At 45.9% G+C, this 141,152-nt stretch overlaps 1 protein-coding gene across 1 annotated transcript; it reads right to left on the bottom strand.

Annotated features, from left to right (window-relative positions):
• Positions 1–31,373: 31,373 nt before the first annotated feature.
• LOC128699520 (probable E3 ubiquitin-protein ligase HECTD2) lies at positions 31,374–128,439 on the bottom strand. The gene is made up of 18 exons (XM_070098173.1): positions 127,873–128,439; positions 87,538–87,625; positions 55,877–56,007; positions 46,126–46,425; positions 44,466–44,629; positions 44,136–44,238; positions 43,390–43,479; positions 42,920–43,140; positions 41,094–41,242; positions 40,610–40,797; positions 39,004–39,144; positions 38,739–38,861; positions 38,347–38,510; positions 37,546–37,642; positions 34,614–34,688; positions 34,212–34,406; positions 33,665–33,780; positions 31,374–31,724 (listed from the first exon to the last, which is right to left on the bottom strand). Exons 1-18 carry the CDS (start codon positions 127,933–127,935, stop codon positions 31,460–31,462), a joined length of 2,673 nt encoding a protein of 890 aa, XP_069954274.1. The 5' UTR covers positions 127,936–128,439; the 3' UTR covers positions 31,374–31,459.
• Positions 128,440–141,152: the final 12,713 nt, after the last annotated feature.

Raw genomic sequence — 141,152 nt, 5'->3', positions numbered from 1 at the left:
GTCCTCCCTCACAGTGTATGCACACCTCACAGTGTATATACACACACCTCACAGTGTACACACACCTCACAGTGTATACACACCTCACAGTGTATATACACCTCACAGTGTATACACACCTCACGGTATACACACCTCACGGTATACACACCTCACGGTATACACACCTCACGGTATACACACCTCACGGTATACACACCTCACGGTATACACACCTCACGGTATACACACCTCACGGTATACACACCTCACGGTATACACACCTCACAGTGTATACACACCTCACAGTGTATATACACCTCACAGTGTATACACACCTCACAGTGTATACACACCTCACAGTGTATATACACCTCACAGTGTATACACACCTCACAGTGTATATACACCTCACAGTGTATATACACCTCACAGTGTATATACACCTCACAGTGTATATACACCTCACAGTGTATATACACCTCACAGTGTACACACACCTCACAGTGTATACACACCTCACAGTGTATACACACCTCACAGTGTATACACACCTCACAGTGTACACACACCTCACAGTGTATACACACCTCACAGTGTATACACACCTCACAGTGTATACACACCTCACAGTGTATACACACCTCACAGTGTATACACACCTCACAGTGTATATACACCTCAGTGTATACACACCTCACAGTGTATATACACCTCACAGTGTATACACACCTCACAGTGTACACACACCTCACAGTGTATATACACCTCAGTGTATACACACCTCACAGTGTATATACACCTCACAGTGTATATACACCTCACAGTGTATATACACCGAGAGTCATACACTTCAGTGTATATACACCGAGTCATACACCTCACAGTGTATATACACACCTCACAGTGTGTATACAGTGTGTATACACCGAGAGTCATACACTTCACAGTGTATATACACCGAGAGTCATACACCTCACAGTGTATATACACCGAGTCATACACCTCACAGTGTATATACACCGAGTCATACACACAGTGTATATACACCGAGTCATACACACAGTGTATATACACAGTCATACACACAGTGTATATACACAGTCATACACCTCACAGTGTATATACACAGTCATACACACAGTGTATATACACAGTCATACACACAGTGTATATACACAGTCATACACACAGTGTATATACACAGACATACACACAGTGTATATACACAGTCATACACACAGTGTATATACACAGTCATACACACAGTGTATATACACAGTCATACACACAGTGTATATACACAGTCATACACACAGTGTATATACACAGTCATACACACAGTGTATATACACAGTCATACACACAGTGTATATACACAGTCATACACACAGTGTATATACACAGACATACACACAGTGTATATACACAGTCATACACACAGTGTATATACACAGACATACACACAGTGTATATACACAGTCATACACACAGTGTATATACACAGTCATACACACAGTGTATATACACTGTCATACACACAGTGTATATACACAGTCATACACACAGTGTATATACACAGACATACACACAGTGTATATACACAGACATACACACAGTGTATATACACAGACATACACACAGTGTATATACACAGTCATACACACAGTGTATATACACTGTCATACACACAGTGTATATACACAGTCATACACACAGTGTATATACACAGACATACACACAGTGTATATACACTGTCATACACACAGTGTATATACACAGTCATACACACAGTGTATATACACAGTCATACACACAGTGTATATACACAGTCATACACACAGTGTATATACACAGTCATACACACAGTGTATATACACAGTCATACACACAGTGTATATACACAGTCATACACACAGTGTATATACACAGTCATACACACAGTGTATATACACAGTCATACACACAGTGTATATACACAGACATACACACAGTGTATATACACTGTCATACACACAGTGTATATACACAGTCATACACACAGTGTATATACACAGTCATACACACAGTGTATATACACAGACATACACACAGTGTATATACACAGACATACACACAGTGTATATACACAGACATACACACAGTGTATATACACTGTCATACACACAGTGTTACACACAGTGTCATACACACAGTGTATACACACAGTCATACACACAGTGTATATACACAGTCATACACACAGTGTATATACACAGACATACACACAGTGTATATACACAGTCATACACACAGTGTATATACACAGTCATACACACAGTGTATATACACAGTCATACACACAGTGTATATACACAGACATACACACAGTGTATATACACAGTCATACACACAGTGTATATACACAGTCATACACACAGTGTATATACACAGACATACACACAGTGTATATACACTGTCATACACACAGTGTATATACACTGTCATACACACAGTGTATATACACAGACATACACACAGTGTATATACACTGTCATACACACAGTGTACACAGACATACACACAGTGTATATACACAGACATACACACAGTGTATATACACAGACATACACACAGTGTATATACACAGTCATACACACAGTGTATATACACAGTCATACACACAGTGTATATACACAGTCATACACACAGTGTATATACACAGACATACACACAGTGTATATACACAGTCATACACACAGTGTATATACACAGACATACACACAGTGTATATACACAGTCATACACACAGTGTATATACACAGACATACACACAGTGTATATACACTGTCATACACACAGTGTATATACACAGTCATACACACAGTGTATATACACTGTCATACACACAGTGTATATACACAGTCATACACACAGTGTATATACACAGTCATACACACAGTGTATATACACTGTCATACACACAGTGTATATACACAGTCATACACACAGTGTATATACACTGTCATACACACAGTGTATATACACAGACATACACACAGTGTATATACACAGTCATACACACAGTGTATATACACAGTCATACACACAGTGTATATACACTGTCATACACACAGTGTATATACACAGACATACACACAGTGTATATACACTGTCATACACACAGTGTATATACACTGTCATACACACAGTGTATATACACTGTCTAAACGTTCACTTGTTGTAATAAATAACTACAATAATTATTTCCCTGTACTTCGTTATTTCTGTTTTATTAACATTTTTCTTGTAATAATAATAACAATTATAATTAAAATATTTATATCAGTAATAATGATAATAAGATTAATAATAATTGTTATTATTCTGCATTATTATTTTTAATAATTTCTTATAATAATAATAATAGCAGTTATATAATATTAATATCAATAATAATAATTGGATGATTAATAATAATAATAATAATAATTTAGCATTTTTATTTGTTTTCTTGAGGATGGATTATTGATAAGTGAAACAAGAGACACTCCTGCAGGTGTTGGAGTGTGAGGAAGTGTTGGAGTGTGAGGAAGTGTTGGAGTGTGAGGAAGTGTTGGAGTGTGAGGAAGTGTTGGAGTGTGAGGAAGTGTTGGAGTGTGAGGAAGTGTTGGAGTGTGAGGAAGTGTTGGAGTGTGTGTAAGTTTTGGTGTGTGAGTAAGTGTTGGAGTGTGAGGAAGTGTTGGAGTGTGAGGAAGTGTTGGAGTGTGAGGAAGTGTTGGAGTGTGAGGAAGTGTTGGAGTGTGAGGAAGTGTTGGAGTGTGAGGAAGTGTTGGAGTGTGAGGAAGTGTTGGAGTGTGAGGAAGTGTTGGAGTGTGAGGAAGTGTTGGAGTGTGAGGAAGTGTTGGAGTGTGAGGAAGTGTTGGAGTGTGTGGAAGTGTTGGAGTGTGAGGAAGTGTTGGAGTGTGAGGAAGTGTTGGAGTGTGAGGAAGTGTTGGAGTGTGAGGAAGTGTTGGAGTGTGAGGAAGTGTTGGAGTGTGAGGAAGTGTTGGAGTGTGAGGAAGTGTTGGAGTGTGAGGAAGTGTTGGAGTGTGAGGAAGTGTTGGAGTGTGAGGAAGTGTTGGAGTGTGAGGAAGTGTTGGAGTGTGGAATTGTTGGAGTGTGTGGAAGTGTTGGAGTGTGAGGAAGTGTTGGAGTGTGAGGAAGTGTTGGAGTGTGAGGAAGTGTTGGAGTGTGAGGAAGTGTTGGAGTGTGAGGAAGTGTTGGAGTGTGAGGAAGTGTTGGAGTGTGAGGAAGTGTTGGAGTGTGAGGAAGTGTTGGAGTGTGAGGAAGTGTTGGAGTGTGAGGAAGTGTTGGAGTGTGAGGAAGTGTTGGAGTGTGAGGAAGTGTTGGAGTGTGAGGAAGTGTTGGAGTGTGAGGAAGTGTTGGAGTGTGAGGAAGTGTTGGAGTGTGAGGAAGTGTTGGAGTGTGAGGAAGTGTTGGAGTGTGAGGAAGTGTTGGAGTGTGAGGAAGTGTTGGAGTGTGAGGAAGTGTTGGAGTGTGAGGAAGTGTTGGAGTGTGAGGAAGTGTTGGAGTGTGAGGAAGTGTTGGAGTGTGAGGAAGTGTTGGAGTGTGAGGAAGTGTTGGAGTGCGAGGAAGTGTTGGAGTGTGAGGAAGTGTTGGAGTGTGAGGAAGTGTTGGAGTGTGAGGAAGTGTTGGAGTGTGAGGAAGTGTTGGAGTGTGAGGAAGTGTTGGAGTGTGAGGAAGTGTTGGAGTGCGAGGAAGTGTTGGAGTGTGAGGAAGTGTTGGAGTGTGAGGAAGTGTTGGAGTGTGAGGAAGTGTTGGAGTGCGAGGAAGTGTTGGAGTGTGAGGAAGTGTTGGAGTGCGAGGAAGTGGAGTTATCCTGGCAGAGTATGACAGCGTGAGGAGGAAGTGTTGGAGTGCGAGGAAGTGTTGGAGTGTGAGGAAGTGTTGGAGTGCGAGGAAGTGTTGGAGTGCGAGGAAGTGTTGGAGTGCGAGGAAGTGGAGTTATCCTGGTAGAGCATGACACCATGAGGAGGAAGTGTTGGAGTGCGAGGAAGTGTTGGAGTGCGAGGAAGTGGAGTTATCCTGGCAGAGCATGACACCATGAGGAGGAAGTGTTGGAGTGCGAGGAAGTGTTGGAGTGCGAGGAAGTGGAGTTATCCTGGCAGAGCATGACACCATGAGGAGGAAGTGTTGGAGTGCGAGGAAGTGTTGGAGTGCGAGGAAGTGTTGGAGTGCGAGGAAGTGGAGTTATCCTGGCAGAGCATGACACCATGAGGAGGAAGTGTTGGAGTGCGAGGAAGTGTTGGAGTGCGAGGAAGTGGAGTTATCCTGGCAGAGCATGACACCATGAGGAGGAAGTGTTGGAGTGCGAGGAAGTGGAGTTATCCTGGTAGAGCATGACACCATGAGGAGGAAGTGTTGGAGTGCGAGGAAGTGGAGTTATCCTGGCAGAGCATGACACCATGAGGAGGAAGTGTTGGAGTGCGAGGAAGTGGAGTTATCCTGGCAGAGCATGACACCATGAGGAGGAAGTGTTGGAGTGCGAGGAAGTGGAGTTATCCTGGCAGAGCATGACACCATGAGGAGGAAGTGTTGGAGTGCGAGGAAGTGGAGTTATCCTGGCAGAGCATGACACCATGAGGAGGAAGTGTTGGAGTGCGAGGAAGTGGAGTTATCCTGGTAGAGCATGACACCATGAGGAGGAAGTGTTGGAGTGCGAGGAAGTGTTGGAGTGCGAGGAAGTGTTGGAGTGCGAGGAAGTGTTGGAGTGCGAGGAAGTGTTGGAGTGCGAGGAAGTGGAGTTATCCTGGCAGAGCATGACACCATGAGGAGGAAGTGTTGGAGTGCGAGGAAGTGGAGTTATCCTGGTAGAGCATGACACCATGAGGAGGAAGTGTTGGAGTGCGAGGAAGTGTTGGAGTGCGAGGAAGTGTTGGAGTGCGAGGAAGTGGAGTTATCCTGGTAGAGCACGACACCATGAGGAGGAAGTGTTGGAGTGTGAGGAAGTGTTGGAGTGCGAGGAAGTGTTGGAGTGCGAGGAAGTGGAGTTATCCTGGCAGAGCATGACACCATGAGGAGGAAGTGTTGGAGTGCGAGGAAGTGTTGGAGTGCGAGGAAGTGGAGTTATCCTGGTAGAGCATGACACCATGAGGAGGAAGTGTTGGAGTGCGAGGAAGTGTTGGAGTGTGAGGAAGTGTTGGAGTGCGAGGAAGTGTTGGAGTGCGAGGAAGTGGAGTTATCCTGGCAGAGCATGACACCATGAGGAGGAAGTGTTGGAGTGCGAGGAAGTGTTGGAGTGCGAGGAAGTGGAGTTATCCTGGCAGAGCATGACACCATGAGGAGGAAGTGTTGGAGTGCGAGGAAGTGTTGGAGTGTGAGGAAGTGGAGTTATCCTGGCAGAGCATGACACCATGAGGAGGAAGTGTTGGAGTGCGAGGAAGTGTTGGAGTGTGAGGAGTGTTGGAGTGTGAGACAGTGTTGGAGCCAGTGCGAGAAGTGTTGGAGGTGTAGGCAGTGTATGAGTGTGAGGGAAGTGTTGGAGTGCGAGGAAGTGTTGGAGTGTGAGGAAGTGTTGGAAGTGCGAGGAAGTGTTGGAGTGAGAGGAGGAGAGTGTTGGAGTGCGAGGAAGTGTTGGGTGTGAGGAAGTGTTGGAGTGTGAGGAAGTGTTGGAGTGTGAGGAAGTGTTGGAGTGTGAGGAAGTGTTGGAGTGCGAGGAAGTGTTGGAGTGCGAGGAAGTGGAGTTATCCTGGCAGAGTATGACAGCGTGAGGAGGAAGTGTTGGAGTGCGAGGAAGTGGAGTTATCCTGGCAGAGCATGACACCATGAGGAGGAAGTGTTGGAGTGCGAGGAAGTGGAGTTATCCTGGCAGAGCATGACACCATGAGGAGGAAGTGTTGGAGTGCGAGGAAGTGGAGTTATCCTGGTAGAGCATGACACCATGAGGAGGAAGTGTTGGAGTGCGAGGAAGTGGAGTTATCCTGGTAGAGCACGACACCATGAGGAGGAAGTGTTTGGAGGCTGCACCATCACCATGGTAGTCACTTCTGGGGAGGGGGTCACCGCCCCCTCGACGACCTGGTCCCTGACCAGGCCTCCTGGTCGTTGTTCTGGTCCACCAGGCTGAATCAGGGCACGTTCAACCTAGTGAACCCTCTTCAGTGGTCTACCTAGAGTGTTCATGTTCATGTTCTGGTCTTCTGTTCATCAGTAATAAAGAATAACATTAAAATATTCATAATATTCTTCCTCTGGCAGAGTGATAGATATAACTTGAGTAGATAATAGAAGACGAATCAATCATATCTCTCCCTACCCTTCCTGTCTCCCTCTTACCCTCCCTGTCTCCCTCCTACCCTCCCTGTCTCCCTCCTTCACTTTCTGCCAATTTCATCCCACCTGAAAAAATTAGAAAAACAAAAATAATTTACGACCCATCAACTTTCTCTCTCTCTCTCTCTCTCTCTCTACCTCCCTCCCTCCCCCTCTCTCTCTCTCCCTATCTCCCTCCCTCTCTCTCTCTCTCTATCTCCCTCCCTCCTCCCTCCCTCCCTACCTCCTCCTCCTCCCTCCCTCCCTCCTCCTCCTCCCTCCTCCTCCTCCTCTCCCTCTCTCTCTCTCCCTATCTCCCTCCCTCTCTCTCTCCTATCTCCCTCTCTCTCTCTCTCTCTCTCTCTCTCTCTCTCTCTCTCTCTCTCTCTCTCTCTCTCTCTCTCTCTCTCTCTCTCTCCTCTCTCTCTCTCTCTTTCTCTCTCCCTCCCTCTTTTTTTTTTTACACAGGGTTTGACAAGGTTAAGGATCCCTAGCTTTATTAACAAGCTATTTACAGGTTAAGGATTCCTAACTTTATTGACAAGCTAAGAGCTGTTACCTACATCAGCTCATTTGAAAGCCTTTTTATTGTTATGAGACATACAAGTAGGGAACAGGATGAAGTTGGAGCCATCTATGGGCCAGCAGTTTCATTTGATCAACTGACTTTATCTCGTTGACATCATTATGCTGTACGAATGTGTTCCATACTCGAGTCATCCTGGGCATATATGATCTCAGATGGAGTAATGTTCTGGAGAAGGTACAGCCAGAGTGAAGTTGCTGCTTTCTGCCGTCTTGTGGCATAAAAGCTGTTTCACGCTGTCCTCGAAGTAGATCCAAGTGTGGTACTTTGACAATATTGGCCTTGTACATAACAGTAAGGCCACCCACATCCTTCCTGTGTTGAAGGCTCTGCTGAAATGACAGATCTATCCAGGATTGGTCCAGGCGAGAGATGAGACGCCTTGCTCTGTTCTCTACTCTGTCAAGCAGTCGCAGATGAGAGGAAGGGGGGGGCAGGCAAACCAAGAAAGTGGAGCATACTCAAGGTGTGAGCGTACTTGTGCCTCGTACAGGATCTTGCAACCCCTACTGTCAAGCAGATGTGAGATACGGCGAAGTGCTGTAAGCTTCCTGGCTGCCTTGTTTGCAAGATTTACAACATGGTTCTTCATGGTCAGTTTGGAGTCAAATTTCACCCCAAGGATATCAACTTCTCCAGGTGCCAACACCCTCCCATTCATCCTTACTACTACACCAGCATTCTCTCTCTCTCTCTCCCTCCCTCCCTCTCTCTCTCTCTCTCTCTCTCTCTCTCTCTCTCTCTCTCTCTCTCTCTCTCTCTCTCTCTCTCTCTCTCTCTCTCTCTCTCTCTAACTCCCTCCCTCTCTCTAACTCCCTCCCTCTCTATCACCCTCCCTCTCTCTCTCTAACTCCCTCTCCCCTCCTTCCTCCCTCCCCTCCCCCCCACCGTTGCCAAACCACTAAATCTTAATCAGATAACTCTGCTATTTTTACGTCCCGGGGTTTTACGTCGAGTTGGTAACATCTTCTCACATTTTTATTTATTACTTACGGAGAAATTTAAATGTTTAATTTTCTTAATAAACAATACATCACCAGTGATTATTACAGGGAGAGGGTTTTCTGGGGTCAGCGCCCCCCTCGGCCCGGTCTGTGACCAGGCATCATCGTGGATCAAGGCCTGATCAACCAGGCTGTTGCTGTTATTATTATTATTATTATTATTATTATTATTATTATTATTATTATTATTATTATTAGCTTATTATTATTACTTTTATTATTAGTATTATTATTATGTAAATTACCTTCAAGGTAACTACATGGGGGAGTGCCACAGTTGTGGGGGAGTGCCACAGTTGTGGGGGAGTGCCACAGTTATGGGGGAGTGCCACAGTTGTGGGGGAGTGCCACAGTTGTGGGGGAGTGTCACAGTTGTGGGGGAGTGCCACAGTTGTGGGGGAGTGCCACAGTTGTGGGGGAGTGCCACAGTTGTGGGGGAGTGCCACAGTTGTGGGGGAGTGTCACAGTTGTGGGGGAGTGCCACAGTTGTGGGGGAGTGCCACAGTTGTGGGGGAGTGTCACAGTTGTGGGGAAGTGTCAGTTGTAGTTGTGGGGGAGTGTCACAGTTGTGGGGAAGTGCCACAGTTGTGGGGAAGTGCCACAGTTGTGGGGAAGTGTCAGTTGTAGTTGTGGGGGAGTGTCACAGTTGTGGGGGAGTGTCACAGTTGTGGGGGAGTGTCACAGTTGTGAGGAAGTGTCACAGTTATGGGGAAGTGTCACAGTTGTAGTTGTGAGGGAGTGTCACAATTGTAGTTGTGGGGGAGTGTCACAGTTGTGGGGGAGTGTCACAGTTGTGAGGAAGTGTCACAGTTGTTGTGGGGGAGTGTCACAGTTATGGGGAAGCGTCACAGTTGTAGTTGTGGGGGAGTGTCACAGTTGTGGGGAAGTGTCACAGTTGTAGTTGTGGGGGAGTGTCACAGTTGTGGGAAAGTGTCACAGTTGTGGGGGAGTGTCACAGTTGTGGGGAAGTGTCACAGTTGTAGTTGTGGGGGAGTGTCACAGTTGTGGGGGAGTTCCACAGTTGTGGGGAAGTGTCAGTTGTAGTTGTGGGGGACTGTCACAGTTGTGGGGAAGTGTCACAGTTGTGGGGGAGTGTCACAGTTGTGGGGAAGTTTCACAGTTGTTGTGGGGGAGTGTCACAGTTGCGAGGAAGTGTCACAGTTGTAGTTGTGGGGGAGTGTCACAGTTGTGGGGAAGTGTCACAGTTGTGGGGGAGTGTCACAGTTGTGGGGAAGTGTCACAGTTGTTGTGGGGTAGTGCCACAGTTGTGGGGTAGTGCCACAGTTATGAGGGAGTGCCACAGTTGTTGGGGAGTGCCACAGTTGTGTAGAAGTGTCACAGTTGTTGTGGGGGAGTGCCACAGTTGTGGGGTAGTGCCACAGTTATGGGGGAGTGCCACAGTTGTGGGGGAGTGCCACAGTTGTGGGGAAGTGTCACAGTTGTGGGGGAGTGCCACAGTTGTGGGGGAGTGCCACAGTTATGGGGGAGTGCCACAGTTATTGTGGGGGAGTGTCACAGTTGTAGTTGTGGGGGAGTGTCACAGTTGTGAGGTAGTGCCACAGTTATGGGAGAGTGCCACAGTTGTGGGGTAGTGCCACAGTTACGGGGTAGTGCCACAGTTGTGGGGGAGTGCCACAGTTGTGGGGGAGTGTCACAGTTGTGGGGAGTGCCACAGTTGTGTGGGAGTTCTACAGTCGTGGGAAGTGCCACAGTTTTGGGGGAGTGCCAGTTGTGGGGGTGCCACAGTTTTAGGGGAGTGCCACAGTTGTAGGGGAGTTCCACAGTCGTGGGGGAGTGCCACAGTTTTGGCGAAGTTCCAGTTGTGGGGGTTGCCACAGTTGGGGCGTCCCACAGTTGTGGGGGAGTGTCACAGTTTTTGGGGTGTGCCACAGTTGTGGCTGAGTTCCACAGTCGTGGGGGAGTGCCACAGTTTTGAGGGAGTGCCACAGTTGTGGGGGAGTTTCACAGTCGTGGGGGAGTGCCACAGTTTTGGGGGAGTGCCACAGTTGTGGGGGTGCCACAGTTGTTGGGTAGTGCCACAGTTGTGGGGGAGTGCCACAGTTATGGGAGAGTGCCACAGTTATGGGGGAGTGCCACAGTTATGGGTGGGGTGCCAAGCGAGGCACCAAGTGGAGGTTAATTTACCGGATAATAAAAATTTTCCCCTCCATAAAGACAGTTAAGATGGAAGTAACGAGCCTCTGAGTCCTGACAACCTTGTGTCTTCCTACTTCCCTCCCTCTCCCTCTTCCTTGCTTCCTTGTGTCTTCCTCCTTCCCTCGAGCCTCTGAGTCCTGACAACCCTGTGTCTTCCTCCTTCCCTCGAGCCTCTGAGTCCTGACAACCTTGTGTCTTCCTCCTTCCCTCGAGCCTCTGAGTCCTGACAACCCTGTGTCTTCCTCCTTCCCTCGAGCCTCTGAGTCCTGACAACCTTGTGTCTTCCTCCTTCCCTCGAGCCTCTGAGTCCTGACAACCTTGTGTCTTCCTCCTTCCCTCGAGCCTCTGAGTCCTGACAACCCTGTGTCTTCCTCCTTCCCTCGAGCCTCTGAGTCCTGACAACCCTGTGTCTTCCTCCTTCCCTCGAGCCTCTGAGTCCTGACAACCTTGTGTCTTCCTCCTTCCCTCGAGCCTCTGAGTCCTGACAACCTTGTGTCTTCCTCCTTCCCTCGAGCCTCTGAGTCCTGACAACCCTGTGTCTTCCTCCTTCCCTCGAGCCTCTGAGTCCTGACAACCTTGTGTCTTCCTCCTTCCCTCGAGCCTCTGAGTCCTGACAACCCTGTGTCTTCCTCCTTCCCTCGAGCCTCTGAGTCCTGACAACCCTGTGTCTTCCTCCTTCCCTCGAGCCTCTGAGTCCTGACAACCCTGTGTCTTCCTCCTTCCCTCGAGCCTCTGAGTCCTGACAACCCTGTGTCTTCCTCCTTCCCTCGAGCCTCTGAGTCCTGACAACCTTGTGTCTTCCTCCTTCCCTCGAGCCTCTGAGTCCTGACAACCTTGTGTCTTCCTCCTTCCCTCGAGCCTCTGAGTCCTGACAACCCTGTGTCTTCCTCCTTCCCTCGAGCCTCTGAGTCCTGACAACCATGTGTCTTCCTCCTTCCCTCGAGCCTCTGAGTCCTGACCACCTTGTGTCTTCCTCCTTCCCTCGAGCCTCTGAGTCCTGACAACCCTGTGTCTTCCTCCTTCCCTCGAGCCTCTGAGTCCTGACAACCCTGTGTCTTCCTCCTTCCCTCGAGCCTCTGAGTCCTGACAACCTTGTGTCTTCCTCCTTCCCTCGAGCCTCTGAGTCCTGACAACCTTGTGTCTTCCTCCTTCCCTCGAGCCTCTGAGTCCTGACAACCTTGTGTCTTCCTCCTTCCCTCGAGCCTCTGAGTCCTGACAACCCTGTGTCTTCCTCCTTCCCTCGAGCCTCTGAGTCCTGACAACCTTGTGTCTTCCTCCTTCCCTCGAGCCTCTGAGTCCTGACAACCTTGTGTCTTCCTCCTTCCCTCGAGCCTCTGAGTCCTGACAACCCTGTGTCTTCCTCCTTCCCTCGAGCCTCTGAGTCCTGACAACCTTGTGTCTTCCTCCTTCCCTCGAGCCTCTGAGTCCTGACAACCCTGTGTCTTCCTCCTTCCCTCGAGCCTCTGAGTCCTGACAACCTTGTGTCTTCCTCCTTCCCTCGAGCCTCTGAGTCCTGACAACCCTGTGTCTTCCTCCTTCCCTCGAGCCTCTGAGTCCTGACAACCTTGTGTCTTCCTCCTTCCCTCGAGCCTCTGAGTCCTGACAACCTTGTGTCTTCCTCCTTCCCTCGAGCCTCTGAGTCCTGACAACCTTGTGTCTTCCTCCTTCCCTCGAGCCTCTGAGTCCTGACAACCTTGTGTCTTCCTCCTTCCCTCGAGCCTCTGAGTCCTGACAACCTTGTGTCTTCCTCCTTCCCTCGAGCCTCTGAGTCCTGACAACCTTGTGTCTTCCTCCTTCCCTCGAGCCTCTGAGTCCTGACAACCCTGTGTCTTCCTCCTTCCCTCGAGCCTCTGAGTCCTGACAACCTTGTGTCTTCCTCCTTCCCTCGAGCCTCTGAGTCCTGACAACCCTGTGTCTTCCTCCTTCCCTCGAGCCTCTGAGTCCTGACAACCCTGTGTCTTCCTCCTTCCCTCGAGCCTCTGAGTCCTGACAACCTTGTGTCTTCCTCCTTCCCTCGAGCCTCTGAGTCCTGACAACCCTGTGTCTTCCTCCTTCCCTCGAGCCTCTGAGTCCTGACAACCCTGTGTCTTCCTCCTTCCCTCGAGCCTCTGAGTCCTGACAACCTTGTGTCTTCCTCCTTCCCTCGAGCCTCTGAGTCCTGACAACCCTGTGTCTTCCTCCTTCCCTCGAGCCTCTGAGTCCTGACAACCTTGTGTCTTCCTCCTTCCCTCGAGCCTCTGAGTCCTGACAACCTTGTGTCTTCCTCCTTCCCTCGAGCCTCTGAGTCCTGACAACCCTGTGTCTTCCTCCTTCCCTCGAGCCTCTGAGTCCTGACAACCTTGTGTCTTCCTCCTTCCCTCGAGCCTCTGAGTCCTGACAACCTTGTGTCTTCCTCCTTCCCTCGAGCCTCTGAGTCCTGACAACCTTGTGTCTTCCTCCTTCCCTCGAGCCTCTGAGTCCTGACAACCCTGTGTCTTCCTCCTTCCCTCGAGCCTCTGAGTCCTGACAACCCTGTGTCTTCCTCCTTCCCTCGAGCCTCTGAGTCCTGACAACCTTGTGTCTTCCTCCTTCCCTCGAGCCTCTGAGTCCTGACAACCCTGTGTCTTCCTCCTTCCCTCGAGCCTCTGAGTCCTGACAACCTTGTGTCTTCCTCCTTCCCTCGAGCCTCTGAGTCCTGACAACCTTGTGTCTTCCTCCTTCCCTCGAGCCTCTGAGTCCTGACAACCTTGTGTCTTCCTCCTTCCCTCGTGCCTCTGAGTCCTGACAACCTTGTGTCTTCCTCCTTCCCTCGAGCCTCTGAGTCCTGACAACCCTGTGTCTTCCTCCTTCCCTCGAGCCTCTGAGTCCTGACAACCTTGTGTCTTCCTCCTTCCCTCGAGCCTCTGAGTCCTGACAACCTTGTGTCTTCCTCCTTCCCTCGAGCCTCTGAGTCCTGACAACCCTGTGTCTTCCTCCTTCCCTCGAGCCTCTGAGTCCTGACAACCTTGTGTCTTCCTCCTTCCCTCGAGCCTCTGAGTCCTGACAACCTTGTGTCTTCCTCCTTCCCTCGAGCCTCTGAGTCCTGACAACCTTGTGTCTTCCTCCTTCCCTCGAGCCTCTGAGTCCTGACAACCTTGTGTCTTCCTCCTTCCCTCGAGCCTCTGAGTCCTGACAACCCTGTGTCTTCCTCCTTCCCTCGAGCCTCTGAGTCCTGACAACCATGTGTCTTCCTCCTTCCCTCGAGCCTCTGAGTCCTGACAACCTTGTGTCTTCCTCCTTCCCTCGAGCCTCTGAGTCCTGACAACCCTGTGTCTTCCTCCTTCCCTCGAGCCTCTGAGTCCTGACAACCTTGTGTCTTCCTCCTTCCCTCGAGCCTCTGAGTCCTGACAACCCTGTGTCTTCCTCCTTCCCTCGAGCCTCTGAGTCCTGACAACCTTGTGTCTTCCTCCTTCCCTCGAGCCTCTGAGTCCTGACAACCTTGTGTCTTCCTCCTTCCCTCGAGCCTCTGAGTCCTGACAACCTTGTGTCTTCCTCCTTCCCTCGAGCCTCTGAGTCCTGACAACCTTGTGTCTTCCTCCTTCCCTCGAGCCTCTGAGTCCTGACAACCCTGTGTCTTCCTCCTTCCCTCGAGCCTCTGAGTCCTGACAACCCTGTGTCTTCCTCCTTCCCTCGAGCCTCTGAGTCCTGACAACCCTGTGTCTTCCTCCTTCCCTCGAGCCTCTGAGTCCTGACAACCTTGTGTCTTCCTCCTTCCCTCGAGCCTCTGAGTCCTGACAACCCTGTGTCTTCCTCCTTCCCTCGAGCCTCTGAGTCCTGACAACCTTGTGTCTTCCTCCTTCCCTCGAGCCTCTGAGTCCTGACAACCTTGTGTCTTCCTCCTTCCCTCGAGCCTCTGAGTCCTGACAACCTTGTGTCTTCCTCCTTCCCTCGAGCCTCTGAGTCCTGACAACCTTGTGTCTTCCTCCTTCCCTCGAGCCTCTGAGTCCTGACAACCCTGTGTCTTCCTCCTTCCCTCGAGCCTCTGAGTCCTGACAACCTTGTGTCTTCCTCCTTCCCTCGAGCCTCTGAGTCCTGACAACCTTGTGTCTTCCTCCTTCCCTCGAGCCTCTGAGTCCTGACAACCTTGTGTCTTCCTCCTTCCCTCGAGCCTCTGAGTCCTGACAACCCTGTGTCTTCCTCCTTCCCTCGAGCCTCTGAGTCCTGACAACCCTGTGTCTTCCTCCTTCCCTCGAGCCTCTGAGTCCTGACAACCTTGTGTCTTCCTCCTTCCCTCGAGCCTCTGAGTCCTGACAACCCTGTGTCTTCCTCCTTCCCTCGAGCCTCTGAGTCCTGACAACCTTGTGTCTTCCTCCTTCCCTCGAGCCTCTGAGTCCTGACAACCTTGTGTCTTCCTCCTTCCCTCGAGCCTCTGAGTCCTGACAACCTTGTGTCTTCCTCCTTCCCTCCCTCTTCCTCTTCCTTGCTTCCTTGTGTCTTCCTACTTCCCTCCCTCTTCCTCTTCCTTGCTTCCTTGTGTCTTCCTACTTCCCTCCCTCTTCCTCTTCCTTGCTTCCTTGTGTCTTCCTCCTTCCCTCCCTCTTCCTCTTCCTTGCTTCCTTGTGTCTTCCTACTTCCCTCCCTCTTCCTCTTCCTTGCTTCCTTGTGTCTTCCTACTTCCCTCCCTCTTCCTCTTCCTCTCTTCCTTGTGTCTTCCTCCTTCCCTCCCTCTCCCTCTTCCTTGCTTCCTTGTGTCTTCCTACTTCCCTCCCTCTCCCTCTTCCTTGCTTCCTTGTGTCTTCCTACTTCCCTCCCTCTCCCTCTTCCTTGCTTCCTTCCTCCACTCCTCTTGCACCTATTTTGTCCATTTCTCTTCTTCCTTCTTCTCCTGCCTCCTTGTTCTTCCCTCTTCTCTATTCCTGCTCTTCCACTTTCCCCTCTTCAGTCAGTGGAAAAATAGTGAGATTCCAGATGCTTTCGTGATTTGTCACATTATTCTTGATACTGTGTGTGCGCACCTAACTGTGGTTGATGGGGTGGTCATAGCTCCTGGCCCCGTATGTATGTAGGAGGCTGCCTCACACTATGAGTAAGGTTAAGGAGCAGCTGGTGTGGCTGGTGGATGAATGGGTGAGAGCGTGGAGACAGGCTGGGTCAGGGTTATCACTCCCGAGATAACACTACAGACATCGTCCTCTCCGTCACATCGCGGTCTTAAGTCTCCTCGTCATGTCTTAAGTCTCCTCGTCATGTCTTCCTCCGGCAGTGGAGACCAACCTTTACAAACTAATATTCTTGAAGAAAAATTCACAAAATGTCATGGTTTTTTTATTTACTTTCAATACTGGAAAACCAGTTACCTGGATGAATTAATATACTCCTCGTGTAACTGGTATTCCAAACGGGAGGAAAATTAAATTAGTGGTGTAGCTTGCCATAGCCACGTATGTGTCCGCTTCAGGGAGTGACATGTCCAGTGCTACTGGCCAACTGATTAAGTAAGTTTATTCAGGTATACACAAATACAGTTACATAGAATTATCATACATAGCAGCGTATGTGTAGAGAACCTAGGATAACCCAAAAAAGTCAGACAGTGACTTATTTCCATTGGGGTCCTTGATGGTTCAGTGGTCTAGGGCGTCTCGAGATTTTGACGGGCGTTTTGGATGGCCTGTTTAAATATCAGGGGTTCGATTCTAGGTCAGTGCAGTTTGCTATTTGCTTAAAAACACTTGTTCGTGGATATATATATATATATATATATATATATATATATATATATATATATATATATATATATATATATATATATATATATATTACGTTATGTTATATTTTGGTTTATCTAGCTTAGGGTAAGTTAAGTTTCTTCCAGGGTGGAATAGGTTAGTCTTGCTTAAAACCTACCTTATCTATATATCATTTCGTAAAATTAAAGTTAGCAGATGTGAAAAAAATGTTGAGAATAAACAAGAAGTTACCCATTAAAAATGAAACGCTTTCTTTGATACTAAAGAAAATGGTTTTGGAGGTAAACTTATCTGTATTAAAATGAAGGGCAACGCTTATTGCCATTGGGTTACTCTGGTCCTGTAAATTCTGATGCGACCCACAGAAGCCACGTACCTAATAATTGAATTAATCTATTGACCACGTAAGGTGATTACAACCTCTTAACAGCGTGACTGACATCAATACTGCAAACACCATAGTTACTAATCCTTGTAGATTAAGAGTGTAAACACGGAAGCACGTGGCTTTGTTTGTAAACACTCCCCCCCCCACGTGGTTATCATGGCAGCTTGCCTTCTCTACACATGAACCATGAATCAATCACATTAACATACCTACACGTCAAGCTTCATTAAGAATATCAAGTAGTCCTCTTGTGGAGTTGACTCTCCTTGAACCTTATCTCCGCTGATAAACACAGTTACGTCAGGATAAAGATTGAAGGATTTTGTAACGGACTCATTGGTGATGTGTTTTAAGTAGTCTATGGGAGTTTTGTTGAAAATGGTAGAAAATACCGACAAGTTGAAGATTAAGTCACGTATATAACGTGTCTTACCAACCTGTCGGTATTGTATGATATTTTAATATTTTATAGCAAGGTCTGTATAGTACATGGGGAATCACTCCGGAAAGTGACCAACAAGAAAATATTTCAGCATTGATAATAATTAATTACTTTGTCTTAAAGTCTATCAACTAGACGAGGGTCATTTAAGGCTTCGAGTAACCTAACTACCAGACACGAGTACTTTAATACCTAAAATAAGGACTCAAGTCTAGCAGGCCGGACTTGAGTCCTGGAGATGGGAAGTACAGTGTCTGCACTCTGAAGTAGCGGTGTTAAATGTTGCAGTTTTATAACTGTAGTGTAAAGCACCCTTCTGGCAAGACAGTGATGGAGTGAATGATGATGAAAGTTTTTCTTTTTCGGGTCACCCTGCCTTGGTGGGAGACGGCCGATGTCTTAATAAAAAAAAAATGATATATACACTGAAAGACAGACACTACTTAACTGGTTTATAAACCTTGGTAAAACATACACATTATTTAAAAAAAAAAAAATAAACACCAGGACAGATTAGAAACGTTTTCTAATCAAAATGTCGTAGTGTCTGCTCACGCGTTTTTCTCTGGCAGACCACTTAAGTGTATATAACACTACCGGTAGTGACTGGTGTATCAGATGACAGACACTTCATTTGGACAAGTGCAGCATCAGTGACTCTCGAAGACTGAGGACCCTCCAGTGACATTATCTCTAACGACGTCAAGCAGCTATCAGTGACGTCAGACAGACCAGGATTTACCCTCCTGAAGATCAACCTGAGGCCAGGATTAAAGAAAACCCAGGATATTTATCGCGTTACGTGATATAGAAAAAGTACCGAGTTTGTTTAAGAAAAGTTCGGAATCTGAAAGGAAGGTTCCTTGATGTTGGTGAGGGGCTCTTGATTTAGGGAATTGGATCTGTGCTCCAGTTCCCTGAATTAAGCCAGAGTGTCTTCCACATCCCCCCCCCCCCCAGGCGCTGTATAATCCTCCGCGTTCAGCGCTTATCCCTTGATTATAATAATAATTGGAATCAGAATTCGTTGAAGCATTTCAGTAGTTGGTTGTGGAACTGTAAATGTCTGTGACCGAGGCTGTTACAGTTCACAGCTAACTAACTCGTAGAGTTACAGTACCGAGGCTGTTACAGTTCACAGCTAACTAACTAGTAAAGTTACAGGACCGAGGCTGTTACAGTTCACAGCTAACTAACTCGTAGAGTTACAGTACCGAGGCTGTTACAGTTCACAGCTAACTAACTCGTAGAGTTACAGTACCGAGGCTGTTACAGTTCACAGCTAACTAACTCGTAGAGTTACAGTACCGAGGCTGTTACAGTTCACTGCTAACTAACTCGTAGAGTTACAGTACCGAGGCTGTTACAGTTCACAGCTAACTAACTCGTAGAGTTACAGTACCGAGGCTGTTACAGTTCACAGCTAACTAACTCGTAGAGTTACAGTACCGAGGCTGTTACAGTTCACAGCTAACTAACTCGTAAAGTTACAGTACCGAGGCTGTTACAGTTCACAGCTAACTAACTCGTAAAGTTACAGTACCGAGGCTGTTACAGTTCATAGCTAACTAACTCGTAAAGTTACAGTACCGAGGCTGTTACAATTTACAGCTAACTAACTCGTAAAGTTACAGTACCGAGGCTGTTACAATTCACAGCTAACTAACTCGTAAAGTTACAGTACCGAGGCTGTTACAGTTCACAGCTAACTAACTCGTAAAGTTACAGTACCGAGGCTGTTACAATTTACAGCTAACTAACTCGTAAAGTTACAGTACCGAGGCTGTTACAATTCACAGCTAACTAACTCGTAAAGTTACAGTACCGAGGCTGTTACAATTTACAGCTAACTAACTCGTAAAGTTACAGTACCGAGGCTGTTACAATTTACAGCTAACTAACTCGTAAAGTTACAGTACCGAGGCTGTTACAATTTACAGCCAACTAACTCGTAAAGTTACAGTACCGAGGCTGTTACAATTCAATGCTAACTAACTCGTAAAGTTACAGTACCCAGGCTGTTACAATTTACAGCCAACTAACTCGTAAAGTTACAGTACCGAGGCTGTTACAATTCAATGCTAACTAACTCGTAAAGTTACAGTACCGAGGCTGTTACAATTCACTGCTAACTAACTCGTAAAGTTACAGTACCGAGGATGTTACAATTCACAGCTAACTAACTCGTAAAGTTACAGTACCGAGGATGTTACAGTTCACAGCTAACTAACTCGTAAAGTTACAGTACCGAGGATGTTACAATTCACTGCTAACTAACTCGTAAAGTTACAGTACCGAGGATGTTACAATTCACAGCTAACTCGTAAAGTTACAGTACCGAGGATGTTACAATTCACAGCTAACTAGTAAAGTTACAGTACCGAGGCTGTTACAATTCACAGCTAACTCGTAAAGTTACAGTACCGAGGATGTTACAATTTACAGCTAAATAACTCGTAAAGTTACAGTACCAAGGCTGTTACAATTCACAGCTAACTCGTTAAGTTACAGTACCGAGGATGTTACAGTTCACTGCTAACTAACTCGTAAAGTTAAAGTACCGAGGCTGTTACAGTTCACAGCTAACTAACTCGTAAAGTTACAGTACCGAGGCTGTTACAATTTACAGCTAACTAACTCGTAAAGTTACAGTACCGAGGCTGTTACAATTCACAGCTAACTCGTTAAGTTACAGTACCGAGGATGTTACAGTTCACTGCTAACTAACTCGTAAAGTTACAGTACCGAGGCTGTTACAGTTCACAGCTAACTAACTCGTAAAGTTACAGTACCGAGGCTGTTACAGTTCACTGCTAACTAACTCGTAAAGTTACAGTACCGAGGCTGTTACAGTTCACAGCTAACTCGTTAAGTTACAGTACCGAGGATGTTACAGTTCACTGCTAACTAACTCGTAAAGTTACAGTACCGAGGCTGTTACAGTTCACAGCTAACTAACTCGTAAAGTTACAGTACCGAGGCTGTTACAGTTCACAGCTAACTAACTCGTAAAGTTACAGTACCGAGGCTGTTACAGTTCACAGCTAACTAACTCGTAAAGTTACAGTACCGAGGCTGTTACAGTTCACAGCTAACTAACTCGTAAAGTTACAGTACCGAGGCTGTTACAATTCACAGCTAACTAACTCGTAAAGTTACAGTACCGAGGCTGTTACAATTCACTGCTAACTAACTCGTAAAGTTACAGTACCGAGGCTGTTACAATTCACAGCTAACTAACTCGTAAAGTTACAGTACCGAGGCTGTTACAATTCACTGCTAACTAACTCGTAAAGTTACAGTACCGAGGCTGTTACAATTCACTGCTAACTAACTCGTAAAGTTACAGTACCGAGGCTGTTACAATTCACAGCTAACTAACTCGTAAAGTTACAGTACCGAGGCTGTTACAATTCACTGCTAACTAACTCGTAAAGTTACAGTACCGAGGATGTTACAATTCACAGCTAACTAACTCGTAAAGTTACAGTACCGAGGCTGTTACAATTCACTGCTAACTAACTCGTAAAGTTACAGTACCGAGGCTGTTACAATTCACTGCTAACTAACTCGTAAAGTTACAGTACCGAGGCTGTTACAATTCACAGCTAACTAACTCGTAAAGTTACAGTACCGAGGCTGTTACAATTCACTGCTAACTAACTCGTAAAGTTACAGTACCGAGGCTGTTACAATTCACAGCTAACTAACTCGTAAAGTTACAGTACCGAGGCTGTTACAGTTCACAGCTAACTAACTCGTAAAGTTACAGTACCGAGGCTGTTACAATTCACTGCTAACTAACTCGTAAAGTTACAGTACCGAGGCTGTTACAATTCACAGCTAACTAACTCGTAAAGTTACAGTACCGAGGCTGTTACAATTCACTGCTAACTAACTCGTAAAGTTACAGTACCGAGGATGTTACAATTCACAGCTAACTCGTAAAGTTACAGTACCGAGGCTGTTACAGTTCACTGCTAACTAACTCGTAAAGTTACAGTACCGAGGATGTTACAGTTCACTGCTAACTAACTCGTTAAGTTACAGTACCGAGGATGTTACAGTTCACTGCTAACTAACTCGTAAAGTTACAGTACCGAGGATGTTACAATTCACTGCTAACTAACTCGTAAAGTTACAGTACCGAGGATGTTACAGTTCACTGCTAACTAACTCGTTAAGTTACAGTACCGAGGATGTTACAGTTCACTGTTAACTTCTTACTCGATTCAGGCGTTAATATTTTTTATCCTTCTAATATTAGAGTAATAAAGAGTATTAGAGAGCATTAAAGAGTATTATAAAGTGCTAAAGAGTATTATAGAGCATTAAAGAGTATCATAGAGTATTAAAGAGTATTATAGAGTAATATAGTTTTATAAAGTATTATAGTGTATTATAGAGTTTTATAGAGTAATATAGAGTATTATAGGGTATTAAAGAGTTGTTATAGAGTATTATAGAGTATTAAAGAGTTGTTATATATTATTAAAGAGTTGTTATAGAGTATTATAGAGTAATATAGAGTATTAAAGAGTTGTTATAGAATATTATAGAGTAATATAGAGTATTAAAGAGTTGTTATAGAGTATTATAGAGTAATATAGAGTATTATAGAGTAATATAGAGTGTTATAGAGTATTAAAGAGTTGTTATAGAGTATTAAAGAGTTGTTATAGAGTATTATAGAGTAATATAGAGTATTATAGTGTATTATAGAGTATTAAAGAGTATAGAGAGAAATTTTGTGTTTTTTTTGTGTTCGATCTCACGTTATTATCACGTTTTTAATCGGGAAGCGCTAAACACCTCTGGGTGAGAGGGAATGGGAATTAATGAGGTTTGATCCAAGGAAGGGGACGGTAGCTCCCAGTTCTCTGTGCAGAGTCCTGTCATGTGTCACTCTGTGTAGAGCTAGAGCTTTGTCAAGTCATGTTTCACTGTATAGAGCTTTGTCAAGTCATGTTTCACTGTATAGAGCTTTGTCAAGTCATGTTTCACTGTATAGAGCTTTGTCAAGTCATGTTTCACTGTATAGAGCTTTGTCAAGTCATGTTTCACTGTATAGAGCTTTGTCAAGTCATGTTTCACTGTATAGAGCTTTGTCAAGTCATGTTTCACTGTATAGAGCTTTGTCAAGTCATGTTTCACTGTATAGAGCTTTGTCAAGTCATGTTTCACTGTATAGAGCTTTGTCAAGTCATGTTTCACTGTATAGAGCTTTGTCAAGTCATGTTTCACTGTATAGAGCTTTGTCAAGTCATGTTTCACTGTATAGAGCTTTGTCAAGTCATGTTTCACTGTATAGAGCTTTGTCAAGTCATGTTTCACTGTATAGAGCTTTGTCAAGTCATGTTTCACTGTATAGAGCTTTGTCAAGTCATGTTTCACTGTATAGAGCTTTGTCAAGTCATGTTTCACTGTATAGAGCTTTGTCAAGTCATGTTTCACTGTATAGAGCTTTGTCAAGTCATGTTTCACTGTATAGAGCTTTGTCAAGTCATGTTTCACTGTATAGAGCTTTGTCAAGTCATGTTTCACTGTATAGAGCTTTGTCAAGTCATGTTTCACTGTATAGAGCTTTGTCAAGTCATGTTTCACTGTATAGAGCTTTGTCAAGTCATGTTTCACTGTATAGAGCTTTGTCAAGTCATGTTTCACTGTATAGAGCTTTGTCAAGTCATGTTTCACTGTATAGAGCTTTGTCAAGTCATGTTTCACTGTATAGAGCTTTGTCAAGTCATGTTTCACTCTATATAGAGCGAAACATGACAACGCTTATTCCGCACCATGCTTCTCCCTGACCACGCTTGCGGGCCATCACGTCCCGTCGTACCATCGTTGCTCGAGGAAGCTGTGTAATGTATATGCAACAGGAGACTGACGGGCATAGGTTGCTAAAGCACTCAGCTCACACACTGAGGACCGTGGTTCGATCCCCGGTACGGCTGGAAACATTGGGGACGTGTTTCCTTAAGACACCTACTGTCCATGTTCACCTACCAGTAAGTAGGTACCTGGTGTGGGTTGCATCCTGGGGGACAAAATTAACCTAAGTTATTATTATTATTACTAATTATTATTATTATTATTATTTTTGGTACATGTGTCGGTCTGGAATTCTCGAAAAAAAATTTTGGTTTGAAAAAAATTTTTCCCATTTTTTTTTATATATTTTTTTATTTTTTAAAGTTGTGTTTTTAATACATATTTTATCCACACTAATTCTGAGTAAAATATATCATTGTTGGATTATTTAATATTGCCTTATGTATTAGTCTTTTTGTAAAGGATACTTAAACTCAAAATTCCGAATTTCTGTTATGCCTAGTCGAAATTTTTACTCTGTTTTAGTATAATTATAACCGGGTCATTCATACTGGCGTGTGATTCATGTGTAAGATTATCGTATCAGTCTTCCAGACATCTAACATCCTTACCACATGTGGTGCTATTAAATCCATGAGTATTTCAACTGTTTTGAAGAAATCTCTCTTTATGGTCCCCTGAAATCCCAAGATTTTGTTTCAGGTAATTTCTGCAAACTTTTCTTTCTGCGCTGCTGGCAGCTAAGTCGTCAGCAAATTCAAACTAGAATTAATTTGAGAGGTTTGTAATTGTGGTGAGCTTGTGGTTGAGGCGTTGTTGTTGTTGTTGTTGATGATGTTGTTGTTGTTGGAGCCTGAGTTGTGAAGTGTCCAGTGTGTCCAAGTTTGATCCAGTGGGAAGGATCAGCCAGGATAACTCACACTTTATGTAGGATCATTCTTCAGGTGATAGGTATAATGTTCGTCAGGAAACAGGATAAGTGTTTCCTGACGCGGGTCTTAGTCATATGACCCACAGCTGGAGATTTTGGTCATCTGACCGAGGCCTTCCACTGGCTTACCCCTCCACCACTTTAAAAGTTATGGATGTGATTATAAACCATTTAAGTGTATTCTGGAAGTGGTCAAGACCTGTCAACTTACACAGCAGTGATGGAACAACACTTCTCTCATCACTTACCACAGACTTCCAACTTTATAAGTCACTCACACATTTATAACACAAAATATCTGTAATGTAGATGCCTCCACTATGATGTTTTATTCGTCAGGAGCAGGACAAGTGTCTCCTGACACGGGTCTTAATCATATAGATGACCCATGGTATTATTACCTTTGCTCTAACCATTCCAAATTTATTATTAGCCTAGTTGCTTGAAGCTTGGCCCCTTCTGCAAGGAAATTTGTTAAGTAATTTAAATTCTTAGATATGTTAAGTAAGCTAGAATAATTTGCAGTTACGTATATTTTATCAAGTTTAGGTTAGATTAGTTTGTCATTTGTGGTGCGGGTTAAATATTTCGTCACTAAAAGTTTACATAACTCGATGTCATTCTTTTCCTTTGGAGTGGGAGACAAATCTTCAGTTGCGTCAGATGTCCTAATTTTTCCAGTGGCAAACTAAGAAGAGATGAGGCCTGAGCTTGCTACCATCTGCAGCTCATAAGACTGCCATCCCCACGAGCCCCTTCGAGGCGGGGTACATGGCAGACCAGAGGCCTAGCTTCTCCCTACGAGCCCCGTGAGGGCGGGGGATGTGGCTAGGCCTGGGGACAGTTGGTCCCAAAGATGAGGGGGTACTTGTACCTCCTCCCATGGGAGACTTAAGTCTCAAGACACTCCCCAGATAGGGAGCCAAGGCCGGGTCACCACTACTTGGAAACGACCCGGGCCGGGAGAATACCGGCGAATAATAAAAAAAAAAAACTAAGACATTATAATCTGAAAACTGCCGTCTCAAACTGTGTTATTACTCAGTAGCAAGACGTAACGTCAGCTGTTGAGTACAGTTACTACTCAGTAGCAAGACGTAACGTCAGCTGTTGAGTACAGTTACTACTCAGTAGCAAGACGTAACGTCAACTGTTGAGTACAGTTACTACTCAGTAGCAAGACGTAACGTCAACTGTTGAGTACAGTTACTACTCAGTAGCAAGACGTAACGTCAGCTGTTGAGTACAGTTACTACTCAGTAGCAAGACGTAACGTCAGCTGTTGAGTACAGTTACTACTCAGTAGCAAGACGTAACGTCAGCTGTTGAGTACAGTTATTACTCAGTAGCAAGACGTAACGTCAACTGTTGAGTACAGTTACTACTCAGTAGCAAGACGTAACGTCAGCTGTTGAGTACAGTTATTACTCAGTAGCAAGACGTAACGTCAACTGTTGAGTACAGTTATTACTCAGTAGCAAGACGTAACGTCAGCTGTTGAGTACAGTTATTACTCAGTAGCAAGACGTAACGTCAGCTGTTGAGTACAGTTACTACTCAGTAGCAAGACGTAACATCAACTGTTGAGTACAGTTACTACTCAGTAGCAAGACGTAACATCAACTGTTGAGTACAGTTACTACTCAGTAGCAAGACGTAACATCAACTGTTGAGTACAGTTACTACTCAGTAGCAAGACGTAACATCAACTGTTGAGTACAGTTACTACTCAGTAGCAAGACGTAACGTCAGCTGTTGAGTACAGTTACTACTCAGTAGCAAGACGTAACATCAACTGTTGAGTACAGTTACTACTCAGTAGCAAGACGTAACATCAACTGTTGAGTACAGTTACTACTCAGTAGCAAGACGTAACGTCAACTGTTGAGTACAGTTACTACTCAGTAGCAAGACGTAACATCAACTGTTGAGTACAGTTACTACTCAGTAGCAAGACGTAACGTCAACTGTTGAGTACAGTTATTACTCAGTAGCAAGACGTAACGTCAACTGTTGAGTACAGTTACTACTCAGTAGCAAGACGTAACGTCAACTGTTGAGTACAGTTATTACTCAGTAGCAAGACGTAACGTCAACTGTTGAGTACAGTTACTACTGAGTCAGTAGCAAGACGTAACGTCAACTGTTGAGTACAGTTATTACTCAGTAGCAAGACGTAACGTCAACTGTTGAGTACAGTTACTACTCAGTAGCAAGACGTAACATCAACTGTTGAGTACAGTTACTACTCAGTAGCAAGACGTAACGTCAACTGTTGAGTACAGTTACTACTCAGTAGCAAGACGTAACATCAACTGTTGAGTACAGTTACTACTCAGTAGCAAGACGTAACATCAACTGTTGAGTACAGTTACTACTCAGTAGCAAGACGTAACGTCACCTGTTGAGTACAGTTACTACTCAGTAGCAAGACGTAACATCAACTGTTGAGTACAGTTACTACTCAGTAGCAAGACGTAACATCAACTGTTGAGTACAGTTACTACTCAGTAGCAAGACGTAACATCAACTGTTGAGTACAGTTACTACTCAGTAGCAAGACGTAACATCAACTGTTGAGTACAGTTACTACTCAGTAGCAAGACGTAACATCAACTGTTGAGTACAGTTACTACTCAGTAGCAAGACGTAACGTCAACTGTTGAGTACAGTTACTACTCAGTAGCAAGACGTAACATCAACTGTTGAGTACAGTTACTACTCAGTAGCAAGACGTAACATCAACTGTTGAGTACAGTTACTACTCAGTAGCAAGACGTAACGTCAACTGTTGAGTACAGTTATTACTCAGTAGCAAGACGTAACGTCAACTGTTGAGTACAGTTACTACTCAGTAGCAAGACGTAACGTCAACTGTTGAGTACAGTTATTACTCAGTAGCAAGACGTAACGTCAACTGTTGAGTACAGTTACTACTGAGTCAGTAGCAAGACGTAACGTCAACTGTTGAGTACAGTTATTACTCAGTAGCAAGACGTAACGTCAACTGTTGAGTACAGTTACTACTCAGTAGCAAGACGTAACATCAACTGTTGAGTACAGTTACTACTCAGTAGCAAGACGTAACGTCAACTGTTGAGTACAGTTACTACTCAGTAGCAAGACGTAACATCAACTGTTGAGTACAGTTACTACTCAGTAGCAAGACGTAACATCAACTGTTGAGTACAGTTACTACTCAGTAGCAAGACGTAACGTCACCTGTTGAGTACAGTTACTACTCAGTAGCAAGACGTAACATCAACTGTTGAGTACAGTTACTTCTCAGTAGCAAGACGTAACATCAACTGTTGAGTACAGTTACTACTCAGTAGCAAGACGTAACATCAACTGTTGAGTACAGTTACTACTCAGTAGCAAGACGTAACATCAACTGTTGAGTACAGTTACTACTCAGTAGCAAGACGTAACATCAACTGTTGAGTACAGTTACTACTCAGTAGCAAGACGTAACGTCAACTGTTGAGTACAGTTACTACTCAGTAGCAAGACGTAACATCAACTGTTGAGTACAGTTACTACTCAGTAGCAAGACGTAACATCAACTGTTGAGTACAGTTACTACTCAGTAGCAAGACGTAACATCAACTGTTAAGTACAGTTACTACTCAGTAGCAAGACGTAACGTCAACTGTTGAGTACAGTTACTACTCAGTAGCAAGACGTAACATCAACTGTTGAGTACAGTTACTACTCAGTAGCAAGACGTAACATCAACTGTTGCGTACAGTTACTACTCAGTAGCAAGACGTAACATCAACTGTTGAGTACAGTTACTACTCAGTAGCAAGACGTAACGTCAACTGTTGAGTACAGTTACTACTCAGTAGCAAGACGTAACATCAACTGTTGAGTACAGTTACTACTCAGTAGCAAGACGTAACATCAACTGTTGAGTACAGTTACTACTCAGTAGCAAGACGTAACATCAACTGTTGAGTACAGTTACTACTCAGTAGCAAGACGTAACATCAACTGTTGAGTACAGTTACTACTCAGTAGCAAGACGTAACATCAACTGTTGAGTACAGTTACTACTCAGTAGCAAGACGTAACGTCAACTGTTGAGTACAGTTACTACTCAGTAGCAAGACGTAACATCAACTGTTGAGTACAGTTACTACTCAGTAGCAAGACGTAACATCAACTGTTGAGTACAGTTACTACTCAGTAGCAAGACGTAACATCAACTGTTGAGTACAGTTACTACTCAGTAGCAAGACGTAACATCAACTGTTGAGTACAGTTACTACTCAGTAGCAAGACGTAACGTCAACTCTTGAGTACAGTTACTACTCAGTAGCAAGACGTAACATCAACTGTTGAGTACAGTTACTACTCAGTAGCAAGACGTAACATCAACTGTTGAGTACAGTTACTACTCAGTAGCAAGACGTAACATCAACTGTTGAGTACAGTTACTACTCAGTAGCAAGACGTAACATCAACTGTTGAGTACAGTTACTACTCAGTAGCAAGACGTAACATCAACTGTTGAGTACAGTTACTACTCAGTAGCAAGACGTAACATCAACTGTTGAGTACAGTTACTACTCAGTAGCAAGACGTAACATCAACTGTTGAGTACAGTTACTACTCAGTAGCAAGACGTAACATCAACTGTTGAGTACAGTTACTACTCAGTAGCAAGACGTAACATCAACCGTTGAGTACAGTTACTACTCAGTAGGAAGACGTAACATCAACCGTTGAGTACAGTTACAGCTGAACATTTACGAAGGCACTTGCGCCAGCAGTGTTCACCCGGGAACTAAGGAATCCCGAGATGGCTTTTATATTTTGTCATCTTCAGGTGCGTTGATAATATATACTGCACACACGGACACCTGAATAATGTATCAACAAAACTTACAGGAACTCGTCAAGCCTCGCAGCTCTCACTATACAACTATAAAGCCATTTACACCAGCCAACGACAAAGGTATAACAAAGTGAGGTGTTTACAACACCTAGAGTGATTGAAACATTACTTCACCACAATAAAAGTTGCGTAACTTTCAATACACGGAACTCAAGGCTCTGTGAACTTAGAAAATTGCTAATCTTACATATAGTTTCAGCTTTTAGTCTGAAGATTCGTTCATTAAAGTCACCCCTTTCCATTGTATGCGCCCCAGTATCAGCTGTAGCCAAGAGAAGGACTGGTTCGTTTTAAAGACGAGCCATGCGTCGCTTCCACTCATTATTGAACTTATGACACAATAACTTAATCATCAGTAGTTTATGCATGACGTGGAGATCCCTCGTCGTGTCCTACACGGTGGGAGGAGGTTCTGTAAGCCTCTACCTGAGACCTGATCTGAGTGAATCTCAACTTGAAAGGTCTTGAAGACCAGGTTTGTGTTGTGTTTTAGGTCTTGAAGACCAGACCTGAGTTATACTATCTTTCAAGGATGCATCAAGGGTCTTCTGTTCTTTCTCTCTTCTATATATAGTCTGCCAGAGCTCTTATTTTTCACACAAAAGCTTTCGTTGTTATTTCGTTATGGTAAAAGTTTTGACCTCACTAGTAAAAGGCTTGTTTACAAAATGGTGCATCGTTAGCCTTTCATTCTAATGTTTATGATTCGATGGGAGGAATTTGAATCTTTCGGGAATATCCAAGATATTTTCTCTTTAAAAGTATGTTTAGCTTTCTAGGAAACTAGAAATTGTTCCTATGTTTGGGAATGATTGGGAAAGCATTGAGTGTTTGGTTTGCCAGCGTCACCACTGCTGCAGACAGTTAGCCGGTGTTTAGTGCAACAGCGTCACCACTGCTGCAGACAGTTAGCCGGTGTTTAGTGCAACAGCGTCACCACTACTGCAGACAGCTAGCCAGTGTTTAGTGCAACAGCGTCACCACTGCTGCAGACAGCTAGCCGGTGTTTAGTGCAACAGCGTCACCACTACTGCAGACAGCTAGCCAGTGTTTAGTGCAACAGCGTCACCACTGCTGCAGACAGCTAGCCAGTGTTTAGTGCAACAGCGTCACCACTGCTGCAGACAGCTAGCCGGTGTTTAGTGCAGCAGCGTCACCACTGCTGCAGACAGCTAGCCAGTGTTTAGTGCAGCAGCGTCACCACTGCTGCAGACAGCTAGCCAGTGTTTAGTGCAGCAGCGTCACCACTACTGCAGACAGCTAGCCGGTGTTTAGTGCAACAGCGTCACCACTGCTGCAGACAGCTAGCCAGTGTTTAGTGCAGCAGCGTCACCACTGCTGCAGACAGCTAGCCGGTGTTTAGTGCAGCAGCGTCACCACTACTGCAGACAGCTAGCCGGTGTTTAGTGCAGCAGCGTCACCACTACTGCAGACAGCTAGCCGGTGTTTAGTGCAGCAGCGTCACCACTACTGCAGACAGCTAGCCGGTGTTTAGTGCAGCAGCGTCACCACTACTGCAGACAGCTAGCCGGTGTTTAGTGCAACAGCGTCACCACTGCTGCAGACAGCTAGCCGGTGTTTAGTGCAACAGCGTCACCACTGCTGCAGACAGCTAGCCAGTGTGTAGTGCAGCAGCGTCACCACTGCTGCAGACAGCTACTCAGTGTGTAGTGCAGCAGCTTCACCACTGCTGCAGACAGCTAGCCAGTGTGTAGTGCAGCAGCTTCACCACTGCTGCAGACAGCTAGCCAGTGTGTAGTGCAACAGCTTCACCACTGCTGCAGACAGCTACTCAGTGTGTAGTGCAGCAGCTTCACCACTGCTGCAGACAGCTAGCCAGTGTGTAGTGCAGCAGCTTCACCACTGCTGCAGACAGCTAGCCAGTGTGTAGTGCAGCAGCTTCACCACTGCTGCAGACAGCTAGCCAGTGTGTAGTGCAGCAGCTTCACCACTGCTGCAGACAGCTAGCCAGTGTGTAGTGCAACAGCTTCACCACTGCTGCAGACAGCTACTCAGTGTTTAGTGCAGCAGCTTCACCACTGCTGCAGACAGCTAGCCAGTGTGTAGTGCAGCAGCTTCACCACTGCTGCAGACAGCTAGCCAGTGTGTAGTGCAGCAGCTTCACCACTGCTGCAGACAGCTAGCCAGTGTGTAGTGCAACAGCTTCACCACTGCTGCAGACAGCTACTCAGTGTTTAGTGCAACAGCGTCACTACTGCTGCAGACAGCTAGCCAGCTACTCCAGTCCAAAGCCTTCGGCATTAGCTAATGCGATGTACAACTTGTTCTTGAGGACGTCCTTGGAGTCGTAGGGGGGAAGAACGAGTTGGTTGAAGCAGGTGTGAGCCTGGGGCAGCATGTGAGTGTGTCCCCGCCAGCAGGAGATCTTAAATACCATCTCGCTCATGCCTCCTACGGGAATACGGTCGCTGCCGGTGGTGAAAAGCAGGAAGAGTTTCTGCTGCTCCACAGGCATCTCGCTAACCACCTCCCAGAATCCCCTGCAGGAAAGTCACTTCGCATTAGCTCCTCCTACAAGCAGTTTAACTACCGTATATTCCGGCATATAAGGCGCACGACAGAAGTGTCATAACTGTAATCAGTATTCATATTCAAGGGCTTATTACTCTCTTAAGCTAAAGCGTAACCCCAAGTTAACGACCCTGACCTTGAGCATATAAGGCGCAGGCTGATTTTCCAAGACTTTCTGTGTAAAGAAAAAGGCGCGCCTTATATGCCGAAAAATACGGTAGTTATAAGGTTTAAAGTATATATACTACACAATGTACCTAGACACTAACATCAAGAATAATGAAGAAGCAAACTTTCAGTGCATATATACCGAAAGATACACACTTCTTGGTATATATACACCGTCTTAGATCTAAATTTACTACCAGATACTAATATCTATGTTATAGAAGTTTATCCATATTCAGGGAAGACGCTTATTACGAGTATCGACGCTGATACAACTAGTGAAGTGAAATACGTCTACACTCAGGAAAATAATAGTTTACGTGTATCAACAAGAACAGTGTAGCGTAGTGATGAGGATCAACACTCGCTAACAACAAGAACAGTGTAGCGTAGTGATGAGGATCAACACTCGCTAACAACAAGAACAGTGTAGCGTAGTGATGAGGATCAACACTCGCTAACAACAAGAACAGTGTAGCGTAGTGATGAGGATCAACACTCGCTAACAACAAGAACAGTGTAGCGTAGTGATGAGGATCAACACTCGCTAACAACAAGAACAGTGTAGCGTAGTGATGAGGATCAACACTCGCTAACAACAAGAACAGTGTAGCGTAGTGATGAGGATCAACACTCGCTAACAACAAGAACAGTGTAGCGTAGTGATGAGGATCAACACTCGCTAACAACAAGAACAGTGTAGCGTAGTGATGAGGATCAACACTCGCTAACAACAAGAACAGTGTAGCGTAGTGATGAGGATCAACACTCGCTAAAATATCTTTATTTCAGACAACATTTGATTAATTCTTAATCAGAATTAATTAAGACTTATTCAGACTGTTAAGTTTGGTGGAGTTTAATCGTGGAATGATGACTTGTGTCCTTACTGGCTACTCGTTGGCTTGTCCCAGTTACCCTGGGATGATTGAAGCTTTGACCAAGTCACCCTGGGGTGATTAAAGGTTGTCCCAATCACCCTTGGGATGATTGAAGCTTATTACGTCAGTAGAGAAAGCAATTAGTTTCTATGTGATCTGTACACATATTAAGGGAACAAAATCTGGTTGTATGATTGGGTTGTGACATACTTTATGGTAGGGTTGTCATACTTTATGGTAGGGTTGTGACATACTTTATGGTAGGGTTGTCATACTTTATGGTAGGGTTGTGACATACTTTATGGTAGGGTTGTCACACTTTATGGTAGGGTTGTCATACTTTATGGTAGGGTTGTCATACTTTATGGTAGGGTTGTGACATACTTTATGGTAGGGTTGTCATACTTTATGGTAGGGTTGTGACATACTTTATGGTAGGGTTGTCATACTTTATGGTAGGGTTGTGACATACTTTATGGTAGGGTTGTCACACTTTATGGTAGGGTTGTGACATACTTTATGGTAGGGTTGTCATACTTTATGGTAGGGTTGTGACATACTTTATGGTAGGGTTGTCACACTTTATGGTAGGGTTGTCATACTTTATGGTAGGGTTGTCATACTTTATGGTAGGGTTGTGACATACTTTATGGTAGGGTTGTGACATACTTTATGGTAGGGTTGTCATACTTTATGGTAGGGTTGTCATACTTTATGGTAGGGTTGTCATACTTTATGGTAGGGTTGTCATACTTTATGGTAGGGTTGTCATACTTTATGGTAGGGTTGTGACATACTTTATGGTAGGGTTGTCATACTTTATGGTAGGGTTGTCATACTTTATGGTAGGGTTGTCATACTTTATGGTAGGGTGGTCCTCGGTGTAACCATCGTACTCGACCACTTTCTTCAACTCGTTGAGGTCCAGCTTGGGAGAGCCACATACTAACATCTCCACTTCCTCTGGACGCAACATCTGCAGGGCGAGGCAGGGAAATATTTAGTATGGCGCGATGGTGATGCTTATTGTGAGGCGAGGCCAGTCGTGTGATGGTGAGGTTCATGGCAATTATTATGGTAGTGTTATGGTGGGCAAGGTTGATGGTAGTGACTGGTTGTGGTGCGATGATGATTGTAATTCAATCTATATCAGCTTCACAGACTTCCTTTGAGCCTGATAAAGGGATCTTGATAAAATTAAACCTAGTCGCCAAAGTTTTTACTAAATTTGTAAGTATTTCGTTAATAATGTGATTTGCTTAGCTGACAAAAAAAATGTTGGGGCCCAGTTTATGAACGTATTATGTGTCTCTAATATTTTAGTTACCGCCTCAAGGATGGGTATGGGCGCATATAAAATAACTTTAGATCTATTAAGATCTATTAAAAATAGGAGAGAGAACTAACAATTAAGGCATTTGAGGCACAGACGGTGTGAAATCCCAGGTAAAACGCCCGGAACTGTTCATATATAGCAGTGTTGAGGATCCAGTCGAGGTAGAGGCGGACGAACTCTTCGCGATTTTCACAAGTTACCGGTAAAGTTTCTCCATTTTCTTTGAGGTTGAAGGTTCGTGGTTGACCAAATTCCTCCAGCGAAACCTGACAGTATACGAAAGTTGGTTTCTATACAGGTAATTTATATTTATGGAGCAATATAATGGCAAATGAGCTGCATCATTACATTTGTGAGATACTTGAAAGAAAATACGACATTGTATATTTCAGATCGTCATATGTAACGATCCTAAGTCAGCCTTCAACCTCTTTTTTAATAACAAAATATTACTAAATTAAGTTAGTTCTTACTTGAAAGCTGAGACACATGTCTTCCTCGACATCACCCTCGTACTTGAGTAACTCCTTGAGTCCATGTGCAACTTCCTGTCAGAAATATAATAAATATACTGAAGTCTTACGTCTGCCACGGATATTTTTTGGGGCAGTATAATTATTGATTACTAGACAGATTTTTCTTAACGGTTGAGTGACTGTCAACTACCATGACTGTCCAGGAGTAAACTAAGTTATTATATATCTTAAGAAGGCTTAATGTTCCCTGACAGTCAATGTTCATGATTCCTGTCTGCTCATTACCCGTCATTGTCTCAGTGAACTCTGACCTACAGAAGCTAGGCTTAAGGAAGCTAGACTACAGAAGCTAGGCTTAAGGAAGCTAGACTACAGAAGCTAGACTACAGAAGCTAGGCTTAAGGAAGCTAGACTACAGAAGCTAGGCTTAAAGAACCTAGACTTACAGAAGCTAGGCTTAAAGAAGCTAGACTACAGAAGCTAGGCTTAAAGAAGCTAGACTACAGAAGCTAGGCTTAAAGAAGCTAGACTACAGAAGCTAGGCTTAAAGAAGCTAGACTACAGAAGCTAGGCTTAAAGAAGCTAGACTACAGAAGCTAGGCTTAAAGAAGCTAGACTACAGAAGCTAGGCTTAAGGAAGCTAGACTACAGAAGCTAGGCTTAAGGAAGCTAGACTACAGAAGCTAGGCTTAAAGAAGCTAGACTACAGAAGCTAGGCTTAAAGAAGCTAGACTACAGAAGCTAGGCTTAAAGAAGCTAGACTACAGAAGCTAGGCTTAAAGAAGCTAGACTACAGAAGCTAGGCTTAAAGAAGCTAGACTACAGAAGCTAGACTACAGAAGCTAGGCTTAAAGAAGCTAGACTACAGAAGCTAGGCTTAAAGAAGCTAGACTACAGAAGCTAGGCTTAAAGAACCTAGACTTACAGAAGCTAGGCTTAAAGAAGCTAGACTACAGAAGCTAGGCTTAAAGAAGCTAGACTACAGAAGCTAGGCTTAAAGAAGCTAGACTACAGAAGCTAGGCTTAAAGAAGCTAGACTACAGAAGCTAGGCTTAAGGAAGCTAGACTACAGAAGCTAGGCTTAAAGAAGCTAGACTACAGAAGCTAGGCTTAAAGAAGCTAGACTACAGAAGCTAGGCTTAAAGAAGCTAGACTACAGAAGCTAGGCTTAAAGAAGCTAGACTACAGAAGCTAGGCTTAAAGAAGCTAGACTACAGAAGCTAGGCTTAAAGAAGCTAGACTACAGAAGCTAGGCTTAAAGAAGCTAGACTACAGAAGCTAGGCTTAAAGAAGCTAGACTACAGAAGCTAGGCTTAAAGAAGCTAGACTACAGAAGCTAGGCTTAAAGAAGCTAGACTACAGAAGCTAGGCTTGAAGAAGCTAGACTACAGAAGCTAGGCTTAAAGAAGCTAGACTACAGAAGCTAGGCTTAAGGAAGCTAGATTACAGAAGCTAGGCTTAAAGAAGCTAGACTACAGAAGCTAGGCTTAAAGAAGCTAGACTACAGAAGCTAGGCTTAAAGAACCTAGACTTACAGAAGCTAGGCTTAAAGAAGCTAGACTACAGAAGCTAGGCTTAAAGAAGCTAGAATACAGAAGCTAGGCTTAAGGAAGCTAGATTACAGAAGCTAGGCTTAAAGAAGCTAGACTACAGAAGCTAGGCTTAAAGAAGCTAGACTACAGAAGCTAGGCTTAAAGAAGCTAGACTACAGAAGCTAGGCTTAAAGAAGCTAGACTACAGAAGCTAGGCTTAAGGAAGCTAGACTACAGAAGCTAGGCTTAAAGAAGCTAGACTACAGAAGCTAGGCTTAAAGAAGCTAGACTACAGAAGCTAGGCTTAAAGAAGCTAGACTACAGAAGCTAGGCTTAAAGAAGCTAGACTACAGAAGCTAGGCTTAAAGAAGCTAGACTACAGAAGCTAGGCTTAAAGAAGCTAGACTACAGAAGCTAGGCTTAAAGAAGCTAGACTACAGAAGCTAGGCTTAAAGAAGCTAGACTACAGAAGCTAGGCTTAAAGAAGCTAGACTACAGAAGCTAGGCTTAAAGAAGCTAGACTACAGAAGCTAGGCTTAAAGAAGCTAGACTACAGAAGCTAGGCTTAAAGAAGCTAGACTACAGAAGCTAGGCTTAAAGAAGCTAGACTACAGAAGCTAGGCTTAAAGAAGCTAGACTACAGAAGCTAGGCTTAAAGAAGCTAGACTACAGAAGCTAGGCTTAAAGAAGCTAGACTACAGAAGCTAGGCTTAAAGAAGCTAGACTACAGAAGCTAGGCTTAAAGAAGCTAGACTACAGAAGCTAGGCTTAAAGAAGCTAGACTACAGAAGCTAGGCTTAAGGAAGCTAGATTACAGAAGCTAGGCTTAAAGAAGCTAGACTACAGAAGCTAGGCTTAAAGAAGCTAGACTACAGAAGCTAGGCTTAAAGAAGCTAGACTACAGAAGCTAGGCTTAAAGAAGCTAGACTACAGAAGATAGGCTTAAAGAAGCTAGACTACAGAAGCTAGGCTTAAGGAAGCTAGATTACAGAAGCTAGGCTTAAAGAAGCTAGACTACAGAAGCTAGGCTTAAAGAAGCTAGACTACAGAAGCTAGGCTTAAAGAAGCTAGACTACAGAAGCTAGGCTTAAAGAAGCTAGACTACAGAAGCTAGGCTTAAAGAAGCTAGACTACAGAAGCTAGGCTTAAAGAAGCTAGACTACAGAAGCTAGGCTTAAAGAAGCTAGACTACAGAAGCTAGGCTTAAAGAAGCTAGACTACAGAAGCTAGGCTTAAAGAAGCTAGACTACAGAAGCTAGGCTTAAAGAAGCTAGACTACAGAAGCTAGGCTTCCTACCACACTTCAGACACAGAATCACTAGGTAGTGGCGTCCTAAATTATTGATGCTCTCACTTGTGGAGAATTTAATAATGCAACAGGAGAAAGACCAACTTACCGGCATGATCTCACTGAGGTCGTCGAGTCCGGGAGCTTTGGCGATGCCCACGGCCATGTACTCGTAGGCGGGTACCACTGGTGGACTCAGCAGCTTCCTGAGGACACACACACGCCAGGTTGTTTACTCAAGACAGAGTACTGTGTTGTGTCGTCAGTCCTAAACACTTCAGTTTAAATCCCATTTTGCTGGGTTTGTAGATGAAATGTCGAAAAGTAAGGATGTGGGAGGTGAGTTATCGTTTTCAATCATGCGAGGGAATCGTGTAATAATGTTGGAATAATCACAGCCATAATACTGAGACTAGTACAGTTTGCAACAAGAAGAATTAGACATGTGCAACATCAGAGTATCTTTACTGTAGACGTTTCGCCATCCAGTGGCTTTATCAATACCCAGATGTTGCACATGTGTCTAATTTTTCATCTTGTCGGTATTGTATACCATAACTGCAAAGTTTACAACAAATTCACAAATCTGAAATGAAAACTAACCGACCTGATAATATTCCGGAATGAACCAAAATATTAACTTTGTTTACCTTTCATACATAAGTCTTGGTACCTTCCTAACATGCATGAGCAATTTTTATGAGTTCCCTGAGAGAACTCAAAGAAATACAGCCTTATCTTTTAAAGCGGTGGAGGGGTAAACCAGTGGAAGGCCTCTGTCAGATGACCAAAAGCTCCAGCTGCGGGCCATCATATAAACTAAACCCGCGTCAACAAATACTTGTCCTGTTTCCTGACGAACCTTACCTAACCTAACTCAGAGACGCTGTGTAGGACGCTAAGGACGCACCTGTAGCAGATGGCTGGGAAATGGACGTCCAGAATGATGGAGTTGTAGACAGCGAGACCCATGAGGACGCCTATAAGGTTGTACTCCCTGAGGTTGCCATCCTGGGCCAGGGAGAACCAGTAGAGACGCTTCGAAGGATGGTACACGAACATCTTGTTCTCTGGCTGTAGGATGAAGACCGTGTGTTGAAGGTATACTTTCTCTCTCCATATCCATCTGTCTATCTATCTATCAATCTATCCATCTCTCCACGTGACTATCCCCAATCTCTTCACCATCATCCTTTCATTCCTAGATTCATCCCTCGTCTTTCTTCCTCTATCCTCCATCCCCCTTGCTCCCTCCTCCCGCCATGTCTCTCTCTACTTCCTCTCTTCCCCTCCCTCCCTCACCTTGAAGATCTGCTTAATGAGAAGCATGAACCACTCCTTCGTAAGACCGCCCATGTCCAGGCCGGGTTCTCCCTCGAAGGACACTTTCAACTTCTTCTTGAGATCTCGCTTCTTCGCCGCAATCTGTGAACACGTTGTGGACCCGTTAAGGCCATGTTCCGAACACGCTATGACACGACAGATATACCTCATGACACCCCCTTCCACTCCACCCTCCATTATTTAGAGGTTCATCAGTGTGACTCCCCCACAGCATCACACTAACCTCCTTGAGAGAGTCTTCCACCAGGTGGTTCCTCCGGACGTTGATGTTGAGGAAGAAGATGTCAATCTGGGGAGGTTGATGTCTTGCCACTTTGTCGACCAGAGAGCGGCGAGCTGTCAGGATCATCTGTTGCTCCGCATCCTGTGGGAAACAGTGAGGGAGAGAGAGTAGGAGGCGAAGGAGAGACAGTACACAGCGAGGTGGGGGATGTGGAATTTGTCAGTTACTGAGTGTCCAGAATTTCTACCATAACCAGCATTAAACTCTGAACACACTTGTGGAAAATTACATTTACCTGGATGTATCTTATTAGATACATACAAGTAAATGGTAACAAAGATAATTATTATTTATCAAAGTTACAGAGACAAGTAGGAATTTTTAGGACACCTAAGTCGCAATAAATGTCCCCCTTCGATACCTACCATCTATCTCTTCACAAGTTACTCTAGATCTATTAATTGCAAATGAAATGTACATCACGAGGAATTCTGGTAAATTTAATATAAATTTGTGGACTGTATATTAAAATTAAAAAATGATTACATATACACATTTATATAACAGAAGGAGAATTTATAATCATAACACTCACCAATTAGTCTGGAGATTACTGTGTGTCATGTACAGAAACCCCCTCTAACTAAATTTATGATGATAATACTGGCCAGAATTACAAACATAATTTAGATAGCTTATTTGAGGTTCCTGGAGCTGTCCTGTCCATCTTCTTAATGCTCAAATTATGCAGGACTGCATATCCAACAATTTTGGCTCCTATTTGAGAGGTTTTAAGCCCAATATAACCCCTAGAGCGACGAAAATTAAGCACATTACATTAGAGTGCCTGTAACACATTCAAAAAGCAATGGCGTCTCTCCCCTGCTCCTCAGCGCAGGCGCAGAGCTTCCCTCTCCATTCTCTTTTTCATTTACAAATTAATTTTTATCAAATACAATGTAGGCCATCAATTTACATATAAAATACACTGTATTTTTGGAGAATATACAATATTTTCCTCAGCACTACTAAACATCAAGATCTCTCATGATCACTGGCAGTGTTGATGGACACACATATGAAGCTCGAAAAATCTTTTTCGTGCATTTGAACAAGAAACAGAAGAAGAACTGTCTTTTGGAACCATACGTGAGTGAAGAAGTGAGGAGAGGGGGCGGGGGAGCGTCTTCCAAGCACACACGATTCATTTATGTAGAAAAATAACGTTTTAAGTCTATAAATGAATCAGTCAGAGAAAAATGAGATTTCTAAGACCCTCTTTCATTCCCAGATTAAACGAGTCAAGACCCACCTTGGTGGAGAGGATGGTAGAGTACTAGCAGAAGGCACCTAGGACCCACCTTGGTGGAGAGGATGGTAGAGTACTAGCAGAAGGCACCTAGGACCCACCTTGGTGGAGAGGATGGTAGAGTACTAGCAGAAGGCACATAGGACCCACCTTGGTGGAGAGGATGGTAGAGTACTAGCAGAAGGCACCTAGGACCCACCTTGGTGGAGAGGATGGTAGAGTACTAGCAGAAGGCACCTAGGACCCACCTTGGTGGAGAGGATGGTAGAGTACTAGCAGAAGGCACCTAGGACCCACCTTGGTGAGAATGTGTCTCTTAGCCACGATGGAGAGGATGAAGGGGTACTGACAAAAGGAGAAGGAGTCAGGTCTCTCAGGAACTTGCCAGGTTCGATACTCAGCCATGAGATCGAGGTGGTCGAGTGCATGGTTGTAGAACTCAGAGTAATGGAGCAGTGGTGTCTGTGATGATGTGTTGCTGGCGTCTGTTCCAACACCAGAGTCGCCAGTGAGTGGTACACACAACATTTACTTATTCTTTCTAATTTATTTGAGCTCAATGACCCACACTGATTTAATGCATCATAAAATACAGTATAATATAATATAAACTTTGGGCGCTGCTTGGCCTAAACGAATTTAGAGAATTTTTTTCGAGAATCACAAAATGCACATATCACGGAGTAAATTTTTAGCAAGAGTACCCATCCTGGGTGATCTTTTAGATAGAGTACAACTCTTGGAGTGTGTGATGAACCAGAGTAGGCGTGTTGGTACTCACAGAGGATAGCGAGGACCTTGGTAGCTGTGGGGATCCACCACTTGCTCTTACTCAAAGGAGGAAGTGATCGATCTGGAGGAGGGAACTGCCGCACCGTCAGGAACTGAATGATGATCCCTACCATCATCCTGAGACGCGACACCTCTAGTCTGTGGGGAGACACACACAGGCTTCCTCAAACAACTGAGTATGTAAATAAAACAATACGTAATCCCCAGCATTTTTTTTTTTCGTTCCACCAGAGACTTGATCAGTTGATGAAATCCCAAGTGGAATGGACGGACCCACACACTGTTTGATAAACATGATTGTTGGTATGTAATACCACTGGTACAGAATCAATTAAGAGGCTTGATAATTCTATTAACCCCGTGTTAGACCCACTCGAACCCAACCCCACTCCAGCATGTATTTATCAACTTGTCGGTATTGTAGACCGACACGTCATGGTCTGATAAATTAGACACAAGTGCAACACTTGGGTATCTTTACTGAGGAAACGTTTCGCCACACAGTGGCTTCATCAGTCCTATACAAAGAAGAATGGTGAAGATCAGAAGGAGTTTGGGGTAATCAGTCCCTCAGCCTGGAGTCGATGTAATTAGTCCATCAATCTTGAGAAGAATACAGAATATGCTCGAAGAAGCGACTTATATACTGTAGAAGGTGAGGTGAAGCAGTCGTAAGTGACATCACAGTGGACAAATCCACACGTGGAAGTAGGTCATGACTACAGGTTAGCAAGTGAAGAATTCCCTGTGTCAAGATCCCAAAATGTTACTGTGTCTGACGGGAATATAGATAAATGGTCCAGAGAATCGACAAGTTGATAAATTAGACACGTCTTGCACATGTGTCTAATTTATCAACTTGTCGGTTCTCTGAACCATTTATCTACATACAAGTCATGGTCTGAAAAGTGGCAGATGCACTTCAGTGCGGACAAGTGTAAAGTCAGAGTGCTAGGGAACGAAAATAACCCTCCTAGTTGCTGAGGAAAATTATTATTATTATAATCAAGGGGAAGCGCTAAACCCGTAGGATTATACAGCGCCTGGGGGATGTGGAAGACATTCAGGCTTAATTCGGGGAACTGGAGCACAGATCCAATTCCCTAAATCAAGAGCCCCTCACCAACATCAAGGAACCTTCCTTGAGGGGAAATGAATTATTATTATTATTATTAAAGATTCGCCGGTATTCTCCCGGCCCGGGCCTTTTCCAAGTGGTGGCCCGGCCTTGGCTCCCTCTTGGGAGTGTCTGAGACCTAAGTCTCTCATGGGAGGAGGCACAAGTACCTCATCTTTGGGATCAACTGTCCCCAGGCCTAGTCACAAGCTAGGCCTCTACGGTCTGCCATCCCCGCCCCAAGGGGGCAAATGGGAATGACAGTCTTATGAGCTAAAGGCTCGGGCTCAGGCACCTACCTTCCGTGAGGGGAAATGAAAGAGAGGAACTGAGCACATAAACACCTACTGAGGTATCTAAGGTAGTGTGACTGAGAAAGGATAACGGGTTTAAAAAACCGACAAGTTGATAAAGACACATGGGTGACTATTCTGGAAATGTTTCGTCTGAATAAAGATTCACAAGTGTTATGCAAATGTTGCACGAGTGCTGCACGAGTGTTGCACGAGTGCTGCACGAGTGTTGCACAAGTGCTGCACGAGTGTTGCACAAGTGCTGCACGAGTGCCTTATTTATCGTCTCTGAGGAAGTTACAGAAGACCTTGAAAAATAAAAATGCAGCTGTTGGTAATTCATCGAGAGAACTTGAACAGTCCCTCTCAAAACACCAAACCAGGTCCGAGACGCGTCCTACTCACGTTCTGAACCAGTGAACGAGGAGCTGGTGGTCACCGTTGGTGAGGGAAGTGATGTTTCTGAGGACGTGGGCGAGGACTGTGTATGATGACTGTGTGAGGAATACTGGTGTCTGGATGATGACGAAGAGCGCCCTCACGCGGTCCTTGCTGAAGAGGTGAGGACGCTCCTGCAGCAGGGCGTTGATCACAGCCTTCAGGAAGTGTTTGTGGACCACTGACGGCTGCAGGACGAACCATCCCCAGCAGGAGCAGAGGGAATTACACTTTCAGTATTTAAAAAATGTACTGCTTTCTAACTTAGATACTTTATTGACAGTACTACCATCTTAAATACCTTATTGAAAGTACTACCATTTACAAGCTGAGGATACTCCTACGGTACTTAAAGAAATTCATGCACACGTTACAGTTGCTACTACACACACATACAAAGCTGTGACTCCCTCCCCCATACAGGTGAGTACACTGACCATCTCTCTCACAGAGTCGTGGACAGTATATATAAGTTCCATCTTGAGACCAGGATCGTCAACACGCGCCCCATCGTAGTCTGGGTCCCGCTGGAACAATCGTAATAAACGAAGTAAATAAAAAAATATTTATTAAGAGACAAAACTAACAGTTTCGTGCTGCTCCTGTACCACAGGTACAGTACCTGTGCCACAGTAGGTAGGTACCTCAGTACCTGTGGTACCTACCTACCAGATACCACTACATTTGGTACAGTAGTATCTGGAATGAATCTCCATTAAATTATATTCCGGTTAAAATCTACAATAGAGAAAAAATCTTATAAATCAGAAATATTATATTGAGTAATTTTATGTTAATTAATAAAATAGGCCAGTGAAAAATAATTAAATAATTTATTAAAATCAATGAACTTCAGATTTTCACTCAAATGTTATGGAAGCCTCGGCAATGAAGGAGACTGGAAGCCTCGGCAATGAAGGAGACTGGAAGCCTCGGCAATGAAGGAGACTGGAAGCCTCGGCAATGAAGGAGACTGGAAGCCTCGGCAATGAAGGAGACTGGAAGCCTCAGTAATAACGAAAACTGGAATCCTCAGTAATAAAAGAGACTGGAAGCCTCAGTAATAAAGGAGACTGGATGCCTCAGTAATAAAGGAGACTGGATGCCTCAGTAATAAAGGACCTGGAAGCCTCAGTAATAAAGAAGACTGAAAACTTGAGTAACAAAGCAACTCGGGTATTACCTTGAAGGTGGCACAGATACTGGCGTAGGAATCGAAAGTATCAAAGTAGAATTTCTTCATATCAGAGTAAGACTTACTCTCCTTGGCCTTCCTCACTTCCTGCCTGTAACAACACACAATGTTTGGTTTTAGTTGAAGACAGCCTAATATACCTGTAACTGCACACTCACACACACAGGAGCTATGAATCGACCCCTGCAACTACAACTAGGTGAGACACACACACACACATAAGCCTATCCACACACATTACTCACATAGTCACATTAGCATGCGTGTAACTGCACATAAACATATACCTACACATACGTATCCAGACACATTACTCACATAAAGTCTTCCCGTCGTGTCGTCCTGGCAGGGTAGACGGGACGCTGGTAACTTGAAGAGGAATCACTCGTTCTTAAAGGTATTCTCTCCTCGCTCCTGGCGGACCTGAGACAGCCAGATCCTCTCCGTGACGACGACACACTACCCCTCCTGCTGTTCACCTCCTGTACACCAACAAAACTCACTTACAACTTGTACACGTGAAATAAGTTAGGTAAGGTTTGTCAGGAAACAGGACAAGTGTTTCCTGACGCGGGTCTTAGTCATGTGATGACCAACAGCTGGAGCTTTTGGTCATCTGACCAAGGACTTCCGCTGGCTTACCCCTCCATCCCTGACACCTGGGTGTCAGTGGACTGATGTGGGTCGCATCTTGGGACAAAATTGACCTAATCTATTTAATATTGTGTAATTTACATAATAAAATTCCGTCAACTGAAGTAAATATTGCCTTTATCATTATTATTATCAGTTTTAGTATTAGTCAAGGACACCAGAGTAAACAAGTCACTGGTCTGACTTTATCAAGTCACTTGGTCTGACTTTATCAAGTCACTTGGTCTGACTTTATCAAGTCACTTGGTCTGACTTTATCAAGTCACTTGGTCTGACTTTATCAAGTCACTTGGTCTGACTTTATCAAGTCACTTGGTCTGACTTTATCAAGTCAGTCTGACTTTATCAAGTCACTGGTCTGACTTTATCAAGTCACTTGGTCTGACTTTATCAAGTCACTGGTCTGACTTTATCAAGTCACTTGGTCTGACTTTATCAAGTCACTGGTCTGACTTTATCAAGTCACTTGGTCTGACTTTATCAAGTCACTGGTCTGACTTTATCAAGTCACTGGTCTGACTTTATCAAGTCACTGGTCTGACTTTATCAAGTCACTTGGTCTGACTTTATCAAGTCACTTGGTCTGACTTTATCAAGTCACTTGGTCTGACTTTATCAAGTCACTGGTCTGACTTTATCAAGTCACTTGGTCTGACTTTATCAAGTCACTTGGTCTGACTTTATCAAGTCACTGGTCTGACTTTATCAAGTCACTTGGTCTGACTTTATCAAGTCACTTGGTCTGACTTTATCAAGTCACTTGGTCTGACTTTATCTGGGTTATCCTGCTGGGTAATTTACATATGTTACTATGCACAGCAACCACGGGGGGGGAGTTCAATATTAGTTCTGACTTTCATGTTGCAATCAATATATCATCAGGACGTCCAAAACGTTCTCCTGAACTAATCTGTTTACTTCCTGCACATTTCTGCAACATTGCAAGCTCCTGATGATGTGTTGATTGCAACACGAAAGGCCTAGAGATAATATTCAACTCCCCCTGTGGTTGTTTTTACATCTTGTATCGCTTGTTCGTAATTATTGCATGTTACTGTGTCACAGACCTGGCCGTGGGGGCGTCGACCCCCAAAACCCTCTCTAGGTATACCTGGACCTAAATAAACTCATTAAAGGTTGACTCACGAAATCGTAATGACACGATTGTAAACAAACCCAGTGCAAACAAAGCCGGTCAGGAGTTTTATGAGTCTCTGACCGCGGGTTCTATTCCCACCCGTGGTATGATTTATTAAAGGTTCAAAGAAAACGTGATATCACTTGATACATCCTCTCACGGCTACAACAAGAAGGGTAGACTTACCTGTCTTCTGATAGGTGGTAGGGAGCTGCCTGAACCAACTCTGAAGGCCGTGGAGTCGTTAATGGGTGCCAGGATACCACCACTGAGTGTCTGACATGTCTCCCAGTCCTCTGTGACCGCCCCACCACCACTGCTGCTGCTGCTACTGCTGCTGCTGCTGATATAATTGCTACTGCTACTGCTGCTGCTGCTGTTGCTAGTGCTGTTGTTGTTGTTGGAGCTACCGTGGAAGTTGAATCCTCCAAAACGACTGATCATGAAGTTACCCAGACCTCCAAATCTGGATCTGTTCTCCACTTCCTGTTATAAATTAAGATCTTCTTATCAGTGTTCTGAAACATATTTAACATTTTTTCAGAATCTGAAATTGGTCAGTAATCATTATTAAATATGATCTAATCAGACACATATTGCTTCAGTATATACGTAGAATAATCTACACAGTATTATTAGATGTAGTACTGTACGTACGTCACGAGTTACGTCAGGTTTCCTGACGCGGATCTTAGTTATATGATGACCCAAGTGTTGCACAAGTGTTTAATTTATCAACTTGTCGGGTTTCTAAAATGACATGTTGATTATATTACACGACAAGTGCCCGTAGAGCGTAAAGGAACTCTGGCGCTTCCTTAGCGAGTTTAGACGTACTCTGAAGCTCGCGTAGCGTGTGTAGAGGAACTCTGGCGCTTCCTTAGCGAGTTTAGACGTACTCTGAAGCTCGCGTAGCGTGTGTAGAGGAACTCTGGCGCTTCCTTAGTGAGTTTAGACGTACTCTGAAGCTCGCGTAGCGTGTGTAGAGGAACTCTGGCGCTTCCTTAGTGAGTTTAGACGTACTCTGAAGCTCGCGTAGCGTGTGTAGAGGAACTCTGGCGCTTCCTTAGCAAGTTTAGACGTACTCTGAAGCTCGCGTAGCGTGTGTAGAGGAACTCTGGTGCTTCCTTAGCGAGTTTAGACGTACTCTGAAGCTCGCGTAGCGTGTGTAGAGGAACTCTGGCGTTTCCTTAGTGAGTTTAGACGTACTCTGAAGCTCGCGTAGCGTGCGTAGAGGAACTCTGGCGCGTTCTTAGCGAGTTTAGACGTACTCTGAAGCTCGCGTACCGTGTATAGAGGAACTCTGGCGTTTCCATAGCGAGTTTAGACGTACTCTGAAGCTCGCGTAGCGTGTGTAGAGGAACTCTGGCGCTTCCATAGCGAGTTTAGACGTACTCTGAAGCTCGCGTAGCGTGTGTAGAGGAACTCTGGCGCTTCCTTAGCAAGTTTAGACGTACTCTGAAGCTCGCGTACCGTGTATAGAGGAACTCTGGCGTTTCCATAGCGAATTTAGACGTACTCTGAAGCTCGCGTACCGTGTATAGAGGAACTCTGGCGTTTCCATAGCGAGTTTAGACGTACTCTGAAGCTCGCGTACCGTGTATAGAGGAACTCTGGCGTTTCCATAGCGAGTTTAGACGTACTCTGAAGCTTGCGTAGCGTGTGTAGAGGAACTCTGGGGCTTACATAGCGAGTTTAGACGTACTCTGAAGCTCGCGTAGCGTGTATAGAGGAACTCTGGAGCTCTAACAACGTTTTTAGATGTACTCTGAAGCTCCCGTAGCCTGTACGGATTTACTCTGGAATTGACATAGCGTGGGTAGGGGTACTCTGAAGTGAACGTAGCGTGTACGGATGTACTCTGGAATTGGCATAGCGTGTGTAGTTGTACTCTGAAGCTTCCGTTGCGTGTGTGGAGGTACTCTGGAACTGACATAGCGTGTGTAGTGGTACTGAAAGCAACCTTCAGCTATGTCATCGATCTCCCCCCCCCCCTTTCAATAGTCTGGGAGACCATCGACGAGAGGTAAGGAAGAGGAGGAGGAGGAGGAGGAGACGACAAGGAAGAGAAGGGACAAGGGAGGAGGAGGAGGAGACGACAAGGAAGAGAAGGGACAAGGGAGGAGGACTGTCCTTGCTGGTACAAGTACATAAAAATGTTTGTTCTTGTTCTGTCTCTAGTTCTCTCTCTCTCTCTCTCTCTCTCTCTCTCTCTCTCTCTCTCTCTCTCTCTCTCTCTCTCTCTCTCTCTCTCTCTCTCTCTCTCTCTCTCTCTCTCTCTCTCTCACTCTCTCTACCATACTGTCCGTGCATCTCTCTCTTTCATTTGTTCATCGTTTTCTATCATATTTTCCTGTACATGCCTTGTTCTTCTTCTGTTCTTTATTCTTGTTCATTTGCCTGTTAATGCATTTGTTCATGTTAACCTTGTACGTAGCTCATGTTAATATGTGTTTGGTCTGTGTTGACCTCTGAAGATCATGTTAGTGCGTCCTGTCTATGTTAACTTTCGCAGCGCTGTATAGCCCTTGTGGTTTAGCGCTTCTTTTTGATAATAATAATAATAATAATATGTTAACTTTGTCTGTTGTTGATGTTACTTACCAAAAAATAATATATTCAGTGTTCAATAACACGTACAAAGTACCAGGAACTAGTGTCACCACTGAGTCGTCCTTACGCAGTGCGGATTACTTGGTCTATCTGGAGGGTCTTCCGGGGGTCAGCGCCCCCGCGGCCCGGTCCGTGACCAGGCCTCGTGGGGGATCAGGGCCTAATCAACCAGGCTGTTACTGTTGGTCGCACGCAAATCGACGTACGAACCACAGCCCAGCTGGTCAGGTGCTGACTAGGTAGCTGTCCAGCTCCCTCTTGAAGGCAGCCAGGGGTCTTGAAGGCAGCCAGGGGTCTTGAAGGCAGCTAGGGGTCTTGAAGGCAGCCAGGGGTCTTGAAGGCAGCTAGGGGTCTTGAAGGCAGGAAGGGGTCTTGAAGGCAGGAAGGGGTCTTGAAGGCAGGAAGGGGTCTTGAAGGCAGGAAGGGGTCTTGATGGCAGGAAGGGGTCTTGAAGGCAGGAAGGGGTCTTGAAGGCAGGAAGGGGTCTTGAAGGCAGGAAGGGGTCTTGATGGCAGGAAGGGGTCTTGAAGGCAGCCAGGGGTCTTGATGGCAGGAAGGGGTCTTGAAGGCAGGAAGGGGTCTTGAAGGCAGGAAGGGGTCTTGAAGGCAGGAAGGGGTCTTGAAGGCAGGAAGGGGTCTTGAAGGCAGGAAGGGGTCTTGAAGGCAGGAAGGGGTCTTGAAGGCAGGAAGGGGTCTTGATGGCAGGAAGGGGTCTTGAAGGCAGGAAGGGGTCTTGAAGGCAGGAAGGGGTCTTGAAGGCAGGAAGGGGTCTTGAAGGCAGGAAGGGGTCTTGATGGCAGGAAGGGGTCTTGAAGGCAGCCAGGGGTCTTGATGGCAGGAAGGGGTCTTGAAGGCAGGAAGGGGTCTTGAAGGCAGCCAGGGGTCTTGATGGCAGGAAGGGGTCTTGAAGGCAGGAAGGGGTCTTGAAGGCAGCCAGGGGTCTTGATGGCAGGAAGGGGTCTTGAAGGCAGCCAGGGGTCTTGAAGGCAGGAAGGGGTCTTGAAGGCAGGAAGGGGTCTTGAAGGCAGCCAGGGGTCTTGAAGGCAGGAAGGGGTCTTGAAGGCAGCCAGGGGTCTTGAAGGCAGGAAGGGGTCTTGAAGGCAGCCAGGGGTCTTGATGGCAGGAAGGGGTCTTGAAGACAGCCAGGGGTCTTGAAGGCAGGAAGGGGTCTTGAAGGCAGGAAGGGGTCTTGAAGGCAGCCAGGGGTCTTGAAGGCAGGAAGGGGTCTTGAAGGCAGCCAGGGGTCTTGAAGGCAGGAAGGGGTCTTGAAGGCAGCCAGGGGTCTTGAAGGCAGGAAGGGGTCTTGAAGGCAGGAAGGGGTCTTGAAGGCAGCCAGGGGTCTTGATGGCAGGAAGGGGTCTTGAAGGCAGCCAGGGGTCTTGAAGGCAGGAAGGGGTCTTGAAGGCAGGAAGGGGTCTTGAAGGCAGCCAGGGGTCTTGAAGGCAGGAAGGGGTCTTGAAGGCAGCCAGGGGTCTTGAAGGCAGCCAGGGCAGCCTGGTGGGAGGGTGTCGAACCGAGGAACGTCAATTGTGTTGTATAAAAGGTCTTGTTTCTTTTTCCCACAACTAGATTATGGACTGGTGGCTGTTGTTAGTGATGAAAATATGTGAGTCCATCCTGGGTCACCTTCATGATTCACTTATACATCACAGTGATCAACGCTACATGCGTGGAGACGAGTATGTGGCGTTGTTCACTGTGTGTGTGTGTGTGTGTATGTGTGTGTTTGTTTGTGTGTGTGTGTGTGTGTGTGTGTGTGTGTGTGTGTGTGTGTGTGTGTGTGTGTGTGTGTGTGTGTGTGTGTGTGTGTGTTTGTGTGTGTGTGTTTGTGTGTGTGTGTGTGTTTGCTCGTATGTGTGTGTATATGTGCTCACCTATTTGTGCTTGCAGGGATCGGGGCATAGCTCCTGGCCTCGCCTCTTCGCTGGTCGCTGCTAGGTCCAATCTCTCCCTGCACCTCATACCTCTTCTTAAAGCTATGTATGGATCCTGCCTCCACTACATCACTCTCCAGACTATTCCACTTCCTGACAACTCTATGGCTAGAGAAATACTTCCTAACATTCCTGTGACTCATCTGAGTCTTCAACTTCCAACTGTGATCCTTTGTTGCTGTGTCCCATCTCTGGAGCATCCTATCCACTTTGTCAATTCCTCCCAGTATTTTATACGTCGTTATCATGTCCCCTCTACCCCTCGTGTCCTCCAGTGTTGTCAGGTTAAGTTCCCTTAACCTCTCGTAGGACATACCCCTCGGCTCCGGGGATAGTCTTGTTGCAAACCTTTGCACTTTCTCTAATTTCTTGATGTGCTTAACCAGGTGTGGGCTCTATACTGGTGCTGCATACTCCAATATGGGCCTGACCTACACGATGTACAGTGTCGTGAATGACTCCTTACTTAAATGTCGGAATGCTATTCTTAGGTTTGCCAGGCGCCCATATGCTGCAGCAGTTACTTGGTCGATGTGCGCCTCAGAAGATATGCTCGGTATGATGCTCGCCCCAAGATCCTTGAGTGAGTTTTGAAGTCTTTGACCTAGGCTGTACTCCGTCTGCGGTCTTCTTTATCCTTCCCCAAACTTCATGACTGTGTGTGTGTTGGGGGGGGGGTAATTGCCAAGGCAGAACCACTTCTGGTGAATATAATTATGGTCATTACAGCACTAGATCATAAGGTCGCTCCGGGGGGATGGTGGGAGGGGGGGGATACGTGTAGGGTCACGTGACCAAAACCCGGCTGGTTTGATGTGACTGTGTGTGCACATATGTGCGTGTATAAATCCCACACAGAGACACGCACACACAATAAAATCCAGAGTTAAAAAGGTGAGTCATAAACAAAGAAAATAAACAAACAACGTCTTCCAGGAACTGTGAAGCCACTGTGAAGCCACTGTGAAGCCACAGTGAAGCCACTGTGAAGCCACTGTGAAGCCACAGTGAAGCCACAGTGAAGCCACTGTGAAGCCACAGTGAAGCCACAGTGAAGCCACTGTGAAGCCACAGTGAAGCCACAGTGAAGCCACTGTGAAGCCACTGTGAAGCCACAGTGAAGCCACAGTGAAGCCACTGTGAAGCCACAGTGAAGCCACAGTGAAGCCACTGTGAAGCCACTGTGAAGCCACTGTGAAGCCACAGTGAAGCCACAGTGAAGCCACTGTGAAGCCACAGTGAAGCCACAGTGAAGCCACAGTGAAGCCACAGTGAAGCCACTGTGAAGCCACAGTGAAGCCACAGTGAAGCCACAGTGAAGCCACAGTGAAGCCACAGTGAAGCCACTGTGAAGCCACTGTGAAGCCACTGTGTCAAGCAAGAAGCAATAATAATAACAGTGATATTGATAATAATAATAATAATAATAATAATAATAATAGCAATAATAATAATAATAATAATACTAGGACTGGCTTACCAGTGTGGTCTTTACAACCAGGTTTAAGTTTTCCAACCATCTCAATACAATAACTTCTGACCAGTAGCGGGACAACATTCTTCCTGCTCTTCTTTCTATCTTCTTATACAAGTATTATAAATCTTACAAATTTCCATAACTACTGAATCACAACATCGTAAATTAATAACCATCAGAATAATTTGGACAGGAAACTATATATAATATACTTTACCAATGTTATATTATCCTTGTTAATGTTAAATATAATTATACTGTAAAGTTATCTTATATTAATTAATTTAATATACCTAAATTTGAATTTAATGTTTTATTATATATCAAATTCTTCTATAAGTCTTAGTATCTAAATTTTTAATAATTTGAAACATATTTTTAAATTTTAGATAAATATCTGGGAGAAGATGGAACCTGAACCTGACATAATATTGTGTCGTAATATCTGCAGAATATAATTCAAGTGACCTGAATACCTGTCATGACCTGATTGTGGGAGTGTTCACCTTATGTTAGATATTATCTCATGTGTTTATGTATTCTTCATTGTTAATGTTTGTGTTTTAATGTATACTTGTATAGTGAGTGTTTTAATGTATACTTGTATAGTGAGTGTTTTAATGTATACTTGTATAGTGAGTGTTTTAATGTATACTTGTATAGTGAGTGTTTTAATGTATACTTGTATAGTGAGTGTTTTAATGTATACTTGTATAGTGAGTGTTTTAATGTATACTTGTATAGTGAGTGTTTTAATGTATAATTGTATAGTGAGAGTGTTTTAATGACCTGGATGATAGCAGCGGTAGTTTACTGACCTACCTAGATGACCTGGATGATAGCAGCGGTAGTTTACTGACCTACCTAGATGACCTGGATGATAGCAGCAGTAGTTTACTGACCTACCTAGATGACCTGGATGATAGCAGCGGTAGTTTACTGACCTACCTAGATGACCTGGATGATAGCAGCAGTAGTTTACTGACCTACCTAGATGACCTGGATGATAGCAGCAGTAGTTTACTGACCTACCTAGATGACCTGGATGATAGCAGCGGTAGTTTACTGACCTACCTAGATGACCTGGATGATAGCAGCAGTAGTTTACTGACCTACCTAGATGACCTGGATGATAGCAGCGGTAGTTTACTGACCTACCTAGATGACCTGGATGATAGCAGCGGTAGTTTACTGACCTACCTAGATGACCTGGATGATAGCAGCGGTAGTTTACTGACCTACCTAGATGACCTGGATGATAGCAGCGGTAGTTTACTGACCTACCTAGAAGTTATTAGGATCTAGCACACACCTAACTAGATGACTGCAAACAAACGTTGATCTGACGTTCTCTGTTGTGTGTGAACAACCACAACTGTCTGCCGTCTAAACTAACTATTGATCCTTTTGAAAATCTAGAAATTTAGTCAATGAAGGTTGAATTATTCAGCGCCTACTGGAACTACCCGGATATATCATACTATTAATAAATGAAAACTTGCGTACGATAATATACGGCGACTTAAAGTTCAGATGACTAACTTAAATATATATATATATATATATATATATATATATATATATATATATATATATATATATATATCTATATATATATATATATATATATATGCAATAAGATCACAGTAAACAGGTGATTTCAGAATATGCAAAACAACCACTCTGAAAGAATAGAGAAATTCCAAGCGCTTTCGTGACTACTCACATTATCAAGGAACTATGAAAGTAAAGCATCAGAGAAGCTATATAAGGGGTCTGGTCGGCACCTCTATCAGATCCCACAACGGTTTAAACACGTGACGCGCGGCGAGCCAACTTGGAAAGGTCCTTGGCACAACTCACCCCACAAACTAATATATATATATATGTGTGTGTGTGTGTGTGTGTGTGTGTGTATGTGTGTGTGTGTGTGTGCAAAACAACCACTGTGAAAGAATAGAGAAATTCCAAGAGCTTTCGTGACTACTCACATTATCAAGGAACAATGAAAGTAAAGCATCAAAGGAAGGTATATAAAGGGTCTAGCCCACACCTCACTATCAGATCCCACAACAAAGGAACACCTGACACGCCACTCATAAGAAAGGGAACACTGCAGCAGGCCCGCTGGCCCAACTAGACAGGTCCTTCACACAACCCACCAACAAACAATTCTACCAAAGAAATAAGAATTTTAAAAATTATTATTTGTCCAATGTATTATTAAATTCTTCCCAAATTCTATTAATTATAAATGGATCTAATTTATATAAACCAAAGGAAATATTCATATTATTGTCAAAACTGCTTTTTATGAAACAGATTCAATTATATTCCTGTCGACCATGGACTTGCTTGATACTACTTTCTCAACTTTTTGAAAATCAATTGGATGGTTAAAATCTCTTACATGAATAAATAGAGCATTGGAATCTTGTCCAGTTCTAATGCTATATTTATGTTGTTTTAATCTTAGTTCGAGATTTTTACCAGTTTGACAGTAATAAACTTTATGGCAAATTTTACAAGGAATCTTATAGACATATCCATCAGCATTTTGGGGGGAATTCTTTATCAAAAGTTTTTTTTACTGTATCAAGATTTTTTAATACAACTTTAATATTAAAAGTCTTAAGAAGAGAAGGCATATCAACCAAGTTTTCATGGTAAGGGAGAACCAACATATTTTTAGTTGAATAAGGCTGGTTGTCCCTTTTTGGATTGTAAAAAGTATTTCTAGCAACTTTAAAAGATTTATCAATTACATTTCTTGGGTATTTTAAATCATTACCTATTTCATAAATTTTGGATATTTCCTCAACTATGAACTCAGGACTACAAATTCGTAAAGTTCTCAAAAACATTGATGAGAAAACAGACAGTTTGACTCTATCTTGATGCGAGGAATAATAGTGGACATAGGAACAGTTATTTGTAGGTTTTCTGTAAATTTTAAATTTGAATTCATTATTACCCTTAATAATTAAAACATCTAGAAAAGGCAATGAGTTATTTTCCTCAAACTCAACAGTAAAGTTTATAGAATGAGTTAAGTTATTTAATTTGCCAAGGAAATAGTGTATATCTACATTCTTGGGCATAAGACACAAAATATCAACATATCTGAACCATTTTGCTCTGTTAGGGAGGATTGTTTGTTGGTGGGTTGTGTGAAGGACCTGTCTAGTTGGGCCAGCGGGCCTGCTGCAGTGTTCCCTTTCTTATGAGTGGCGTGTCAGGTGTTCCTTTGTTGTGGGATCTGATAGTGAGGTGTGGGCTAGACCCTTTATATACCTTCCTTTGATGCTTTACTTTCATTGTTCCTTGATAATGTGAGTAGTCACGAAAGCGCTTGGAATTTCTCTATTCTTTCACAGTGGTTGTTTTGCATATATATATATATATATATATATATATATATATATATATATATATATATATATATATATATATATATATATATATATATATATATCGTGCCGAATAGGTAAAACTTGCTGTTTGGCTTAAATAGCAATGCTCTTCTTGCCGAACAAGACAAGCGAAAATTTGTGTATGCAATAATTTCGCAAGTCATTCTGAACCTAACGAAAAAATGTATTTCATTGTGTTTGATTATTATTAAATTATTGTAAACTTATCTAAAATATATTTAGATGGATTAGGCTAAATTAAATTGCGCTTGTTATAATAAGGTCAGGTAAGTTTCCTAAGGTACTTTTGGTACAAAATTATTAATTTTTACATTAACACAAATGAAAAAAAAATTATTTTAGACGTATAAGAGAAAATTTTTGAAAGGACATTTACCCCCCCCCCCCAACGTAGTTATTTTTGCATGCATTATTTCTCATGCGGTTCTTGTTATATACACACCGGGAAGCTGTAAAAGCGTAAGGGTTTGGGTACTCACTATCTGGGGTAGTTCCAGACGGTAGTCTCTGCCCCGTCGTAGCCGCACGTCAGTGTTGGCACCAGTGTTGTAGAAGGTGCCACAGTAGGGACACACCTGCCGCAGGCGGGTGTTGCTGCCTTCCATGGTCACTGTTAGGGTCACAGGTCACAGGTCAGGGGAAGGCAGGTCACGAAACTTGCATTCACTTACCTCTCCTCTCCCCCCTCTCTTGTCTCATTTTTCTCCCCTCTCTGCTCTTCCTTTTCTCCCATTTTATGACTTTTCTTCTTCCCCTCCACTTCTCGTCTCTCCTTCTATTGCTCTTCTCTCATCACAACTCTTATACATACACTCTTTAAACACACTGTTATTGCTGTTTCCTCTCCTCCCTTTCTGTCCTTTCATCCCTCCCTCCTTCCCTCCTTCCCTCCTTCCCTCCTTCCCTCCTTCCCTCCCTCCTTCCCTCCTTCCCTCCTTCCCTCCTTCCCTCCTTCCCTCCCTCCCTCCTTCCCTCCTTCCCTCCTTCCCTCCCTCCCTCCTTCCCTCCTTCCCTCCTTCCCTCCTTCCCTCCCTCCCTCCCTTCCCTCCTTCCCTCCCTCCCTCCCCTTCCCCCCCTCCCTCCTTCCCTCCTTCCCTCCCTCCCTCCTCCCTCCCTCCCTCCTTCCCTCCCTCCTCCCTCCCTCCTTCCCTCCCTCCCTCCCTCCTTCCTCCCTCCCTCCTTCCCTCCCTCCCTCCCTCCCTCCCTCCCTCCCTCCTTCCCTCCTTCCTTCCCTCCCTCCCTCTCCTCCCTCCTTCCCTCCCTCCCTCCCTCCCTCCTTCCCTCCTTCCCTCCCTCCCTCCTTCCCTCCCTCCCTCCCTCCCTCCCTCCTTCCCTCCCTCCCTCCCTCCCTCCCTCCCTCCCTCCCTCCCTCCCTCCCTCCCTCCCTCCTTCCCTCCTTCCCTCCCTCCCTCCCTCCCTCCTTCCCTCCCTCCCTCTCTCCTTCCCTCCCTCCCTCCCTCCCTCCCTCCCTTCCCTCCCTCCTTCCCTCCCTCCCTCCCTCCCTCCCTCCCTCCCTCCCTCCCTCCTTCCCTCCCTCCCTCCCTCCCTCCCTTCCCTCTCTCCCTCCTTCCCTCCTTCCTTCCTTCCCTCCTTCCCTCCCTCCCTCTCTCCTTCCCTTCCTCCTTCCCTCCCTCCTTCCCTCCTTCCTTCCCTCCCTCCTTCCCTCCCTCCTTCCCTCCCTCCTTCCCTCCCTCCCTCCCTCCCTCCCTCCCTTCCCTCCCTCCCTCCCTCCCTCCTTCCCTCCCCCTTCCCTCCCTCCCTCCCTCCCTCCCTCCCTCCCTCCCTCCTCCTTCCCTCCCTCCCTCCTTCCCTCCCTCCCTTCCCTCCTCCCTCCTCCCCCTCCCTCCCTCCCTCCCTCCTCCCTCCCTCCCTCCCTCCCTCCCTCCCTCCCTCCTCCCTCCCTCCTTCCCTCCTCCCTCCTTCCCTCCCTCCTTCCCTCCCTCCTTCCCTCCTCCCTCCCTCCGTCCTTCCCTCCTTCCCTCCCTCCTTCCCTCCTTCCCTCCCTCCCTCCCTCCCTCCCTTCCTCCCCCTCCCTCCCTCCTTCCCTCCCTCCCTCCCTCCCTCCTCCCTCCTTCCCTCCCTCCCTCCCTCCTTCCCTCCCTCCCTCCTTCCCTCCTTCCTCCCTTCCTCCCTCCCACCTTCCCTCCCTCTCTACCTCCAACTCTCCCTCCCTACCTCCCTCCCACCCTCCCTCCCTCCCTCTCTACCTCCAACCCTCCCTCCCTCCCTCCCACCCTCCCTCCCTCTCTACCTCCAACCCTCCCTGCCACCCTCCTTCCCTCCTTCCCTCCTTCCCTCCCTCCTTCCCTCCTTCCCTCCCTCCTTCCCTCCCTCCCTCCCTCCTTCCCTCCCTCCATCCCTCCCTCCTTCCCTCCTTCCCTCCCTCCCTCCCTCCCTCCCTCCCTCCCTCCCTCCTTCCCTCCCTCCCTCCCTCCCTCCTTCCCTCCCTCCCTCCCTCCCTCCTCCCTCCTTCCCTCCCTCCCTCCCTCCCTCCCTCCCTCCCTCCCTCCTCCTCCCTCCCTCCCTCCCTCCCTCCCTCCTCCCTCCCTCCCTCCTTCCCTCCCTCCCTCCCTCCCTCCCTCCCTCCCTCCTTCCCTCCCTCCCTCCCTCCTTCCCTCCCTCCCTCCTTCCCTCCTTCCCTCCCTCCCTCCCTCCTTCCCTCCCTCCCTCCCTCCCTCCCTCCCTCCTTCCCTCCCTCCCTCCTTCCCTCCTCCCTCCCTCCCTCCCTCCGTCCCTCCCTCCCTCCTTCCCTTACTCCCTCCTTCCCTCCCTCCCTCCCTCCCTCCTTCCCTCCCTCCCTCCCTCCCTCCTTCCCTCCCTCCTCCCTCCCTCCCTCCTTCCCTCCCTCCCTCCCTCCCTCCCTCCCTCCTTCCCTCCCTCCCTCCCTCCTTCCCTCCCTCCCCCTCCTTCCCTCCCTCCCTCCCTCCCCTCCCTCCTTCCCTCCTCCCTCCCTCCCTCCTTCCCTCCCTCCCTCCTTCCCTCCCTCCCTCCCTCCCTCCTTCCCTCCCTCCTCCCTCCCTCCTTCCCTCCTTCCCTCCCTCCCTCCCTCCCTCCCTCCTTCCCTCCCTCCCTCCTCCCTCCCTCCCTCCCTCCTTCCCTCCCTCCTTCCCTCCATCCCTGCCTCCCTCCATCCCTCCTTCCCTCCCTCCCTCCTTCCCTCCTCCCTCCCTCCCTCCCTCCCTCCCTCCCTCCTCCCTCCCTCCCTCCCTCCTTCCCTCCTTCCCTCCTTCCCTCCCTCCCTCCTTCCCTCCTTCCCTCCCTCCCTCCTCCCTTCCTTCCCTCCCTCCCTCCCTCCCTCCCTCCCTCCCTCCCTCCCTCCCTCCCTCCCTCCTCCCTCCCTCCCTCCCTCCCTCCCTCCCTCCCTCCCTCCCTCCCTCCCTCCCTCCCTCCCTCCCTCCTTCCCTCCCTCCCTCCCTCCCTCCCTCCCTCCTTCCCTCCGTCCCTCCTTCCCTCCTTCCCTCCCTCCCTCCTTCCCTCCTTCCCTCCTTCCCTCCCTCCCTCCCTCCCTCCCTCCCTCCCTCCCTCCCTCCTTCCCTCCCTCCCTCCCTCCTTCCCTCCTTCCCTCCCTCCCTCCTTCCCTCCCTCCCTCCTTCCCTCCCTCCCTCCTTCCCTCCTTCCCTCTCTCCTTCCCTCCCTCCCTCCCTCCCTCCTCCCTCCGTCCCTCCCTCCCTCCTTCCCTCCCTCCCTCCCTTCCCTCCCTCCCTCCCTCCCTCTTTCCCTCCATCCCTCCCTCCCTCCCTCCATCCCTCCCTCCATCCCTCCTTCCCTCCTTCCTTCCCTCCCTCCTCCTCCCTCCTTCCCTCCTTCCCTCCTTCCCTCCCTCCCTCCTTCCCTCCCTCCTTCCCTCCTTCCCTCCCTCCCTCCCTCCCTCCTTACCTCCTTCCCTCCCTCCTTCCCTCCCTCCCTCCTTCCCTTCCTCCCTACCTCCTTCCCTTCCTCCCTCCTTCCCTCCCTCCCTCTTTCCCTCCCTCCTTCCCTCCCTCCTTCCCTCCTTCCCTCCCTCCCTCCTTCCCTCCCTCCTTCCCTCCTTCCCTCCCTCCCTCCCTCCCTCCTTCCCTCCTTCCCTCACTCCTTCCCTCACTCCGTCCCTCCTTCACTCCCTCCTTCCCTACTTCCCTCCCTCTTTCCCTCCCTCCTTCGCTCCTTCCCTCCCTCCCTCCCTCCCTCCTTCCATCCTCCCTCCCTCCTTCCCTCCCTCCTTCCCTCCTTCCCTCCCACCCTCCATCCCTCTTTCCCTCCTTCCCTCCCTCCTTCCCTCCATCCCTCCATCCCTCCCTCCTTCCCTCCCTCCCTCCCTCCCTCCTTCCCTCCTTCCCTCCTTCCGTCCCTCCCTCCTTCCCTCCTTCCCTCCCTCCTTCCCTCCTTCCCTCCCTCCTTCCCTCCCTCCTTCCCTCCCTCCCTCCTTCCCTCCCTCCTTCCTTCCCTCCCTACCTCCTTCCCTCCCTCCCTCCGTCACTCCCTCCCTCCCTCCCTCCTTCCCTCCCTCCCTCCTTCCCTCCCTCCCTCCCTCCAGACACTATGGTTGTAGCTGTGACTCTCAGTGAATCATTTATACAATCAATAACAATCACTTGCCATCACTATACATGTAGGTCACTGTATGTGTGTATGTGCTCACCTAATTGTGGTTACAGGGGTCGATTCATAGCTCCTGGTCCCGCACGCACACTTATAGTAACAAATGCAAAGTCTTACAGACCATGTAATGTAAGAGAAGACCGGAAACAGAGAAGAGGTACTCATTACTCAAAAATCAATCAAAAAGAAAGCTCTGGGGTAAACATCACACTTAACATATCACCAGAAGTGCACATCAACCGCATAACTGCAGAACCTCACAACTGGGTTCAGAGGCCTACAGAACCTCCAAGAACACGACACACGTGAGGCCTAACATAGAGTCCGCACCACCACCATGAAACCCACACCTCATAACTTAAATTACTAACCTAATGCAACTGAACTATGAGGAGAGACTAAAATAACTGGATATGACCATTAACCTAACTTTGTTCAATAATAATAATAATAATAATAATAATAACAACACAAATAATAGTGATAATAAACTGTGCTGCTGAACAAAAATAAAAAAACTAAAACAAATTAGATACATAAAACAGTTGGACGTCACGGCTGACGTCACAGCTGACGTCACGGCTGACGTCACGGCTGACGTCACGGCTGACGTCACAAACCTGCTATAAATATCAACGTTGTCTTGGATCTTACATTAATTACAGGATCAATAATATATATAACAGAATATTTATCTACAAAATTAACCTTCGAATTAACAGCCTAAAATATTAACTTATTTATATTAGGTTTATTATTATTATTATTATTATTATTATTATTATTATTATTATTATTATTCGCCGGCATTCTCCCGGCCCGGGCCTTTTACAAGTGGTGGCCCGGGCCTTTTACAAGTGGTGGCCCGAGCCTTTTACAAGTGGTGGCCCGGGCCTTTTACAAGTGGTGGCCCGAGCCTTTTACAAGTGGTGGCCCGAGCCTTTTACAAGTGGTGGCCCGAGCCTTTTACAAGTGGTGGCCCGAGCCTTTTACAAGTGGTGGCCCGAGCCTTTTACAAGTGGTGGCCCGAGCCTTTTACAAGTGGTGGCCCGGGCCTTTTACAAGTGGTGGCCCGGGCCTTTTACAAGTGGTGGCCCGAGCCTTTTACAAGTGGTGGCCCGAGCCTTTTACAAGTGGTGGCCCGAGCCTTTTACAAGTGGTGGCCCGAGCCTTTTACAAGTGGTGGCCCGAGCCTTTTACAAGTGGTGGCCCGGGCCTTTTACAAGTGGTGGCCCGAGCCTTTTACAAGTGGTGGCCCGAGCCTTTTACAAGTGGTGGCCCGGGCCTTTTACAAGTGGTGGCCCGGGCCTTTTACAAGTGGTGGTCCGGGCCTTTTACAAGTGGTGGTCCGGGCCTTTTACAAGTGGTGGTCCGGGCCTTTTACAAGTGGTGGCCCGAGCCTTTTACAAGCGGTGGCCCTGGCCTTTTACAAGTGGCGGCTCGGGCCTTTTACAAGCGGTGGCCCGGACCTTTTACAAGGGGTGGCCCCGGGCCTTTTACAAGTGGTGGCCCGGGCCTTTTACAAGTGGCGGCCCGGGCCTTTTACAAGTGGTGGCCCGGGCCTTTTGGTGGCGGACCGGGGTGGCGGCCCGGGCAAGTGGTGGCCCGGGCCTTTTACAAGTGGTGGCCCGGGCCTTTTACAAGCCTTTTACAAGTGGCCCGGGTCCGGGCCTTTTACAAGTGGTGGCCTTTTACAAGTGGTGGTCCGGGCCTTTTACAAGTGGTGGCCCGGGCCTTTTACAAGTGGTGGCCCGGGCCTTTTACAAGTGGTGGTCCGGGCCTTTTACAAGTGGTGGCCCGGGCCTTTTACAAGTGGTGGTCCGGGCCTTTTCAAGTGGTGGTCCGGGCCTTTTACAAGTGGTGGCCCGGGCCTTTTACAAGTGGTGGTCCGGGCCTTTTACAAGTGGTGGCCCGGGCCTTTTACAAGTGGTGCTCCGGGCCTTTTACAAGTGGTGGCCCGGGCCTTTTACAAGTGGTGGCCCGGGCCTTTTACAAGTGGTGGCCCGGGCCTTTTACAAGTGGTGGCCCGGGCCTTTTATAAGTGGTGGCCCGGCCTTGACTCCCTCTTTAGGGAGTGTCTGAGACCTAAGTCTGCTATGGGAGGAGGCACAAGGACCTCCTCATCTTTGGGACCAACTGTCCCCAGGCCTAGCCACAAGCAAGGCCTCACTGGTCTGCCATCCCCGCCACAAGGTGTCATGCCCCCCACAAGGTGTCATGCCGGCCACAAGGTGTCATCCCCGCCACAAGGTGTCATCCCCGCCACAAGGTGTCATCTCCACCCCAAGGGGTCATCCCCGCCACAAGGTGTCATCCCCGCCACAAGGTGTCATCCCCGCCACACGGTGTCATCCCCGCCACAAGGTGTCATCCCCGCCACAAGGTGTCACCCCCGCCACAAGGTGTCATCCCCGCCACAAGGTGTCATCCCCGCCACAAGGTGTCATCCCCGCCACAAGGTGTCACCCCCGCCACAAGGTGTCATCCCCGCCACAAGGTGTCATCCCCGCCACAAGGTGTCATCCCCGCCACAAGGTGTCATCCCTGCCACAAGGTGTCACCCCCGCCACAAGGTGTCATCCCCGCCACAAGGTGTCATCCCCGCCACAAGGTGTCATCCCCGCCACAAGGTGTCATCCCCGCCACAAGGTGTCATCCCCGCCACAAGGTGTCATCCCCGCCACAAGGTGTCACCCCCGCCACAAGGTGTCATCCCTGCCACAAGGTGTCACCCCCGCCACAAGGTGTCATCCCCGCCACAAGGTGTCATCCCCGCCACAAGGTGTCATCCCCGCCACAAGGTGTCACCTACCCTACAAGGGATGGGCATACCTGGAGGTTACCTGGAGGTTATTCCGGGGATCAACGCCCCCGCGGCCCGGTCCATGACCAGGCCTCCCGATGGATCAGGGCCTGATCAACTAGGCTGTTACTGCTGGCCGCACGCAGTCCGACGTACGAGCCACAGCCCGGCTGATCCGGCACTGACTTTAGGTATCTGTCCAGCTCTCTCTTGAAGGCAGCCAGGGGTTTATTGGCAATTCCCCTAATGCTTGATGGGAGGCTGTTGAACAGTTTTGGGCCCCGGACACTTATGGTGTTTTCTCTTAGTGTACCAATGGCGCCCCTACTTTTTATTGGCGGCATTTTGCATCGCCTGCCCAGTCTTTTACTTTCGTAGGGAGTGATTTCTGTGTGCAGATTTGGGACCATTCCTTCCAACATTTTCCAAGTGTAGATTATGATATATCTCTCCCTCCTGCGTTCCAACGAGTACAAGTCAAGTGCTTCCAAGCGTTCCCAGTAGTTAAGGTGCTTGACAGAACTTATACGTGCAGTAAAGGATCTCTGTACACTCTCTAGATCTGCGATTTCACCTGCTTTGTATGGAGATGTTAATGTACAGCAGTATTCCAGCCTAGAGAGAACAAGTGATTTGAAAAGGATCATCATGGGCTTGGCATCTCTCGTTTTGAAAGTTCTCATTATCCATCCTATCATTTTCTTTGCACGTGCGATCGTGGCACTGTTGTGATTCTTGAAAGTGAGATCCTCAGACATTACTACTCCCAGGTCCCTTACATTATTTTTCCGCTCTATTGTATGGCCGGAGTCAGTAGTATACTCTGTTCTAGTTATTATCTCCTCCAGTTTTCCATAACGGAGTAGTTGGAATTTGTCCTCATTGAACATCATATTGTTTACCGTTGCCCACTGGAAAACTTTGTTTATATCTTCTTGGAGGTTAACCGCGTCCTCAGCAGATGACAGCCTCATGCAGATCCTAGTATCATCCGCAAAGGATGATACGGTGCTGTGGTGTATATCTCTGTCTTTGTCTGATATGAGGATAAGGAATAAGATGGGGGCGAGTACTGTGCCTTGTGGAACAGAGCTCTTCACTATGGCAGCCTCCGATTTAACTCTGTTGACCACTACTCTTTGTGTTCGATTTGTTAGGAAGTTGAAGATCCATCTCCCCACTTTCCCAGTTATTCCTTTAGCACGTATTTTATGGGCTATTACACCATGATCGCATTTGTCAAATGCTTTTGCAAAGTCTGTGTATATTACATCTGCATTCTGATTTTCTTCCAGTGCATCCAAGGCCATGTCATAGTGATCCAGTAGTTGTGAGAGGCAGGAGCGACCTGCCCTGAACCCATGTTGCCCTGGATTGTGCAGATTTTGGGAATCCAGGTGATTTGCAATCCTGCTTCTTAGCAGTCTTTCAAAGATTTTTATGATGTGGGACGTCAGAGCTATTGGTCTATAGTTCTTAGCTAATGCTTTGCTGCCACCTTTATGGAGCGGGGCTATATCCGTTGTTTTAAGTGACTGTGGAATTTCACCCATGTCCAAGCTCCTCCTCCATAGTGTACTTAGGGCACGCGAGAGGGGTTTCTTGCAGTTCTTAATGAAAACAGAGTTCCACGAGTCTGGGCCCGGGGCTGAGTGCATAGGCATGTTGTCAATGGCTTTTTCGAAATCTATCGGAGTTAGGGTAATGTCGGAAATCTGGCATACATTTATGGAGCTTTGAGGCTCATTCATGAAGAAATCATTTAGGTCGTCGATCCTCAGACCGATTAGTGGTTCACTAAACACAGAGTCGTACTGGGATTTCAATATTTCACTCATTTCCTTGTTGTCGTCTGTGTAAGTCCCATCCTGTCTGAGTAAGGGCCCGATACTAGATGTGGTATTTGCCTTGTTTTTGGCATATGAAAAGAAATATTTTGAATTTCTTTCAATTTCACTAATAGCTTTAAGCTCCTCCTGCCTCTCCTGGTTCCTGTAAGAGTCATTTAGCTTAAGTTCGATAGTTTCCACTTCCCTGGTCAGCGCCTCCTTTTGTGTATCAGATATTCTAGCACTCCTGAGGAGCTCAGTGACTCTTCGTCGTCTTCTGTAGAGGGAGCGTCTTTTTCTCTCCAGTTTACTCCTGCTCTTCTTCTTTCTTAGGGGAATATGCCTAGAACATGCTTCGGCTACCAGGAAGTTGATCCTTTCAAGGCACTGGTTTGGATCCATGTCATTTAAGACATCTTCCCAACATGTTTCGTTTAGGACATGGTTTACTTGGTCCCAGTTGATGTTCTTGTTGTTGAAATTGTATTTTGTGAAGACACCTTCACAGGTACATGCATTCTGCTGTTCAGGACCCCTATGCATGTACGTCTGGACTTCGATTAGATTGTGATCAGAATTAGTTGTTTTTGATATTCTTATGTCTCTTATCAGGTCCTCATTATTTGTGAAGATAAGGTCAAGTGTGTTTTCTAGTCTTGTTGGCTCCACTATCTGCTGGCTTAAGGTGTGTTTTTCGCAGAGACTTAGTAGCTCATGTGTGTGTGACCTTTCATCTGCGCTACCTCCGGGGATTGTTTCAGCTATAACATTATTTGCTACATTCTTCCATTTTGTATGCCTTAGGTTGAGATCACCAAGCAGTAAGATGTTTGGGGATGGAGCTGGAAGGTTTTCCAAACAGTAATCGATTTTCAGTAGCTGTTCCTTGAACTGTTGGGATGTTGCATCTGGTGGCTTGTATACAACCACAATGACTAGGTTTTGGTTCTCGATCTTTACTGATAGAACTTCAACTACCTCATTTGTGGTGTTCAGCAACTCCGTGCAGATAAGGGACTCTTTGACATACAGGCCAACCCCCCCTTGTTGCCTGTTTTTTCTGTCGCATCTAAAAAGGTTGTAACCACTTATCCATATTTCACTGTCAAAGTGATCTTTTGTGTGAGTCTCTGTGAAGGCTGCAAACATTGCATTAGACTCCACTAGAAGTCCACTGATAAAAGGTATTTTGTTGTTGGTGGATGGCTTAAGGCCCTGTATATTAGCAAATATGAACGAGGTTGTATTCTGTGTTTGTTGGGGGGATTTTGTTATTGGCATCAGTAGTTGTAATTCTGGAGGGCCATGGGTGGCCACTGGCTGCGCCTCCATGGTGCTGGTTTAGGTTTATAATTCAAAATTTCGCCTCATTCATAAAACTTTAGTTTTGGATGTAGTTATATTAATGTAAATTATTGTTATATTGATCAAATATACATAATGTACAGTGAATTATATACAAGAAAGAATGTTGTGGAATCTGCCGGATTTCACTGTAAGAACTCATCCAGTGACGTCATGTAGCCAGTGACGTCATGTAGCAAGTGACGTCACGATGCCTCTAGTGACGTCACCATGTCAACAAAGGGAGGGAGGGAGAATGTCACTGTTGATTCATCAATACCTGGCGTTGCTGTGTGGTTGCAGGGGTCGAATCACAGCTCCTGGCCCTCGTGTGTCTGTAGTCATATGCACATACGTTCACCGGCAGTCACTTATATGTGTACATTTGCGGTCACATAACCATGTGTACATTAGCAATTGCATGTACAGGTGTACACTAGTAGTCCTGTGCACGTGTGTACACTAGCAGTGTCCCATACATGTGTACTCTCATACACATGTGTACTCTCATACACATGTGTACTCTCGTGCACAGTCATGCATACCCTAGTACACATGTATCATACATACACAGATATACTCTCATAAACACAAGTATAATCCCATACATTCATATGTATACCCATCATCACTGTTGACATGACATATAGTTATCACCGTTGACATGACCTATAATAATCACTGTTGACATGACCTATAATTATCACTGTTGACATGACCTATAGTTATCACTGTTGACATGACCTATAGTTATCACTGTTGACATGACCTATAATTATCACTGTTGACATGACCTATAATTATCACTGTTGACATGACCTATAATTATCACTGTTGACATGACCTATAGTTATCACTGTTGACATGACCTATAATTATCACTGTTGACATGACCTATAATTATCACTGTTGACATGACATATAGTTATCACCGTTGACATGACCTATAATAATCACTGTTGACATGACCTATAATTATCACTGTTGACATGACCTATAGTTATCACTGTTGACATGACCTATAGTTATCACTGTTGACATGACCTATAATTATCACTGTTGACATGACCTATAATTATCACTGTTGACATGACCTATAGTTATCACTGTTGACATGACCTATAGTTATCACTGTTGACATGACCAATAATTATCACTGTTGACATGACCTATAATTATCACTGTTGACATGACCTATAGTTATCACTGTTGACATGACCTATAATTATCACTGTTGACATAACCTATAATTATCACTGTTGACATGACCTATAATTATCACTGTTGACATTACCTATAATTATCACTGTTGACATGACCTATAATTATCACTGTTGACATGACCTATAATTATCACTGTTGACATGACCTATAATTATCACTGTTGACATGTCCTATAATTATCACTGTTGACATGACCTATAATTATCACTGTTGACATGACCTATAGTTATCACTGTTGACATGACCTATAGTTATCACTGTTGACATGACCTATAATTATCACTGTTGACATGACCTATAATTATCACTGTTGACATGACCTATAATTATCACTGTTGACATGACCTATAATTATCACTGTTGACATGACCTATAATTATCACTGTTGGCATGACCTATAATTATCACTGTTGACATGTCCTATAATTATCACTGTTGACATGACCTATAATTATCACTGTTGACATGACCTATAGTTATCACTGTTGACATGACCTATAGTTATCACTGTTGACATGACCTATAATTATCACTGTTGACATGACCTATAATTATCACTGTTGACATGACCTATAGTTATCACTGTTGACATGACCTATAGTTATCACTGTTGACATGACCAATAATTATCACTGTTGACATGACCTATAATTATCACTGTTGACATGACCTATAGTTATCACTGTTGACATGACCTATAATTATCACTGTTGACATGACCTATAATTATCACTGTTGACATGACCTATAATTATCACTGTTGACATTACCTATAATTATCACTGTTGACATGACCTATAATTATCACTGTTGACATGACCTATAATTATCACTGTTGACATGACCTATAATTATCACTGTTGACATGTCCTATAATTATCACTGTTGACATGACCTATAATTATCACTGTTGACATGACCTATAATTATCACTGTTGACATGTCCTATAATTATCACTGTTGACATGACCTATAATTATCACTGTTGACATGACCTATAATTATTACTGTTGACATGACCTATAATTATCACTGTTGACATGACCTATAATTATCATTGTTGACATGACCTATAATTATCATTGTTGACATGACCTATAATTATCACTGTTGACATAACCTATAATTATCACTGTTGACATAACCTATAATTATCACTGTTGACATGACCTATAATTATCACTGTTGACATAACCTATAATTATCACTGTTGACATGACCTATAATTATCACTGTTGACATGACCTATAATTATCACTGTTGACATAACCTATAATTATCACTGTTGACATAACCTATAATTATCACTGTTGACATGACCTATAATTATCACTGTTGACATGACCTATAATTATCACTGTTGACATGACCTATAATTATCATTGTTGACATGACCTATAATTATCACTGTTGACATAACCTATAATTATCACTGTTGACATAACCTATAATTATCACTGTTGACATGACCTATAATTATCACTGTTGACATAACCTATAATTATCACTGTTGACATGACCTATAATTATCACTGTTGACATGACCTATAATTATCACTGTTGACATGACCTATAATTGTTGTTGTTGCTGCTGGTGGTGGTGGTGGTCGTGTTGTTGTTGTTGGTGATGGTGGGGGTGGTGGTCGTGTTGTTGTTGGTAGTGGTCGTGTTGTTGTTGGTGGTGGTGATGGTCGTGTTGTTGTTGTTGGTGGTGGTGGTCGAGTTGTTGTTGTTGGTGGTGGTGGTCGTGTTGTTGTTGGTGGTGGTGGTCGTGTTGTTGTTGGTGGTGGTCGTCGTGTTGTTGTTGGTGGTGGTGGTCGTGTTGTTGTTGTTGGTGGTGGTCGTCGTGTTGTTGTTGGTGGTGGTGGTCGTGTTGTTGTTGGTGGTGGTGGTGGTCGTGTTGTTGTTGTTGGTGGTGGTCGTCGTGTTGTTGGTGGTGGTGGTCGTGTTGTTGTTGGTGGTGGTGGTGGTCGTGTTGTTGGTGGTGGTGGTGGTCGTTTTGTTGTTGGTGGTGGTCGTGTTGTTGTTGGTGGTGGTCGTCGTGTTGTTGTTGGTGGTGGTCGTGTTGGTGGTGGTGGTCGTGTTGTTGTTGGCGGTGGTGGTGGTCGTGTTGTTGTTGTTGGTGGTGGTGGTCGTGTTGTTGTTGGTGGTGGTGGTCGTGTTGTTGGTGGTGGTGGTGGTGGTCGTGTTGTTGGTGGTCGTGTTTGTAGATGAATGGTTCAGAGAACCGACATGTTGATAAATTAGGTGGTCGTGTTGTTGTTGGTGGTAGTGGTGGTGGTCGTGTTGTTGGTGGAGACCTGGACCTGGACCTGGAGAGAGTTCCGGGGGTCAACGCCCCCGCGGCCCGGTCTGTGACCAGGCCTCCTGGTGGTGGTGGTCGTGTTGTTGTTGGTGGTGGTCGTGTTGTTGTTGGTGGTGGTGGTGGTGGTAGTGGTGTTGTTGTTGTTGGTGGTAGTGTTGTTGTTGTTGGTGGTCGTGTTGTTGTTGGTGGTGGTCGTGTTGTTGTTGGTGGTGGTCGTGTTGTTGTTGGTGGTGGTCGTGTTGTTGTTGGTGGTGGTCGTGTTGTTGTTGGTGGTGGTCGTGTTGTTGTTGGTGGTGGTCGTGTTGTTGTTGGTGGTGGTCGTGTTGTTGTTGTTGGTGGTGGTGGTGGTCTTGTTGTTGGTGGTGGTGGTCGTGTTGTTGGTGGTGGTGGTGGTCGTGTTGTTGTTGTTGGTGGTGGTGGTCGTGTTGTTAGTGGTGGTGGTCGTCGTGTTGTTGGTGGTGGTGGTCGTGGTGTTGCTCTTGTTGTTGTTGGTGGTGGTCGTGTTGTTGTTGGTGGTGGTGGTGGTCGTGTTGTTGTTGGTGGTGGTGGTGGTCGTGTTGTTGTTGGTGGTGGTGGTGGTCGTGTTGTTGGTGGTGGTGGTGGTCGTGTTGTTGTTGGTGGTGGTGGACGTGTTGTTGTTGTTGGTGGTGGTCGTGTTGTTGGTGGTGGTGGTCGTGTTGTTGTTGTTGGTGGTGGTGGTGGTCGTGTTGTTGGTGGTGGTGGTCGTGTTGTTGGTGGTGGTGGTGGACGTGTTGTTGTTGTTGGTGGTGGTCGTGTTGTTGGTGGTGGTGGTGGTCGTGTTGTTGTTGGTGGTGGTCGCCGTGGTGTTGTTGCTGTTGTTGTTGGTGGTGGTGGTCGTGTTATTGTTGTTGGTGGTGGACGTGTTGTTGTTGTTGGTGGTGGTCGTGTTGTTGGTGGTGGTGGTCGTGTTGTTGTTGTTGGTGGTGGTGGTGGTCGTGTTGTTGGTGGTGGTGGTCGTGTTGTTGGTGGTGGTGGTCGTGTTGTTGTTGTTGGTGGTGGTCGTCGTGTTGTTAGTGGTGACGGTGGTCGTGGTGTTGCTCTTGTTGTTGGTGGTGGTGGTCGTGTTGTTGTTGGTGGTGGTGGTGGTCGTGTTGTTGGTGGTGGTGGTGGTCGTGTTGTTGTTGGTGGTGGTGGACGTGTTGTTGTTGTTGGTGGTGGTCGTGTTGTTGTTGTTGGTGGTGGTCGTCGTGTTGTTAGTGGTGGCGGTGGTCGTGGTGTTGCTCTTGTTGTTGTTGGTGGTGGTCGTGTTGTTGTTGGTGGTGTTGTTGCTGTTGTTGTTGGTGATGGTGGTCGTGTTATTGTTGTTGGTGGTGGAGGTGTTGTTGTTGTTGGTGGTGGTCGTGTTGTTGTTGTTGGTGGTCGTGGTGTTACTGTTGTTGTTGGTGGTGGTGGACGTGTTGTTGTTGTTGGTGGTGGTCGTGTTGTTGTTGTTGGTGGTGGTCGTCGTGTTGTTAGTGGTGGCGGTGGTCGTGGTGTTGCTCTTGTTGTTGTTGGTGGTGGTCGTGTTGTTGTTGGTGGTGTTGTTGCTGTTGTTGTTGTTGGTGGTGGTCGTGTTATTGTTGTTGGTGGTGGACGTGTTGTTGTTGTAGGTGGTGGCCGTGTTGTTGTTGTAGGTGGTGGCCGTGTTGTTGTTGTAGGTGGTGGCCGTGTTGTTGTTGTAGGTGGTGTTGTTGTTGTAGGTGGTGTTGTTGTTGTAGATGGTGTTGTTGTTGTAGATGGTGTTGTTGTTGTAGATGGTGTTGTTGTTGTAGATGGTGTTGTTGTTGTAGGTGGTGTTGGTGTTGTAGATGGTGTTGTTGTTGTAGATGGTGTTGTTGTTGTAGATGGTGTTGTTGTTGTAGGTGGTGTGTTGTTGTTGGTGGTGGTCGTGTTATTGTTGTTGGTGGTGGACGTGTTGTTGTTGTAGGTGGTGGCCGTGTTGTTGTTGGTGGTGGTCGTGGTGTTACTGTTGTTGTTGGTGGTGGTCGTGTTTGTTGTTGGTGGTGGTCGTGGTGTTACTGTTGTTGTTGGTGGTGGTCGTGTTTGTTGTAGGTGGTGGCCGTGTTGTTGTTGGTGGTGGTCGTGGTGTTACTGTTGTTGTTGGTGGTGGTGGTCGGGTTGTTGTTGGTGGTGGTGGTCGTGTTGTTAGTGGTGGTGGTGGTCGTGTTGTTGGTGGTGGGGGTCGTGGTGTTACTGTTGTTGTTGGTCGTGGTCGTGTTTGTTGTTGGTGGTGGTGGTCGTGTTGTTGTTGGTGGTGGTCGTGTTGTTATTGGTGGTGGTGGTGGTGGTCGTGTTGTTGTTGGTGGTGATGGTCGTGGTGTTGCTGTTGTTGTTGGTGGTGGTGGTGGTGGTCGTGTTGTTGTTGTTGTTGTTCCTGTTGTTGGTGGTGGTCGTCGTGGTGTTGTTGTTGGTGGTGGTCGTCGTGGTGTTGTTGTTGGTGGTGGTTGTCGTGGTGTTGTTGTTGGTGGTGGTCGTCGTGGTGTTGTTGTTGGTGGTGGTCGTCGTGGTGTTGTTGTTGGTGGTGGTTGTCGTGGTGTTGTTATTATTGTTGTATCTATTGTTGTCGTGGTGTTGTTGTTGCTGTTGGTGGTGGTTGTAGTGTTGTTGTTTCTGTTGTTGGTGGTGGTGGTTGTCGTGGTGTTGTTGCTGTTGTTGTTGGTGGTGGTGGTGGTTGTCTTGGTGTTGTTGTTGCTGTTGTTGATGGTGGTTGTAGTGTTGTTGTTGTTGGTGGTGGTGGTGGTGGTCGTGTTGTTGCTGTTGTTGGTGGTGGTCGTGGTGTTGATGCTGACTTCAGCCACCTCACCTGCTGACTTCAGCCACCTCACCTGCTGACTCCAGCCACCTCACCTGCTGACTTCAGCCACCTCACCTGCTGACTTCAGCCACCTCACCTGCTGACTTCAGCCACCTCACCTGCTGACTTCAGCCACCTCACCTGCTGACTCCAGCCACCTCACCTGCTGACTTCAGCCACCTCACCTGCTGACTTCAGCCACCTCACCTGCTGACTTCAGCCACCTCACCTGCTGACTTCAGCCACCTCACCTGCTGACTTCAGCCACCTCACCTGCTGACTCCAGCCACCTCACCTGCTGACTTCAGCCACCTCACCTGCTGACTTCAGCCACCTCACCTGCTGACTCCAGCCACCTCACCTGCTGACTTCAGCCACCTCACCTGCTGACTTCAGCCACCTCACCTGCTGACTTCAGCCACCTCACCTGCTGACTCCAGCCACCTCACCTGCTGACTCCAGCCACCTCACCTGCTGACTCCAGCCACCTCACCTGCTGACTTCAGCCACCTCACCTGCTGACTTCAGCCACCTCACCTGCTGACTTCAGCCACCTCACCTGCTGAGCTAAAGTATCTACAGAAAAAAAAATAATTTTCATTCTTGATCGGAGGTGATCAATCTTTTTTGATAGACTTCAAAAGGCGGGTCCGAGAGCCAGAGCTCAACCCTGACACGAACAACATTCCGACCGACGGTAGTCTGAATAATTCATTATCATTGATACGGTGAATGTTTGTGTGTCCTCCACCCCGTGTTCTGTATGATGACCACGTGTGTGTATATATACACTGACAGATGTGTATATCACTGTATATACACTGACAGATGTGTATATCACTCTATATATACTCAGAGATGTGTAAATCACCCAGTATTAACTGAGAGGGGATCTACACCTCTATATACACTCTGAGAGGGGATCTACACCTCTATATACACTCTGAGAAGGGATTCACACCTCTATATACACTCGGAGAGGGGATCCACACCTAATATGTACGTAGTCCGTAGCGCGTGTCATGGGTCGTGGTGTTGCTGGAGTCGGGTTCAGTGTCCGACATGCAGGTTCGATCCTTTTGAATCATTCTGGATCACTAATTGGTAATTACTCGGGTTCACTGACCGTGAACCAAAATGGGGTTCACTGACTGTGAACCAAAATGGGGTTCACTGACCGTGAACCAAAATGGGGTTCACTGACCTTGAACCACAATGGGGTTCAATGACCTTGAACCATAATGGGGGTTCACTGACCGTGAACCACAGTGAGGTTCGCTGTCCGTGAACCATCACACACACACATACACACACACACACACACACACACACGTGCACACACACACACACACACACACACACACACACACACACACATACACACACACACACATACACACACGCACCTGCACTAGGCGAATACACACACACACACACACACACACACACACACACACACACACACACACACAGGCACACACACACACACACACACACACACATACACACACACATACACACACACACACACACACACACACGTGCACACACACACACACACACCCGTAAGGACCCCGTTATCAAGCAGTCACTCTACCCTCAGCCTTCTTTCCCCTCCCTCCCCTTCTAATCCCATCACACACACACACCTCCCCCGCTTCTAAGGGTCACTCATCCTTCTCTCCCCCTCCCCCTCCCCCTCCCCCCTTAATCCCATCCCTCTCTCTCCCACACATGCACACACACATACACAAGCACATATACACTTGACACAAACACGTACTCCCCCTTCCCCTAACCACCTCTCCCCCTCCCCCTAACCACCTACCCCTCCCCCAAACCATCTAACCCCCTCCCCCTAACCACCTACCCCTCCCCCAAACCATCTAACCCCCTCCCCCATAACCATCCATCCCCTCTCCCCCTAACCATCTATTTCCCTCCCCCTAACCATCTCTCCCCTTCCTTCTGTGGAGCAATGGGGCAACCTAGAATTAGGATGAGAACAAAGGGCCCGAAGGACAAATCTGGGAGGGATGACTGGGAGGCAGAGCTCAAAAAAAGGAGGAAGACTGGACAAGGAGGCTAGATGATCTTACAAGGAAGATGGAGAAGAGGTTAGCAGCAGAATCCAGAAGATGGGAGCAACATGCCACAGTAGCAGAAGCCAAGATACAGAGATTAGAAGAGGAGCTGAGACATCTGAAACAGCCTAGAGACAAAGATATTACAGAAGTAGCATCAGCAATGACTACATCAGACACAGACAACGGGTCTGAATGGAGCATGGAAGCTAAACTGTATGCAGAGGTCCTGTCAAACCCACATGGGGCCAAAACAAAGACAGGGAGCACAATAGGACAGAATGAGAGGTTGGAATACATTGAAGGAACTAGGACATGTGCAGGGACCTTACCAGACACTTGTGGGGGCCAGCAACAGGTGAGCAGGAAGGACAAACCAAGAAGCATAGGGGCCACAGCTAGGGAAGGGACTGAAAGAAGGAACACTCCACAGGAAGGAACTATAACACCTCAGAGGATGCAATGGGAGTCACAGTGGGAGGTGGAAAGGGAGAGATCAGTTTTTGTCTATGGGCTAGACGAAGCTAAAGGGGAAACTTATGAGTAAAGAAAGCAGGAGGAGAAAAAAACGATTGAAGGTATCATGAAGGTGATAGGTGAGGGGGACATGACCCAGGTGGCAAATTTTCGGAGAATCGGGTGGTTCACAAAGAAAAGGAATCGGCCTCTCAAACTAATTTTCAAGGCAGAATCAACTCGAACCATGATCCTGCAGGAGAAAGCACAGCTGAGAGGCAAACAGGAGTTTATGAGTGTGCACCTCGATCGAGACAGAACACAGGAGGAAAGGATGATACTGAAAGAGAGAGTGCAAAAGCGAAAGGAGGAATGGAAGGAAATGAAAAAGGAGAGCAGAATAACCCAGGAACAGGTGGAAGAACAAGCACAACCCCCAGAAACACCTGCAGAAGGACTCCAGCCACGACACCCCAAGGCAACTGAACAACCCAAACCAACCATCACACACCGATCCCTCTGTTCCCACCCCCTGCACCACGAACCTTAATCCTACAGCAACCCCCTATGGGAGCTCTTCCTCCACCTCCACTGCAACCCCCCACCAGGGCTCCTGCTCTCCCAACCCCAGTATTCCCCCAGGACCACAGTTACAGTATTAGAACAGAAGTTGAAGGTTTGGTACACAAATGCAGATGGATTAATGAATAAATATGAGGAATGGCAAGAAAGAATCAATGAGAAGTCCCCAGACATCATAGCAGTTACAGAAACAAAACTCGCGGAGACAATAACAGATGCAATCTTCCCACCAGGATACCAGATCATGAGGAAAGATAGAAGGGGCAGAGGGGGAGGAGGGGTTGCTCTGCTGGTAAAAAACCGATGGAAATTCGAGAAAATGGGAGGCATAGACGAGACAGGAGAAAGGGACTACATAGTAGGTACACTTCAGTCTGGGGAGCACAAGGTGGTCATTGCAGTGATGTATAATCCACCACAGAACTGCAGGAGGCCAAGAGAGGAATATGAGGAGAGCAACAGAGCAATGGTGGACACACTTGCTGAGGCGGCAAGAAGAGCTCACTCCAGCAGAGCAAAGTTGCTGGTTATGGGAGATTTCAACCACAGGGAGATTGACTGGGAAAACCTGGAGCCACATGGGGGTCCCGAAACATGGAGAGCCAAGATGTTGGATGTGGTGCTGGAAAGCCTCATGCACCAACATGTTAAGGACACTACCAGAGTGAGAGGGGAGGATGAACCAGCAAGATTGGACCTTGTGTTCACCCTGGGCAGTTCAGACATTGAGGACATCACATATGAGAGTCCCCTAGGAGCTAGTGACCACGTGGTTCTGTGCTTTGAATACATAGTAGAGCTGCAAGCGGAGAGAGTAACAGGAGTTGAATGGGAAAAGCCTGACTATGAAAGAGGGGACTACGTAGGGTTGAGGAACTTCCTGCAGGAGGTTCTGTGGGACAGAGAACTGGCAGGAAAGCCAGTAAATGAAATAATGAAATACGTAACAACAAAACGCAAGGAGGCAGTGGAAAGGTTTATTCCCATGGGCAACAGAAACAATGGGAAGACCAGAATGAGCCCCTGGTTTACCCGACGGTGTAAGGAGGCAAAAACAAAGTGCAATAGAGAATGGAAAAAGTACAGAAGGCAGAGAACACATGAAAATAGGGAGATCAGTCGCAGAGCCAGGAACGAGTATGCACAGGTAAGGAGGGAGGCCCAGCGACAGTATGAAAATAACATAGCATCGAAAATCAAGACTGACCCAAAACTGTTGTATAGCCACATCAGGAGGAAGACAACAGTCAAAGACCAGGTGATCAGATTGAGGACAGAAGGTGGAGAACTCACAAGAAATGATCAGGAGGTATGTGAGGAGCTAAACAGGAGATTTAAGGAAGTTTTTACAGTAGAGACAGGAAGGGCTTTGAGAAGACAGCACAGAAGGGAACATCAAGGGGGAATATACCAACAAGTGTTGGATGACATACGAACAACCGAGGAGGAGGTGCAGAAGCTGCTAAGTGACCTTGATACCTCAAAGGCGATGGGACCGGACATCTCCCCATGGGTCCTTAGAGAAGGAGCAGAGATGCTGTGCGCGCCCCTAACCACGATCTTCAACCCATCCCTTGAAACTGGGCAACTACCTGAGAAATGGAAGACAGCAAATGTAGTCCCCATATTTAAGAAAGGAAACAGAAATGAGGCACTAAACTACAGACCTGTGTCTCTGACATGTATTGTGTGCAAAGTCATGGAGAAGATTATCAGGAGGAGAGTGGTGGAACACCTGGAATGGAACAAGATTATAAATGAAAACCAGCATTGGTTCTTGGAAGGCAAATCCTGTGCCACAAACCTTCTGGAGTTTTATGACAAGGTAACAGAAGTAAGACACGAGAGAGAGGGGTGGGTTGATTGCGTTTTCCTAGACTGCAGGAAGGTCTTTGACACAGTTCCCCACAAGAGATTAGTGCAGAAGCTGGAGGATCAGGCGCATATAACAGGGAGGGCACTGAAATGGATCAGGGAATACCTGACAGGGAGGCAACAACGAGTCATGGTACGTGAAGATGTATCACAGTGGGCGCCTGTGACGAGCGGGGTCCCACAGGGGTCAGTTCTAGGACCAGTGCTATTTTTTATATATGCGAACGACATGATGGACGGAATAGACTCTGAAGTGTCCCTATTCGCAGATGATGTGAAGCTGATGAGAAGAATTAAATCGGATGAGGATGAGGCAGGACTGCAAAGAGACCTGGATAGGCTGGACATGTGGTCCAGAAACTGGCTTCTCGAATTCAACCCTGCCAAATGCAAAGTCATGGAGATTGGGGAGGGGCAAAGAAGACCGCAGACAGAGTATAGGCTAGGTGGACAAAGACTACAGACCTCACTCAGGGAGAAAGACCTTGGGGTGACCATAACACCGAGCACATCACCGGAGGCACACATCAACCAAATAACTGCTGCAGCATACGGGCGCCTGGCAAACCTGAGAATAGCGTTCCGATACCTTAATAAGGAATCGTTCAAGACACTGTACACTGTGTATGTTAGGCCCATACTGGAGTATGCAGCACCAGTCTGGAACCCACACCTGGTCAAGCACGTCAAGAAGTTAGAGAAAGTACAAAGGTTTGCAACAAGGCTAGTCCCAGAGCTCAAGGGAATGTCGTACGAGGAAAGGTTAAGGGAAATCGGACTGACGACACTGGAGGACAGAAGGGTCAGGGGAGACATGATAACGACATTCAAGATACTGAGGGGAATAGACAAGGTGGACAGAGATAGGATGTTCCAGAGAGGGGACACAGGGACAAGGGGTCACAACTGGAAGCTGAAGACTCAGACGAGTCACAGGGACGTTAGGAAGTATTTCTTCAGTCATAGAGTTGTCAGCAAGTGGAATAGCCTAGCAAGTGAAGTAGTGGAGGCAGGAACCATACATAGTTTTAAGAAGAGGTATGACAAAGCTCAGGAAGCAGAGAGAGAGAGGACCTAGTAGCGATCAGTGAAGAGGCGGGGCCAGGAGCTGAGTCTCGACCCCCTGAAACCACAATTAGGTGAGTACACATACACACTTGACAAAAAAAAAACTGAAAGATAACTGCAAATCAGCCAGAACAAGATGCTGGATCTGAGTCCATGAGAACATGTAGGTCTGGGTCCATGAGACCATGTAGGCCTGGGTCCATGAGACCATGTAGGCCTGGGTCCATGAGACCATGTAGGCCTGGGTCCATGAGAACATGTAGGCCTGGGTCCATGAGAACATGTAGGCCTGGGTCCATGAGAACATGTAGGCCTTGGCCCATGAGAACATGTAGGCCTGGGTCCATGAGAACATGTAGGCCTGTGTCCATGAGAACATGTAGGCCTTGGCCCATGAGAACATGTAGGCCTGGGTCCATGAGAACATGTAGGCCTTGGTCCATGAGAACATGTAGGCCTGGGTCCATGAGAACATGTAGGCCTGGGTCCATGAGAACATGTAGGCCTGGGTCCATGAGAACATGTAGGCCTGGGTCCATGAGAACATGTAGGCTTGGGTCCATGAGAACATGTAGGCCTGGGTCCATGAGAACATGTAGGCCTGGGTCCATGAGAACATGTAGGCCTGGGTCCATGAGAACATGTAGGCTTGGTTGTCATGTAGGGGGGTAATGATTGAATAGGATATAAGTGGGGAATATGGGAGTAAGGGATTATGTAGGCAGGGGAGAGGCAGGCGAGGTGGTAGGAGTGAGGTATGCGGAGGTAGGTAGGTAATGACAGGTCAGTGGTGACCACCACGACACTCTCATTAACTCTACACTACTCACTAACATATGCCTCGCCCACTCTTCACTCATATAAACATAATAAAATATGAGAAATAGGAATAGCTAATAACGGTGGGCAGTGAATATTACTATTCTACTCAAACACAGTTTATTATTAAGTCTTTGTACAATAATATATTTGGGAACAGAGCATCATAGTGGTTTAGATAAATGGGATGGTACACATAAGCAGTGAGACAGGGAACACAATCAACTTGACCAAAATGAATGTAACTTACAATATAGCACAGAGGACAGTTCACTACAGGAACTAAGCCACAGGTCCCAAGACCTACACAGCACGAGTACGACGCCAAGCCAGTACTCTGCCCAGTGCCTCCAACAGTCTCCTCCAGAGACTTCAGCAGCCTTCTCCCGAGCCAGCAGCTCCGCTCGAAGTCTCTGCACCCCAGCAGCAGCTCCGCTCGAATCTCTGCTCAGGAGCTCTGCACCCCTGCAGCAGCTCCGCTCGAATCTCTGCTCAGGAGCTCTGCACCCCAGTAGCAGCTCCGCTCGAATCTCCTGATCATGCTCTTCCTTGGGCTTTTATGGTGGTCCAAGCACCCTCGACAACCACGTGTACGACCTGACGCCAGGATTTGACGCCGTCAAGAACAAAAGGCCTCAGACGTGGGCGTGGCTACAGACGTTTGCCAAGGCAAGGTGTGACCATATAATTGGTTAAATTAGGTCTCCCCAGAGACCTCACAAGCCCAGCTGAACTACATCACATGGTTCCATAAGAATATGTAGGCTTGGGTCCATGAGAACATGTAGGCTTGGGTCCATGAGAACATGTAGGCCTGGGTCCATGAGAACATGTAGGCTTGGGTCCATGAGAACATGTAGGCCTGGGTCCATGAGAACATGTAGGCTTGGGTCCATGAGAACATGTAGGCCTGGGTCCATGAGAACATGTAGGCTTGGGTCCATGAGAACATGTAGGCCTGGGTCCATGAGAACATGTAGGCCTGGGTCCATGAGAACATGTAGGCCTGGGTCCATGAGAACATGTAGGCCTGGGTCCATGAGAACATGTAGGCTTGAGTCCATGAGAACATGTAGGCCTGGGTCCATGAGAACATGTAGGCCTGGGTCCATGAGAACATGTAGGCCTGGGTCCAAGAGAACATGTAGGCCTGGGTCCATGAGAACATGTAGGCTTGGGTCCATGAGAACATGTAGGCCTGGGTCCATGAGAACATGTAGGCCTGGGTCCATGAGAACATGTAGGCCTGGGTCAATGAGAACATGTAGGCTTGGGTCCATGAGAACATGTAGGCCTGGGTCCATGAGAACATGTAGGCCTGGGTCCATGAGAACATGTAGGCCTGGGACCAAGAGAACATGTAGGCCTGGGACCAAGAGAACATGTAGGCCTGGGACAAAGAGAACATGTAGGCCTGGGACCAAGAGAACATGTAGGCCTGGGACCAAGAGAACATGTAGGCCTGGGTCCAAGAGAACATGTAGGCCTGGGACCAAGAGAACATGTAGGCCTGGGACCAAGAGAACATGTAGGCCTGGGACCAAGAGAACATGTAGGCCTGGGTCCAAGAGAACATGTAGGCCTGGGACCAAGAGAACATGTAGGCCTGGGTCCAAGAGAACATGTAGGCCTGGGTCCAAGAGAACATGTAGACCTGGGACCAAGAGAACATGTAGGCCTGGGACCAAGAGAACATGTAGGCCTGGGACCAAGAGAACATGTAGGCCTGGGACAAAGAGAACATGTAGGCCTGGGACCAAGAGAACATGTAGGCCTGGGACCAAGAGAACATGTAGGCCTGGGACAAAGAGAACATGTAGGCCTGGGTCCAAGAGAACATGTAGGCCTGGGACCAATAGAACATGTAGGCCTGGGATCAAGAGAACATGTAGGCCTGGGACCAAGAGAACATGTAGGCCTGGGACCAAGAGAACATGTAGGCCTGGGTCCAAGAGAACGTGTAGGCCTGGGTCCAAGAGAACATGTAGGCCTGGGACCAAGAGAACATGTAGGCCTGGGTCCAAGAGAACATGTAGGCCTGGGACCAAGAGAACATGTAGGCCTGGGACCAAGAGAACATGTAGGCCTGGGTCCAAGAGAACATGTAGGCCTGGGACCAAGAGAACATGTAGGCCTGGGTCCAAGAGAACATGTAGGCCTGGGTCCAAGAGAACATGTAGGCCTGGGACCAAGAGAACATGTAGGCCTGGGTCCAAGAGAACATGTAGGCCTGGGACCAAGAGAACATGTAGGCCTGGGACCAAGAGAACATGTAGGCCTGGGTCCAAGAGAACATGTAGGCCTGGGTCCAAGAGAACATGTAGGCCTGGGACCAAGAGAACATGTAGGCCTGGGACCAAGAGAACATGTAGGCCTGGGTCCAAGAGAACATGTAGGCCTGGGTCCAAGAGAACATGTAGGCCTGGGACCAAGAGAACATGTAGGCCTGGGACCAAGAGAACATGTAGGCCTGGGACCAAGAGAACATGTAGGCCTGGGACCAAGAGAACATGTAGGCCTGGGACCAAGAGAACATGTAGGCCTGGGACCAAGAGAACATGTAGGCCTGGGACCAAGAGAACATGTAGGCCTGGGACCAAGAGAACATGTAGGCCTGGGACCAAGAGAACATGTAGGCCTGGGACCAAGACAACATGTAGGCCTGGGACCAAGAGAACATGTAGGCCTGGGACCAAGAGAACATGTAGGCCTGGGACCAAGAGAACATGTAGGCCTGGGACAAAGAGAACATGTAGGCCTGGGACCAAGAGAACATGTAGGCCTGGGTCCAAGAGAACATGTAGGCCTGGGACCAAGAGAACATGTAGGCCTGGGACCAAGAGAACATGTAGGCCTGGGACCAAGAGAACATGTAGGTCTGGGACCAAGAGAACATGTAGGCCTGGGACCAAGAGAACATGTAGGCCTGGGACCAAGAGAACATGTAGGCCTGGGACCAAGAGAACATGTAGGCCTGGGACCAAGAGAACATGTAGGCCTGGGACCAAGAGAACATGTAGGCCTGGGACCAAGAGAACATGTAGGCCTGGGGCCAAGAGAACATGTAGGTCTGGGACCAAGAGAACATATAGGCCTGGGACCAAGAGAACATATAGGCCTGGGACCAAGAGAACATGTAGGTCTGGGACCAAGAGAACATGTAGGTCTGGGACCAAGAGAACATGTAGGCCTGGGACCAAGAGAACATGTAGGCCTGGGACCAAGAGAACATGTAGGTCTGGGACCAAGAGAACATGTAGGCCTGGGACCAAGAGAACATGTAGGCCTGGGACCAAGAGAACATGTAGGCCTGGGACCAAGAGAACATGTAGGCCTGGGACCAAGAGAACATGTAGGCCTGGGACCAAGAGAACATGTAGGCCTGGGGCCAAGAGAACATGTAGGCCTGGGACCAAGAGAACATGTAGGCCTGGGACCAAGAGAACATGTAGGCCTGGGACCAAGAGAACATATAGGCCTGGGACCAAGAGAACATGTAGGTCTGGGACCAAGAGAACATGTAGGTCTGGGACCAAGAGAACATGTAGGCCTGGGACCAAGAGAACATGTAGGTCTGGGACCAAGAGAACATGTAGGCCTGGGTCCAAGAGAACATGTAGGCCTGGGACCAAGAGAACATGTAGGTCTGGGACCAAGAGAACATGTAGGCCTGGGACCAAGAGAACATGTAGGCCTGGGACCAAGAGAACATGTAGGTCTGGGACCAAGAGAACATGTAGGCCTGGGTCCAAGAGAACATGTAGGCCTGGGACCAAGAGAACATGTAGGTCTGGGACCAAGAGAACATGTAGGCCTGGGACCAAGAGAACATGTAGGTCTGGGACCAAGAGAACATGTAGGCCTGGGTCCAAGAGAACATGTAGGCCTGGGTCCAAGAGAACATGTAGGCCTGGGACCAAGAGAACATGTACGTCTGGGACCAAGAGAACATGTAGGTCTGGGACCAAGAGAACATGTAGGTCTGGGACCATGAGAACATGTAGGCCTGGGACCAAGAGAACATGTAGGCCTGGGACCAAGAGAACATGTAGGCCTGGGACCAAGAGAACATGTAGGCCTGGGACCAAGAGAACATGTAGGCCTGGGACCAAGAGAACATGTAGGCCTGGGTCCAAGAGAACATGTAGGCCTGGGACCAAGAGAACATGTAGGTCTGGGACCAAGAGAACATGTAGGCCTGGGACCAAGAGAACATGTAGGCCTGGGACCAAGAGAACATGTAGGTCTGGGACCAAGAGAACATGTAGGCCTGGGTCCAAGAGAACATGTAGGCCTGGGACCAAGAGAACATGTAGGTCTGGGACCAAGAGAACATGTAGGCCTGGGACCAAGAGAACATGTAGGTCTGGGACCAAGAGAACATGTAGGCCTGGGTCCAAGAGAACATGTAGGCCTGGGACCAAGAGAACATGTAGGCCTGGGACCAAGAGAACATGTACGTCTGGGACCAAGAGAACATGTAGGTCTGGGACCAAGAGAACATGTAGGTCTGGGACCATGAGAACATGTAGGCCTGGGACCAAGAGAACATGTAGGCCTGGGACCAAGAGAACATGTAGGCCTGGGACCAAGAGAACATGTAGGCCTGGGACCAAGAGAACATGTAGGCCAGGATGAATTACAGCAGTTGGATATGCTGAATGTTGAAGACAGAGTAAAACAACTGAAGCTAAATCATGTTTATAAAATTGCTCACAAACAATGTCCAGAATATCTTGCTGTCAATTTTGTCAAGGTCGACAACCAAAGCAATCATAGTACTAGGGGAGGGGAGAGCACAACTTTGTAGTAGCCACAGTCATTGGCCAGGCTTCAAACACCTTTTATTGTACAGCAATAAAGGAATGGAACAGACTGCCTGCACATGTCAATGCCAGTCATAGCATCAACCAGTTCAAGAAGACTGCCAAAAGTTGCTTAATGAATGTAGAGACAGAAAGGGAGAAGAATAATTTATTTTTTAACTAACACACGTGTAAATATAAATAACTCATATTACCTTATTCCTCGTATATCTCCTTTATAGTGTATTAATAAGGTATTTAAAGGAACCCAGTGGAAATAAGTCACTTTGTCTGACGTTTTTGGGTTATCCCAGGATCTCTACACACATACTGCTGTGTGTGATAATCTGTGTAACTGTATTTATGTATACCTGAATAAACTTACACACACACACACACATGCATAGCTTTAAGAAGAGGTATGATGAAGCTCGTGGAGCCGGGAGAGAGTGGACCTAGTAGCGACCAGTGAAGAGGCTGGGCCAGGAGCTGTGGTTCGAACCCTACATCAACAATTAGGTGAGTACACACACACACACGATATTTTTTATTCACTGAACTGCGATATACCCCGTTAGTTGACCTTATTATTATTATTATTATTATTATTATTATTATTATTATTATTATTATTATTATTATTATTATTATTATTATTATTACTCAGAAAATAATATGCTTGTGAGGAAGGTGTGACCTTAACTGGCCACACATGACCACTGTGACACGTGGGTTTGTGACGCTTGAGAGCGTGACAACGCGTGTGACTGCATGTTACTGTGTCTAAGAGGAGAGCGTGACGCATCGTGACGGCATGTTACCGTGTCTCAGAGGAGGGCGTGACGGCAAATTACGGCGTCTCAGGGAAGTACAACACAGTGTCCAGTCCAGTGTACAGTGTCCAGTCCAGTGTACAGTGTCCAGTCCAGTGTACAGTGTCCAGTCCAGTGTACAGTGTCCAGTCCAGTGTACAGTGTCCAGTCCAGTGTACAGTGTCCAGGCCAGTGTACAGTGTCCAGGCCAGTGTACAGTGTCCAGGCCAGTGTACAGTGTCCAGTCCAGTGTACAGTGTCCAGGCTAGTGTACAGTGTCCAGGCCAATGTACAGTGTCCAGTCCAGTGTACAGTGTCCAGTCCAGTGTACAGTGTCCAGTCCAGTGTACAGTGTCCAGTCCAGTGTACAGTGTCCAGTCCAGTGTACAGTGTCCAGGCCAGTGTACAGTGTCCAGTCCAGTGTACAGTGTCCAGGCTAGTGTACAGTGTCCAGGCCAGTGTACAGTGTCCAGGCCAGTGTACAGTGTCCAGGCCAGTGTACAGTGTCCAGGCCAGTGTACAGTGTCCAGGCCAGTGTACAGTGCCCAGTCCAGTGTACAGTGTCCAGGCCAGTGTACAGTGTCCAGGCCAGTGTACAGTGTCCAGTCCAGTGTACAGTGTCCAGGCCAGTGTACAGTGTCCAGGCCAGTGTACAGTGTCCAGGCCAGTGTACAGTGTACAGTGTACAGTGTCCAGGCCAGTGTACAGTGTCCAGGCCAGTGTACCAGTGCCCAGTCCAGTGTACAGTGTCCAGGCCAGTGTACAGTGTCCAGGCCAGTGTACAGTGTCCAGTCCAGTGTACAGTGTCCAGGCCAGTGTACAGTGTCCAGGCCAGTGTACAGTGTCCAGTCCAGTGTACAGTGTCCAGTCCAGTGTACAGTGTCCAGTCCAGTGTAGTGTCCAGGCCAGTGTACAGTGTCCAGGCCAGTGTACAGTGTCCAGGCCAGTGTACAGTGTCCAGTCCAGTGTACAGTGTCCAGGCCAGTGTACAGTGTCCAGGCCAGTGTACAGTGTCCAGTCCAGTGTACAGTGTCCAGGCCAGTGTACAGTGTCCAGTCCAGTGTACAGTGTCCAGTCCAATATACAGTGTCCAGGCCAGTGTACAGTGTCCAGAGCAGTGCACAGTGTCCAGTCCAGTGTACAGTGTCCAGGCCAGTGTACAGTGTCCAGGCCAGTGTACAGTGTCCAGTCCAGTGTACAGTGTCCAGTCCAGTGTACAGTGTCCAGGCCAGTGTACAGTGTCCAGTCCAGTGTACAGTGTCCAGTCCAGTATACAGTGCCCAGCCCAGTGTACAGTGTCCAGAGCAGTGCACAGTGTCCAGTCCAGTGTACAGTGTCCAGGCCAGTGTACAGTGTCCAGACCAGTGTACAGTGTCCAGTCCAGTGTACAGTGTCCAGGCCAGTGTACAGTGTCCAGGCCAGTGTACAGTGTCCAGTCCAGTGTACAGTGTCCAGGCCAGTGTACAGTGCCCAGTCCAGTGTACAGTGTCCAGGCCAGTGTACAGTGTCCAGTCCAGTGTACAGTGTCCAGGCCAGTGTACAGTGTCCAGTCCAGTGTACAGTGTCCAGGCCAGTGTACAGTGTCCAGGCCAGTGTACAGTGTCCAGTCCAGTGTACAGTGTCCAGGCCAGTGTACAGTGCCCAGTCCAGTGTACAGTGTCCAGGCAAGTGTACAGTGTCCAGTCCAGTGTACAGTGTCCAGGCCAGTGTACAGTGTCCAGTCCAGTGTACAGTGTCCAGGCCAGTGTACACAGCGTCTGAAGCTCTCAGCTTTTGGACAAGTCTTACCATCTAGATACCCCGTCCAGTGCTCAATATATTGAATAAGAAAGGAGGATAACAGGGCACTTTCAGTGTCTGCTCTTAAAATAGAATCTGCGTAGTACTCTACGGCCGGTGAGTTGCTAAATCGGGTACTGGAGTTGTTGTGGTCCGCGGCTCCAACGAACCCGGGTACGAACCCGGTTTTTTTCGGGACAGGATCGATGTCCGCGTTGAATTTACATAGTTGTTACGGCGTTCAGTTACTCTCGGCGTTTTAATAACAACACCAACGCGTAACACTTCAATAGCAGGAGAAGAAGAAAGATTTGAGAATACGTAGCCACGGTATGTGGCAGTCTCCCTACGTTGGGAGTCTGTTCACCTAGCGTAAGGAAGTAGGTACCAGGATATTAGTTGGTATTAGGGTAGTGCTAGAAGGTGCTGCCCTCTGTATTACGCAGTACGAGATGTATCTTATGTCTTATATGTCATGTATTCACCTTACCTGGAGTATACCTGGAGAGGGTTCCGGGGGTCAACGCCCCCGCGGCCCGGTCTGAGACCAGGCCTCATGGTGGATCAGGGTCTGATCAACCAGGTTCTTACTGCTGGCCGCACGCAAACTGACGTAACAACCACAGCCAAGCTGGTCAGGTACTGACTTTAGGTGCCTGTCCGGAAGGAGACTTATTCACTTCGCATGCGCTAGTAACTGCAGAGCTCCCGAAGTTTTGTATAAGTGAGTTAAAGATTTTGATTTCTGAGGTGTACATGACACAACGGATATAATTAACAGGTAAGGCACATGTCAACAGTCATGAAGCATAATTAATAATATAATTACAACAGGTAACAGGTGTGAAGTAATTAACAGGTGTATGCAACAACATGTAACAGATTTAAAGGTAATTACCATGCAACAGGTGTAAGTTAAACATTCAGCAGGTGTAGCAGGTGTGTGTTGATACCTGGTATCAAAGAGAGGTGAGATGACATACCTTTGCACGAGGGACAGGTGATACCTTCTTGTCTTTGTAGTAGTGATTCTGAGAGTGACTCCATCAAGTCTGTGACCGCTGCCAACCGCTGTAGAGAGGAGAGGTTGTGATGGTGCTGGGTTGTGGTTGTATGGTGGTGGAAGGTATGTTGATGGTGGTTGTGGATGCTGAGAGAAGGAGCTAAGCAACTATGTGATCCAATAATATAAATGTGAATTACAGACCAGAGTCTCTAACATAAATATTGTCCAAAGTTCTGGGGAGGATAACAAGGGAAAGGATATTTAAGCACTTGGAGAGAAGATTCTGCATAGAACACCAGCTTGGATTTGGGAATGGAAATCCTGTCATGCAAATTCACTGGAGTTCCATGACAAAGTCACAGAGATAAACCAGGAAAGACAGAGCTGTGTGGGCTGCACCTTCTGGGAGTGCAGGAAGACTCTGATACAGTACCACAGCAGAGATCAGTCCAGAAATTAAAAGAGCAGGCAGTGATAAAAAGGCAGAGAGTAACAGTAAAAGATGAGACATCAGTATGGGGTAAGAGCAACGAACGAGGTTCCGCAAGTATCAATACTAGGACCGCTGCTGTTCCTAATATACTATGTGAACGATGTACTACCAGTGTCTTGTGTGTCACTGTTTGCTGATGATGTGAAGTTAATGAGAAGAATGAGAACAGGAGAGGACAGTGATAAACTACAGGGAGACCTCAATAAACTACAGATTTTGCAATCAAATGACTTCAAATTTCAGTTCGAACAAATGCAAGGTCATGCAATTCATAGGCGAGGAAAGACCGGGCACAGAGTACAACAGGGGCAGAGAGATATTGCAGATATCAGAAAGTAAAAAGGACCTGGGGTGAACATATCACCAAGCATATCGCCAGAAATACACATAAACCACACAAAGTCAGCGGCACATGCATGATTAGCAACCTTTAAAATAGTGTTAAGGAACTTGAGTAAAGAATCCTTTAGAACGTATGTGAGTATGCAGCACCAGCATGGAGCCCACACCTGGCCAGGCACGTGAAGAAACTCGACCTGGTCGAGAGGTTTACATCCAGACTCGTCCCAGAACTGAAAGGAATACACAAATAACCCGCACATAAAAGAGAGAAGCTTACGACGACGTTTCGGTTCGACTTGGACCATTTACAAAGTCACACTAACCAGAAGTGGAGCAGGACGGCTATATACAGGCAGGAAGAGGTAGTGGTGGTAGTAGTAGTACAAGAATGGTATATAATACCGACAAGATGAAATTAATTATTATTATTATTATTATCAAGGGGGAAGCGCTAAACCCGGAGGATTATACAGCGCCTGGGGGGGGGGTGGAAGGCATTCAGGCTTAATTTGGGGAACTGGAGCACAGATCCAATTCCCTAAATCAAGAGCCCCTCACCAACATCAAGGAACCTTCCTTGAGGGGAGATGAAATTAAGATACATGCGCAACGGACCGAAACGTCGTCGTAAACTTCTCTCTTTTATGTGCGGGTTATTTGTGTATCGTTCCAGTCACGGTATTGTGCCTTTTTGTTATTTATTGAAAGGAATACACTATGAGGAGATGATGAAGGAATTGAACCTGACAATTTTGGCAGAAAGGAGAAGGGGGGATATGATTACGACATATAAAATCTTAAGAGGAAATGAAAAGGTAAAAAGGGACACATTGTTTGTATTAAGAGGACCAGGATCAAGGGGACACAGACTGTATTAAGAGGACCAGGATCAAGGGGACACAGATTGTATTAAGAGGACCAGGATCAAGGGGACACAGACTGTATTAAGAGGACCAGGATCAAGGAGACACAGACTGTATTAAGAGGACCAGGATCAAGGTGACACAGACTGTATTAAGAGGACCAGGATCAAGGGGACACAGACTGTATTAAGAGGACCAGGATCAAGGGGACACAGACTGTATTAAGAGGACCAGGATCAAGGGGACACAGACTGTATTAAGAGGACCAGGATCAAGGGGACACAGACTGTATTAAGAGGACCAGGATCAAGGGGACACAGACTGTATTAAGAGGACCAGGATCAAGGGGACACAGACTGTATTAAGAGGACCAGGATCAAGGGGACACAGACTGTATTAAGAGGACCAGGATCAAGGGGACACAGACTGTATTAAGAGGACCAGGATCAAGGGGACACAGACTGTATTAAGAGGACCAGGATCAAGGGGACACAGACTGTATTAAGAGGACCAGGATCAAGGGGACACAGACTGTATTAAGAGGACCAGGATCAAGGTGAAACAGACTGTATTAAGAGGACCAGGATCAAGGGGACACAGACTGTATTAAGAGGACCAGGATCAAGGGGACACAGACTGTATTAAGAGGACCAGGATCAAGGGGACACAGACTGTATTAAGAGGACCAGGATCAAGGGGACACAGACTGTATTAAGAGGACCAGGATCAAGGGGACACAGACTGTATTAAGAGGACCAGGATCAAGGGGACACAGACTGTATTAAGAGGACCAGGATCAAGGTGAAACAGACTATTAAGAGGACCAGGATCAAGGTGAAACAGACTGTATTAAGAGGACCAGGATCAAGGGAACACAGGCTGTATTAAGAGGACCAGGATCAAGGGGACACAGACTGTATTAAGAGGACCAGGATCAAGGTGAAACAGACTGTATTAAGAGGACCAGGATCAAGGTGAAACAGACTGTATTAAGAGGACCAGGATCAAGGTGAAACAGACTGTATTAAGAGGACCAGGATCAAGGTGAAACAGACTGTATTAAGAGGACCAGGATCAAGGTGAAACAGACTGTATTAAGAGGACCAGGATCAAGGTGAAACAGACTGTATTAAGAGGACCAGGATCAAGGTGACACAGACTGTATTAAGAGGACCAGGATCAAGGTGACACAAACTGTATTAAGAGGACCAGAATCAAGGTGAAACAGACTGTATTAAGAGGACCAGTATCAAGGTGACACAGACTGTATTAAGAGGACCAGGATCAAGGGGACACAGGCTGTATTAAGAGGACCAGGATCAAGGGGACACAGACTGTATTAAGAAGACCAGGATCAAGGAGACACAGGCTGTATTAAGAGGACCAGGATCAAGGTGACACAAACTGTATTAAGAGGACCAGGATCAAGGGGACACAGGCTGTATTAAGAGGAGAAGGATCAAGGTGACACAGATTGTATTAATAGGACCACGATCAAGGGGACACAGGCTGTATTAGGAGGACCAGGATCAAGGTGACACAGACTGTATTAAGAGGACCAGGATCAAGGGGACACAGACTGTATTAAGAGGAACAGGATCAAGGTGACACAGACTGTATTAAGAGGACCAGGATCAAGGGGACACAGGCTGTATTAAGAGGACCAGGTTCAAGGGGACACAGACTGTATTAAGAGGACCAGGATCAAGGTGACACAGATTGTATTAAGAGGAACAGGATCAAGGGGACACAGGCTGTATTAAAAGGACCAGGATCAAGGGGACACAGGCTGTATTAAGAGGACCAGGATCAAGGTGACACAGATTGTATTAAGAGGACCAGGATCAAGGGGACACAGACTGTATTAAGAGGACCAGGATCAAGGGGACACAGACTGTATTAAGAGGACCAGAATCAAGGGGACACAGACTGTATTAAGAGGACCAGGATCAAGGGGACACAGACTGTATTAAGAGGACCAGGATCAAGGGGACACAGACTGTATTAAGAGGACCAGGATCAAGGGGACACAGGCTGTATTAAGAGGACCAGGATCAAGGAGACACAGACTGTATTAAGAGGACCAGGATCAACGGGACACAGACTGTATTAAGAGGACCAGGATCAAGGGGACACAGGCTGTATTAAGAGGACCAGGATCAAGGGGACACAGGCTGTATTAAGAGGACCAGGATCAAGGAGACACAGGCTGTATTAAGAGGACCAGGAGCAAGGGGACACAGGCTGTATTAAGAGGACCAGGATCAAGGTGACACAGATTGTATTAAGAGGACCAGGATCAAGGGGACACAGGCTGTATTAAGAGGACCAGGATCAAGGGGACACAGACTGTATTAAGAGGAACAGGATCAAGGTGACACAAACTGTATTAAGAGGACCAGGATCAAGGGAACACAGGCTGTATTAAGAGGACCAGGTTCAAGGGGACACAGACTGTATTAAGAGGACCAGGATCAAGGTGACACAAACTGTATTAAGAGGAACAGGATCAAGGGGACACATGCTGTATTAAGAGGACCAGGATCAAGGGGACACAGGCTGTATTAAGAGGACCAGGATCAAGGTGACACAGGTTGTATTAAGAGGACCAGGATCAAGGGGACACAGACTGTATTAAGAGGACCAGGATCAAGGGGACACAGACTGTATTAAGAGGACCAGGACCAAGGGGACACAGACTGTTTTAAGAGGACCAGGATCAAGGGGACACAGACTGTATTAAGAGGACCAGGATCAAGGGGACACAGACTGTATTAAGAGGACCAGGATCAAGGGGACACAGACTGTATTAAGAGGACCAGGATCAAGGGGACACAGGCTGTATTAAGAGGACCAGGATCAAGGAGACACAGACTGTATTAAGAGGACCAGGATCAAGGGGACACAGACTGTATTAAGAGGACCAGGATCAAAGAGACACAGACTGTATTAAGAGGACCAGGATCAAGGAGACACAGACTGTATTAAGAGGACCAGGATCAAGGGGACACAGACTGTATTAAGAGGACCAGGATCAAGGGGACACAGACTGTATTAAGAGGACCAGGATCAAGGGGACACAGGCTGTATTAAGAGGACCAGGATCAAGGAGACACAGACTGTATTAAGAGGACCAGGATCAACGGGACACAGACTGTATTAAGAGGACCAGGATCAAGGAGACACAGACTGTATTAAGAGGACCAGGATCAAGGAGACACAGACTGTATTAAGAGGACCAGGATCAAGGGGACACAGACTGTATTAAGAGGACCAGTATCAAGGAGACACAGACTGTATTAAGAGGACCAGGATCAAGGAGACACAGACTGTATTAAGAGGACCAGGATCAAGGGGACACAGACTGTACTAAGAGGACCAGGATCAAGGGGACACAGACTGTATTAAGAGGACCAGGATCAAGGAGACACAGACTGTATTAAGAGGACCAGGATCAAGGGGACACAGACTGTACTAAGAGGACCAGGATCAAGGGGACACAGACTGTATTAAGAGGACCAGGATCAAGGAGACACAGACTGTATTAAGAGGACCAGGATCAAAGAGACACAGACTGTATTAAGAGGACCAGGATCAAGGAGACACAGACTGTATTAAGAGGACCAGGATCAAGGGGACACAGACTGTATTAAGACGACCAGGATCAAAGAGACACAGACTGTATTAAGAGGACCAGGATCAAGGAGACACAGACTGTATTAAGAGGACCAGGATCAAGGGGACACAGACTGTATTAAGAGGACCAGGATCAAGGGGACACAGACTGTATTAAGAGGACCAGGATCAAGGGGACACAGGCTGTATTAAGAGGACCAGGATCAAGGAGACACAGACTGTATTAAGAGGACCAGGATCAACGGGACACAGACTGTATTAAGAGGACCAGGATCAAGGAGACACAGACTGTATTAAGAGGACCAGGATCAAGGAGACACAGACTGTATTAAGAGGACCAGGATCAAGGGGACACAGACTGTATTAAGAGGACCAGTATCAAGGAGACACAGACTGTATTAAGAGGACCAGGATCAAGGAGACACAGACTGTATTAAGAGGACCAGGATCAAGGGGACACAGACTGTACTAAGAGGACCAGGATCAAGGGGACACAGACTGTATTAAGAGGACCAGGATCAAGGAGACACAGACTGTATTAAGAGGACCAGGATCAAGGGGACACAGACTGTACTAAGAGGACCAGGATCAAGGGGACACAGACTGTATTAAGAGGACCAGGATCAAGGAGACACAGACTGTATTAAGAGGACCAGGATCAAGGGGACACAGACTGTACTAAGAGGACCAGGATCAAGGGGACACAGACTGTACTAAGAGGACCAGGATCAAGGGGACACAGACTGTATTAAGAGGACCAGGATCAAGGAGACACAGACTGTATTAAGAGGACCAGGATCAAGGGGACACAGACTGTACTAAGAGGACCAGGATCAAGGGGACACAGACTGTATTAAGAGGACCAGGATCAAGGAGACACAGACTGTATTAAGAGGACCAGGATCAAGGGGACACAGACTGTATTAAGAGGACCAGGATCAAGGGGACACAGACTGTATTAAGAGGACCAGGATCAAGGGGACACAGACTGTATTAAGAGGACCAGGATCAAGGAGACACAGACTGTATTAAGAGGACCAGGATCAAGGGGACACAGACTGTACTAAGAGGACCAGGATCAAGGGGACACAGACTGTATTAAGAGGACCAGGATCAAGGAGACACAGACTGTATTAAGAGGACCAGGATCAAGGGGACACAGACTGTATTAAGAGGACCAGGATCAAGGGGACACAGACTGTATTAAGAGGACCAGGATCAAGGGGACACAGACTGTATTAAGAGGACCAGGATCAAGGAGACACAGACTGTATTAAGAGGACCAGGATCAAGGAGACACAGACTGTATTAAGAGGACCAGGATCAAGGGGACACAGACTGTATTAAGAGGACCAGGATCAAGGAGACACAGACTGTATTAAGAGGACCAGGATCAAGGTGACACAGACTGTATTAAGAGGACCAGGATCAAGGTGACACAGACTGTATTAAGAGGACCAGGATCAAGGGGACACAGGTGGAAGCTGAGAACAAATATAACGCACTGGTATGTAAGGAAGTACTGGGTCTGTGGTTGAAAAGTGGAATGACTTGGATGGGACAGTGGTGGAGGCAAACTAAGTACACAGCTTCAAGAGTAGATATGATAGGGCGTAAGAGGATAGAAATCACTGATGCCCTGACCAGGAGCTGTGTCTCGATATCCGTAAACGATTTGTTGCGTATACATTCACACACGTATGACTAATTCTACTTGGAGTCCAGGAGCTGGAGTACACAGAGTGAAACGTGGAGGATTAAGCTAGAGTACTGAGTAAGGAGCTACGAAGTCGTACTGAGGTTACCTGCTGAAGAAAATGAGAAGCTGGAGGCTCTCTTCCCACCCTCCAGCAGACACTGTAACACTATCATTAAAGGTGAACAAGAAATAGTGAAGGTTTATCTTCTCGGTGCTGGTGTTACTACTGTTGTTACAACGGTAGTAACAACTGTTACTACTGTTGTTACAACGGTAGTAACAACTGTTACTACTGTTGTTACAACGGTAGTAACTGTTACTACTGTTGTTACAACGGTAGTAACTGTTACTACTGTTGTTACAACGGTAGTAACAACTGTTACTACTGTTGTTACAACGGTAGTAACAACTGTTACTACTGTTGTTACAACGATAGTAACAACTGTTACTACTGTTGTTACAACAATAGTAACTGTTACTACTGTTGTTACAACGGTAGTAACAACTGTTACTACTGCTGTTACAACGGTAGTAACAACTGTTACTACTGTTGTTACAACGATAGTAACAACTGTTACTACTGTTGTTACAACAATAGTAACTGTTACTACTGTTGTTACAACGGTAGTAACAACTGTTACTACTGTTGTTACAACGGTAGTAACAACTGTTACTACTGTTGTTACAACGGTAGTAACAACTGTTACTACTGTTGTTACAACGGTAGTAACAACTGTTACTGCTGTTGTTACAACAATAGTAACTGTTACTACTGTTGTTACAATGATAGTAACTGTTACTACTGTTGTTACAACGATAGTAACAACTGTTACTACTGTTGTTACAACGGTAGTAACAACTGTTACTACTGTTGTTACAACAATAGTAACTGTTACTACTGTTGTTACAATGATAGTAACTGTTACTACTGTTGTTACAACGATAGTAACTGTTACTACTGCTGTTACAACGATAGTAACTGTTACTACTGCTGTTACAACGATAGTAACTGTTACTACTGTTGTTACAACGATAGTAACTGTTACTACTGCTGTTACAACGATAGTACAACTGTTACTACTGCTGTTACAACGATAGTAACTGTTACTACTGCTGTTACAACGATAGTAACTGTTACTACTGCTGTTACAACGATAGTAACTGTTACTACTGTTGTTACAACGATAGTAACTGTTACTACTGCTGTTACAACGATAGTACAACTGTTACTACTGTTGTTACAACGATAGTAACTGTTACTACTGCTGTTACAACGATAGTACAACTGTTACTACTGTTGTTACAACGATAGTAACTGTTACTACTGCTGTTACAACTATAGTAACTGTTACTACTGCTGTTACAACGATAGTAACTGTTACTACTGCTGTTACAACGATAGTAACTGTTACTACTGTTGTTACAACGATAGTAACTGTTACTACTGCTGTTACAACGATAGTAACTGTTACTACTGTTGTTACAACGATAGTAACTGTTACTACTGCTGTTACAACGATAGTAACTGTTACTACTGCTGTTACAACGATAGTAACTGTTACTACTGCTGTTATAACGATAGTAACTGTTACTACTGCTGTTACAACGATAGTAACTGTTACTACTGTTGTTACAACGATAGTAACTGTTACTACTGCTGTTACAACGATAGTAACTGTTACTACTGCTGTTACAACGATAGTAAAACTGTTACTACTGCTGTTACAACGATAGTAACTGTTACTACTGCTGTTACAACGATAGTAACTGTTACTACTGCTGTTACAACGATAGTACAACTGTTACTACTGCTGTTACAACGATAGTAACTGTTACTACTGCTGTTACAACGATAGTACAACTGTTGCTACTGCTGTTACAACGATAGTAACTGTTACTACTGCTGTTACAACGATAGTACAACTGTTACTACTGCTGTTACAACGATAGTAACAACTGTTACTACTGCTGTTACAACGATAGTAACTGTTACTACTGCTGTTACAACGATAGTACAACTGTTACTACTGCTGTTACAACGATAGTAACTGTTACTACTGCTGTTACAACGATAGTACAACTGTTACTACTGCTGTTACAACGATAGTAACTGTTACTACTGCTGTTACAACGATAGTAACTGTTACTACTGCTGTTACAACGATAGTAACTGTTACTACTGTTGTTACAACGATAGTAACTGTTACTACTGCTGTTACAACGATAGTAACTGTTACTACTGTTGTTACAACGATAGTAACTGTTACTACTGCTGTTACAACGACAGTAACTGTTACTACTGCTGTTACAACGATAGTAACTGTTACTACTGTTGTTACAACGATAGTAACTGTTACTACTGCTGTTACAACGATAGTAACTGTTACTACTGTTGTTACAACGATAGTAACTGTTACTACTGCTGTTACAACGATAGTACAACTGTTACTACTGTTGTTACAACGATAGTAACTGTTACTACTGCTGTTACAACGATAGTACAACTGTTACTACTGTTGTTACAACGATAGTAACTGTTACTACTGCTGTTACAACTATAGTAACTGTTACTACTGCTGTTACAACGATAGTAACTGTTACTACTGCTGTTACAACGATAGTAACTGTTACTACTGTTGTTACAACGATAGTAACTGTTACTACTGCTGTTACAACGATAGTAACTGTTACTACTGTTGTTACAACGATAGTAACTGTTACTACTGCTGTTACAACGATAGTAACTGTTACTACTGCTGTTACAACGATAGTAACTGTTACTACTGCTGTTATAACGATAGTAACTGTTACTACTGCTGTTACAACGATAGTAACTGTTACTACTGTTGTTACAACGATAGTAACTGTTACTACTGCTGTTACAACGATAGTAACTGTTACTACTGCTGTTACAACGATAGTAAAACTGTTACTACTGCTGTTACAACGATAGTAACTGTTACTACTGCTGTTACAACGATAGTAACTGTTACTACTGCTGTTACAACGATAGTACAACTGTTACTACTGCTGTTACAACGATAGTAACTGTTACTACTGCTGTTACAACGATAGTACAACTGTTGCTACTGCTGTTACAACGATAGTAACTGTTACTACTGCTGTTACAACGATAGTACAACTGTTACTACTGCTGTTACAACGATAGTAACAACTGTTACTACTGCTGTTACAACGATAGTAACTGTTACTACTGCTGTTACAACGATAGTACAACTGTTACTACTGCTGTTACAACGATAGTAACTGTTACTACTGCTGTTACAACGATAGTACAACTGTTACTACTGCTGTTACAACGATAGTAACTGTTACTACTGCTGTTACAACGATAGTAACTGTTACTACTGCTGTTACAACGATAGTAACTGTTACTACTGTTGTTACAACGATAGTAACTGTTACTACTGCTGTTACAACGATAGTAACTGTTACTACTGTTGTTACAACGATAGTAACTGTTACTACTGCTGTTACAACGACAGTAACTGTTACTACTGCTGTTACAACGATAGTAACTGTTACTACTGTTGTTACAACGATAGTAACTGTTACTACTGCTGTTACAACGATAGTAACTGTTACTACTGTTGTTACAACGATAGTAACTGTTACTACTGCTGTTACAACGATAGTAACTGTTACTACTGCTGTTACAACGATAGTAACTGTTACTACTGTTGTTACAACGATAGTAACTGTTACTACTGCTGTTACAACGATAGTAACTGTTACTACTGTTGTTACAACGATAGTAACTGTTACTACTGCTGTTATAACGATAGTAACTGTTACTACTGCTGTTACAACGATAGTAACTGTTACTACTGCTGTTACAACGATAGTAACTGTTACTACTGTTGTTACAACGATAGTAACTGTTACTACTGTTGTTACAACGATAGTAACTGTTACTACTGCTGTTACAACGATAGTAACTGTTACTACTGCTGTTACAACGATAGTAACTGTTACTACTGCTGTTACAACGATAGTAACTGTTACTACTGTTGTTACAACGATAGTAACTGTTACTACTGCTGTTACAACGATAGTAACTGTTACTACTGTTGTTACAACGATAGTAACTGTTACTACTGCTGTTACAACGATAGTAACTGTTACTACTGCTGTTACAACGATAGTAACTGTTACTACTGCTGTTACAACGATAGTAACTGTTACTACTGCTGTTATAACGATAGTAACTGTTACTACTGCTGTTACAACGATAGTAACTGTTACTACTGCTGTTATAACGATAGTAACTGTTACTACTGCTGTTACAACGATCGTAACTGTTACTACTGCTGTTACTACGATAGTAACTGTTACTACTGCTGTTACAACGATAGTAACAACTGTTACTACTGCTGTTACAACGATAGTAACTGTTACTACTGCTGTTATAACGATAGTAACTGTTACTACTACTGATACAACGATAGTAACTGTTACTACTGCTGTTATAACGATAGTAACTGTTACTACTGCTGTTACAACGATAGTAACTGTTACTACTGCTGTTACAACGATAGTAACTGTTACTACTGCTGTTACAACGATAGTAACTGTTACTACTGCTGTTATAACGATAGTAACTGTTACTACTGCTGTTACAACGATAGTAACTGTTACTACTGCTGTTATAACGATAGTAACTGTTACTACTGCTGTTACAACGATAGTAACTGTTACTACTGCTGTTACAACGATAGTAACTGTTACTACTGCTGTTACAACGATAGTAACTGTTACTACTGCTGTTACAACGATAGTAACTGTTACTACTGCTGTTACAACGATAGTAACTGTTACTACTGCTGTTATAACGATAGTAACTGTTACTACTGCTGTTACAACGATAGTAACTGTTACTACTGCTGTTATAACGATAGTAACTGTTACTACTGCTGTTACAACGATAGTAACTGTTACTACTGCTGTTACAACGATAGTAACTGTTACTACTGCTGTTACAACGATAGTAACTGTTACTACTGCTGTTATAACGATAGTAACTGTTACTACTGCTGTTACAACGATAGTAACTGTTACTACTGCTGTTACAACGATAGTAACTGTTACTACTGCTGTTACAACGATAGTAACTGTTGCTACTGCTGTTACAACGATAGTAACTGTTACTACTGCTGTTATAACGATAGTAACTGTTACTACTGCTGTTACAACGATAGTAACTGTTACTACTGCTGTTATAACGATAGTAACTGTTACTACTGCTGTTACAACGATCGTAACTGTTACTACTGCTGTTACTACGATAGTAACTGTTACTACTGCTGTTACAACGATAGTAACAACTGTTACTACTGCTGTTACAACGATAGTAACTGTTACTACTGCTGTTACAACGATAGTAACAACTGTTACTACTGCTGTTACAACGATAGTAACTGTTACTACTGCTGTTACAACGATAGTAACTGTTACTACTGCTGTTACAACGATAGTAACAACTGTTACTACTGCTGTTACAACGATAGTAACAACTGTTACTACTGCTGTTACAACGATAGTAACAACTGTCACTACTGCTGTTACAACGATAGTAACAACTGTTACTACTGCTGTTACAACGATAGTAACAACTGTTACTACTGCTGTTACAACGATAGTAACAACTGTTACTACTACTGTTACAACGATAGTAACAACTGTTACTACTGCTGTTACAACGATAGTAACAACTGTTACTACTGCTGTTACAACGATAGTAACAACTGTTACTACTGCTGTTACAACGATAGTAACAACTGTTACTACTGCTGTTACAATGATAGTAACAACTGTTACTACTGCTGTTACAACGATAGTAACAACTGTTACTACTGCTATTACAACGATAGTAACAACTGTTACTACTGCTGTTACAACGATAGTAACAACTGTTACTACTGCTGTTACAATGATAGTAACAACTGTTACTACTGCTGTTACAACGATAGTACAACTGTTACTACTGCTGTTACAACGATAGTAACTGTTACTACTGCTGTTACAACGATAGTAACAACTGTTACTACTGCTGTTACAACGATAGTAACAACTGTTACTACTGCTGTTACAACGATAGTAACAACTGCTGTTACAACGATAGTAACAACTGTTACTACTGCTGTTACAACGATAGTAACAACTGTTACTACTGCTGTTACAACGATAGTAACTGCTGTTACAACGATAGTAACAACTGTTACTACTGCTATTACAACGATAGTAACAACTGTTACTACTGCTGTTACAACGATAGTAACAACTGTTACTACTGCTGTTACAATGATAGTAACAACTGTTACTACTGCTGTTACAACGATAGTACAACTGTTACTACTGCTGTTACAACGATAGTAACTGTTACTACTGCTGTTACAACGATAGTAACAACTGTTACTACTGCTGTTACAACGATAGTAACAACTGTTACTACTGCTGTTACAACGATAGTAACAACTGCTGTTACAACAATAGTAACAACTGTTACTACTGCTGTTACAACGATAGTAACAACTGTTACTACTGCTGTTTCAACGATAGTAACAACTGTTACTACTGTTGTTACAACGATAGTAACAACTTTTACTACTGCTGTTACATCGATAGTATCAACTGTTACTACTGCTGTTACAACGATAGTAACAACTGTTACTACTGCTGTTACAACGATAGTAACAACTGTTACTACTGCTGTTACAACGATAGTAACTGTTACTACTGCTGTTACAACGATAGTAACAACTGTTACTACTGTTGTTACAACGATAGTAACAACTGTTACTACTGTTACAACGACAGTAACAACTGTTACTACTTCTGTTACAACGATAATAACAACTGTTACTACTGCTGTTACAACGATAGTAACAACTGTTACTACTGCTGTTACAACTGTAGTAACAACTGTTACTACTGCTGTTACAACTATAGTAACAACTGTTACTACTGTTGTTACAACGATAGTAATAACTGTTACTACTGCTGTTACAACGATAGTAACAACTGTTACTACTGCTGTTACAACGATAGTAACAACTGTTACTACTGCTGTTACAACGATAGTAACAACTGTTACTACTGCTGTTACAACGATAGCAACAACTGTTACTACTGTTGTTACAACGATAGTAACAACTGTTACTACTGTTACAACGATAGTAACAACTGCTACAACAACTGCTACCACTACTGTCACAACAACTACCACCACTGTCACAACAACAACTACCACTACTGTTACAACAACTACCACCACTGTTACAACAACAACTACCACCACTGTTACAACAACTACCACTACCGTTACAATAACAACTACCACCAATGTTACAGCAACAACTACCACAACTGTTACAAAAACAACTACCACTACTGTCACAACAACAACTACAACTACTGTCACAACAACTACCACCACTGTTACAACAACAACTACCACTACTGTTACAACAACAACTACCACCACTGTTACAACAACTACCAGTACTGTTACAACAACAACAACTACCACTACTGTTACAACAAATACCAATACTGTTGCAACAACTACAACTACTGTCACAGCAACAACTACCATTACTGTTACAACAATAACTACCACTACTGTTACAACAACAACTACCACTGCTGTTATAACAACAACTATCAGTACTGTTATAACAACAACTACCACTACTGTTACAACAAATACCAATACTGTCACAACAACTACTACTACTGCGACAACAACAACTACCATTACTGTTACAACAACAACTACCACTACTGTTACAACAACAACTACCACTGCTGTTATAACAACAACTATCAGTACTGTTATAACAACAACTACCACTACTGTTACAACAACAACTACCAATACTGTTACAACAACAACTACCACTGCTGTTATAACAACAACTACCGGTACTGTTATAACAACAACTACCACTACTGTTACAACAACAACTACCAATACTGTCACAGCAACAACTACCGCTACTGTTACAACAACTACTACTACTGTTATAACAACAACTACCAGTACTGTTATAACAACTACCAGTACTGTTATAACAACAACTACCACTACTATTACAACAACTACCACTACTGTTACAACTGCTACCACTACTGTCACAACAACAACTACCACCACTGTTACAACAACAGCTACCACCACTGTTAAAACAACAACTACCACCACTGTCACAACAACTACCACTACTTTCAACAATAACTACCAGCACTGTTAAAACAACAACTACCACCACTGTCACAACAACTACCACTACTGTCACAACAACAACTACCACCGCTGTTATAACAACTACCAGTACTGTTATAACAACTACCACTACTGTTACAACAACTACAAATACTGTCACAGCAACAACTACCACTGCTGTTACAACAACAACTACCAATACTGTCACAGCAACAACTACCACTACTGTTACAACAACTATCACTACTGATATAACAACAACTACCAGTACTGTTATAACAACAACTACCAGTACCGTTATAACAACAACTACCACTACTGTTACAACAACAACTACCACTACTGTTACAACAACTGCTACCACTACAGCCACAACAACAACTACCACCACTGTTACAACAACAACTGCCACTACTGTCACAACTACCACCACTGTTACAACAACAACTACCACCACTGTTACAACAACTAGCACTACTGTCACAACAACAACTACAACTACTGTCACAACAACAACTATCACCACTGTTACAACAACAACTACCACTACTGTTATTACAACAACTACCACTACTGTTACAACAACTACTACTACTGTTGCAACAACTACCACTACTGTTACAACAACAACTACCACTACTGTTACAACAACAACTACCACTACTGTTACAACAACTACCAATACTGTTACAACAACTACAACTACTGTCACAACAACAACTACCACTACTGTTACAATAACTACCACCACTGTTACAACAACAACTACCACTACTGTTACAACAACAACTACCACTACTGTTGCAACAACAACTACCACCACTGTTACAACAACTACCACCACTGTTACAACAACAACTACCACCACTGTCACAACAACTACCACTACTTTCACAACAACAACTACCACCGCTGTTATTACAACTACCAGTACTGTTATAACAACAACTACCAGTACTGTTACAACAACAACTACCAATACTGTCACAGCAACAACTACCACTACTGTTACAACAACTATCACTACTGTTATAACAACAACTACCAGTACTGTTATAACAACAACTACCAGTACTGTTATAACAACAACTACCACTACTGTTACAACAACAATTACCACTACTGTTACAACAACTGCTACCACTACTGCCACAACAACAACTACCACCACTGTTACAACAACAACTACCACCACTTACAACAACTACCACTACTGTCACAACAACAACTGCCACTACTGTCACAACAACAACTACCACCACTGTTACAACAAAAGCTACCACCACTGTTACAACTACCACTACTGTCACAACAACAACTACAACTACTGTCAAAACAACAATCACCACTGTTACAACAACTACTACTACTGTTATTACAACAACTACCACTACTGTTACAACAACTACCACTACTGTTACAACAACTACCACCACTGTTAAAACAACAACTACCACCACTGTTACAACAACAACTACCACTACTGTTACAACTACCACTACTGTTATAACAACTACCACTACTGTTATAACAACTACCACTACTCTTACAACAACTACCACTACTGTTACAACAACTACCACTACTCTTACAACAACTACCACTACTGTTACAACAACTACCACTACTGTTATAACAACTACCACTACTGTTACAACAACTACCACCACTGTTAGAACAACTACCACTACTGTTACAACAACTACCACCACTGTTACAACAACAACTACCACTACTGTTACAACAACTACCACTACTGTTAGAACAACTACCACTACTGTTACGACAACTACCACCACTGTTACAACAACAACTACCACTACTGTTACAACAACAACTACCACTACTGTTACAACAACTACCACCACTGTTAAAACAACAACTACCACCACTGTTACAACAACAACTACCACTACTGTTACAACAACTACCACTACTGTTATAACAACTACCACTACTGTTATAACAACTACCACTACTCTTACAACAACTACCACTACTGTTACAACAACTACCACTACTCTTACAACAACTACCACTACTGTTACAACAACTACCACTACTGTTATAACAACTACCACTACTGTTACAACAACTACCACCACTGTTAGAACAACTACCACTACTGTTACAACAACTACCACCACTGTTACAACAACAACTACCACTACTGTTACAACAACTACCACTACTGTTATAACAACTACCACTACTGTTATAACAACTACCACTACTGTTACAACTACCACTACTGTTATAACAACAACTACACTAGAAATATAAACACATATGCAGTATAATGTGATCCTTTATTGACTACGTTTCGCCCACAGTGGGCTTTTTCAAGTCACAAACAGAACTACCTGGGGTGGAAGGAACGCGAGTATTTATAGTCAGGTTCAGAATGCTGAGGTCAGGTGGAGAATGCTGCATCTGATGATGTACCGAGTGGGGTTATAGAGTCTAAAATCTTGGGTAGCTTGGAAAGGAGATTGGATAAGTTTGTGAGCAGATTTTCTACAGTGTTCTTATGTGGGATAGCGATGAAGAAGTTTCTTGGCAAGTGGTTCAGCTATGTTATAGAAGCCACTATTCTGGTTGAAGTTGTCGGATATAGAAATAAGTGATGATTCCAGGATTCTTCGGTATTGAGTGTTGTCTTCTGTGGCGATAAGTCTTGAGTTTCTGTAGTTTATCAAGTGGTTGTGTGAATTACGGTGTTGTACACAGGCATTCCTTGTGTCGTCAGACCTGCTTGCGTATTGGTGTTCTGAAATACGTGTTTGGAGGTCCCTTGATGTTTCGCCCACGTATAACTTGTTGCAGTCATTACAAGGGATTATGTATACCCCTGCAGAGGGTGGAAGCTTGTCCTGTCTATCACTGGTAATGTCCTTGATGGTCGTGGTTGTGGAGGTAGATACTTGAAATGAGGTATTGGAAAAGATGTTGGAAACGTGTTTGGCAATGGAGTTGGTGGGGAGGACTATGTATCTCTTCTCGGCAGTGTCTTCTCTGGGTGTGTTGAAGATGTTTAATGCCCGTCGTCTGCAGTCTCTGATGAAGTGACGAGGATAGTGGAGTTTAGAAAATACTTGTTCAATCATCGTGCATTCTTCTTCAAGAAACTCATTGCTGCAGATTCTGAGTGCACGCAGGAAGAAGCCTATAATTACACCACGTTTGGTTTTGGTGTCGTGGTGAGAGTAAAAGTGGAGAAGATCGTTTTGGTTGGTGGGTTTTCGACAGATTTTAAAGCGAAGTTCGTGGTCAGCTTTGCAAAGCAGAACATCAAGGAAAGGAAGAGTGTTGTCGACTTCTTCAAGTGTGAACTGGATTGAAGGCTCGACCTGGTTGAGCGATTTCATCGATCTTGTTGAACTATGTGTTGGCTTTACGTGTTTCTCTTTCGAAAATCACCTCTTTCAGCAGACTTTTGGACTACCCATGGGTTCGCCACTCAGTGCAGTCCTGGCGAACCTATACATGGAACATCTAGAAGCCGAACGTTTCTCCACCATTATTCCTTCGTCTGTCACCTGGCTCCGTTATGTTGACGACATTCTCCTCATAACTCCTAAACGCTTCAATGTTAAAGCTCTCCAAGACAAGCTCTACCAGGTCGAGCCTTCAATCCAGTTCACACTTGAAGAAGAAGTCGACAACACTCTTCCTTTCCTTGATGTTCTGCTTTGCAAAGCTGACCACGAACTTCGTTTTAAAGTCTATCGAAAACCCACCAACCAAAACGATCTTCTCCACTTTTACTCTCACCACGACACCAAAACCAAACGTGGTGTAATTATAGGCTTCTTCCTGCGTGCACTCAGAATCTGCAGCAATGAGTTTCTTGAAGAAGAATGCACGATGATTGAACAAGTATTTTCTAAACTCCACTATCCTCGTCACTTCATCAGAGACTGCAGACGACGGGCATTAAACATCTTCAACACACCCAGAGAAGACACTGCCGAGAAGAGATACATAGTCCTCCCCACCAACTCCATTGCCAAACATGTTTCCAACATCTTTTCCAATACCTCATTTTAAGTATCTACCTCCACAACCACGACCATCAAGGACATTACCAGTGATAGACAGGACAAGCTTCCACCCTCTGCAGGGGTATACATAATCCCTTGTAATGACTGCAACAAGTTATACGTGGGCGAAACATCAAGGGACCTCCAAACACGTATTTCAGAACACCAATACGCAAGCAGGTCTGACGACACAAGGAATGCCTGCGTACAACACCGTAATTCACACAACCACTTGATAAACTACAGAAACTCAAGACTTATCGCCACAGAAGACAACACTCAATACCGAAGAATCCTGGAATCGTCACTTATTTCTATATCCGACAACTTCAACGAGAATAGTGGTTTCTATAACATAGCTGAACCACTTGCCAAGAAACTTCTTCATCGCTATCCCACATAAGAACACTGTAGAAGGTCTGCTCACAAGCTTGTCCAATCTCCTTTCCAAGCTACCCAAGATTTTAGACTCTATAACCCCACTCGGTACATCATCAGATGCAGCATTCTCCACCTGACCTCAGCATTCTGAACCTGACTATAAATACTCGCGTTCCTTCCACCCCAGGTAGTTCTGTTTGTGACTTGAAAAAGCCCACTGTGGGCGAAACGTAGTCAATAAAGGATCACATTATACTGCATATTTTTTATATTTCCATTGTGTCGGTATTTTATACCATTTATTTCCAACAACTACAACTACTGTTATAACAACTACCACTACTGTTATAACAACAACTACCACTACTGTTATAACTACCGCTACTGTTACAACAACAACTACCACTACTCTTATAACAACTACCACTACTGTTACAACAACTACCACTACTGTTACAACAACTACCGCTACTGTTACAACACCACTATCACTACTGTTATAACAACTACCACTACTGTTATAACTACCGCTACTGTTACAACAACAACTACCACTACTGTTACAACAACTACCACTACTCTTATAACAACTACCACTACTGTTACAACAACTACCACTACTGTTACAACAACTTCCGCTACTGTTACAACAACAACACCACTATCACTACTGTTATAACAACTACCACTACTGTTACAACAATAACTACCACTACTGTTATAACAACAGCTACCACTACTGTTATAACAACTACCACTACTCTTATAACAACAACTGCCACTACTGTTACAACTACCACTACTGATATAACAACTACCACTACTGTTATAACAACAACTACCACTACTGTTATAACAACTACCACTACTGTTACAACAACAACTACCACTACTGTTATAACAACTACCACTACTGTTATAACAACAACTACCACTACTGTTATAACAACTACCACTACTGTTACAACAACAACTACCACTACTGTTATAACAACTACCACTACTGTTACAACAACTACCACTACTGTTACAACAACAACTACCACTACTGTTTTAACAACTACCACTACTGTTATAACAACTGCCACTACTGTTACAACAACAACCACTACTGTTACAGCAACAACTACCACTACTGTTACAACAACAACTACCACTACTGTTACAACAACTACCACTACTGTTATAACAACTACCATTACTGTTTTAACAACTACCACTACTGTTATAACAACTACCACTACTGTTATAACAACTACCACTACTGTTATAACAACAACTACCACTACTGTTATAACAACACCTACAACTACTGTTATAACAACAACTACCACTACAGTTATAACAACTACCACTACTGTTATAACAACAACTACTACTACTGTTATAACAACAACTATCACTACTGTTACAACAACTACCACTACTGTTATAACAACAACTACCACTACTGTTATAACAACAACTACCACTACTGTTATAACAACAACTACCACTACTGTTATAACAACAACTACCACTACTGTTATAACAACTACCACTACTGTTACAACAGCTACCACTACTGTTACAACAACTACCGCTACTGTTACAACAACTACCACTACTGTTATAACAACTACCACTACTGTTACAACAACAACTACCACTACTGTTATAACAACTACCGCTACTGTTACAACAACAACTACCACTACTGTTATAACAACTACCACTACTGTTACAACTACCACTACTGTTACAACAACTACCGCTACTGTTACAACAACAACTACCACTACTGTTATAACAACTACCACTACTGTTATAACAACTACCACTAGTGTTATAACAACAGCTACCACTACTGTTACAACAACTACCACTACTGTTACAACAACTACCAGTACTGTTACAACAACAACTACCACTACTGTTACAACAACTACCACCACTGTTACAACAACTACCACTACTCTTACAACAACTACCACTACTGTTATAACAACAACTACCACTACTGTTACAACAACAACTACCACTACTGTTATAACAACTACCTCTACTGTTTTAACAACTACCACTACTGTTATAACAACTACCACTACTGTTTTAACTACCACTACTGTTATAACAACTACCACTACTGTTTTAACAACTACCACTACTGTTATAACTACCACTACTGTTATAACTACCACTACTGTTATAACAACTACCACTACTGTTACAATAACAACTACCACTACTGTTATAACAACTACCACTACTGTTACAACAACTACCACTACTGATATAACAACTACCACTACTGTTACAACAACTACCACTACTGTTACAACAACTACCACTACTGTTTTAACAACTACCACTACTGTTATAACAACTACCACTACTGTTACAGCAACAACTACCACTACTGTTACAACAACAACTACCACTACTGTTACAACAACTACCAGTACTGTTACAACAACAACTACCACTACTGTTACAACAACTACCACCACTGTTACAACAACTACCACTACTCTTACAACAACTACCACTAATGTTATAACAACAAATACCACTACTGTTACAACAATAACTATCACTACTGTTATAACAACTACCTCTACTGTTTTAACAACTACCACTACTGTTATAACAACTACCACTACTGTTTTAACTACCACTACTGTTATAACAACTACCACTACTGTTTTAACAACTACCACTACTGTTATAACTACCACTACTGTTATAACTACCACTACTGTTATAACAACTACCACTACTGTTACAACAACAACTACCACTACTGTTATAACAACTACCACTACTGTTACAACAACTACCACTACTGTTATAAAAACTACCACTACTGTTACAACAACTACCACTACTGTTACAACTACCACTACTGTTTTAACAACTACCACTACTGTTATAACAACTACCACTACTGTTACAGCAACAACTACCACTACTGTTACAATAACAACTACCACTACTGTTACAACAACAACTACCACTACTGTTATAACAACTACCACTACTGTTATAACTACCACTACTGTTTTAACAACTACCACTACTGTTATAACAATTACCACTACTGTTTTAACAACTACCCCTACTGTTATAACAACTACCACTACTGTTATAACTACCACTACTGTTATAACAACTACCACTACTGTTATAACTACCACTACTGTTATAACAACTACCACTACTGTTACAACAACAACTACCACTATTGTTTTAACAACTACCACTACTGTTATAGCAACAACTACCACTACTCTTACAACAACAACTACCACTACTGTTTTAACAACTACCACTACTGTTAAAACAACATCTACCACTACTGTTACAACAACTACCACTACTGTTACAACAACAACTACCACTACTGTTACAACAACTACCACTACTGTTATAACAACTACCACTACTGTTATAACAACTACCACTACTGTTATAACAACTACCACTACTGTTATAACAACTACCACTACTGTTATAACTACCACTACTGTTATAACTACCACTACTGTTATAACAACTACCACTACTGTTACAACAACAACTACCACTACTGTTATAACAACTACCACTACTGTTATAACAACTACCACTACTGTTTTAACAACTACCACTACTGTTATAACTACCACTACTGTCATAACTACCACTAATGTTATAACAACTACCACTACTGTTACAACAACAACTACCACTACTGTTATAACAACTACCACTACTGTTACAACAACTACCACTACTGTTATAAAAACTACCACTATTGTTACAACAACTACCACTACTGTTACAACTACCACTACTGTTTTAACAACTACCACTACTGTTATAACAACTACCACTACTGTTTTAACTACCACTACTGTTATAACAACTACCACTACTGTTTTAACAACTACCACTACTGTTATAACTACCACTACTGTTATAACTACCACTACTGTTATAACAACTACCACTACTGTTACAACAACAACTACCACTACTGTTATAACAACTACCACTACTGTTACAACAACTACCACTACTGTTATAAAAACTACCACTACTGTTACAACAACTACCACTACTGTTACAACTACCACTACTGTTTTAACAACTACCACTACTGTTATAACAACTACCACTACTGTTACAGCAACAACTACCACTACTGTTACAATAACAACTACCACTACTGTTACAACAACAACTACCACTACTGTTATAACAACTACCACTACTGTTATAACTACCACTACTGTTTTAACAACTACCACTACTGTTATAACAATTACCACTACTGTTTTAACAACTACCCCTACTGTTATAACAACTACCACTACTGTTATAACTACCACTACTGTTATAACAACTACCACTACTGTTATAACTACCACTACTGTTATAACAACTACCACTACTGTTACAACAACAACTACCACTATTGTTTTAACAACTACCACTACTGTTATAGCAACAACTACCACTACTCTTACAACAACAACTACCACTACTGTTTTAACAACTACCACTACTGTTAAAACAACATCTACCACTACTGTTACAACAACTACCACTACTGTTACAACAACTACCACTACTGTTACAACAACTACCACTACTGTTATAACAACTACCACTACTGTTATAACAACTACCACTACTGTTATAACAACTACCACTACTGTTATAACAACTACCACTACTGTTATAACTACCACTACTGTTATAACTACCACTACTGTTATAACAACTACCACTACTGTTACAACAACAACTACCACTACTGTTATAACAACTACCACTACTGTTATAACAACTACCACTACTGTTTTAACAACTACCACTACTGTTATAACTACCACTACTGTCATAACTACCACTAATGTTATAACAACTACCACTACTGTTACAACAACAACTACCACTACTGTTATAACAACTACCACTACTGTTACAACAACTACCACTACTGTTATAAAAACTACCACTATTGTTACAACAACTACCACTACTGTTACAACTACCACTACTGTTTTAACAACTACCACTACTGTTATAACAACTACCACTACTGTTACAGCAACAACTACCACTACTGTTACAATAACAACTACCACTACTGTTACAACAACAACTACCACTACTGTTATAACAACTACCACTACTGTTATAACTACCACTACTGTTTTAACAACTACCACTACTGTTATAACAATTACCACTACTGTTTTAACAACTACCCCTACTGTTATAACAACTACCACTACTGTTATAACTACCACTACTGTTATAACAACTACCACTACTGTTATAACTACCACTACTGTTATAACAACTACCACTACTGTTCCAACAACAACTACCACTATTGTTTTAACAACTACCACTACTGTTATAGCAACAACTACCACTACTCTTACAACAACAACTACCACTACTGTTTTAACAACTACCACTACTGTTAAAACAACATCTACCACTACTGTTACAACAACTACCACTACTGTTACAACAACAACTACCACTACTGTTACAACAACTACCACTACTGTTATAACAACTACCACTACTGTTATAACAACAACTACCACTACTGTTACAACAACTACCACTACTGTTATAACAACTACCACTACTGTTACAACAACAACTACCACTACTGTTACAACATCAACTACCACTACTGTTTTAACAACTACAACTACTGTTATAACAACTACCACTACTGTTATAACAACTACCACTACTGTTATAACAACAACTACCACTACGGTTACAACAACTACCACTACTGTTATAACAACAACTACCATTACTGTTACAACAACTACCACTACTGTTATAACAACAACCACTACTGTTACAACAACAACCATTACTGTTATAACTACCACTACTGTTATAACAACTACCACTACTGTTATAACAACAACTACCACTACTGTTATAACAACTACCATTACTGTTATAACGACTACCTCTACTGTTGTAACAACTACCACTACTGTTATAACAACAACTACCACTACCGTTACAACAACAACTACCACTACTGTTATAACAACTACCACTACTGTTATAACAAGTACCACTACTGTTATAACAACTACCACTACTGTTATAACAACTACCACTACTGTTATAACAACTACCACTACTGTTATAACAACTACCACTACTGTTATAACAACTACCACTACTGTTATAACAACTACCACTACTGTTATAACAACAATACTTGAATGTCTAATTGTTTAAAATATTTTGTTTCAATATATGAACACAGGGCCAGGAGCTACGACTCAACTGCATATAGGTAAGTACACCTCTCACTGTAGCCTTGATGCATGGTTGGTTAATGGGGTTTGAAGTCTGTCACCTACACTAAGGTCACTGGAGGTTCAAAGTGCCACCTACACTAAGGTCACTGGGGGTTCAAAGTGTCACCTACACTAAGGTCACTGGGGGTTCAAAGTGTCACCTACACTAAGGTCACTGGAGGTTCAAAGTGTCACCTACACTAAGGTCACTGGGGGTTCAAAGTGTCACCTACACTAACGTCACTGGAGGTTCAAAGTGTCGCCTACACTAAGGTCACTGGGGGTTCAAAGTGTCGCCTACACTAAGGTCACTGGGGGTTCAAAGTGTCACCTACACTAAGGTCACTGGAGGTTCAAAGTGTCACCTACACTAAGGTCACTGGGGGTTCAAAGTGTCGCCTACACTAACGTCACTGGAGGTTCAAAGTGTCGCCTACACTAAGGTCACTGGGGGTTCAAAGTGTCACCTACAATAAGGTCACTGGAGGTTCAAAGTGTCGCCTACACTAAGGTCACTGGGGGTTCAAAGTGTCGCCTACACTAAGGTCACTGGAGGTTCAAAGTGTCACCTACACTAAGGTCACTGGGGGTTCAAAGTGTCACCTACACTAAGGTCACTGGAGGTTCAAAGTGTCGCCTACACTAAGGTCACTGGGGGTTCAAAGTGTCGCCTACACTAAGGTCACTGGAGGTTCAAAGTGTCACCTACACTAAGGTCACTGGGGGTTCAAAGTGTCACCTACACTAAGGTCACTGGAGGTTCAAAGTGTCGCCTACACTAAGGTCACTGGGGGTTCAAAGTGTCGCCTACACTAAGGTCACTGGAGGTTCAAAGTGTCGCCTACACTAAGGTCACTGGAGGTTCAAAGTGTCGCCTACACTAAGGTCACTGGAGGTTCAAAGTGTCACCTACACTAAGGTCACTGGAGGTTCAAAGTGTCGCCTACACTAAGGTCACTGGAGGTTCAAAGTGTCGCCTACACTAAGGTCACTGGAGGTTCAAAGTGTCACCTACACTAAGGTCACTGGAGGTTCAAAGTGTCACCTACACTAAGGTCACTGGAGGTTCAAAGTGTCGCCTACACTAAGGTCACTGGGGGTTCAAAGTGTCACCTACACTAAGGTCACTGGAGGTTCAAAGTGTCGCCTACACTAAGGTCACTGGGGGTTCAAAGTGTCGCCTACACTAAGGTCACTGGGGGTTCAAAGTGTCGCCTACACTAAGGTCACTGGGGGTTCAAAATGTCACCTACACTAAGGTCACTGGGGGTTCAAAGTGTCACCTATACTAAGGTCACTGTGGGTTCAAAGTGTCACCTACACTAAGGTCACTGTGGGTTCAAAGTGTCACCTACACTAAGGTCACTGGGGGTTCAAAGTGTCACCTACACTAACGTCACTGGGGGTTCAAAATGTAACCTACACTAAGGTCACTGTGGGTTCAAAGTGCCACCTACACTAACGTCACTGGGGGTTCAAAATGTCACCTACACTAAGGTCACTGTGGGTTCAAAGTGTCACCTACACTAACGTCACTGGGGGTTCAAAATGTCGCCTACACTAAGGTCACTGGGGGTTCAAAGTGTCACCTACACTAAGGTCACTGGGGGTTCAAAGTGTCACCTACACTAAGGTCACTGGAGGTTCAAAGTGTCACCTTCACTAAGGTCACTGGGGGTTCAAAGTGTCGCCTACACTAAGGTCACTGGAGGTTCAAAGTGCCACCTTCACTAAGGTCACTGGAGGTTCAAAGTGCCACCTACACTAAGGTCACTGGGGGTTCAAAGTGTCACCTACACTAAGGTCACTGGGGGTTCAAAGTGTCACCTACACTAAGGTCACTGGGGGTTCAAAGTGTCACCTACACTAAGGTCACTGGAGGTTCAAAGTGCCACCTACACTAAGGTCACTGGGGGTTCAAAGTGTCACCTACACTAAGGTCACTGGGGGTTCAAAGTGTCTCCTACACTAAGGTCACTGTGGGTTCAAAGTGTCACCTACACTAAGGTCACTGGGGGTTCAAAGTGTCACCTACACTAAGGTCACTGGGAGTTCAAAGTGTCACCTACACTAAGGTCACTGTGGGTTCAAAGTGTCACCTACACTAAGGTCACTGGGGGTTCAAAGTGTCACCTACACTAAGGTCACTGGGGGTTCAAAGTGTCACCTACACTAAGGTCACTGTGGGTTCAAAGTGTCACCTACACTAAGGTCACTGGAGGTTCAAAGTGCCACCTACACTAAGGTCACTGGGGGTTCAAAGTGTCACCTACACTAAGGTCACTGGGGGTTCAAAGTGTCACCTACACTAAGGTCACTGTGGGTTCAAAGTGTCACCTACACTAAGGTCACTGGGGGTTCAAAGTGTCACCTACACTAAGGTCACTGGGGATTCAAAGTGTCACCTACACTAAAGTCACTGTGGGTTCAAAGTGTCACCTACACTAAGGTCACTGGGGGTTCAAAGTGTCACCTACACTAAGGTCACTGGGGGTTCAAAGTGTCACCTACACTAAGGTCACTGTGGGTTCAAAGTGTCACCTACACTAAGGTCACTGTGGGTTCAAAGTGTCACCTACACTAAGGTCACTGTGGGTTCAAAGTGTCACCTACACTAAGGTCACTGGGGGTTCAAAGTGTCACCTACACTAAGGTCACTGGGGGTTCAAAGTGTCACCTACACTAAGGTCACTGGGGGTTCAAAGTGTCACCTACACTAAGGTCATAAATTAAGCATGTGACCTTTCCACTACCAGACAAGAATACGTCAGTCCCGAAAATAAATATTAAGTCAACACAATGCGTACCGGCTGATGTATGCCCCTCCAGGTTTATATAACCTTGAAGCAATAATTTACTAATATCTAGACGGAACTGGACACTTCCATGCAGCTGCACTTCCGCGGAAGAAGGTACTATGTATTTATTATGTTGATACAAGAAATATTTTATGTTCGTACTTCACATTGATTATCAATATTTAAATATATATATATTTATATATATATTTATATATATATATATATATATATATATATATATATATATATATAAACTCAGATCTTTGTGTACTCTCTGGGCTGTGTTTGGAGGGTTCGAGGCACCGCCCCTGTTTCATGCAATGGCCGGGAAGACTGTTCTAGCATAGAGAGGTCAGGTCAGGCGAGGTCACCCGCAGTCTTTCACCTCAAAATCTTACTTTATTGAAGTTACGTGCGAGGTGGAGTAGTGGGGGTGTCTGGGGTGGAGTAGTGGGAGTGTCTGGGGTGGAGTAGTGGGAGTGTCTGGGGTGGAGTAGTGGGGGGTGTCTGGGGTGGAGTAGTGGGGTGTGGGGTGGAGTAGTGGGGGTGTCTGGGGAGGAGTAGTTGGGGTGTCTGGGGTGTAGTGGGGGGTGTCTGGGGTGGAGTAGTGGGGGTCTGGGGTGGAGTAGTGGGGGTGTCTGGGGTGGAGTAGTGGGAGTGTCTGGGGTGGAGTAGTGGGGGTGTCTGGGGTGGAGTAGTGGGGGTGTCTGGGGTGGAGTAGTGGGGGGTGGGGTGTAGTGGGGGTGTCTGGGGTGGAGTAGTGGGGGTGGGGGGTGTCTGGGGTGGAGTAGTGGGGGTGTCTGGGGTGGAGTGTCTGGGGTGGAGTAGTGGGAGTGTCTGGGGTGGAGTAGTGGGGGTGTCTGGGGTAGTGGGGGTGTCTGGGGAGTAGTGGGGGTGTCTGGGGTGGAGTAGTCTGGGGTGGAGTAGTGGGGGTGTCTGGGGTGGAGTAGTGGGAGTGTATGGGGTGGAGTAGTGGGGGTGTCTGGGGTGGAGTAGTGGGGGGTGTCTGGGTGGAGTAGTGGGGGTGTCTGGGGTGGAGTAGTGGGGTGTCTGGGGAGTGGGGGGTGTCTGGGGTGGAGGGGGGTGTCTGGGGTGGAGTAGTGGGGGGTGTCTGGGGTGGAGTAGTGGGGGGTGTCTGGGGTGGAGTAGTTGGGGTGTCTGGGGTAGGAGTAGTGGGGGGTGTCTGGGGTGGAGTAGTGGGAGTAGTGGGAGTGTCTGGGGTGGAGTAGTGGGGGTGTCTGGGGTGGAGTAGTGGGAGTGTCTGGGGAGGAGTAGTGGGAGTGTCTGGGGTAAAGTAGTGGGGGTGTCTGGGGTGGAGTAGTGGGAGTGTCTGGGGAGGAGTAGTGGGGGTGTCTGGGGTGGAGTAGTGGGAGTGTCTGGGGTGGAGTAGTGGGAGTGTCTGGGGAGGAGTAGTGGGGGTGTCTGGGGTGGAGTAGTGGGAGTGTCTGGGGTGGAGTAGTGGGAGTGTCTGGGGTGGAGTAGTGGGAGTGTCTGGGGAGGAGTAGTGGGGGTGTCTGGGGAGGAGTAGTGGGGGGTGTCTGGGGTGGAGTAGTGGGGGTGTCTGGGGTGGAGTAGTGGGGGTGTCTGGGGTGGAGTAGTGGGGGTGTCGGGGGTGGAGTAGTGGGGGTGTCTGGGGAGGAGTAGTGGGAGTGTCTGGGGAGGAGTAGTGGGGGTGTATGGGGAGGAGTAGTGGGGGGTGTCTGGGGTGGAGTAGTGGGGGTGTCTGGGGTGGAGTAGTGGGGGTGTCTGGGGTGGAGTAGTGGGGGTGTCTGGGGAGGAGTAGTGGGGGGTGTCTGGGGTGGAGTAGTGGGGGTGTCTGGGGAGGAGTAGTGGGGGTGTCTGGGGTGGAGTAGTGGGAGTGTCTGGGGAGGAGTAGTGGGGGGTGTCTGGGGTGGATTAGTGGGGGTGTCTGGGGTGGAGTAGTGGGGGTGTCTGGGGAGGAGTAGTGGGGGGTGTCTGGGGAGGAGTAGTGGGGGTGTCTGGGGAGGAGTAGTGGGGGGTGTCTGGGGTGGAGTAGTGGGGGTGTCTGGGGAGGAGTAGTGGGGGGTGTCTGGGGTGGAGTAGTGGGGGTGTCGGGGGAGGAGTAGTGGGGGGTGTCTGGGGAGGAGTAGTGGGGGTGTCTGGGGAGGAGTAGTGGGGGGTGTCTGGGGTGGAGTAGTGGGGGTGTCTGGGGTGGAGTAGTGGGGGGTGTCTGGGGAGGAGTAGTGGGGGTGTCTGGGGAGGAGTAGTGGGGGGTGTCTGGGGTGGAGTAGTGGGGGTGTCTGGGGTGGAGTAGTGGGGGGTGTCTGGGGTGGAGTAGTGGGGGTGTCTGGGGAGGAGTAGTGGGGGTGTCTGGGGTGGAGTAGGGGGGGTGTCTGGGGTGGAGTAGTGGGGGTGTCTGGGGTGGAGTAGTGGGAGTGTCTGGGGAGGAGTAGTGGGGGGTGTCTGGGGTGGAGTAGTGGGTGTGTATGGGGTGGAGTAGTGGGGGTGTCTGGGGAGGAGTAGTGGGGGGTGTCTGGGGAGGAGTAGTGGGGGTGTCTGGGGAGGAGTAGTGGGGGGTGTCTGGGGTGGAGTAGTGGGGGTGTCTGGGGTGGAGTAGTGGGGGGTGTCTGGGGAGGAGTAGTGGGGGTGTCTGGGGAGGAGTAGTGGGGTGTCTGGGGTGGAGTAGTGGGGGTGTCTGGGGTGGAGTAGTGGGGGGTGTCTGGGGAGGAGTCGTGGGGGTGTCTGGGGTGGAGTAGTGGGGGGTGTCTGGGGTGGAGTAGTGGGGGTGTCTGGGGAGGAGTAGTGGGGGGTGTCTGGGGTGGAGTAGTGGGGGTGTCTGGGGAGGAGTAGTGGGGGGTGTCTGGGGTGGAGTAGTGGGGGTGTCTGGGGAGGAGTAGTGGGGGGTGTCTGGGTTGGAGTAGTGGGGGTGTCTGGGGTGGAGTAGTGGGAGTGTCTGGGGAGGAGTACTGGGAGTGTCTGGGGTGGAGTAGTGAAGGTGTCTGGGGTGGAGTAGTGGGGGTGTCTGGGGTGGAGTAGTGGGAGTGTCTGGGGAGGAGTACTGGGAGTGTCTGGGGTGGAGTAGTGAAGGTGTCTGGGGTGGAGTAGTGGGGGTGTCTGGGGTGGAGTAGTGGGAGTGTCTGGGGTGGAGTAGTGGGAGTGTCTGGGGAGGAGTAGTGGGAGTGTCTGGGGTGGAGTAGTGGGGGGGTCTGGGGTGGAGTAGTGGGGGTGTCTGGGGTGGAGTAGTGGGGGTGTCTGGGGTGTAGTAGTGGGGGTGTCTGGGGAGGAGTAGTGGGGGGTGTCTGGGGTGGAGTAGTGGGGGTGTCTGGGGAGGAGTAGTGGGGGGTGTCTGGGGTGGAGTAGTGGGGGTGTCTGGGGAGGAGTAGTGGGGGTGTCTGGGGTGGAGTAGTGGGGGTTTTATGGGGTGGAGTAGTGGGAGTGTCTGGGGAGGAGTACTGGGAGTGTCTGGGGTGGAGTAGTGAGAGTGTCTGGGGAGGAGTAGTGGGAGTGTCTGGGGTGGAGTAGTGGGAGTGTCTGGGGAGGAGTACTGGGAGTGTCTGGGGTGGAGTAGTGAAGGTGTCTGGGGTGGAGTAGTGGGGGTGTCTGGGGTGGAGTAGTGGGAGTGTCTGGGGTGGAGTAGTGGGAGTGTCTGGGGAGGAGTAGTGGGAGTGTCTGGGGTGGAGTAGTGGGGGTGTCTGGGGTGGAGTAGTGGGAGTGTCTGGGGTGGAGTAGTGGGGGTGTCGGGGGTGGAGTAGTGGGAGTGTCGGGTGGAGTAGTGGGAGTGTCTGGGGGGGAGTAGTGTGGTGTCAGGGAGTAGTGTGGAGGTGTTAGGGGAGTAGAGTGGAGGTGTCTGGGGAGTAGTGTGGAGGTGTCAGGGGAGTAGAGTGGAGGTGTCAGGGGAGTAGAGTGGAGGTGTCAGGGGAGTATGGTGGAGGTGTCAGGGGAGTAGAGTGGAGGTGTCAGGGGAGTATAGTGGAGGTGTCAGGGGAGTAGAGTGGAGGTGTTAGGGGAGTAGAGTGGAGGTGTCAGGGGAGTAGAGTGGAGGTGTCAGGGGAGTAAAGTGGAGATGTCAGGGGAGTAGAGTGGAGGTGTCAGGGGAGTAGAGTGGAGGTGTCAGGGGAGTAGAGTGGAGATGTCAGGGGAGTATGGTGGAGGTGTCAGGGGAGTAGAGTGGAGGTGTGAGGGGAGTAGAGTGGAGGTGTCAAGGGAGTATAGTGGAGGTGTCAGGGGAATAGAGTGGAGGTGTCAGGGGAGTATAGTGGAGGTGTCAGGGGAGCAGAGTGGAGGTGTCAGGGGAGTAGAGTGAAGGTGTCAGGGGAGTAGAGTGGAGGTGTCAGGGGAGTAGAGTGGAGGTGTCAGGGGAGTATAGTGGAGGTGTCAGGGGAGTAGAGTGGAGGTGTCAGGGGAGTAGAGTGGAGGTGTCAGGGGAGTAGACTGGAGGTGTCAGGGGAGTAGAGTGGAGGTGTCAGGGGAGTAGAGTGGAGGTGTCAGGAGAGTAGAGTGGAGGTGTCAGGGGAGTATAGTTGTGGTGTCAGGGGAGTAGAGTAGAGGTGTCAGATGAGTAGAGTGGAGGTGTCAGGGGAATAGAGTGGAGGTGTCAGGGGAGTAGAGTGGAGGTGTCAGGGGAGTAGAGTGGAGGTGTCAGGGGAGTAGAGTGGAGGTGTCAGGGGAGTAGAGTGGAGGTGTCAGGGGAGTAGAGTGGAGGTATCAGGGGAGTAGAGTGGAGGTGTCAGGGGAGTAGAGTGGAGATGTCAGGGGAGTATAGTGGAGGTGTCAGGGGAGGAGAGTGGAGGTGTCAGGGGAGTAGAGTGGAGGTGTCAGGGGAGTAGAGTGGAGGTGTCTGGGGAGTAGAGTGGAGTTGTCAGGGGAGTAGAGTGAAGGTGTCAGGGGAGTAGAGTGGAGGTGTCAGGGGAGTAGAGTGGAGGTGTCAGGGGAGTATAGTGGAGGTGTCAGGGGAATAGAGTGGAGGTGTCAGGGGAGTAGAGTGGAGGTGTCAGGGGAGTATAGTGGAGGTGTCAGGGGAGTATAGTGGAGGTGTCAGGGGAGTAGAGTGGAGGTGTCAGGGGAGTAGAGTGGAGGTGTCAGGGGAGTAGAGTGGAGGTGTCAGGGGAGTAGAGTGGAGGTGTCAGGGGAGTAGAGTGGAGGTGTCAGGGGAGTAGAGTGGAGGTGTCAGGGGAGTAGAGTGGAGGTGTCAGGGGAGTAGAGTGGAGGTGTCAGGGGAGTAGAGTGGAGGTGTCAGGGGAGTAGAGTGGAGGTGTCAGGGGAGTAGAGTGGAGTTGTCAGGGGAGTAGATTGAAGGTGTCAGGGGAGTAGAGTGGAGGTGTCAGGGGAGTAGAATGGAGGTGTCAGGGGAGTATATTGGAGGTGTCAGGGGAGTATAGTGGAGGTGTCACCGGAGTAGAGTGGAGGTGTCAGGGGAGTAGAGTGGAGGTGTCAGGGGAGTAGAGTGGAGGTGTCAGGGGAGTAGAGTGGAGGTGTCAGGGGAGTAGAGTGAAGGTGTCAGGGGAGTAGAGTGAAGGTGTCAGGGGAGTATAGTGGAGGTGTCAGGGGAGTAGAGTGGAGGTGTCAGGGGAGTAGAGTGGAGGTGTCAGGGGAGTAGAGTGGAGGTGTCAGGGGAGTAGAGTGGAGGTGTCAGGGGAGTAGAGTGGAGGTGTCAGGGGAGTAGAGTGGAGGTGTCAGGGGAGTAGAGTGGAGGTGTCAGGGGAGTATAGTGGAGGTGTCAGGGGAGTAGAGTGAAGGTGTCAGGGGAGTAGAGTGGAGGTGTCAGGGGAGTAGAGTGGAGGTGTCAGGGGAGTATAGTGGAGGTGTCAGGGGAGTAGAGTGAAGGTGTCAGGGGAGTAGAGTGGAGGTGTCAGGGGAGTATAGTGGAGGTGTGAGGGGAGTAGCAGTGTGGGGGAGAGACAATCAATACTCCCCACACACACACAAACATCGTGACCAGCTTCACACTATCACCTCCCCACCTTCCCCCCACCCCCGGTATCTTGCATGTCCTGACCATATCTCACCACCATTCTCCATTCTTCACACCCAGCTCATTTATTTTACTGTTTCTTCTTCTTTCTGTTACTGTCCTTTGTCCGTGTTTTTCCCCTCCTGTGTACGTGAGTGTGTACGTAACTGTAGCTCCTGTGTGTGTAACTATTTATTTTGTAAGTTACTGCATCCCTCCTAGTGTACGTAATTACGGACCATGCGTACGTAACCACAGACCATGCTTACGTAACTACTGACTTTGCGTACGTAACTAAGGACCTTGCGTATGTAAGTATAGACCCTGCGTACGTAAGTACAGACCCTGCGTACGTAACGACGGACCTTGCGTACATATGTACGGACTCTGCAGCTCATGTGCATCGCCAATCTCTCTATGTACACGTACACTTTCTATGTACGTAAATTCCCGACTCACGGCTTGGCGTGCGTGTGTGTTTGTGCGCCTTGCGTGCGAGTAAGTGCGTGTGGGCGCACATGCGACCTCTGACCTCCGTGTGGGGTGTGGTCACCTCAGGCACACACGCACTCACACACACACACGCACACACACACACACACAAGGAGTGAAAGGGAAGAACAGCTGGTTGCAGATGGAGAGGGTGATAGGTCGAATGCTGAGGCACAACCAGGCTATCAAGAGCCACTGGAAAAATCAAGGGAGAAACTGACCACATACAGGCAGGATCCAGAGTCACAGAGGGGGAGGCAATGGGAGGAAGAAAGGGCAAAATCAGTGTTTATCCATGGGCTTCAGGAGAGAGAGGAAAGGACACACACTGAAAGGCAGCAGGAAGAAAGAAAGGAGATTGAGAAAATCATCACGGAAATAGGTGAAGAGATGGACGAGATTGTAAATTTTCAGAGAATAGGGGGGTACTCGAAGGGGAGAAACCGACCAATCAAGCTGATTCTCAGGACGGAAACAGTGCGGAACAGGATCCTCCAAGAGAAACCACGATTGAAATACTCGGAAGAGTACAAGAGGGTGTTCCTAGACAGAGACAGAACAAAATCAGAACGACAGCAGCTGAGGGAGAGGACAAAAAAGCGAAAGGAGCTAGGAAAAGAGACAAGGATGGAACCAGCAGAGGTCAGTCAGAGCAGAACAGAACAGCAAGGGCAAGCACACACACAACTATTCTCAGAACCATACAACCTATCACACCATCCCAACACACACTACAATCCATACCCACAGCCTCCACCCAACACCGAGCTATAGAATCCCACAGTATGCCACCAGGTCTCCCACCCTCACAGGCCCCCCAAACCACAGTGTTGGAAAGGAAACTGAAGGTATGGTACACAAACGCTGATGGAATAACAAATAAGTGGGAGGAGTGGCATGAAAGAGTCAAAGAAGCATCACCGGACATCATAGCTCTCACAGAAACCAAGCTTACAGGTATGATAACAGATGCCATCTTTCCAACGGGATACCAAATCCTGAGGAAAGACAGAGGGAACAGGGGGGGTGGAGGAGTGGCGTTGCTGATCAAAAATCGCTGGAATTTTGATGAGCTGGAGAGAGGAGACAGCGGAGAAGAAAGTGATTACATAGCGGGAACACTTCACTCTGGAGGTCCCAAGGTGGTAATAGCAGTGATGTATAACCCACCACAGAACAGCAGGAGGCCAAGGCAAGAGTACGACGAGAGCAATAGAGCGATGGTTGACACACTGGCTAGAGTGGCCAGAAGAGCTCATGCATGCAGGGCAAAGCTCCTGATCATGGGTGACTTTAACCACAAGGAGATCGATTGGGAGAACTTGGACCCACATGGGGGCCAAGATACATGGAGGGCTAAGATGATGGAGGTGGTACTGGAAAACTTCATGTGCCAACACGTAAGGGACACTACAAGAGAGAGAGAAGAGGATGAACCAGCAAGGCTGGACTTAGTATTCACCTTGAGTAGTGCAGATATCGAGGACATCACATATGAAAGACCCCTTGGGGCCAGTGACCATGTGGTTTTAAGCTTCGAATACACAGTAGAGCTACAAGTGGAGGGAGAAGCAGGAAGGCCAGGACGAATGAAGCCAAACTACAAGAAAGGGGACTACACAGGAATGAGGAACTACCTGAACGGGGTTCAGTGGGACAGAGAACTGGCAGGGAAGCCAGTTAATGAGATGATGGAATATGTAGCAACAAAATGCAAGGAGGCTGAGGAGAGGTTTGTACCCAAGGGTAACAGGAATAATGAAAAAGCCAGGATGAGCCCATGGTTTACCCAAAGGTGCAGGGAGGCAAAAACCAAGTGTGCTAGGGAATGGAAGAAATATAGAAGGCAAAGGACCCAGGAGAATAAGGAGAACAGTCGTAGAACCAGAAACGAATATGCACAGATAAGAAGGGAGGCCCAAAGACAATATGAAAATGACATAGCAGCGAAAGCCAAATCTGACCCGAAACTGTTGTACAGCCACATCAGGAGGAAAACAACAGTCAAGGACCAGGTAATCAGGCTAAGGAAGGAAGGAGGAGAGACAACAAGAAATGACCGTGAAGTATGTGAAGAACTCAACAAGAGATTCAAAGAAGTGTTCACAGAGGAAACAGAAGGGACTCCAGAAAGACGGAGAGGTGGGGCACACCACCAAGTGCTGGACACAGTGCACACAACCGAGGAAGAAGTGAAGAGGCTTCTGAGTGAGCTAGATACCTCAAAGGCAATGGGGCCAGATAACATCTCCCCATGGGTATTGAGAGAGGGAGCAGAGGCGCTATGTGTACCCCTAACAACAATATTCAATACATCTATCGAAACAGGGAGATTGCCTGAGGCATGGAAGACAGCAAATGTAGTCCCAATCTTTAAAAAAGGAGACAGACATGAAGCATTAAACTACAGACCAGTGTCACTGACATGTATAGTATGCAAAATCATGGAGAAGATTATCAGGAGAAGAGTGGTGGAACACCTAGAAAGGAACGATCTCATCAACAGCAGCCAACATGGTTTCAGGGACGGGAAATCCTGTGTCACAAACCTACTGGAGTTCTATGACATGGTGACAGCAGTAAGACAAGAGAGAGAGGGGTGGGTGGATTGCATTTTCTTGGACTGCAAGAAGGCGTTTGACACAGTTCCACACAAGAGATTGGTGCAAAAACTGGAGGACCAAGCAGGGATATAAGGGAATACTTGTCAGGAAGACAGCAGCGAGTCATGGTACGTGGCGAGGTGTCAGAGTGGGCACCTGTGACCAGCGGGGTCCCGCAGGGGTCAGTCCTGTTTCTGGTATTTGTGAACGACATGACGGAAGGAATAGACTCTGAGGTGTCCCTGTTTGCAGATGACGTGAAGTTGATGAGAAGAATTCACTCGATCGAAGACCAGGCAGAACTACAAAGGGATCTGGACAGGCTGCAGACCTGGTCCAGCAATTGGCTCCTGGAGTTCAATCCCACCAAGTGCAAAATTATGAAGATTGGGGAAGGGCAAAGAAGGCCGCAGACGGAGTACAGTCTAGGGGGTCAGAGACTACAAACCTCACTGAAGGAAAAAGATCTTGGGGTGAGTATAACACCAGGCACATCTCCTGAAGCGCACATCAACCAAATAACTGCTGCAGCATATGGGCGCCTAGCAAACCTCAGAACAGCATTCCGACATCTTAATAAGGAATCATTCAGGACCCTGTACACCGTGTACGTTAGGCCCATATTGGAGTATGCAGCACCAGTTTGGAACCCACACCTAGCCAAGCACGTGAAGAAACTAGAGAAAGTGCAAAGGTTTGCAACAAGACTAGTCCCAGAGCTAAGAGGTATGTCCTACGAGGAGAGGTTAAGGGAAATCAACCTGACGACACTGGAGGACAGGAGAGATAGGGGGGACATGATAACGACATACAAAATACTGAGAGGAATTGACAAGGTGGACAAAGACAGGATGTTCCAGAGATTGGACACAGTAACAAGGGGACACAGTTGGAAGCTGAAGACACAGATGAATCACAGGGATGTTAGGAAGTATTTCTTCAGCCACAGAGTAGTCAGTAAGTGGAATAGTTTGGGAAGCGATGTAGTGGAGGCAGGATCCATACATAGCTTTAAGCAGAGGTATGATAAAGCTCACGGCTCAGGGAGAGTGACCTAGTAGCGATCAGTGAAGAGGCGGGGCCAGGAGCTCGGACTCGACCCCCGCAACCTCAACTAGGTGAGTACAACTAGGTGAGTACACAACACACACACACACACACACACACACACACACACACACACACACACACACACACACACACACACACACACACACACACACACACACCGAATACGGCAGTGTCGTTCGTGGATTTCACTGATTACTAAGATTCTCCGACAGACAGACTGACAGACGTTACCCAGACACTAGACAGACAGACAGACGTTACCCAGACACTAGACAGACAGACGTTACCCAGACACTAGACAGACAGACAGACAGACGTTACCCAGACACTAGACAGACAGACAGACAGACGTTACCAAGACACTAGACAGACAGACAGACGTTACCCAGACACTAGACAGACAGGAGATTGACAGACAAGAGGAAGACAGGCGTTTGGCAGGTGTCATACCGATTAATACACATTAGACAGAATATAGTCGAGACACACGCTAACAGACGCATGCTGGCAGGTTCTCACGCTAACAAGTAAATGTAAAAAGAGGAAAGATCAGGGGGGACATGATAACGACGTAGAACATACCGGGAGGGATCGACAAACTCACATGTGAAGAAATAGGGAATGTTCGGAGGTAATTGTGAGGTTTCAGAACGAGCGGAAAGGGAGGAGAGGTAGAAGGGAAGAACCAGAAGGGGTGGGGGAGGCAGAAAGGAAAGAGAGGTAGAAGGGAAGGAGAGGTAGAAAGGAAAGAGAGGCAGAAAGGGGTTTGAGTAATTTCCCATCGAGACAGTTTGACTCCAAAGAAGGAATAATTTCACCATCATTCACTCCATCACCGTCTTACCAGAGGAAAGTCACAGCTCAGACGCCCCTCCACACTGCAGTATCCCACCCACCCCTCCTTCACAGTGCAGGTACCGTACTCCACACCTCCAGGACTCGAGTCCTGTTAACCGGACCAGGGTTCGGGGCCAGGATCTGAGAATCGACCCCTCCCCCGCAAATAGGCTAGCACACACACACACACACACACACACACACACACACACACACACACACACACACACACACACAAACAAACAAACAAGAAGAGATACGATAAAGCTCGAGGAGCAGGGAGTGGCTGTAGCAGCGACCAGCGAGGAGGCGGGGACAGGAGCTGTGAATCGACCCCTACAGCCACAAACAGCTGACCACACACACACAAACAGTATATAAATAAGTCAGAAAGATGATTAAAATGAACATGAAATAATTTTCAATTATATAAGCAGTCAGTGCAATGATAAGATAAATTCGGTTATAAGCACAATAATAATTCTTAATAATTACAACATAACCATCACCAATATAAGACAACAATTATATAATTTATTTTTGACCAAAAAATCTGTTTTTCCCCCCCGGCTACGTACCCTGAGACGGTTAGTGTTGGGAGTAAGCAGTTGTTCCCGTATCTGTTCCCACTCTGTAGTCATATTTTCTGTTTGTTCATCGTCAGGTGATGCAGGTGTCGGAGAAGCTCTCCCAGCTTCCTCCTCTTCCTCCGGCTCCTCCCTGCTCTCTGGCCCCTGGGATGTGTGTCTGGCCTCCGTGCGCCCCTCAGAACCTGCCCTGCCCCAGGGGCGAGCCCACAGGCGCCTCAGGGTGAGGCCCCCATAGTGACGCTGCTCCGACGTTGACGCCGCCAGGGTCCGCAATCTTTTAGTTCACCCTCGACAAAAATGTTTTAGTTTCACCTGAAATTGATTTTTTATCCCATTTTCTGTCACTTATGTGTAAATATTAATCATATTTCTTCAGACAATAAACACTTATATATTAATGTATCGCTCAAGTGCGATGTAATATATATATAATATATATTTTTTCACTGTAGATTATTACATGGGATTTTCATTTATATAAATTTCCACAGCAGATTTTCTTCACTTTTGGTTTTGGCCGGAATTAATATATTAATCGTCTTTTAACCACATTATATAAATCTGTAGGTTTAATATTTAGATTAATAATATAAATTGTTATAGCAATGATTTTTTAAGGGGGTGGAGGGGTAAGCCAGTGGAAGGTCTCGCTCAGGGGACCAAAAGCTCCAGTTGTGAGTCATCATGTGACTAAAGACCTGCCTAGCAGGACAAAGGTTTCCTGATGTGAGTCTTAGTTATACCATAACTCACTACTGGAGCTTTTCGTCATCTGAGCGAGGCCTTTCCCTGGCTTACCCCTCCACACTCTCTTGGAACGATATCGTTCCTGAGCATGGAGCTCAACTCTTCTCCAGGCGGAGGGACTGACCCCCTCAAATACAAGAGAGGTTGATGGACTGAAGAATACCGTGCGGGCGAAACATTTCAACAATAGAGATACTTGACTGTTGTACATGTGTCTTAATCTTCAACTTCTTAGTAATTAATAACATTCTGAGCAAGAATGAACAAGACTACGTAAACCACGTTATATATCCAGGAGGCTTCACAGGAGAGGCTTCACAACACACAGGAGAGGCTTCACAGCACACAGGAGAGGCTTCACAACACACAGGAGAGGCTTCACAACACACAGGAGAGGCTTCACAGCACACAGGAGAGGCTTCACAACACACAGGAGAGGCTTCACAACACACAGGAGAGGCTTCACAACACACAGGAGAGGCTTCACAACACACAAGAGAGGCTTCAAAACACACAGGAGAGGCTTCACAACACACAAGAGAGGCTTCACAACACACAGGAGAGGCTTCACAACACACAGGAGAGGCTTCAAAACACACAGGAGAGGCTTCACAACACACAAGAGAGGCTTCACAACACACAGGAGAGGCTTCACGACACACAGGAGAGGCTTCAAAACACACAGGAGAGGCTTCACAACACACAAGAGAGGCTTCACAACACACAGGAGAGGCTTCACAGCACACAGGAGAGGCTTCACAACACACAGGAGAGGCTTCACAACACACAGGAGAGGCTTCACAACACACAAGAGAGGCTTCACAACACACAGGAGAGGCTTCACAGCACACAGGAGAGGCTTCACAACACACAGGAGAGGCTTCACAACACACAAGAGAGGCTTCACAGCACACAGGAGAGGCTTCACAACACACAGGAGAGGCTTCACAACACACAGGAGAGGCTTCACAACACACAGGAGAGGCTTCACGACACACAGGAGAGGCTTCAAAACACACAGGAGAGGCTTCACAACACACAAGAGAGGCTTCACAACACACAGGAGAAAAATCACAGCACACAGGAGAGGCTTCACAACACACAGGAGAGGCTTCACAACACACAAGAGAGGCTTCACAGCACACAGGAGAGGCTTCACAACACACAGGAGAGGCTTCACAACACACAGGAGAGGCTTCACAACACACAGGAGAGGCTTCACGACACACAGGAGAGGCTTCAAAACACACAGGAGAGGCTTCACAACACACAAGAGAGGCTTCACAACACACAGGAGAGGCTTCACAGCACACAGGAGAGGCTTCACAACACACAGGAGAGGCTTCACAACACACAAGAGAGGCTTCACAGCACACAGGAGAGGCTTCACAACACACAGGAGAGGCTTCACAACACACAGGAGAGGCTTCACAACACACAGGAGAGGCTTCACGACACACAGGAGAGGCTTCAAAACACACAGGAGAGGCTTCACAACACACAAGAGAGGCTTCACAACACACAGGAGAGGCTTCACAGCACACAGGAGAGGCTTCACAACACACAGGAGAGGCTTCAAAACACACAGGAGAGGCTTCACAACACACAAGAGAGGCTTCACAACACACAAGAGAGGCTTCAAAACACACAGGAGAGGCTTCACAACACACAAGAGAGGCTTCACAACACAGGAGAGGCTTCACAACACACAGGAGAGGCTTCAAAACACACAGGAGAGGCTTCACAACACACAAGAGAGGCTTCACAACACACAGGAGAGGCTTCACGACACACAGGAGAGGCTTCAAAACACACAGGAGAGGCTTCACAACACACAAGAGAGGCTTCACAACACACAGGAGAGGCTTCACAGCACACAGGAGAGGCTTCACAACACACAGGAGAGGCTTCACAACACACAGGAGAGGCTTCACAACACACAAGAGAGGCTTCACAACACACAGGAGAGGCTTCACAGCACACAGGAGAGGCTTCACAACACACAGGAAAGGCTTCACAACACACAAGAGAGGCTTCACAGCACACAGGAGAGGCTTCACAACACACAGGAGAGGTTTCACAACACACAGGAGAGGCTTCACAACACACAGGAGAGGCTTCACGACAAACAGGAGAGGCTTCAAAACACACAGGAGAGGCTTCACAACACACAAGAGAGGCTTCACAACACACAGGAGAGGCTTCACAGCACACAGGAGAGGCTTCACAACACACAGGAGAGGCTTCACAACACACAAGAGAGGCTTCACAGCACACAGGAGAGGCTTCACAACACACAGGAGAGGCTTCACAGCACACAGGAGAGGCTTCACAACACACAAGAGAGGCTTCACAACACACAGGAGAGGCTTCACAACACACAGGAGAGGCTTCACAGCACACAGGAGAGGCTTCACAACACACAGGAGAGGCTTCACAGCACACAGGAGAGGCTTCACAACACACAAGAGAGGCTTCACAACACACAGGAGAGGCTTCACAACACACAGGAGAGGCTTCACAACACACAGGAGAGGCTTCACAGCACACAGGAGAGGCTTCACAACACACAGGAGAGGCTTCACAACACACAAGAGAGGCTTCACAACACACAGGAGAGGCTTCACAACACACAGGAGAGGCTTCACAACACACAGGAGAGGCTTCACAACACACAGGAGAGGCTTCACAACACACAGGAGAGGCTTCACAACACACAGGAGAGGCTTCACAACACACAAGAGAGGCTTCACAACACACAGGAGAGGCTTCACAACACACAGGAGAGGCTTCACAACACACAAGAGAGGCTTCACAACACACAGGAGAGGCTTCACAACACACAGAAGAGGCTTCACAGCACACAGGAGAGGCTTCACAACACACAGGAGAGGCTTCACAACACACAAGAGAGGCTTCACAACACAGGAGAGGCTTCACAACACACAGGAGAGGCTCCACAACACACAGGAGAGGCTTCACAACACACAGAAGAGGCTTCTCAGCACACAGGAGAGGCTTCACAACACACAGGAGAGGCTTCACAACACACAAGAGAGGCTTCACAACACAGGAGAGGCTTCACAACACACAGGAGAGGCTTCACAACACACAGGAGAGGCTTCACAACACACAGGAGAGGCTTCACAACACACAGGAGAGGCTTCACAACACACAGAAGAGGCTTCACAGCACACAGGAGAGGCTTCACAACACACAGGAGAGGCTTCACAACACACAGGAGAGGCTTCACAACACACAGGAGAGGCTTCACAACACACAGGAGAGGCTTCACAACACACAGAAGAGGCTTCACAGCACACAGGAGAGGCTTCACAACACACAGGAAAGGCTTCACAACACAGGAGAGGCTTCACAACACACAGGAGAGGCTTCACAACACACAGAAGAGGCTTCACAGCACACAGGAGAGGCTTCACAACACACAGGAGAGGCTTCACAACACACAAGAGAGGCTTCACAACACACAGGAGGCTTCACAACACACAGAAGAGGCTTCACAACACAAGAGAGGCTTCACAACACACAGGAGAGGCTTCACAACACACAGGAGAGGCTTCACAACACACAAGAGAGGCTTCACAACACACAGGAGAGGCTTCACAACACACAGGAGAGGCTTCACAACACACAAGAGAGGCTTCACAACACACAGGAGAGGCTTCACAACACACAGGAGAGGCTTCACAACACACAAGAGAGGCTTCACAACACACAGGAGAGGCTTCACAACACACAAGAGAGGCTTTACAACACACAGGAGAGGCTTCACAACACGCAAGAGAGGCTTCACAACACAGGAGAGGCTTCACAACACACAGGAGAGGCTTCACAACACGCGAGAGGCTTCACAACACACAAGAGAGGCTTCACAAGAGAGACTTCACAGCACACAAGAGAAGCTTCACAACACACAACAGAGGCTTCACAACACACAAGAGAGGCTTCACAACACACAAGAGAGGCTTCATAACACAGAAGAGGCTTCATAACACACAAGAGAGGCTTCACAACACACAAGAGAGGCTTCACAACACACAAGAGGCTTCACAACACAAGAGAGGATTCACAACACACAAGAGGCTTCACAACACACAAGAGGCTTCACAACACACAAGAGGCTTCACAACACAAGAGAGGCTTCACAACACACAAGAGAGGCTTCACAACACACAAGAGAGACTTCACAACACACAAGAGGCTTCACAACACACAAGAGAGGCTTCACAACACAAGAAATGCTTCACAACATAAGAGGCTTCACAACACACAAGAGAGGCTTCACAACACACAAGAGGCTTCACAACACACAAGAGAGGCTTCACAACACACAAGAGGCTTCACAACACACAAGAGACTTCACAACACACAAGAGGATTCACAACACACAAGAGGCTTCACAACACACAAGAGGCTTCACAACACACAAGAGGCTTCACAACACACAAGAGGTTTCACAACACACAAGAGAGGCTTCACAACACACAAGAGGCTTCACAACACACAAGAGGCTTCACAACACACAAGAGAGGATTCACAACACACAAGAGGTTTCACAACACAAGAGGCTTCACACAAGAGGCTTCACAACACACAAGAGGCTTCACAACACACAAGAGAGGATTCACAATACACAAGAGGCTTCACAACACACAAGAGAGGATTCACAACACACAAGAAGCTTCACAACACACAAGAGGCTTCACAACACAAGAGGCTTCACAACACACAAGAGGCTTCACAACACACAAGAGGCTTCACAACACACAAGAGGCTTCACAACACACAAGAGGTTTCACAACACACAAGAGGCTTCACAACACACAAGAGGCTTCACAACACACAAGAGAGGCTTCACAACATGCAAGAGGCTTCACAACACACAAGAGGTTTCACAACACACAAGAGGCTTCACAACACACAAGAGGCTTCACAACACACAAGAGGTTTCACAACACACAAGAGGCTTCACAACACACAAGAGGCTTCGCAACACACGATAGGCTTCACAACACACAAGAGGCTTCACAACACACAAGAGGTTTCACAACACACAAGAGGCTTCACAACACAAGAGGCTTCACAACACACAAGAGGCTTCACAACACACAAGAGGCTTCACAACACACAAGAGGCTTCACAACACACAAGAGGTTTCACAACACACAAGAGGCTTCACAACACACAAGAGGCTTCACAACACACAAGAGGTTTCACAACACACAAGAGGCTTCACAACACACAAGAGGCTTCACAACACACAAGAGAGGCTTCACAACATGCAAGAGGCTTCACAACACACAAGAGGTTTCACAACACACAAGAGGCTTCACAACACACAAGAGGCTTCACAACACACAAGAGGTTTCACAACACACAAGAGGCTTCACAACACACAAGAGGCTTCGCAACACACGATAGGCTTCACAACACACAAGAGGCTTCACAACACACAAGAGGTTTCACAACACACAAGAGGCTTCACAACACACAAGAGGCTTCACAACACACAAGAGGCTTCATTAGTACAGAACTTAATCATTCACTCAACATGCTTCGATTTTTTTCAAGACTCCGATGATGAATCAATATTGAGTCGTGACTCAGGATCACCGTGGTTCTCAAACTGTCAAATATTGAGTCGTGACTCAGGATCACTGTGGTTCTCAAACTGTCAAATATTGAGTCGTGACTCAGGATCACTGTGGTTCTCAAACTGTCAAATATTGAGTCGTGACTCAGGATCACTGTGGTTTTCAAACTGTCAAATATTGAGTCGTCAAAATGTCAAATATTGAGTCGTGACTCAGGATCACTGTGGTTCTCAAACTGTCAAATATTGAGTCGTGACTCAGGATCACTGTGGTTCTCAAACTGTCAAATATTGAGTCGTGACTCAGGATCACTGTGGTTCTCAAACTGTCAAATATTGAGTCGTGACTCAGGATCACTGTGGTTCTCAAACTGTCAAATATTGAGTCGTGACTCAGGATCACTGTGGTTCTCAAACTGTCAAATATTGAGTCGTGACTCAGGATCACTGTGGTTCTCAAACTGTCAAATATTGAGTCGTGACTCAGGATCACTGTGGTTCTCAAACTGTCAAATATTGAGTCGTGACTCAGGATCACTGTGGTTCTCAAACTGTCAAATATTGAGTCGTGACTCAGGATCACTGTGGTTCTCAAACTGTCAAATATTGAGTCGTGACTCAGGATCACCGTGGTTCTCAAACTGTCAAATATTGAGTCGTGACTCAGGATCACTGTGGTTCTCAAACTGTCAAATATTGAGTCGTGACTCAGGATCACTGTGGTTCTCAAACTGTCAAATATTGAGTCGTGACTCAGGATCACTGTGGTTCTCAAACTGTCAAATATTGAGTCGTGACTCAGGATCACCGTGGTTCTCAAACTGTCAAATATTGAGTCGTGACTCAGGATCACCGTGGTTCTCAAACTGTCAAATATTGAGTCGTGACTCAGGATCACTGTGGTTCTCAAACTGACAAATATTGAGTCGTGACTCAGGATCACTGTGGTTCTCAAACTGTCAAATATTGAGTCGTGACTCAGGATCACCGTGGTTCTCAAACTGTCAAATATTGAGTCGTGACTCAGGATCACCGTGGTTCTCAAACTGTCAAATATTGAGTCGTGACTCAGGATCACTGTGGTTCTCAAACTGTCAAATATTGAGTCGTGACTCAGGATCACTGTGGTTCTCAAACTGTCAAATATTGAGTCGTGACTCAGGATCACCGTGGTTCTCAAACTGTCAAATATTGAGTCGTGACTCAGGATCACTGTGGTTCTCAAACTGTCAAATATTGAGTCGTGACTCAGGATCACCGTGGTTCTCAAACTGTCAAATATTGAGTCGTGACTCAGGATCACTGTGGTTCTCAAACTGTCAAATATTGAGTCGTGACTCAGGATCACTGTGGTTCTCAAACTGTCAAATATTGAGTCGTGACTCAGGATCACTGTGGTTCTCAAACTGTCAAATATTGAGTCGTGACTCAGGATCACCGTGGTTCTCAAACTGTCAAATATTGAGTCGTGACTCAGGATCACCGTGGTTCTCAAACTGTCAAATATTGAGTCGTGACTCAGGATCACTGTGGTTCTCAAACTGACAAATATTGAGTCGTGACTCAGGATCACTGTGGTTCTCAAACTGTCAAATATTGAGTCGTGACTCAGGATCACCGTGGTTCTCAAACTGTCAAATATTGAGTCGTGACTCAGGATCACCGTGGTTCTCAAACTGTCAAATATTGAGTCGTGACTCAGGATCACTGTGGTTCTCAAACTGTCAAATATTGAGTCGTGACTCAGGATCACTGTGGTTCTCAAACTGTCAAATATTGAGTCGTGACTCAGGATCACTGTGGTTCTCAAACTGTCAAATATTGAGTCGTGACTCAGGATCACTGTGGTTCTCAAACTGTCAAATATTGAGTCGTGACTCAGGATCACTGTGGTTCTCAAACTGTCAAATATTGAGTCGTGACTCAGGATCACTGTGGTTCTCAAACTGTCAAATATTTCACTGTAACTTTGGTATTTATTACTCTATGCTGTGTGGTATACTGTGTGTGTGGTACACTGTGTGTGTGTGTGGTATACTGTGTGTGTGGTACACTGTGTGTGTGTGTGGTATACTGTGTGTGTGGTACACTGTGTGTGTGGTATACTGTGTGTGTGGTACACTGTGTGTGTGTGGTATACTGTGTGTGTGGTACACTGTGTGTGTGTGGTATACTGTGTGTGTGGTACACTGTGTGTGTGGTATACTGTGTGTGTGGTACACTGTGTGTGTGTGGTATACTGTGTGTGTGTGGTATACTGTGTGTGTGGTACACTGTGTGTGTGTGGTATACTGTGTGTGTGTGGTACACTGTGTGTGTGGTATACTGTGTGTGTGGTACACTGTGTGTGTGTGGTATACTGTGTGTGTGTGTGGTATACTGTGTGTGTGGTACACTGTGTGTGTGTGGTATACTGTGTGTGTGGTACACTGTGTGTGTGGTATACTGTGTGTGTGGTACACTGTGTGTGTGGTATACTGTGTGTGTGGTACACTGTGTGTGTGTGGTATACTGTGTGTGTGGTACACTGTGTGTGTGTGGTATACTGTGTGTGTGGTATACTATGCGTAGTATACTATGTGTGGTATGCTATGTGTGTGGTATACTGTGTGTGTGGTATACTGTGTGTGTGGTATACTGTGTGTGTGGTATACTATGTGTGTGGTATACTATGTGTGTGATATACTGAGTGAGGTATACTGAGTGCGAGGTATACTTAGTGATACACTGTGTGGTATACTGGGTGTCTAATATACCGTGTGTATTATACTGACAAACTAGTGTACCCAGAAACTTGTATACCGTAAGATGTGGTATACTTAAAAGACTGATATACTGAGAGATATACGCCGAGGAGACATGACCACAACATACATGATATTCGGAAAAGTACCAGGAAGATGATGGATCAAGTCCGGGAGGGTAGAGCACAAAATGAAATTATATTAGAGTCATTCCCCCAGCTCTCTCTCTCTCTCTGTCTCTCTCTCTCTCTCTCTGTCTCTCTCTCTCTCTCTCTCTCTCTCTCTCTCTCTCTCTCTCTCTCTCTCTCTCTCTCTCTCTCTCTCTCTCTCTCTCTCTCTCTCTCTCTCTCTCTCTCTCTCTCTCTCTCTCTCTCTCTCTACCATGACAGGAGATAATTATCAACTTGGGTCATCGTAACGAGCGTAGCTTTATAATTAGGTTATTAGCACTTAGTGGCGGGTCTAGCAAGAAACGTAGAGAAAGTGAGAGAGTAGGGAAGAGAGGCATGGGAGAGAGGAGAGGTGTATAAGAAGAGAGAATGAAGGAGTAAAGAGAGGGAGAGAGAAAGGAGAAATGAAAGTAGTAATAGAGAGAGAGAGGGGGGGGGGAGAGAATAGGCATAGTAAAGAAGGAAGTACAAGAGGAGTGAGTGTGAAGAAAGGGTGAGGGGAAACAAGAGGGGGAACTAAGGGAGGGTGGTACAAAGGGAGGGACAAAGGGAGGGTGGTACAAAGGGAGAGAGAGAGAGAGGGACAAGGGGGAAGAGAGACAAGGTTATCTGCCTGATGAACTTATTCCACCTCTAAATCGACAGGATGGGACCACCTCTACTAGTAGTCAAGAGAAGGCGGACCTCTTTGCCGAACATTTTGCTACCAAAATGCAAGTTCCTGATCCAGCAAGGGACCTTCCTTGGCTAGCTGCAAGAACTGTGTCAAAACTGTCAGTGGTGACAGTAAGGCAGGAGGAGGTGCATTTCCTTCTTAAATCGCTTGACCAAGAAAAGGCTTTGGGCCCAGACAAGTTGAGCCCAAGATTGTTGAGAAGATGTGCAGACCAGCTAGCAGCACCTCTAACTCGCATCTTTCAGGACTGCCTAGTACAGTGTAAATGGCCTTCTCTGTGGAAAGAGGCAAATGTAGTCCCTGTTCACAAAAAGAAGTGCAGAGCAGAAATCAGCAACTACAGACCAGTGTCACTCCTGTCAATCACTGGTAAGATCTTTGAGACAATAATCTCAAGACAAATGACAGAGTTTTTTGACTACCACTCACTACTTTGTGATCGTCAATATGGCTTCGGGAAAGGTTACTCTGCTGCTGATCTGTTGTTAAACCTCTCTACTAAGTGGCACCAGTCACTGGATGAATCCAAAGTCAGCTGTGTGGTAGCACTGGACATTGCTGGCGCTTTTGACCGAGTGTGGCACCAGGGCCTCTTAGCAAAACTGCAAGCTCTGAGAATTGCAGGCTCTACGCTATGTCTCCTCGGTGATTACCTTCATGGTAGATCTCTAAGGGCAGTTCTCAGTGGAACAGAATCAGCAAGACATCCTATCGGGGCAAGCGTTCCACAAGGAAGCGTGCTGGGACCATTGTTATGGAATGTCTACTTCAATGACCTTCTTCATCTCATCCCAGAATCCCATGCATATGCAGATGACTGTACACTGACATTCACTTATCCAGGAGAAGAAATGCCAGCTGCTCTAAGCTACATCAATCACCAGGTCAGAGCTGCATCAGCTTGGGGAAATAGATGGCAAGTAACCTTTGCACCTGAGAAAACACAAATGATGATGATCTCTAGGCACCAAGATGGTAATGCCGGTGCAGTAGTAAGGATGAATGGGAGGGTGTTGGCACCTGGGGAAGAAGTTGATATCCTTGGGGTGAAATCTGACTTCAAACTGACCATGAAAAAAACACGTTGTAAATCTTGCAAACAAGGCAGCCAGGAAGCTTACAGCACTTCGCCGTATCTCACATCTGCTTGACAGTAGGGGTTACAAGATTCTGTACGAGGCACAAGTACGCTCACACCTTGAGTATGCTCCACTTTCTTGGTTTGCCTGCCCCCCCCCCCTTCCTCTCATCTGCGACTGCTTGACAGAGTAGAGAACAGAGCAAGGCGTCTCATCACTCGCCTGGACCAATCCTGGATAGATCTGTCATTTCAGCAGAGCCTTCAACACAGGAAGGATGTGGGTGGCCTTACTGTTATGTACAAGGCCAATATTGTCAAAGTACCACACTTGGATCTACTTCGAGGACAGCGTGAAACAAGCTTTTATGCCACAAGACGGGCAGAAAGCAGCAACTTCACTCTGGCTGTACCCTTCTCCAGAACATTACTCCATCTGAGATCATATATGCCCAGGATGACTCGAGTATGGAACACATTCGTACAGCATAATGATGTCAACGAGATAAAGTCAGTTGATCAAATGAAAATGCTGGCCCATAGATGGTTCCAACTTCATCCTGTTCCCTACTTGTATGTCTCATAACAATAAAAATGCTTTCAAATGAGCTGATGTAGGTAACAGCTCTTAGCTTGTCAATAAGGTTAGGAATCCTTAACCTGTAAATAGCTTGTTAATAAAGCTAGGGATCCTTAGCCTAACCTTGTCAAACCCTGTGTAAAAAAAAAGAGAGAGAGGGACAAAGGGAGGGAGAGAGAGGGGCAAAGGGAGAGAGAGGGGGGGGCAAAGGGAGAGAGAAAGGGACAAAGGGAGAGAGAGAGGGACAAAGGGAGAGAGAGTGCGAGGGACAAAGGGAGAGAGAGTGAGAGGGGCAAAGGGAGAGGGACAAAGGGAGTGAGGGTGAGAGGGACAAAGGGAGAGAGAGGGACAAAAGGAGAGAGAGAGTGAGAGGGACACAGGGAGAGAGAGAGGGGGGACAAAAGGAGAGAGAGTGAGAGGGACAAAGAGAGAGAGGGACAAAGGGAGAGAAAGGGATAAAGGGAGAGAGAGAGAGGGACAAAGGGAGAGAGAGAGAGAGTGGTAAAGGTTAGGGAAGAGTAGCATTGATTGTGTTGCAGGTATCCACAACACTGGTCAACTGTGTCCAGTGTTGTCTAGTAGTCACTCCCTCCCTCCCTTAGTCGCCCTTCATTAAATACTCCTAGTCACCCTCCCTTAGTTACCTTCCTTAAACACCCTTAGTTACCCTCCCTGAAACACCCTCCGTTAGTTACCCTCCCTGAAACACACTCTTCCCTGACATTGATTAACAATAATAATAATAATAATAATAATAATAATAATAATAATAATAATAATAATAATAATAATAATAATAATAATAATGCTTGACGAGTAGCACTCAAACTCTCCAGTGATAGCACCGGGGAACTCAAGTAGCACTGGTGTTCCGTGCTCCACCACCTGGGATCAGAACACAGGTGTTTCTTACTCCATCAGTAGCACAGGTGTTACTGCATCAGTAACACTCTTTTGCACTCAATAACAGTAACACGAGTGTTACTCGTTAGTAGCACTCAGTAACACAAGTGTTACTCCATCAGTAGCACTCAATAACAGTCAGTAACACGAGTGTTACGCCATCAGTGTTACTTACTCGATCAGTAACACTCAGTAGCACAAATGTTATTTTTCCATCAGTAGCACCCAGTAACACTCAGTAGCACTCAATAACAGTCAGTAACACGAGTGTTACTCGTTAGTAGCACTCAGTAACACAAGTGTTACTCCATCAGTAGCACTCAATAACAGTCAGTAACACGAGTGTTACGCCATCAGTAACACTCGGTAGCACTTAGTAACAGTCAGTAACACGTGTGTTATTCCATCAGTAGCACAGGTGTTACTTACTCCATCAGTAACACTCAGTAGCACTTAGTAACAGTCAGTAACACGAGTGTTACTCCATCAGTAACACTCAGTAACACGAGTGTTACTCCATCAGTAGCACCCAGTAACAGGTGTTACTCCAGTAACACAAGTGTTACTTACTCCTTCAGTAACACTCAGTAGCAGAAAATAACAGTCAATAATACGAGTGTTACTCCATCAGTAACACTCAGTAGCACTCAATAACAGTCAGTAACACGAGTGTTACTCCATCAGTAACACTGTAGCACTCAATAACAGTCAGTAACACGAGTGTTACTCCATCAGTAACACTCAGTAGCACTCAAT

The sequence above is a fragment of the Cherax quadricarinatus genome, chromosome 61 (assembly GCF_038502225.1).
Source record: "Cherax quadricarinatus isolate ZL_2023a chromosome 61, ASM3850222v1, whole genome shotgun sequence".
In the NCBI taxonomy this organism is placed as follows: Eukaryota; Metazoa; Arthropoda; class Malacostraca; order Decapoda; family Parastacidae; genus Cherax; species Cherax quadricarinatus.
The sequence above is the reverse complement of the archived record's forward strand: the minus strand, read 5'-3'. Positions and strand labels throughout refer to the sequence as shown.

Coding starts and splice junctions, on each gene's coding strand:
- LOC128699520 (XM_070098173.1), bottom strand. CDS start 127,935: ATGACTACAGAGTGGGAACAGATACGGGAACAACTGCTTACTCCCAAC. Junction 56,008..87,537: donor CACCTGTCCCTCGTGCAAAG/GTATGTCATCTC, acceptor TGACCCTAACAG/TGACCATGGAAGGCAGCAAC. Junction 38,862..39,003: donor TGGAAGACTCTCTCAAGGAG/GTTAGTGTGATG, acceptor ACGTGTTCACAG/ATTGCGGCGAAGAAGCGAGA.